At 40.7% G+C, this 144,179-nt stretch overlaps 5 protein-coding genes and 1 long non-coding RNA gene across 15 annotated transcripts in view; 4 read left to right on the top strand and 2 right to left on the bottom strand.

The window, feature by feature from the left end:
* Positions 1 to 9,628: 9,628 nt before the first annotated feature.
* On the bottom strand, positions 9,629 to 45,870 carry sass6 (SAS-6 centriolar assembly protein). Of its 2 annotated transcripts, XM_007899993.2 has the most exons (17): positions 45,667 to 45,870; positions 38,824 to 38,884; positions 35,550 to 35,629; positions 32,110 to 32,214; positions 30,339 to 30,510; positions 29,976 to 30,053; positions 29,463 to 29,582; positions 28,545 to 28,736; positions 27,750 to 27,944; positions 26,831 to 26,920; positions 23,095 to 23,274; positions 22,926 to 23,007; positions 18,285 to 18,415; positions 16,415 to 16,564; positions 15,134 to 15,240; positions 11,859 to 11,965; positions 9,629 to 11,130 (listed from the first exon to the last, which is right to left on the bottom strand). In XM_007899993.2, exons 1-17 carry the CDS (start codon positions 45,729 to 45,731, stop codon positions 11,036 to 11,038), a joined length of 2,010 nt encoding a protein of 669 aa, XP_007898184.2. In that variant the 5' UTR covers positions 45,732 to 45,870; the 3' UTR covers positions 9,629 to 11,035. The 2 variants fall into 2 exon arrangements, with proteins under 2 accessions (XP_007898184.2, XP_007898186.2); XM_007899995.2 differs by lacking the exon at positions 16,415 to 16,564.
* A 4,492-nt stretch (positions 45,871 to 50,362) lies between these two features.
* On the bottom strand, positions 50,363 to 96,477 carry lrrc2 (leucine rich repeat containing 2). Of its 3 annotated transcripts, none has more exons than XM_007899992.2 (10): positions 96,377 to 96,477; positions 73,026 to 73,224; positions 68,049 to 68,219; positions 66,511 to 66,745; positions 65,796 to 65,952; positions 63,593 to 63,729; positions 58,272 to 58,417; positions 56,758 to 56,910; positions 55,165 to 55,301; positions 50,363 to 52,410 (listed from the first exon to the last, which is right to left on the bottom strand). In XM_007899992.2, the coding sequence occupies exons 3-10, from the start codon at positions 68,171 to 68,173 to the stop codon at positions 52,361 to 52,363; spliced, it is 1,140 nt and encodes a 379-aa protein (XP_007898183.1). In that variant the 5' UTR covers positions 68,174 to 68,219; positions 73,026 to 73,224; positions 96,377 to 96,477; the 3' UTR covers positions 50,363 to 52,360. The 3 variants fall into 3 exon arrangements, with proteins under 3 accessions (XP_007898183.1, XP_042189217.1, XP_042189230.1); XM_042333283.1 differs by lacking the exon at positions 96,377 to 96,477 and adding an exon at positions 74,676 to 74,716; XM_042333296.1 differs by lacking the exon at positions 96,377 to 96,477 and having other exon boundaries at positions 73,026 to 73,656.
* On the top strand, positions 58,824 to 85,618 carry tdgf1 (teratocarcinoma-derived growth factor 1). The gene is made up of 10 exons (XM_042333302.1): positions 58,824 to 58,842; positions 71,901 to 71,978; positions 74,017 to 74,106; positions 74,725 to 74,785; positions 81,649 to 81,734; positions 81,826 to 81,875; positions 81,979 to 82,149; positions 83,666 to 83,780; positions 83,887 to 83,999; positions 84,889 to 85,618. The coding sequence occupies exons 2-10, from the start codon at positions 71,920 to 71,922 to the stop codon at positions 85,026 to 85,028; spliced, it is 885 nt and encodes a 294-aa protein (XP_042189236.1). The 5' UTR covers positions 58,824 to 58,842; positions 71,901 to 71,919; the 3' UTR covers positions 85,029 to 85,618.
* Positions 96,478 to 99,537: 3,060 nt separating the features above from the next.
* LOC103182834 lies at positions 99,538 to 106,750 on the top strand. Its single transcript, XR_488356.2, has 4 exons — positions 99,538 to 99,871; positions 102,610 to 102,697; positions 102,896 to 103,044; positions 104,730 to 106,750. It is a non-coding gene; the product is annotated as an uncharacterized LOC103182834 (long non-coding RNA).
* An 18,747-nt stretch (positions 106,751 to 125,497) lies between these two features.
* Positions 125,498 to 133,841, top strand: prxl2c (peroxiredoxin like 2C). The gene is given in 8 exon segments (XM_007900040.2): positions 125,498 to 125,506; positions 127,212 to 127,307; positions 127,867 to 127,893; positions 127,896 to 127,940; positions 129,365 to 129,418; positions 130,438 to 130,543; positions 132,685 to 132,810; positions 133,723 to 133,841. Coding segments are annotated over 8 exon segments (582 nt in total).
* A 6,264-nt stretch (positions 133,842 to 140,105) lies between these two features.
* LOC103182833 (dual specificity protein phosphatase CDC14C) overlaps positions 140,106 to 144,179 on the top strand; it is a 71,122-nt gene continuing 67,048 nt past the window's right edge. For 3 of the 7 annotated variants that reach the window (XM_007899985.2, XM_007899986.2, XM_007899987.2), the window contains exon 1: positions 140,106 to 140,410. In XM_007899985.2, coding sequence (XP_007898176.2) covers positions 140,257 to 140,410 — 154 coding nt within the window. In that variant the 5' untranslated portion in view covers positions 140,106 to 140,256. The remainder of the gene's footprint in view (positions 140,411 to 144,179) is intronic. The other 4 variants (XM_007899988.2, XM_007899989.2, XR_488355.2 and 1 more) reach the window with 2 other exon arrangements.

The following is a 144,179-nucleotide window of genomic DNA, read 5'->3' on the forward strand; positions in this document are numbered from 1 at the left end:
CTTAACCCCTGTTACAAAACAACATTATTGAGACTATGGAGAAGCTGAAACAAGCAGTCAGAGATACTTTGGCCTTGTCACTCCATCGTGTTACAGAAGATGTGGCATTGAACATGGGGATGGATCATTACCTGCCATGAAAATGATGGCACTCACACTGATCCTCTGGATGTCTAAATAGTTAAACACTTGTACTGACTACAAATATCACCATTCTTCCACGTGTTTGTTGTTGGTAGGATAAAACATGGGGGTAACAGGATTTTGTGGACACCCTATAAGTTGGTTACACATGCTTCCATTTCATTTTGATGCTGATGGAAGTGTACCCCAACAGCAAAGTTGGTGTCAATGAGCTGAAATATTTGCATCTGCAGATTAATGCAAATTGACTGGCTGTGGTTTTCACTAGCAATAGTGAAACTTGTTTTTAAAAAGGTCACACAAAATAGAAACCCAGGCATCTGTTGATGAGACATCAACTTGTCGTCTTCAGCAGCAATAATACAGTAAAACCGTTCCTGGTGCTGTGTTTTCAGCTCAGAAAGTGCAGTTAAGTACATTACATTTTACTCTGGGATGATGGATGAGGAACAGGCTCTTCTAAACAACTTGTCGAATGTAGTTTGCTGCCATTGAAGGTTCAGCTGACAAATTTATTTTGTGAAGGTGAGAATTTAAGACATTGGATCCCAAAGCTCAGTGCATATCGTCTCTCAGGCTTTCTTTCACGTGCTTGACCTCTGGAAAATGTTGAAAGGTTGATGAGTACGTGGACAGGGATTAGACCTTCTTGATGCCAATGGAAAGAACTCTTCTAAAATTGATTGTTTTTTACATTATGCTGACTTCAAATCTCTGTGGCCAGTTTTTGCCTGCACTTCGTGCAGATTGGCTTGAATCTTTCTCAGAATATTGATTGGCCTTATCAAAAAAGGATTTGGAAATCAAAAATGGGAGATTCCATTGGTATTTGATCTGGCAAATGCAAGGATTATTATAAACAAAACACAAAATACTGCATATGCTGGACATCTGAAACAAAAGCAGAAATCGCTGGGAACATACAGCAGGCCCGGCAACATCTGTGGAGGAAGGAAAGTGAGTCAACATTTCGAGTCCACAACCCTTCGTATGAACTCAAGAAGGTCAATTCACTGTTCTGATGAAGGGTCTTGGACCCGAAACATTGATTCTCCACATATGTTGCCTGACCTTCTGTGTGTTCCCAGCCATGTCTGTTTGTGCAAGGAGTATTATTATTATAGATATACTGCTTCCCCAAATCCGGTATAAGTTTACCTCTGGGTATAACGAATTGTGATTTTATTATTATTTTACATTTCCCCCTTCTCACTCCTTTTACCACTCGGGCCCCAATGTCTCAAAAAAAGAGATGAAGCAAGCTGATCAAGCGCTCCGGGAGGTTACCCAGCATGAAGGGTGCTATATAAATGGAAGTTGTTGTTGTCGTTTTGTTCTGCTTTATAATGGACACTAGATGGAGTATTTACAAAAGCTGGTCGCTGGCTAAATAATAATAATAATTTGGTCACTCAATCGACGACTGTTTGTGGGACACCGCTGTGCGCAATTGTCTACCACATTTCCTACCAAAAATACGCAATCACTACACTTTACAGTATATTTTGTGAAAAGCTTGAGATGTCTCAACAACGTGATTAGGTGCTACATCAAATGAGAGGATTATTATTAGAGCAACCTGTAGTATAATAATCCTTACCTTTGAAATAGCACCTTTCACAGTAGGAGAATGTCTCCATGTGCTTCATGAGATTTACTGTAACGTTTAGTAATTGTATTTTGTGGGCGAACACGGCAGGCAATTTCAACACAGAAATGTCCCACAAACAGCCATGAAACGAATGACCAATTTTATTTGGGGGATTGTTGGCCAGGACACCAGAAGAAACTCCCTTCTCTTTTCAAATAGTGCCATGGATCTTTAACATCCTCCTCAACATGCAGATTGACCTCAGTTTAACATCCAATCCGAACGATGAGACCTCTGACAACGCAGAGCTTCCCCAACGCTATATTGGAGTTAGACTTAGAGCTCAAAGTCCTGACGTGGAGCTTGAACCTACAACTATCTTGACTCTGAAGCAAAAATGTTTGCCAATGTTTGCCAAAATACCAATGTTCCACAGAATAATTAATGGAAGAGAAAATACAAAACAGGAGAGGGAGATTTGACTTATTAAGATTCGATCCCCAGCTTCCAAGATTCGCCCCTTTCTATCCCACATTTGGTCCGTGACCATGAGCGCTTGCCTTCACCTCCATCACAGAGCTCGATTCCCAAGCACCCTGCACAGGGGAAACTTTCATCCACGTTTTCATCACCTCCCACTTCTATTATTCCAATTCCCCGCCACCCGCCAGTCTCCCCAGCTCTCCACAAAATCCAATTAATTCAAAACTCTGCAGTATACTCACCCGCACTAAAATCCGTATCCCCATCACACCACTGCTTGTCAGGATCCACTTGCTCCCTATCATAGAATGGATAGACCTCAAGATTCTCTCAATCATTTACAAATCCTTTCATGCCCTGACACCTCCCTACCTCTCCGACCTGCGTTTTCCCCACTCCACCACTTGCCATCTCCGCTCAGTTGGTTCCAGCCTCCTCCTTGTCCCTCGTCCCCTCCCTACGCCATTGGTTGTGGTGCTTTCTCTCTCCCTCAATCCCTTTGTCTTGCCCCATTTTCAAATCATGCTTGAAGACCCTCCTCTTCGAAGGTGCCTAGTCACCCCCCCCTTCCCTCCGGCTTGATGTGCTGTTTCATCACTGTTATGTGTTCCAAGATGCTACCCTGGATGAAGGGTGCTATATAAATGCAAGCTGTTGTATTTTACGGGTGGGCAGAGAAGCTGGCACAGATGGGACACTCCAGGTAGCTCAGTCAGTTGAGCAACGATCAGACTTGAGACCAAGTTTCTGGATTCAGCCCTCCCCCACCGCGCTCCTCAAGGTCAGATCTTACCATTGTGGTTTGCAAATAATTTTGGATTTAGTTTCTATGTTTTACAATTATGTGCCACATTTAAAAATATTTCCTTGGCAGAATAGGAAGAAAGGTGAGGGGAGAGAGTCTCTCTTTCTGATGAGACACTCCAGGCAGTTATGCAGTAATAGAATAATAATCCTTGCATTTGATATAGTGCCTTATCACGTCGTCAAGAGCTCTCAAAGTGCTTCACAGAATATACCATATAGTGTAGTGACTGTATATTTTGTGGGCGAAACATGGCAGCCAACTGCGCACAGCAGTGTCCCACAACAGTTGTGGATTGAGTCAACACATTATATATTTTTTTGAAGGAATTATTATCCTCGGAAAAGCGATTACAACTGGGTTCCTACTTACTGCGAGGTAAACAGAGGTGTGTGGAGTAAGGAAACTTGCCCAATGTTTCGCCCGGCCGAGAATCAAACCCAGGTCCTCCTGCGAGGCTATAACTACTACGCTACAGGATTCCACGTTATGGAGTAATAAAGCAAAAAACCTCAGAGAAATCACCTCAACCAAAATATCAATATGTCAGACAGTGATTATATCTACAGTGGCCCAAGTGCAGCTCATTTTAATTTGCAGATAATAAATGGGAGAAAAGAGTCGCTCAGAGAGGTGATCTGTAACATTGAATGCCCTTCCACCTTTGATTATATTTGAACGCTTTGAAGGCTCAGCATTTCTGCTGAAACAGAATCTCAAAAACTAACATTTATTTTGAAAAAAATGACACTGCACAAAGAAATGAATCGAATTTTAAAAAAAAGTATTAACTTCAGTTCCCGCATTCACTGTGCACTTTAAAGTTTAAATGGGAAAAATGCAGAGAACAGAAAATACCTCAGGGGAAGTGTCCCATATCTTACCCATGAAAGGAAAATCCCAAAGCATAGCAACTCCATCACAAAGGAAACAAGCGCACGTGATGTTTACCATTGACATCTCGATTTACTCATGTTGTTGGGAAGTTAGCTGGAATGATGAATTCTGGTTTCTTTGGGACTGTTATTGAACCTGGTTCAATGGAATCGTCAACAGGGGGCAGTAAAACCCTGCAGATTGTTTTAACAAGGTGACCCACGAGTTCCTTTATTAAATACAAATGACACACAAAACCACAATTTATGATTTTTTACACTGAAATATTCCACATTTATATCAAGTAATTTAAGCTACTGTTAGTTTTAATGCAATTAAACATGAATTATGTTTACTTGGTTCCAGTTTCATTCATATATTCAGTATATGGTGTTTTGCCCACAAAATATAGTCAATTAATTTTACAGTCGGTTCTGTGAAGCGCTTTGAGACGTCTCAAAGATGTGATAAGGCGATATATCAAATGCAAGGATTATTATTATATTCTGCAAATTCAGCTCCTTGCTTTAGAAAAAACTAGTGGTGAACAGACAACATTGTGTTCTGGACCAAATACAAATCATTATTCTTTGCCAAGTACGAGCTGCATCTGACCTCTTCCACAAAAACAGACTTTCAACAACAACAAAATTACATTTATGTAGCACCTTTCAAGTCGGGAGGACTTTCTCTCAAAACATTCCACGGTTATAAGACTGGCTGCCAACAATGCTAATCCCATTGCTTTTACTTTAGATAAATTGAAGATGAGTCGTCATTCCACATATACTTCAGTCCTAGTAATATTAAGTTAAGTTCATTCATAATTACTGGTCTACAGCAAGTGTATTCAATCTGGAAAATTCAGAATCATCCACAACTCCAACGTCATCTGAAACCAGATTTTCCTATTCCTCGTTACTGGGGATGGGGGAAGCAGATTGCGTTTACTATTTTAAAATCAAATTGCTAATAATCCACGTTGCGGGTGAAATGGAACTCATCAGGAAAATGGTAGCATTGACTGGAGCTCAGCCACTGGAAAAAACATCTGGCGACAAACTGCACCTGCGCCACATACTTCTCAATATACCCTCGGCTCCATCCTAAGATCATCTCTACTAAACAGCACTCCATTTATTAGTCTAGGTGAGGAATTGAAATATCCTGTAGTGGAGTAAAGAGAAAATTCTCCTTCATCAGCCAAAATGTATTACTTTACACAAACTCTCTCCTTCCCCCCCACCAAGCAATGAGGTGGTGCAGGCAATGTGGACAAGATCACATAATAGCAGTTCTCCTCCCCTAATTGATCCGACTCGCAGTAAATTACATTCCAAACCTCGTCTCCCACCTATTTGGGAAAATGCTGATAAAAGCTCTACCAGGTGCTTGAACAATGATTTCTCAGTCCCCAGCACCAAGGTCTTGTGCTTTCTAAAGACCTTTCCTAACCACAGATTGCTGTTGCCACAGTTCAAGATAACTGCTTTAACATCCAGTAAACAAAGACATTGATTTATAAGCTTCAACTGCCTTTCTGACCCAAGAAAGGTCAAGTTGGCTACAATAAATTCAAATGTTTTCCTTTTGTTGCCACAGCAACATCAAACTGCCTTTGTAATTTTAACTTTGAATAACTGATCATTGTAAACTAATTTTGTTACAAAACTTAAAAGATGTTTTTTAAAAAAATAAGCTATTATGTAAATAGATTTACATTAAAACTGCAGAGATTAAGTCATGTACGTTTTGTGAATTTAAACCAGCCTTAAGAGCACAGTTGGCTAATGTAAACGCTGGATAACTCGTCACTCCAAGGGAAAACAGTTCAGAGGCTAGTTATGTGTAGTGACTAGTTAAACATAGGTCCTCCCGGGCCACAAGGGGGCGCTGTGACTGGTGCCAGTGCTTGGCAGAGGTTGGGAGCGCATGCTCAGATGTATCATAGATAACATTTAAGCAGAAGCTAGATAGGTACATGAGGGAGAAAAGAATAGAAAGAAGATTATGCTGATAGGCTTAGTTGAGAAAGGGCAGGAGGAAGGTCATGTGGAGCATAAATTCTGGCATTGACCGATTGGCCTGTTTCTGTGCTGTATGTTATATGTAATTCTATGTAATCACAAAGGCCTTTGGTCTATTGGAGGACCGTGCCATGGCGTCCCACCCTCTCTGGTTTATTGGAGGGCTGCACCTTCAGCCCCCGACCGATCCTGTAACAGTATAGAGCAGGAGGCCATGGCCCAGCCCTCCATTAGACCTGGGGTCTTTGCGATGCATTGATGCATGTGCTCCCAACCTCCGCGAGCGCCCTCACCAGTCACACGATAGAGCGGGTTGCAAGACACCATCTTATAGGATGAGTTATCCAATCCATTTTACCTGACAAGAATTTCTAGAATGTTAGTGGTTACATGTATGGTGGAGTGACGATTAAAGCAAAGTTCTTATTATTATTATTTTGCACAGCTAGTGACGGGATATTAACAGCATGGTGACTAAGCCAGGGTTGAGTTATCCAGAGTTTACTGTACATTCTTTAAACGGTTAGTTTAAGCTCTTTGAGGCTATGAATTTAAAATACATTTGTACCATTAACATCAATTTAAAATAATGATCAAGGGAGCAAAGGGGGAAGATTAGGAGAATTTTTTGTCACAGGTTGTTAAGATGTGGGAGTGGTCGAGGCAGAATCCATATTAACTTTGGCGATATCTGGAAAGGAATAATTTACAGTATTATGGAGACGAGGCAAGTATTGTTTCTTCGGGTTCTGTTTCCAACACATCGACTGGTGTACAAGAGGCCCCTCTCCCCAACCCCAACACCCCCCACCCCAGCACCTACTTCAACAGTTGTGTGCAAGAAGACACTGGACTTCAGATTGGCAAAATACTGCCTTACAGAAACAAAGTCAGAATAAAGGCAGCAATAACAGATAGTCCAATGCCGCAATGACAGTCTAATGCGGATGATGTCACCAAGGGGGAGTATGTAGAGGATGAAACCAGTCATCAAATTATAACTGGTTTTAAAGTCGCTGTTCTGGATACTGTAACCTAAAGTATTGTAAACGTTTTTTTCACTTTCCTGTGCCTTTCTCTTCTCGATGACATTAAGGTGTTATATCAAATGCAAGGATTATTATTATCCACCCACTTGTCTAACAACGTGCATATTTTCACTGGTCCTGAACTAAGCTATAAACCCCCAGGCCGAGAAGTGAAATGCTTGTAATCCTAAACAGGTGTAATGCACGTCACAGCAGGCTTCTTGGACATTACATTAGAAAGGGTGTTGGGGGAGGAAAAAAAGAGTTTGTGAATCGCTTACAGCACTCCTGGAAGCCTCAACAACAACTTGCATTAACGCAGCGCTCTTCATGTGGGATTGCGTTTCAGAGCACCGAACAATGGAGTTTGACACCGAGAAAAGGGAGGTTACCGTAGGCACGGTCAAAGAGGACGTTCAATTAGCAGAGGGGTGGGGGGTGCAGAAGGCCAGCTGGTATGTTAAATGTCATAAGGTTTCTATTTGGACACGCATTGCAAAATGTACTCCATCATTATAATCTTTGCTGGTAAGAAATGAACTGAATGGCAGAGCAATTATTTTGCCCACAAAACATATAATCAATTCACTTTACACCATAAACAAAACGCAAAATACTGCAGATGCTGGAAATCTGAAACAAAAACAGAAGTCGCTGGGAACACTCAGCAGGTCAGGCAGCATCTATGGAGAAAGGAAAGTGAGTCAATGTTTCGGATCTACGATCCTTCAGCAGAACTGGGGCATGTAAAGAGTTAAATTGCCACCCGTTATGCTAATATTAATATATCATTGAGAAATCTAATGCTACGCAGTCAATAATTGGAGACGACATGTTCATAAATGTGACCGCCCCCACCACCCCCAACAACGAATTGACACAACGGTGCAGCTCAAATCCAGTTCAGAATTAACACCTCTTTAACCCATCATCCCGTCCTGTACCCGTCTTCGTCTTCCTTGCCCTGCCCCCCCCCCCACCACCCTCTGTTAGTCTTTAAAAGCCTCTTCCTCTCCCAACATGCCGCAGTTGACGAAGGGTTGTGGACCTAAAACGTTGACTCACTTTCCTTTCTCCATAGATGCTGCCTGACCTGCTGAGTGTTCCCAGCGACTTCTGTTTTGTTTCACTTTACAGCATATTCTGTGAAGCGCTTTGAGAAGTCTAGAAGACGTGATAAGGCGCTTTATCAAATGGAAGGATTATTAATTTTTGACATATTTTCCCTCCCCATCAAAACCTCTTACACACTCTGGCACCTTTGCTTTCCATGAACACACCGTCGTTAGTGGTGATAGGTGGCGTCGTGTTATTCAACACAGACAATAGGGGTTCAAGAACCAATCACTCCCCACGTGAATTATCGTGATAGTCAAATATGTGTAGAACAGTTGAGCTAATATTTAACAAGGCAGATTACTGTCTAATGCCAGTCAAATCAGTTTCTTTTAAAAAACTGGCAAAACAGTTCATACTTATACTGGTAGCTTGGCCTCTATTCCAGTTTTGATGTTGATGAATGCGATAACGTTTAAGTTGTGGAATGCATGAAGAAGCCAAAATACTCACTGATCAGTGTGGTGTATAGATTTGCTTTTGTAATTTGGAGGTAGATGGGATTTAATGACTTCAAATTCCTGGATGATACTCACCTCTTAGAACATTTCTAAATGGAAATCACCTCATGGGCTGAAAATTGCCACCCGTCATACTAATGTTAATATATCATTGAGAAATCTAATTCTACGCAATCAATAATTGGAGACATTGATGTGTTCATAAACGTGACCCCCCCACCCATGAATTGACTGAACGGTTCAGCCCAAATCCAGTTCACAGAATTAAACTGCAAACTATGAACTCGAATTATAGCTGGTATTTTACGAGTCGGAAAATCCTGTGCGCGAGTTGAAGCCGTGACAACTTGTAGCACAAACTCATTCCCCCTCCCCTAGATTATAAATAAATCTCGAATTTCTAGCAGATTATAAATAAATCATAGTCCATTCCCTCTGATGAGAACATCACATATTTTGTCATTTCCAGACTCAACTTCTCCCAGCATTCTGCTCACCTGGCCTTTCGAGTTCTGTGCTCCACCAGCGCCAATCACGCCAATCCAGAACTCAGCAGCCCACATTCCCCAACACCTTGATCCTCACCTGCTTCCAGTCTCCCTCGTCCCCAGCAAAATCCAACTTAAGATCCTGGTTCTTGCCTCCAAATGGTTCCACAGCCTTGCCCCTCTAATTATCAGTGGTGCTACTACCCCACCCCCTCCATTCAGCCTAAACCTCTTTCTTTGACACGTTTGATGTGTGAAAATTTTACGATTCCAAAGAGCGATTTCATTAGGGTATTTCATTTATATAATATATATATACATACACACACAGAAAGAGAGTTCACAGATTTTGTGCATGATATTGAGCGCTATAAAATGCTGGCTGATTAGTTAGGATATTGATTTGGTACATTTCCACAATCCAAACTATTTACACGATCAGTTTCTGAGAATCTTTAATGTAAATCATTTCAATTTCAACTTAGCTAACACATTTTCATGTTGTAACCCCTCGCAAACAGCAACTCGGATGCATTTTAAAATCCAGTGTTACTTACTGTTGTCAGATCAGAATAAGCTGAACCCAAACAATTAAAATTCCATCCAAGGTTTATGTTTTTGCAAAAGTGCATGTATTTTATTTCTTCAAAATATGTATGCAACACTCATATTAAATACAAAGTATGTTACAATTTGTACATTGACATTCAGTAAAACAGATGTCATAACTTACTACTTATAGTATGATAGGTATCACTTGTGTACATCTGATGTGCTTTAAATTCCCTGATGCAATTATATTAGTCACCAATTGAAGTGAAACAATGCACCACAACTCATATCTGCACAAAAGAGCTGCCGAAGTGTAGGCAAATAATCTGACAGTACGCGTGATGCACAGTGCTTCTATTTGTTGGGCAATAATATCTGAAATCCTATTCATATACAACGATGAAATTTAATCTGCAGGTACAAAAGTTTACAACAAATGCTCTACAGGCAAGGTAAAATTCACCATTTTTTCCTTTCCAATGCAAAATATCAGTCCTCAATAGGATAACTGACCTCCACAGCACTTGGCAGGGCCAGCCCACTCCTATGTTGTAATACTGACTGTATACACTGAATTAATGTGAGGTTTCAATAATAAAACTGAATGAAATGAAAATTGAACTGAAGGCTAGTTTCTGTTAGTTGATTCACATAACCAGTTTGATGCTAAGAAAGAGGGCATACAGTAATTCCAACTAATCAAACACATAGAAACACAGTTTTCTTCTATTCAATGTCAACTGGTGCCACACACGATTCTGGGTAAAGAAAAGCAGTCCTATAAGAGAGGTAGCATAGCTTGACCAAAAAAAGACGAAAGCTACAAAACAAAGATGGTGATAACACAATAATGCACAAACTGACGAATTATGCTGAGTTCCATCCCCTAAAAGTTTGCATAAAGAGAAATTAATAGGGAAAAATTCTACAAATAGTAAGACAAAACTAAACATCAAAAAGACATAGTATGAATCTAGCAGAAGGTAGTCCATATTCTCTACTCTGTAATGTTTGATACCCAAGATCTACATTGTTAAACTTACTCTCAACCTGTCCATTGCTCCAAAATATTTACCATTCACACCAATCCAGTGATTTGTAAGGAACATGATAGAAAACTAACCTAAGACATACAACAGGTACTTTGGTATATTTCCTCCCCCGAACCTGGCTCTAACCTGTACAGGAGACCTTTTCCTAAAATGAAGGTTATATTTGTCTATAGATTAATAGTTTGGGAATGGCAATGGAATGCATTCTGGCAGTTTGAATGAGCATCTTGAGTTATCGTAATGATCACTGTCCATTTCTTACAATGAATAAATAGACCTAAATGTAATCCTGCATAAAGCTGCAGTAAACTACCCAAGAGGCCTGTCTTTAGAAAAGGAATTTCTTTTCTCACAATCCCTGTCACAGTGTGACTGTGAGTTACGCTGAGAAGTTGTATTCCATCCTCTTCTCTCACGATGCTGGGAGTCTCGGCTGTTGTCCTGGGAAGTAGGCAGACACTCTTGGTGGTGGATTTCCTGGTTTAGATACAGGTGGCCTAGTTGATACTAATTAAAACATATGAAAGGAAAAAGAAAGCAAAATAATTGGTCATGTTAGCCAATTTAATACCTAATTTTAGCAGGGCTTTATTATCAGTTTAAAACACCTTTATTTATTGCTCAAAACTAGCCTGAAGTTTTAACAAAAAAAATCATACTATCCTAATCTTATAATAATCCTTGCATTTGATACAGAGCCTTTCATGCCAGGAGGATGTTTCAAAAGTACTTCACAGGATTTACTATAAAGTGTATTGACTGTGCATTTTGTAGGTAAGCACAACAGCCATAACAGCTGCTGTGCCATGAAGTATTAGGGTACGTGTTTCTGCCCACGATTCCTTGATTTCAAGCATGCTGTTGGGGAACTTGTGAGCAGAGACTAGATGCTCCTGTCATAGGGAGAGAAGTCACCTTGAGCTGTGCTCACACCTCAAAATAGAACATTCACACATATAACCCTCAATACATAGACGTGGATACTTTCCACCCTTTAAGATGTGAATCTCTCCCTTATATTGTAGATATTGCATTGATACAACATATCGCAAACTGTAGGTACATCATTAACAAACAGTTCAAACAAAAATCAGAGTAAAGTCTGAAAGGAGTACTAATTTCTTTATATAAAAAAAGGACTTCACAGACATCTAAAATTATTGCTCTAAGGGGCAGAGGCTGAAATTAAATAATATGCACAAGACTGCAGTACCTATATTCAAATATATTACTACCTGCACTGGATGGATATGAAGCCATCTGAAGTGGCACGCCTTGAGTCAATACCGTATTACTGCCATCCCTCTTCTGCAAGTACTTCATGTCTAAGCCAACTGATTCCCTGAAACAAAGCAGGATTTTTTTCCCAATTAAATCAATCTGTCGTTAGTTACATCAAAGAGTTAGTCTACAGAATTATAAAAATACTTTATTTTCAAAGATTCTACTTTATCCAATTTTACAAAATGCAACATCAAACATAGTTATTTTCACATCCCTGAGAAAGTGGAGAACACAGCCTCCCCACCCCCCACCTTGCCTCCCCATTCTTTGGTTTACTGCTTTTCAATTCATGTTGAGGATGATAGGGATCTAAGGTGAACCACCTGTAACTGAACTTATCACTTTCTCCCCTTCAAACCGTCAATAGTCTCCTTATATGGTGAGATTTTTATTCCAGCAAATAAACTCACCAGAAGTTTCACTGTACAGCTTCCCTACAATTAGCAAAATCAGGCTCACAGCCAATATCTAATCCTCTGTAAATTTATCATGTGTTTCATCATTGTTCAAGGAGAGATAAAGACTGCCACACCTCCAGTATGACAGGTTACAGGGAGTAGCCAGCCCCATTGAGTTTGGGAATTGACTGATAATTCAGACCAGCCTGAGAGCCCATTAGATACTATCTGATTCTGAAAAAGTTCAATATTGACTGGTTATTCCTGTGTGTGTCAACAGATGGGCCCAGTGACAGTAAAGGAGGAGGGTTCCAGGTTTAATGTTAAAGTCAGGTTATTCACTATAGAGAAACTTTGCATTGATGAAGATTTATTAAATGTTTAATATGTGTGTGTATATATATGTCTAATGTATATCTAATGGAGGGCTTTGAAAAAAAACTCTACCATGACTTTATTTTAATGTTGGATTCCAACTATTTTTAAAGCCCTATCTGTAGAACAATTTATAAGGTTAGCATTTTAAATGGCCAATACAGAGTGCATTTTTAAGCTGGTTTATAATAACCTTTTTCCCAGGTCTCAGCCAAAAGTCTCAGCCAAAGGTTCCATTGTGCTAACCTCTATAAAAAAAACTCAATAAGATGAATTGCTGATAAGATGCATGTTGTTTGCCCCCCACAAGTTTACAGTAAGGTTTGACTATATTTACACACTCGACTGGAACGTAGAAGAAAGTTTCCCTATATATTTTATGTACTTGCATAAAGAATGCAGTTAAGAATTTGGTTTTACAAATGATAAATCAGTGATTTAAATTGAATGCAAGATACTAATCTACAAATTGTTTTTTACTAAATTAAGGAAAGAAAAACTTCAGTAGACCTTACAGGAATTAATTCCCTTGCTCTGTCAAACTATTGGTCGCTTGTTCTCCTGCAACCTTAGGTGAAATACTGCCTTTGCCATTACAATTTGAGCCATATAAAACCGTAAACAATCACGGTGAAATTACCAGTGAAATTAATATTCCAACTTCAAAATGGAACCTCTCCTGCACACATTATAAATGTACTCCAAACTCTAACATATCTTGGGGGTGCAGGAAAAAATGTTTTAAGGCTTTTAATTAATCTTTATATACTCTTAGAATGTAACCTACCTACAATCTTTTCATAAAGTTGTTTGTTTTAATGACTAGTTTAGGGCCTTTGATAGAGTACATGTGCTAATTAATACCATTTCATATTTTCGTGGAAAGATTTCACTCCTCTGACAACAATAAAGACTACAGTCTCCCTCAGACACCTGCTTATCTCAAGGCTGAGAAACGCGCAGGATGGAGAAGGCTGCCAAAACAAAAAAGGTGACCATCTCTCTTTCTCCCCATCAGTTCTTTCCCCATGGGAAAACAGCCTGCTCAAGGTCACTAGCAACTTAAGAAGGGTGGGGGCTTACTTCATTTTTTTCAAAGGAAAAACTAGAGACAAAGGAACTATCTTGCAAAAGATGAAATGGGTATAAGGTCATCTACCAACTGCATGAAGAGAAACCGATTCAGGAAGAGAATCAGAAGAGTCAGGGAGTTGGAACTTGGAATTACAAACCATACTGCAGCTTCTAAAGAAGGAAGATCAAGACTAAGATGGCAGTCAACAACTTTATTGACGTTCTCCAGTTGGCAGCAGTACAGTAGTATCTGGATAACTTTTGGGTGATCGAACAGGCAACAGTACAGCAGTACCCAGATACCTTTTGGTGGATTAAATTGGACATTACGCCTCCATCTCTTCTGCAACATTTGGTTTGGCCAACCTTAATCGTTGTGAACAGTACGTGGATATATAAGGATTATTCTGTTGTATTCTTTTAACTACCTATAACCATTAAATATAATCTTTTTAATGTAAGAGTTATGCCAGTCTTTACTTCACTGTAGAGTTAAAATTGACAAATGTTCTTTCCTCTTTAAGCTGCTGGGATACACTTCTATAGGTGTCACCTGCTTTCTGCAACTTGCTGAAGACAGCATGACTTCTTTAAAAAAAATTCTATCAAATATCTCCCAATGGCATATGCCTCCCTGCTGCTGGTTTGGTCTCCTCTTGCTGGGGTGCAGTTCCACAGGTTGTCTTACAATGGCGACTTGGCTGATTGTCTTACTCCATCCAAGAAGCCATCGTTCATATGTGGGGTTTGGCAGTGGCCATGACTCGACTGTAGAGGGCATCACAGCTGAGCCTAACCTCTCCTCACCACTTGCCATACATGCACGCAACCAGCTTGAGGCTAGACAGCAACCATCCTTCAGGAGTGTAAGGCTTTCTTGGCCATGCATAAGTAGAAAGCAGGACTACAGAGTACATATTTAGTTAAAAAATTATGTTCCTTCACAGTTGTGTAAAATTTATTACTAATAGCAATTTTCAGTTTCCAAATAAAATTGCAGGATTCTGTATGAAATGCAGAGGTAAAAATTGGGAAAATATGAATCGAGCCCCAAAGACAACATATACATTTTGTTTCCACACTTTTTTTTTGCAGTTTTGGGCCTGTTCTGGGCAGAATACAAAAAAGCAGCCATAATCACAAATTCTGATTTGCAATTTGTTGCAAAACCATTTCTCAGGAGAAAGCAAAAAAAAGTTATTAGTTCAGTGGCTTTGCAAACATCGGATTTTCCATATCATATGATTTGATTGTCAATCAATTGATTGTGAACTCTGAACAACTACAAAACAGATTGTAAAAATTACAGAGAAGCTACCCAGTTTTATAGACATTAAGTCTATAAAACTGGGTATAATCTTACAGTAGTCAATACATACATCTTTGTAGAGGCTGCTGTCATAGTTGGTGTCGAAGTCGAAGGGACTGCTTTGGAGTCACATACAGGAGAACTTGTGGAATTTGACACCATTGGATTAAAGTGCACCTATAAGATTTTCAGATCATCTGTCAAACAGTATCACTTCATTTTTGTTACAAAACCCACTTTGGTTCGTTCCATTTTACCATGTTAGGTGCAACTATTAATCGAAATGTATACTTTGCCAATCATTTCACACATGCTACAAAATTCAATGTATCAAAATTACTTTTTGTCAACTTTTAATAAATATTTACACAATGTAGCAACTTATATTAAAGCATCCCAAAGGAGTATATTCTTAAGTGCAGTAAAGGGTTGTTTAGCTAAACTCAGCAAGTAATCCCTACCAGCAATTCTTAACAATGAATGACAAAACATAACGTTTTTGGTGAATTTAGACAAGGGAGCAATACTGGCCATGAGACATCCCTGCTCCTTAAAATAGGCGAATTCTTTTCGAACATCCACTTGATCTAACAGAATAAACAGTCTTAACATTTACATCACTTCTTAACAAAGCAGAACTGCTTCACAGTACACTGCCAGCCTAGATTATGAACTCAAATCTTGGATATAGGGCTCAAACCTACAAACTTCGATTCCGACAGTTGTGTGTGCATTCAAGTGCTACTTTGGGATTTTGAGCTCATATTTGTCTACGGTAACACTACAACGCAATCCTGGAGGTGGGGTGCTTTGTTGGAAGTCCCGTCCTTCAGAGACAGTAAACCAGTGATTGGCAACCTGCGGCCCACGAGCTGGAAGTGGATTGTGGGGCCGTCATGAAGCACCCTGCCCTGAACAGTCGCATGATGTTTTATTGGCTGACCATAAAGGTTGGCCACCACTGGGTTAAACCAATGTCCTGTCTACCTGTTCAGATAGAAATTAAAGATCCTAGGAGATTATTCAAAGAGAAAAGCTAGTTTTTCCCAGTGTCCTCGCCAACAATCACCCAAATAAAATTGTTGAATCATTTCATGGCAGTTTGTGGGTATTGCTGCAAGCAAAGTGTCTGCCAGGTTTGCCGACAAAATACATAGTTACTGCACTTTAAAGAATATACTGTCAAGTGCTTTGAGATGTTCTAAAAGATGCCATATCAAATCCAAGGATTAATTATGATTATTAATACGGTTTGAAACAATTTAATACACTTCAGCACATTTAAGGGTTTGATTGACATGACAGAAAAGGATGAATAATAGTTTATAAAAAAAATGTAAAAATAGCCTGCCTGCAGACCACGTCCTGGCACACGAGGAATCAGGGATGCAGTATTCGTTCGTATAGTAGGAACAAAGATCTTAGAATAATTATCTGAAGCCAAAGCAGAAGAGACAGGATGCGGCATTGGGAGAGAGAAAGGAGTGCTGTACAGAGCCTGCTGAAAAATGAAAAGCAATATCCATACATTACTGGCAATTAACATATGTGATCTTTGAAAACCACAACACTTTCACAATTGCAAAATACTAGCATTAAATACCCATTAACTGTAATTGATCTTTGTGCAGCATTTTTAATCTAAATAAAGTCCGGATAGAATTCTCACCCATGAGCTAGAATCGGGGGGAGGGGGAAAATAATTCCACTCAAATTCTGAGTATTTAGATTTTTCAAAATAAAATTTAAGTATGTTTGGTTAGGTGTAAAACAATCTGGCTCAGCATCTTTTCTTGGGAAGGAGGCAGGGGAATAATTAACAGGGTTTCTGTTCCTGATTCCCAGCGCCTTGGGACATCCTCCCGACGTGAAAGGCGTTATACAAGTGGAATCTTGTTGTTGTCGTTGATTGGTCAGGTGCCCCTCATACATAAACAGTCATTGGGAAATAATGAGCTTGAAAAAGTTCACAAATGGATTCACTAATAGCTACTCAGATTCACTTACAGGGATCCCTGGCAGTATCTGGGTTAGCAGTATGTCACAGCCAAACTTAGGCTACAATTCCACAGGTACCAACCACCCTCCACTTCTGCCAAATGACCATTACTCATGTGATACTAGACCGTGAAAATTGGCAGAATAACAACAACTTGTATTTATATAACGCCCTTCCGTGGGGTTGCGTCTGGAGAGCTTCTTCAATGTTCCAGCAGGAGTCACTGGATGATGATCAGGAATCAGAACCAAGGCAAATTATCTCTCCTGCTCTCTCAACTCCCCCTCTCTCCAAGTCCATTAGGAAGAATATTCAACTATGTCTCTTTACGACTCAGCCCAATATGTCCTCACCTGTCATCTACATACTCGCTTCCATGAGGGGTTTTCATATCTACCAGGAGCAGGCACCCTGGCTGATATCCCTCTCTGAAACCAGGGCTGCTTAAACCAATTGGCAAGTCCTGAAGCTCTTAAACCAAACAGATCAGGAATGTCCTAGTTTCCATCTCCAATTTATTCTGAGTTATCTAATCTTTGTTGGACAATCTAAGAGCACATTTCAATCAACCTAATGGCCTTGAAGTGAAAGGGAGGGGGAATGAGAGGAGAGCTAATTTGTCTTGTTCTGACTCCTGCTGGAACATGTACGTGTTGGAAATGCTGAATGAGACAGCACCAGGTTTTGTTGTGATTATGCCACACACAGATAAATAATCCACTGCTGGTCAATGCCGAAGCTCATTCATGAACAATGGCATCTTTGAAAGTGATATTACTTTAAAGGACAATTAAAAAAGAGCCATTGAGATAAAGACAGGAAGTACATTGGGATTGGAACAAATTTGTGTTGTTATGGTTAATGGATGGGAGTGTTTTGAGTAGAGAATAAAGAAACCTATGATCCCACCCCTGCTTTGAATTGCATATTATTACTGGAGAATTGCTAGCATTTATGGAACTCTATCCTAACCTGAATTAACATCTCAGAAAGGGAGAGAAAACTAAGTTACCACAAAGCTAAAAACAATTTAAAGCCATTAAAAAAAACACTTCAACATTCTTATTACCGTTTTAGTCCAAATTAATTATATTCTCTTCCCCCCTCCCCTCATTAGAGCTGCAAATGCAAATCTTACACCACATTTTAAGAGACTTGTTTGTCTTCACATTTTAAAATCTGTGTGATCTGTAGTCACATAGTAATGCGTTACGCCACTTACCAGACTGTTTTGTACAACACCAGGCCTCGACAAATTGCCACTGGATATTGTTGATGGATCAAATGAGCCCGGTGTCCCTTGCATTGAAGCAAGTTTATTCTCATTCAGTTGCTTATTCAACCAGGATATTACTGTGATGAATAAATACAAGTACCTTGTTAAAAATATTTTAAAGTAAAACAGCAGAATCTATAGCTTTTAAATGCTCTTCTCTCCCAAACAGTGTTGCAGTTTCAGAAGCAAAGTGCAAGCTTCAGGGAATCATTGGACACCAGATTTAACACCTTTTACCCGAGTAAACACACAACACTGAAGTTTTATTAGCATCAGCTCACAAAGCACGGTCACATAAAATCTCATAATCCAAATCTTCTATCAATACATATTTAAAATGTTAAGACTTTCAGGAATGTCCACTTTCTAGGATACGTCCATAACTTAAAGAACAAATTGAGTTGGACCAAATCATCTTCCTCTCCCAGACCACAGGCTCTATGTTACACAATACAGGTAACATTCACCCATGTTGACAATCACATTTTGTTCAGAAAAATACTTTCCTTTGGCTTTATTATAATGCTTACAATAAATACAGTGCCTTTCCCATCAGGAGGATGGCTCAAAGAGCTTCACACGATATATCTATTCTTTTTTCTTTTACAGCATGTCTCATTCCTTTTTTCCTCATGTCCATTTTATTTTTCATCCTGTACCAGAAACAATTCTGATCTATGCTCTATTAATACTGTAGATCAGAATATCCATACCCCTGACTGTCCAGCGCCTTGGGACATCCTCCCGACGTGAAAGGCGCTATCCAAATGAATGATGCAAACTGATGCAACTAATACAGTTGTACAGAGATATTATAATGCTGTCCAATGTCTCGAGGGCTGTCTTAAAGTGAGGCATCAACAAAAATGGTTGAATTCTAGTTTGCCAGGTTGCTGCGGACTTCATGTCCTGACCCCTGCACATGCACGCTATGCACAAGAAGCATCGCTGATGCACAAGATATTAGCAACATTTCCTGCACAAGAGACTTGAAGGGGTATGGCGATACAGCAGGAGAGTGGGATTGAATGCAACTTGCTCCAAGAGCTGGTGCAGACTCAATGAGCCAAATATTTTCCTCCAGTGCTGTGAATTTCTATGATTCTATAATTATCAGCTGTATAGAGCGTTAGTCAGACCCCCATATGGAGTACTGCGTTCAGTTTGGGGCACCTAATTATAAATAATAATAATAATCCTTGCATTTGATATAGCACTTTTCACGGCTTCTCGACATCTCAAAGTGCTTCACAGAAGACTGTAAAGTGAATTGACTGTATATTTGTGGGAGAAATACGGCAGCCAATTGTGCACAGTAGTGTCCCACAAACAGTCGTGGATTGAAAATGACCATTACCATATATTGGCCCTGGAGGGGGTACAACACAGGTTCACCAGAATGTTACCAGGCTTAAAAAGGGTTAAGTTACAAGGAAAGGCTGCGTAAACTTGGACTGTATTCCATTGAGTTTAGAAGGTTAAGGGCTGATTTGATTGAGGTATTTAAGATGATAAAGGGATTTGATAGGATAGATACAGTGAAGCTATTTCCTCTGATGGGGAATCCCAAACAAGCGGGCATAGTCTTAAAATTAGAACCAGACCATTTAAGAGTGAAATCAGGAAGCATTTTTTCACTTGGAAGAAATCTGGAACTCTCTCCCCCGAAAGGCCGTGGATGCTGGATGCAGAGCAAAACCTTGGGTACTTACTCCACACGCCTGATAATAATCCCTCCAAAACAATAATAAATTGGTCATTTTCAATCCATGACCGTTTGTGGGACATTGCTGTGCGCAATTGGCTGCCGCGTTTTGCCCACAAATCTATGGTCAATTCACTTTACAGCATATTCTGTGAAGCGCTTTGAGACATCTAGAAGACTCTAAATAAAATGCAAGGATTATTATTATTATATCCACACCTTCAAGAGTGAGGTTGATAGATATTTGGCAGGTCAGGATATTAAGGGATGTGGGGAGAAAGCAGGAAATTGGAATTGAAATAATTAGTTGAGGAACAGATCAGCCATGATCTAATTAAATGGCAGAAGGGCTGAATGGCCTCCTCCTGTTCCCATGTTCCTAAGAAATGACAACCTGGAAGTTAATAATAATAATCCTTGCATTTGATACAGCACTTTTCAGGTCTTCTAGACATCTCAAAGCGCTGCCGGGAATCAAACCCAGGTTTCTCACTTGCAAGGCAAGTGTCCTGTAGCTCAGTGGTTAGAGCACTCACTTTGCAAGTGAGAGACCTGAGTTCAATTCCAGGCAGAGGGCGAAACCTTGGGCAAGTTTCCTTACTCCACACACCTAATAATAATCCCTCCAAAACCAAAAACAATAATAAATTGGTCATTTTCAATCTACGACTGTTTGTGGGACATTGCTGTGCGCAATTGGCTGCTGCGTTCGCCCACAAATATACAGTCAATTCACTTTACAGTGTGTTCTGTGAAGCGCTTTGGGACGTCCTCCTGACGTGAAAAGCGCTATATCAAATGCAAGGATTATTATTATTATTATAAGGCGAGTGCTCTGAAAACTGAGTTGCAGGACTCCACAAGTTGCCCATTTTTAGTGCAAAAAGCCAGCTAGTGAGTGGCAGAAGTTGGGTTTACTGCAAATCCACAGAACACCTATGCTAAAAGCAAAGCAATGCTACATCAAAAAGCACTACAATGAGGTTCCTCTGTAAAGTGCAACAGCTATATTTACACCAAAGAGAATGATCACAGGATTGGTCTGAAGAAGGCTTTTTAGCTCATCACTTCAACCACCTATTTTATCAATCCCCCACCCATCCCATCACTGCATCAAGCTGCTTTTTAAACAAATCTAGTCTCCTGGCCTCTAACTCCTTTCCTGGTAAGCTTTTCCAGAGGGTAATCAACATCAAGAGAAACTTCCTGGTATCTGTCCTGAAGTTGCCTTTTCAATCCCATTTCAAATGTTGTACACCTCTGTGAGGACCCCTCTTCTCTCAAGACTAAAGAACCTTAGCTTCTCTTGTCATTGTTCATAGCTCATTCGTCTAAATTAGATAATTCTTGTTACTCTCCTCTCCACCACCTCCACAGCCCCTTTATGTCGTGGTGACCAGAACTGTATTCAAGGTGTGGTCTGACAAGAGCAATGTACAGAGAATGGTGTCTGGGAATCTAAACTCAACTGAACGCACGGTAATCCAGTCAACAACTAACTCCGCTCTGCGCTAACTTCACTAAGCCGGTCTAAAAGACCTTGTAAAAGGCCATGCCGTGCCATGCACTCCCATCACACACTGAACTATTAGTGAAGAAGCATTTGCATTCTTGCGCATACAAAGCCAGTCCACTTTGTCACAGCAAACAGCTTCTCCTCCAGCCCCCGCACTCTCTCGTACGGTGTTCCTCAGGACTCTGTTCTTGATCCCCTCCTCTTTACCCTCTACATGTTCCCCCTTGGTGAAATCATCCACAGACATGGGGTAAATTTCCACAATTATGCAGATGACACCCAACTCTATCTCTCTGCCTCCACTCTCAACTCCAGGACTACTGGTGTCCTGACCGACTGTCTGTCTGACATCAAGTCCTGGACGAGGGACAACCTTCTCCAACTCAACGTCAGCAAGACCGAGGCCCTCCTGATTGGCTCGTGGCAGCGCCTCCACACCTCGGGCGCTGGCAGCATCAGCCTCCACGGCTGCACACTCAACCTCACTAAGCCAGTCAGGAACCTGGGTGTCTTGTTTGACCCTGAACTGTCCTTTCTCCCCCACATCCGCGCCATGACCGGCACTGCCTACCACCACCTCCTCAACATTGCCAGACTCTGCCACTGCTCACCCCTCAGGCTGCCGAAACCCTCACCCACGCATCCATCACCTCAAGGCTCGATTACGGAAACTCCCTCCTCATCGGCCTTCGTAACTGTTCCCTTCACAAGCTGCAGATCATCCAAAACTCTGCAACACGTGTACTCTCCATGACCCCATCACTCCCACCCTCGCCCGAATCCTCTGGCTCCCCATCCCTCAGAGGATCGAGTTCAAGATCCTCGTCCTCACTTTCAAGGCCATCCATGGCCTTGCCCCTCCTACCTGTGACCTGCTGACTCCCTACCAACCTGCCCACTCCCTCCGTTCAGCGGGCTCCGGCCTGCTCCATGTCTCCCACCCGACCATCAGTGGCCGGGCTTTCAGCCTCTCTGTCCCCACACTCTGGAACTCCATCCCACGGTCCCTTCGCATCGCTTCCTCCCTTGCATCCTTCAAGGCCGGTCTCAAGAACCTTCTCTTCAACCATGCCTTTGGTCTCCCTCCCACCTCTCTGCCTTCCCTCACCCCTACACCACTCCTTCCCCATGCTCAGGCCCGACACCTGACTGTTCAGCACTTTGGGACATCCTCCTGACATGAAGGGCACTCTACAAATGTAATTTTGTTGTTGTGTACATATTTAAAGAATTCAATCCTTATTTGCATTCCAATTCTTGCATTTGAAATAAAACAAAATGTAAAGAACCTGGCCAAACTGTGAAGCAAAGTCAGGTCGCATTCCTACATATATACAAAAAGATTTCAAGCATTCATAAAACTTACCATTTTCATTTGTCTTTAGAAGTTGCTTGCTCTCTTCCAATTTTTGGACTGTGGCTTCAAGGTGCTCTTGCTGTTTAGACATCTATTAAGAATAAACTTTTTTATTTCAAAAAATCTTTTCCTCAATATTCTTTCAAGATGTGTAGATCAATTTATGAAGTTTCATTACCTCCTCCTCCTTTAATCGGAGACTCTGTTGCACCTCCCTCAACTCCATTTGCTCTTTCTGGATTGTTTGCGTCTTTTCTCCAATAAGTTTCTCTTGTTGCATTGTCACAGTATTTTTCAGTTTGATCTTTTCCATCAGTTTTTTCATATCTCCCTGCAGTTTTTTAATAATCTCATTGGCCTGTAATGAAACAGCATTAAATGTTGATTCAATTTCAACAATTTCTGAGAAGTTTTGACAAAACTAAAATATGATTTGCAGTTTCAATGTATAATTGCATGCAGGTAGGACCAAACAGACACCATGCAATTCTACAGAATATGCAATTACCGAAAGTTCACTAGTGGTACCACTTTCCCTCGCTCTTCACACCGTCTCTGCTGCCAATCTCCGCACCACCTCTCTTAACACATCATGCTTCAGCTCTTCCCGTCGCTCTCCGCGTTGCCTCTCTTCTCATAATGTGCTTGAAAAGATGCCACATATACACCTCAACGCGTTCAACTCCTCAACCAATGCAAGTATCCTAACTAATTATGCAGGTGCAAATGAAATCAATGAAATGAAATCTTTCATGCAATTAAGTGAATTCTGCAATTATCCGATATGCATTCCGAGCAGAGTGCAATACCGTGCAAACAAACAGCTAATGTTCGATACCTTGAAATTCTATCCAATTAAATGGAATATGAAATTAAGTGGAATGCACCTGTACTTTAAACAAAAACACTTTCGAAATCTTTGGACTCAATCCTTTCTTGAAAAGGATTAAAAAATAAATGATCGACAATATCTACTTGGCCCTCAACTGTCTTTTCTCCCTCACATTCAAGCCATGGCCTGCTCTACCTTCCCTCACCTCCGTAACATCGCCCGACTCCACCACTACCTCACCCCTCAGGCCACTGAAACTCTTGTTCATGCCTTCATGCCTTCATCACCTCCAGGCTCGACTACGCAAACGCTCTGCTTGTCGGTCTTCCCAACTCCTCCCTCCGCAGGCTGCAGATAATCCAGAACTCTGTGTCCTCTGCCGCACCAAACTCTGTGAACCCATCTCCCCCATTCTCGCCTGACTCCATTGGCTCCCTATCCTTCAGAGGATCCAGTTCAAGATCCGGGTCCTCACATATAAAGCTTTCCACGGCCTCACCCCACCCTACCTCTGCGACCTCCTAACCCCTTACCAACCCGCCCAATCCCTCCGTTCAGCCGGCTCCATGTCCCCCGACCCACCCACCCCACCATTGGTGGCAGAGCATGCCCCAAACTCTGGAATTCCATCCCCCAGTCACTCCGCCTCCTTAGCCTCCTTCAAATCCCGCCTCAAGACCCTCCTCTTCGACCAAGTCATCAGCCACCCCCCTTCCTCTCTTCCCCCCCACCACCTCGACCCCAGCTTGTGTCTGAAATGCTGTACGTTGTCCAGCGCCTTGGGACATCCTCCCGACGTGAAAGGCGCTATACAAATGTAATCTTGTTGTTGTTGTCCCGCAAATGGTTCAAATGGGATTTATTAGCTCTTAACATAATTCAAGGAAGCAACCTTTAATCCTTCAAACAAGTAAGACAGTAATCCTCTTTCCTTTTTTTCCTTAAAGGCATCAAACATGGCAAATTCAACTGAAACGACCTGAAGGATGGCCAGTACAACAACAAAATTACATTGGTATAGTGCTTTTCATGTCAGGAGGATGTCTGAAGTCACTGGCCAGTCAGTGTTTTGGACTCAAGCTGGGGGTCAGGATCAGGGAGGATGTAGGGCGGGCAGGGGAGGGGGGTAAAAAGGAGGGTCTTGAGACAGGTCTTGAAGGAGGCAAGGAAGAGGGCGAGGTGGAGGGATTGCGGAGTGGAGTTTCAGAGGGTGGGGGCAGAGTGGCAGAAGTCCACCTGCCAATGGTATGGCGGGCAAGGCGGTGGACATGAAACAGACTGGAGGCCGCTGAGTGGAGGGAGCGCGCACGTTTGTATGGGGTTAGGAGGTCGGCAAGATAGGGGGAGCAAGACCATGGAGAGCTTTGAAGGTGAGGACCATGATCTTGTACTGTATCCTCTGGGAAGCCAGTGGATTCGGCGGAGGATGGGGGCGATAGGGTCACGGCGCCTGGTACGGGAGGACATGGGCTGCAGAGTTCTGGATGATGTGCAGCCTGTAGAGGGAGGAGTTGGACAAGCAGGGAGTTTGCATAGTCGAGCCTGGATGCTATGAAGGCATGTATGAGTGTCTCGGCGGTCTGCGGTGTTAGACAGTGGCAGAGCCGCACGTTGTTGCGGAGGTTGGAGAAGGCAGAACTGGTTATGGCACTGATGTGTCATAAAAAAGGACAGTTGAGAGTCAAACAAGTCACCAAGTTTCTGGACTGGCTTTGTAAAGTAGAGTGTACATCCTTGGATGGTGATGCTGTTAGTGCCTGAGGTGTGGAGGGGTAATGGTCCTGGAGTCGAGGTAGAGAGATACAGTTGGGTGTCATCCACATACATGTGGATATTGACCCCATGTCTGCGAATTATGTCACCAAGAGGGAGTACATTGATATTAAAAAGGATTGTATGAGAGCTAGGATCTGAACCAGTCAAGGACAGAACCATGAAGGTCGAGGTGAGAGGAAAGGCGGTGGAAGAGGATAGAGTGGTCAATGGTATCAAAGGCAGCAGAGAAGTCAAGAAGGCAGAGGGAGCCCTGGTCGCAGAAGGACAAGATGTCATTTGTCACTTTGTTGAGGTAAAGAGACAGGTGGCCATGGACATGGGTGGCGGAATGGGTGTGAAGGGAAAGGTTCAGGGAGAGGAGAGGAGAGAGAAGTCAGCCGAGATAGAGCACGAGGGGGTGGAGTGCAGGTTAAAGTCTCCTAAGATGAGGAGGTGTTCAGTGCAGAGGAAAGGTAGAAGGGCGGAGATGTCCGAGAGGAAGATGGGGGAGGGTTTGGCAGGGGGACGATAAACAAGAAGGATTTTGAGGGACAGGTTGGAGAGGTTAAGGTGCTCAAAGGAGGGGAAGTTTCTGGAAGAGTAAGGGGATAAGCCGAGTGGGAACCGGGAGATGAGAGCCGCACTGCCACCACGGTGGTTAGGTCATGGGGTATGGTGGAAGGTGTAGGCGGGTGGTGTGGCCTAGGTCAGGAGGAAGGTGTCAACTGAGGTGACCCAGGTTTCGGTGAGGGCAAGGATGTCAATGTGTTCGTCGATAATGAGGTCTTGAATGGTGAGCATTTTGCTGGAGAGGGAACATACATTTTGTAGGGGACAGCCTGTGGTGTAGGAATGGGCGAGATGGGGCGGGTGGGGGTTGTTGACAGGGAGTGTGGGAATGTGCATAAGGGAGGAGAGGTTGGCACTCAGGGTCACGGACTGATGGGCTTTGAGCTGGGAGGTGGGGAATGGGGCAGTCAGAGTGGCTGCTGTTGGACAGCCAGCGACTTCTGCTACGGTGGGCTTGACGGAGGATTCGCAGGCTGGAGCAGAGGGAGGCTGCGGGAGGGTTGAGCAGGGATAGGAGTGGGGGGGAGCGGTGAGAGAGAAGGGTTGAGTGGGAGTAGTGGAAGGTAGCAGCAAGGAACGATAGCAGATGACAGACGCAAAGAAGGATGGCAGTAGTCACGATCAATCCCTACCACCAACTCAGCGGTAAATCAGGCAGCAAATTGCCTAAAAATTAAATAAACTGAATATGTCTGAGCCAAGTTCTCTTGGAAAGGTAATACAGTAATCACTTTTGTAACAGTGTCGGTTCAGTTACCTTCAGTAATTCTTCTGAAAGAGACTTCACAGTAGCTTCCAGTTTTCTGTTTTGTTGCTGCTTTTGTTCTAAGCTCCCCTCTAGATTTTTCTGTACAGAAGAGGAATTTATTCACACAAAAAAAAACTGCTGCCAACATTCAGCAAATCCCAGTTCTGTTTTACACAAAGTTTGTTGATAAAAAGATTTTATTTAATATTTTATCATATTTAAGCAGCAGTGAATGCATTTCATCAGACATTCAATTAACAAACTGTTTAAAACGGGCTGCTTTAGATGTCAAACAGATAAAGACAAGATGATTAGGATTGCATTATTTTAGCATTTAATTCTTCTGTATGTCTCATCTGTGTGAGAAATTATTCAGGTCAGATTTGCAACAATTGTTAGACCCCAATGTAAAACTACTGAAGGACTGAATGGTTAAAGATTTTAACATCAAATGTGTTCCTTTCATTTCCTGGCACACACTACCTCTCTGACCTCCTCACTCCCCAATCCATCACCCGGCGCCTCTGCTCGACTGGCACCGGCCTCCTGCTTGTCCCACACGCCCTCCACGCCACCATTGGAGGTCAGGCATTCAGCCACTATGCCCCAAAACTCTGGAACACTCGCCCTCAATCCCTCCACTTTGCCCCATCTTTCCCCTTTTTCAAGTCCTGCCTGAAAACCTTCCTATTCGACTGTGTTACGGTCACCCATGCCACCCCCCCACCCCCACCCACCCTGGGCTCAGCCACTGTTAAGCACTCTGAGACACTTCCCTGCGCAAAGGGCACTACATAAGCACAAGTTGTTGTTGTTCAGTGGATCCCATTATGACTGTTTTCTGTTTTGTTGCTGCTTTTGTTCTAAGCTCCCCTCATCCTGAATGCTCAACTGAAAAGTGAAATAAATTGCATCCGATTTCCAATACCTTGTGTTCCTGTGTACTTTCAAAGACTTCTGTTGTCCTTGTAACCACCTGCTCTTTATCCTTCACTTCTTGCTCCAGGACAGCGGTCCTCGTTCGCAGTTGATTCAGCAGTTTTTCTTTTTCATGGCATTCCGCATCTAATGTGGAGTTCTCTCTCCTCAGTGAAAGAATTTCCTGCTTTGATCTTTGACACTCCTGAACACCACATAACAAAATAAGGACAGGCAAAATTAATCTATCATTTTAGCTTAGAAAAATGGGAAATGCAGTTAAAATAATAAATTAGCATGGAAACAATTTAGGAGTACTTATTTTCCAAACTGAAAAATAAAATAATATAATCCTTGCATTTGATATAGCGCCTTTTCACGTCTTTGGGACGTCTCAAAACGCTTCACAGAATATACTGTAAAGTGAATTGACTGTATAAAATCATACATCCACTGTAGGTTTGTGAATCCTCCACTAAGTGCAAGAGAATTTCTATATATTCTATTACAATAATCCTGCACCAGTGGTCTTCTCAATTTTTTTTCCCCCTGAACATTTTCTGCTCTTCTCTCCTGAAGAAAAAGGGAGATTCAGACCAGGACATGGTTCTATGGACCTCCAGGAACCTGCCACATTAACCTTCATCTATTTGTGTCCAGACAATGAGTTCTGACAAGCAATTCAATATAGCCTGTAATTCCCTCTGCATTTACACATCTTGTAAAATTAAACCCTATAATGCATTTTTTTTATTTAAAAGTTTGAATAGTCACATAAAAAATACATTAAAAATGATTTGCCAACCTCTTCCATTCCCAACAGTTTGGCTTTCAACTCCCGTATTGAAGATTCTGATTTATATCTCCTCTCAGTAAGATCCTTGTTAATAGTTTCCAGTTCAGCTAGCCTGCTCTCTAAATGTTGAACTGTTCGACTGTGTGCTATTTCCATCTCCTTCTTCTGTTGTTCCCACTGAAGCTGGTACTGTCTTTGAGCCTAAAAGGCACAGAAATACTGTAATGTCAGAGAAACTTTAAGGTTGAGTAAAGGGGAAATATTAATATATATCTATCAGTGTAATTCTATGCATATGTGAGGAAAACAAACGTAAAATGCACACTTTCAATCGAAAGAAGATATCTATTTCGAGGCTCTTCATTTTTTGAATCAGGAGCATTCTACAATAATGGGTAAAAGCACCATTCAGACCAAGCTCACCCATGAGGAATGACCACTTAAGAATAATAATCCTTGCATTTGATATAGCGCTTTTCACGTCGGGAGGACGTCCCAAAGCGCTTCACAGAATACACTGTAAAGTGAATTGACTGTATATTTGTGGGCGAACGCGGCAGCCAATTGCACACAGCAATGTCCCACAAACAGTCGTGGATTGAAAATGACCAATTTATTATTGTTTTTGTTTTTTGGAGTGATTATTATTAGGCGTGTGGAGTAAGGAAACTTGCCCAAGGTTTCGCCCTGCCTGGAATTGAACTCAGGTCTCTCACTTGCAAAGCGAGTGCTCTAACCACTGAGCTACAGGTCTCCACGTTAAATGGCAGGATTACAAGTAACAGGCACCAAAATAGTGTGAGGGAATGTACGGAAAGGGAAAGCCTGCACTCAAGATGAATTCTGCATTCATTATTCAATTTGTAAAGTACAAGATAGCGTTTTTAAAAATGTTCTGCCACACATTGCATTTCTACACATTCTCACCTGTTGAGATTTCTCTCGTTCTGTGGTAACCTCTTGACTGTGTTTGTTTGACATCAAGCTTGAATGTGATGTCCATTCATTTCGTAATCGATCTAATTCTTTACTTTTTTCTGCCAAAGTCTGAACAAAAATGTTAATGGAAAATTATCCTATTTAAAAAACAAATTATCCCATTTAAAGAAAGGTCAACCTAATTAAAGGCAAAAATTCTCATTTTTAATTTGTTATTAAATGTATAAACAGGCTGAAAGAAAATAGTTAAAATGTATTTATACTACTGCTTGCGAATTCAACCGTTTAAATTTCTCTATAAAATACAACCTCAATGCAGCTCTACCAGTATTCAATTAAATAAGCATAAAGTATATAACTCTTATGAAGTGGGTAAGTAGACTAATTCACTATGTTACTGACCAACTGATCAAATCCCTTGCTCATATTATGCATAGGAGCGCTCCACTCTGTATGCTCTGTTGTCCAACAAAAGAAATGCACTGCAATTTTTTTACAAACCTGTTGAGTAATGCTTAATCTTTTATTTAAGTCTTCTTCAGATCTGTGCAACCTATCGTCAAGCGAATTCCTTTCCATCTAAAAAGAGAAATAATTGGTTAAACTGTTATTTATATTTAATTATTTACATGTAGAGCACACATCTATTGATGCTTCATGCAATCCTGTTTAAAAATAGTTGTTCTAGTCCTCCCAAAGAATTACCACTTGTTCCTGCCTTCTGCCCTATTTTTTCACATCAAATCTTTTGGTTCAAACCTCAGCTTCAGACCATTCCACAAGCAGAGAAATAGAATGTTGGTCTTCCTTGAGCAAAGCCCCAGTGAGATCCAAAGCTTAAAGCAATGGGCATTTGAAACCAACCTTCATATTTCGGAGACAGACAGCTAAATATTTCTTGACATCAGTATCATTTGCTGGCAGCAGCTTTAAGGAGAGGTGGGTGAGATGCTTGAATGGATTAGTTTCTATTACATTCAAGTTCGCTGGGATGCGATCCATCACAGTGGAGGAAGTTACCAACTGAAGCAGAAACCTACAGAAAATCAACAATGAGGAGGATTAAAAATAAGAGCCTTTAACAAGGCTTTTTTTTAATTACAGATCAGAAAAGCATCTCAAAAAGGACTCCATCAGGCTATGTCTTGAGTGGATCAGAAAATAATTAGCAATTTACAATGAACTGACAGAAATAAATAATCCAAAGTACATCATAGAATGCATGCCAAATTAAAGTGGATGTAACAATAATAAGTCAGTAACTTCTAAATATAATAGAACAAGAGAAACTGAATTCTAGAAATCTGAAGTTAAAACACTGAATATTAGAAAGTATCATCTGAAAGGGAAGATTACTTAATTTTTCAGTGGAGGCTACACCTGTATCTATTATTCTCTTTCAGGTCATGTACTACAACAACTTGCATTTATATAGCACCCTTCACGTGGGGTAGCGTCCTATAGTGTATGTCTTTTGCGGAGTCTGATCCCGACCCAGGGGAGGTGACCATAAGCACGATCAAAAGGAAGGTCTTATAACATAATAGAACAATAGTCGTAGGCAGGATTTGAAAGTCGGAAGGGAGGGAGGGGGCAAATCGGAGGGATTGAGGGAAAAAGTTCCAGAGTTTCGGGGTGTAGTGGCTGAAGGCACGTCCACCTATGGTGGACCGGAGGGGAGAGGGTAAACAAGAGGCTGGAGCCAGCTGAGCGGAGGCAATGGGTGGTGGGGTAGGGTTAAGCAGATTGAATAGGTAAGAAGATACCAGGGCAGGAAGGGATTTGAAAATGAGTGAGAGGATCTTGAAATCGATCTGTTCAAAAATTGAGAGCCAGTGGAGCCTGGCAAAGACTGGCGTGATGGGGGTATGGAGTTTTGTGTGGGTGAGTATCCAGGCGGTGGAGTTTTGGATTAATTGAATCCGATGTATGATCTGATTTGCATTTATTTAAAACAAAATACACACATTACTAATCCTTTCAGGTTTACATTAACTTTAACAAGTTTAGCCTGGATTCTAAATAGAAAGTACAGTTCAGAAACAGGTCTTTTGGCCCATCCAATCTGGCCAACACATTGAGCACTGGAGGTGAAGAGCCATAAAAAAAAAATTTCAATCCCATATTTTCGACAGCAACGATTGATGTTAAATATATTTATCCTTTATTAACACAACTACTTTTTCAAATAATTTCAAGGAAATTTTGAGAATTTGCTTTCAGACCAGTTAATGAGGTTAAAGTGGTATATCAATCCCAACATATGCTGCTAATCCTCCAACTCATTTAATTGGATACATTAAAACAAAATTCTGTATCTGTTCCTTCAAAATACCCATGGTATTTAGCCAAACTAATTTTGTTAAACATTTTTATATGATAGCATAAATGTATTGTCAAGAAGCATATACATAAATTTACTCAAAAAGATCAATAAATTCTACTCACAATTTCAAGTTATCTTAGAAATATTTCAGCTATTCTGCACAAAAAATAAACTAATGTTTAGGACACGTACAATTCAAGAATCAAAGTAGGTTTGTTTCATAAATATATATATATATATGAACAAGTACCACTAAAAATTCACAACTCTGTTCAATCATCTATTGATCATCTGCCAATTGAAACCTACCGTGGCATCTCTTTATCTTGTTCTCGGATACATTGTTCCAAAAGATCTATGAACCGTTGAGGAAAAGCAGAAAATTCTACCAGCAATCCTTGTTGGGTTTTTAAACTGCAAAGACAAGCAAATGATTACCTTTGTGCTATGCACCACATAACAGATGTTGGTTTGAGATTCCCTAAACTAATTTCATTCAACATCCTCAAGATGCATTTGGACACATTTCAATGAAAATATCTTTATTGAAAGGAATAGTATGTACACTCATTAGGTGTATGGGAGGAGGGGAAAAGGTATTTCCTTTGTAGCTCCACCCGTCCCTATTTAGCAAATGTAGATGGATCTTAAAAGCCTGCTATTTCATTGTAGATGCTTAAAATGGTGCCAACATATCCCATGGGACTGCACTATTTCATGACAATCTACATTTCCCAACAGTCTTTGTCAACAGGTTCTGCAGCTGAGGTCACATATACATCTGATATGGCAGATTTCATTAGGTTGGAGATTAATTCCAAAAAATATGGAGAATCATACGAGTTGCTGATTTTTCGATCTAACTAATAATGCAACACCGATCAAATCTTTCCCAGTTGTTGACACAGACTTTTTTTGAAATATTCCTAAACTCTATGGAATTATAAAATTTAAAAATTAATCTGCACACTCATGACTGTAGCGGTAGGTAGGTCCAGGTCTCGGGGATCAGGACCAACAGATAGGCCGAACTCTCGGTGATCAAGTAGCAAATGGTGGTCATTTCTGGGTTCAGGCAGAGCCGCCATTTCACAATTTCCCGCCTTAACCCCTGCGTGACATCACTTCTGCCCACCAGGCTTGAATCCCTGGAACCAGGTGCAGTATAGTCTATTAGTATCTCCTTCCGCTTCTCTGTCTTTTCGCTACAGTCTGCTCGGTGTTATCTTCCAAGTTAGGAAACCAGGTGGACAACACAATGAGTGCCCTACCCTCTCTCCTCCCTCTGCACCACCTCTAGCCCCTGCAGTCTGTGGGCTGACCATGCCCCACTGGACGCCTGCCTCGAGTCTCGGCGTGTGAAACTTGGCTGCCGCCTCCAAACTGCTTTTCCCCAAAAATGCTCCCTACCCTGCAACTCTCCCGCTATGTCCTCCTCCCGTTGCTGAGTAAGATGTTCTTCTATAACACTAACAATAACAATTCAGCAGGTGTGAGATAATTGCTTCAATGACATGATAATCGAAAGATTTTGCTTTCTCATCCTGACTGTGAAAAAAACAATTATAAAAGATGTATGGTTGAACTATAATTTGTTCAGCCTAGGACGGAGCATGTCAGGTGCCGTCCACACAAAAGCTATCTTTCATGTGACGGTATGAAGTGGTGAAGCCAATGTGTTGTATTTGGATTAAAGACTTGGACTGTTCCATCATTTCATCGACTTTTGTTAACTCCAGCAATTTCAGGAAGAAGGAAGACTGCAGAAATTCCAGAACTTCTGAAATCGTTTTAAACTTAATGGAAGAAGAACGTATAACAACTATCGAAAATATTAACAACATATAACAAATGTCAAGTAAAGTACACAGCTCGGTTGTCCATCATCAACTTTGACTTTGCGATCAAAATACCCAAGCAAAGGGTTTTGGGTCTGAATCAAGAGACTTTCCACTGATGCAAGACTTTTGCCTGTTGATCGGGACTTCTATCAACTGACTCCATCAAAGAGGCAAGATTTGTATGATTTATGGACTATGCAATTATTGGTTAATTTACTTTGATACAGACATCTGTCTATGCTGTTGACTTGTCTGTTGTATTGCGATATTTTGAACTAACAAACTTTTCATAATAAATGCATTTCATATTAAGTAAACAAATTTTCAAACATAAGTTGCTGAATGTCTTTCGTTCCACTGCTCATGGGTCCTTATTTAAAGAAAGGCTATAAAGAATAAGCTAGTCTTATTCTGTTCATTGCCCAGAACCCAACATTTGGCCCACCTCCATCTCCTACCTCCCCTGAAAAGAATCTCCCTGCACTCCCTCTCCGCTACCCTGGAGTCGCCTGAACTCCTCCCTCTCAGGCCTACCTCCCATAACAACTTATCCTCCTCGTCACTGGCCTCTACAACTCCCTCTCCACCATTCTCAATGCCCTTACCCCCCCACACCTCCCAAACCACCTCCTACTCATGAACCTCACCCTGGTGCACCAGCCACCTCCACTCCACTCAAGGGTCAGCTGCATGCCCCTGAACAAACCTGCCTCAAATCTGATTTAACAAACCACCGGCAAATCTGTCTGGATCACATAAAAAAATTACCGCTCCGCCCTCGCCTCCACTAAATTGTTCTCTATTCCATGATAATCGTGGAGGCCAAGGACAAGCCCAGGCTCTTCTTCTCCATCAACAACCAGAACCTCTTTCCACCCTCTCACGCCTCACCCATCCTCTCCTACAACTGCGAGGAGATGCTAGATTTCCTCAAGACCAAAATTGAGGGGATCCGTTCAGCCACCGCAGGCCTCCCAGCCGCCACCCCCTTCCCATCCCTCTCCCACACTCCAGCCACTACCCATCCCTTCGAACCCATCTCCCCCCACCCCCTCACCACCACTATACCCTGCATGAAGCCCACCACCTGCCCCCATCCCTATTCTTCGACACTGTGGATCACTCTATCCTCCTCCACCACCACCTTTCCCTTCAAGGTTCTGTCCTTGAATGGTTCAGATCTTATCTCTCACACTAGCTCCACTTTTGATCTCCACAAATGGCTTCTCCTCCACCCCCCGCACCATCTTGTGCAGTGGTCCTCAGGGCTCTGTCCTCTCCTCTTCAACCTGTAGATGCTCCCTCTTGGTGACATCATCCGCAGACATGGGGTAAACTTCTACGCGGATGGTACCCAACTCTTATCTCTCTGCCTCCACCCTCGACTCCAGGACCACTGATATCCTGACTGACTGCCTGTCAGACATCAAGTCCTGGATGAGAGCCAACTTTCCACAGCTGAATGTTAGCAAGACCAAGGTTCTCCTGATTGGATCGCGCCAGCACCTCCGCACCTCAGGCATTGGTAGTATCAACATTCACGTATGCACACTCCACCTCACCAAACCAGACAGGAACCTTATCCTTTCAAGGCCCTCCATTAGTCTTGCCCCGCCTATCCCTCCAACCTGCTAAACCCTTGTAAAACTGTACGCTCCCTCCACTCAGCAGGCTGTGGCCTTCTCCATGTCCCCCGCCTGATCCGCTCTATGTCCCCCATGCGTCCTCACCATCGCAGTCGGGCCTTCAGCCTCTCTGCCCCCACCCTCTGAAACTCCATCCCACATTCCCTTTGTCTCACTCCCTCCCTTGCCTCTTTCAAGGAACGCTGCAAGATCCTCCTCTTCGACCGTGCCTTCGGTTGCAATATGTATTGCATAAAAAATTGCTATAGAATTTATTACCTACCTTTGAAAATCTTCTTCGCCAATTGTAAGAGTATACAAGAAAAAGGGATCCGTGTCATCCGTCAAACGTACAATTAAATCCTAATGAAAAGTACAGAAATTAGTTATTTTATTTAGGTTTTGCCAATTTCTTCCTCTCAAGAGAAATCAAAGGCAAATCCAATTCTATGCTCATTAAATATCCATGCATTTGCACGTTTTCACAGGGATTGTTGAATAACAATTAAGAAAGAGCACCCTGGCAGGTTCTCTCCTCCAGTTGGTGATGGTGGGGGCAGGAAAGCAGGGAGGCTGTGGTCATCTGCCAACTCTGTGGAATCAGCTAAATGAGCAAACCTTAAAGCCTCTGGTCCGCATGACACAGTGCATTTACCAGGTTATCAGATGATATAGCGAATTATTTTAAGTATTAACAAATAAAACAGATACTGTATTAAAATGAGCTCCAACGTGTTAATAGTTAGAATCCAATGGTAACAAAGAAGCAAAAATACATACTGTGAACATGTAACTAACGATTCAAAGAAAATGTGAATAAGGTATATTTTCATTCCTGAAAACAAACTCAGTTGTAAACTTGCTGGGACTTATCTTTTGTGAAAAATTCTTGACAGAATCCTTCAAAAGCTTAACATTGTTCAAGTGAGCTAATGCAAGTACAATTAAAAGAACCATGTTTAGTGAAACTTGCCCTAAAGCTCGCAAAAATATTTTCTTAAGAAGATTTGATTGTGGTGCACTGAAGAATGCACCACAATCAAAAATGAACATCTTTGTGAATGTTAAATTGAACAATAATAATTTACAGGCATCTACGGCTACTCTAGTATGTTAAAACCACAATCTCGAAAAAACAACAGTGATTGAATCAGCTTGTATGGATGCATTCGTGAGGAATCCTAGACCTTCACATGAGGGAAAAGGGGATAGAAGGGAATGGGAGGGAATTAGTGAAGACTTGTGCGGTGAATAAACACCAAAACAGACTGGTTTGTTTCAAAGCTGTAGATTCTTTGTAACTCATTATTTTAAAATGGTTGGGAGTTACAGTATAAACAAAAGGCAACTCTTAGTGCACAAGCCAAATGTTTATTGTAGGTATAATTACTTTTGTTTCTAAAGGTAATAAAGTCAGGGATAAATATATAGATTCAGCTTTGCTCACTTCTGCATTCAAGGAGTTCAAGGCAGTTAATGGTGTCAAATGTTATTAGTACAAACTGGAAAAAATACTATGGCATACCACAGAGCAGAGCCACAGATTATAACACAAACACACCAATGGGTTTGATAAGGGCAAGGTTTACATGAGAGACTACTCCGGTTTCAAATATATACAGATGGATGCTTTGTAAAGAAAATTACTGATAATTTGATACCAATTATCAGTCTCACTCAATGAGGCCGCTTCCACACTGGGGAGCACTCTGGTTTCAAATATTTACCTTATCTTTTGTGAAGAAAATGCTTAATAATTTGGTACAATTGTGAGCCTCGCTGAGACTTTCTTCACTGGGGAATACTCCCCTTTAAAATATTTACTTGAAAGCTTTCTAAAGAAATAGCTAATAATTTGGCACTACCTCCAAGTCTTAATTAGAAACAACATTCGGTGCTGGGAATTGAAATGTCACCAATACAGTGAGCTTTTTTTGGAAAAAAGATTCAAGCAGCATTTCTTTCATGTCCCAGTCGATTGAGAAAATTGATGAGTTGGCAAGCAAGTGAAAGTAATTCACTGCCAAAGTTGTTTTAAAAAAGACATTTTAACTTAACAAGGTAAAATTGATATTTTCAGTTTTCGAGGTTAATTAATTTTCAAATACATTCATCTTAAAAATTAAAAAGGGACCCTTTGGATCCATTTTGAACAACATGTAGGATAACACCTTGGAGCATTGCACTATGGTAGGGTTGCACCAATCGAGTAAGGGAGAAGGGACATGGGAAGTTGACCACAGTGGCAGTCGAAGAGATAGGTTTTAAGGCGGGATTTAAAGGTTGCTAGAGAAGGTGAGGTGGAGTAGTTGAGGTAGCGAGTTCCAGAGGTGAGCACAGTGGCTGAAGTTAACACACTATGTTACAAACAAAATGTTTCTGGTTAATGATTTAATTCATATCAATATTCTGTACAGCAGAATCTGAAAATCTGCTCCAGTTAGTTTTGCAAACAGCAGCCCAGGCAAACAGGAATCCTAGATTGTGACTAAGAACAACCTCAGCTGCTTTTCAGTGATTCAGAAATGGGGGAGAAAAGGTTTACTTCAAAATGCTTTTTAAAACATTTCCTTATTAAGCAGATTTATATTTAGAAATTTTTCAATTTTAATTCCAAAAGCAGGTTGTTTTCAAATATTTTACGAAATCCTTCAGTGGATCACAGTAAACATAATAATACTTGCATTTGATATAACACCATATCACATCGCTTCACAGAATATACTGTAAAGTGAATTGACTGTATAATGTATGGGCAAAACACAGCTTTATTAAATTCCTTTATTATTCCTCCCTACGTGAAAGGCACTCTATAAATGTAATTTTGTTGTTGTTGTTTTACTGTGATTGGTGCCGGGGCCCATAAAATGAAACTGTTACAACAGCGCACGTTGCAATAAGGGCTGTTCATCAGACGTTGCAATAAGGGCTGTTCAAAATGCAAGGATTCTGTTTAACCAGATTAGCCAGGGGCGCACTAGCATTACTGAGCCCACCCGCGATGCCTGCACACCATGACCAAAAAACAACAGAAGTAAATTGTTGGTCTACAACGTTTCCACATTATATCTGTATAATGGCCGAGGATTGCACACTATGTAAAAAAATAAAAATCAAGGTTTCCCCAACTAGAAACGTAGCTGCTACATCAAAAACTGAGAAAACACAACTTGTGTCAGTACCCTGAGGGGTAAACTATGATCTAATGATTCCTGTTGGTAAGTGCAAATCACATGGCTATCAGATGAGAATAGGATCTCATCCTATTGTATTGAAGAGTTGTATTAGTTCTCAGGCTGAACTTGGTACCTTCTTGACCTTTATGGCTCAGTAGTAGGGGGAATGAACCTAGGTTTTTTTTAAAAATCACAGACCATGGAACCACACCTGAAGAATTCAATACTGCCTTGAAGAGAAGAATGAAGAAAAAAAGAGGGGGAAAAACATCACATTTCTAAAATATCTGTACAATTATAACATTCATCACTTAATACCAAAAATTAGGTGAAAGTTCTCCAAAAAAGAATCTGCACAGTGGCTTAGAAAAATTACTCTACCTTTTTGTGAACTGGATTAGAAGAAGATTGCCATTCTACCATCAGTTGAATATTTTCCCTCCTGCAATTAAAAAGCTACAAGGTTAGTATGAGCCAAAAGGAGACACAAGTCAATTTAAAATAAAAGGGTATTATTGAATAGCGTCCTGGACGCTTCAAATTCTATGGTAAAATGCCTGATTATCTACATCAAAATGCAAGGATTCTGTTTATATGCACATTCATATTTTAGGAATACTATTGTGAGCTGAACTACATTTTAAAGATTAAATATAAGATTTGCTATATACCGTAACACCTGACCCCATTAGAAGACAACTCATTATCGTGTAAGCCAATATATAGCGAGTCCAACACCAGTGTACATAGTTCACCAAATTTGTCTGCAAATACACATGCACTTGCATGATTCACACAATAAATGTCAATGTTAGATTTATTCATTAATGATGTCACAGTAAAATAGTATTCACCTCTCATTATAGAAGGCTATCACAGCCACATAGAGGGTACAACAAAGATTCACTCTTATGGCACTGGGTAGGAGAGATAATGATGATACTAGGGATGTGACATTAGTTACATGTTAACACTTGGGCCTGTTTTGGGTGCAGAGGGGAAATCTAATGATGATCTCAAAATTATGAACTAAATGATGAAGAGTAGAGAGTAGCGTTGTCTACTTTTTGCCAAGTTAGTAATAGGAGGGTTTTGAAGGAAAGAGGAAGCAAGATTATGAAGTTTTGGAACAGAAGAATTCCAGAGGGTCAGAGATTATGCAATTCCCTCTGTACAATTAAAGCAAGTTGCATTACCAGAAGAAAAAAAGGCAGTAGAACCATAGAAACTTACAGCAAAAAAGGCATCCAATCCTTTCAGTCCCATTTATCTGGCCACTCTCCTGCAGTTGACTCCTTTTGGGGACAATGCACTCCACATAATTACATGAAGTCAGGACTGGACAGATGCCATGCAATTATACAGAGCATGTAACTACCCAAAATTCATTAGTGGCACCACCTTCCCATCACTCTCCGCGCTGCTATCCTATTATAATATGCTACAACAGCAAATGACGCTTTACCATAAAACTACCATAAAATCAGTGCTGTCTCACTTTATAGTTGCAACCATTTCTCCTGGAACACTGACCATCCAACAAGAGTTGGTAACCCTACTCACACGGTCAACTATTCAAGCAATACAACTATCCAAACTAATTGAACAACTCCAAAAGAACACATTCTGTGCAACTTTTTTTCTGCAGTTTTGCTACATGGATTATTTTAGATTGATAATACGCCACTTAATTTTGCACCCAGGAGTTCCAACTCTACAGTAGTTACAAGTTTACAACACATTATTTATTGGAACCTTTTAACACCCATCAAAGAAAAACTCAATTAAGTAAAATATTTAAATCCAGAATTCACACTGATTTAAGTGTCTAAGTGCTCTCTGTCTTTAACTGGTCAGAAACAAACTGTACAGCAGGTATTAAAATGAAGTAAATAAAAGCACACATTCAAGAAGTCTTTATATAAGAAGGCTGTAATTAAAAATCTTTCCTGTGGATCAATGCCTAGTCTACCATTGGCAGAAGTTCCTTTCTCTTTGTGAAAAATGCCACAGGATGTTTGACATTCACCTTGATTTAAAAATACAATGCAGCACTTCCTTCACAACTCGAATTATGGCAATCTGACAGCCCAGAAATCAAGACATGTTTTCATGCTCCATTTAACATGGGGGTCTGAGTGAATGGATCCAGATGGCTCCACTATAAGTATTTACTCTCTAATTTTATAACAAATTCTAAATCGCTTTTTGCCCTAACCTACAAATGATAAGCATTCTTTCTGTTTTGTGAAAACTACGTTTATTATTAGCTGTACTTAATGATTATACAACTTGATAAATAAGTAATAGGTAATGCTTCTGGTAGATTTTGTTATTTCAACACTGCAAACATAATTGTGCGTCAAGTTATCAGATGAATAAAAAAATCAAACATAATGAAAGTCAAGGAATAAGTGCAAGCGCTATTAACCGTATTAATGGCTGCTATAGCAACAGAACAATTAAATTCCTTCAACACATGGTGGGAAATGGTGAAGATAAAAAAAGTAGCAGAATGCACATTAACGATTTCTGCTACATATGGCATGTACCTGCTTACCAGATGGAGAACCAAAGGCACAGGAAGAACAACAACAACAACAAGATTCCATTTATAAAGCGCCTTTCACGTCAGGAGGACGTCCCAAGGCGCTGCACAGTTGGGTCATGACCCGAGCATTGGGGAAATGGTCAGGGTGAGGGGAGGGAAGGGAGGGAGCAAGGAGGGGGGAAATGGTCAGGGTGAGGGGAGGGAAGGGAGGGAGCGAGGAGGGGGAAGAGAGTAGAGAGGGGAGCTGAAGGCTCGGTCAAAGAGAAAGGTCTTGAGACTGGCCTTGAAGGAGGAAAGGGAGGAGGCGGCGAAGGCACTGGGGGATGGAGTTCCAGAGCCTCGGGGCTGAGAGGCGGAAGGCCCGACCACCGATGGTAGGGCGGTTGGGGCGGGGGATGTGGAGCAGACCGGAGCCAGAGGAACGGAGGGTACGGGCAGGTAGGTAGGGGGATAGTAGGTTGGAGAGGTAGGAGGGAGCAAGGCCGTGAATGGCCTTGTAGGTGAGGATGAGGATCTTGAAATCAAATCAGTACAATCACTGGGCTATTTACCAAGCTATGTAACTTTGCCATCCACAAAACCTGTGGTTTCTTTTAACCACGATTTGTGTAATGTGAAATTGTAAATGTTTAAATAGCACCTAATATATACATATTATTATAGTGCTTCACCTACAAATACACAATCACTAAGGTTGCAGTAAATCCTGTGAACCACTTTGAGACATTTTGACGGCCCAAGACGCTATATCAAATGCAATAATTATTATAAACAACTTGCATTTAGCAACCTCTGTGTAGGTAGTGTACTGAATCACGTATAATTACTAAAGTACAATAAAGGTAATCATCCCCACAGAAATGGGATGGGGCAGAGTCGTGGAGTCATTTGAAGATGAGGAGGATCTTAAATTTGATTGGCCATTGGCTATCAGAGAACCAGTTGAGCTTCGCAAGTATAGGGGCGATGGTTTTCCAGAGCTTGAGAAGAACAAAATGCAGAGTTCTGGATGATCTGGAGTATGTGGAGAGTTGAGCAGGGGAGGCTGGGACGCGGGACATTGGAGAAGTCAAGAACTGGTACAGCTAGTAATGACCCATTAAATACAGTATTGGCCATACTGTTCATTGTTTAGCATCTGAAAATATAAATTTAAACTTATGGTTGAATGAAGTGCACACACAATCAAAATCCATAAGAATCCTTTCATTTGACATAACCCCTTATATTAAAATTTCTCAAGGTACTTCAGAGTTTTCTATAAAGTGCAGTGGCTATTTGTAGACAAACACAGAGAAGAGAAACTCTTCTCTTTTCGAATATTGCAATGGCAATCTTTAAGGTCACCTGAAGAGGCAGAAAGTACCTTTGGAACTGAGCCTGGCTGAATCCATCACCACTATCCTTGTTAACATTTATGCATAAGTAGTCCCCATTTTTTTCTAAGGAATTCAGAATTTATAATCAACCTCAATCTGACATGGAAACACCTTGCCTCCTATCTGGAAAATATGCATTCTTTAACAATAAAATATTGCAGTTCTCTTCCAGCAAGAAATGTTTTCACCACTTTCAAAGTAGACAACAAAACTATTACTACATTTCAAATAAATATATTGGTAACTATTTTAGCACAAATGCCCCCTTAAGAGAAAATATACCAAGGCAGTTTGAAGACAAATTCTGTCAAACACACACATATTTTATAATGTATATGTATATATACACACAGTATCATATTTAAATTTTAAAATTGGACAAGTGCTTTTGATAATTATAACTATCCTATTACTTAAGCATACCTAAAGAGTAACTTTGTGCACTACAAGAACTAATCCAATAATACTGACATAATTGTCAGAATGAAAATATGCTTTAAAAAGCAGGTGACTTCCTACAATTCACTTTATTCTCAGAGTTTTCTCTCATTTGTTGTTATTTCCCAAGAAGTGGTCTCCTTGTAAATGGAAGTAATCCATAACCAAGAATGCAGATTGGCATCTTATTTCTGATAATCACTAGTAGGTCTGCATCAGAAGCCCACCTTAATCCCACTCCTTGTACTGTCCCGCACCAGGCTTCGCGACCACATCAGTCCCACCCTCGCTCGCTCCACTGGCTCCCCATCCCCCAGAGGATCGAATTCAAGATCCTCATCCTCACCTACAAGGCCATTCACGGCCTTGCTCCCTCCTACCTCTCCGACCTACTATCCCCCTACTTACCTGCCCGTACCCTCCGTTCCTCTGGCTCCAGTCTGCTCCACATCCCCCGCCCCAACCGCCCTACCATCGGTGGCAGGACCTTCAGCCTCTCAGCCCCGAGGCTCTGGAACTCTATCCCCCAGTGCCTTCGCCGCCTCCTCCCTTTCCTCCTTCAAGGCCGGTCTCAAGACCTTTCTCTTTGACCGTGCCTTCAGCTCCCCTCTTGACTCTCTACCCCCTCCTCGCTCCTTCCCTTCTCTCCCCTCACCCTGACCATTCTCCCCCCTGCTCGGGTCCTGACCCAACTGTACAGCGCCTTGGGACGTCCTCCCGACGTGAAAGGCGCTCAATAAATGGAATCTTGTTGTTGTTGTGTAGACTTTGCTAAGCATCTCTCCCAAATAGTACAGCAGACACTAGAAACTCACCACATGGAGATCTCCACATACCCACATTCTCACACTTTTACTGGAAAGGATCAACAGTGCCACACCTCTTCAATATTATTTCTATCCAAGTCACCTAACCTATCTTATACATTAACACCTATACACATAGAAGCATGGAGAAAGGAACTCTCACACATTTTGGTTGCAGAAATGCTACGTGGCATTGGGTAATACAAAAGCAGGAGATGTGAAAAAGTAAGAAGGTTGAATTGACTGTTCATTACTATGAAAGTTTGAGATGTGAAACAAAAAGAAAATACAGTATTCAATAAACATGCATGATAAACATTACAAATAAACTATTAAATTATCAAAGCATATGATTAATTACTCAAAAGGCTCACATCCTCTTTGTGAGGTCTTCCAGTTTGAAAGCGGATCTATCAAAAATGGGATCCATCTCAAATTTATCAACTTCAAAAATTACAACCTGACTCCAGGTTTAAAAAGGATTTTAGGTGTCTTAATGATGGGTCGCTACAAAAAAAATAATAATTTAATTTGGTCTATGATGAAGCTGGTGATCTCAACCCAGATAGTAGATGGGACACAACAATTAGACCCAGTGCTCCTTGCTTTAGGGGAGTGGGAGGAAAATAGCAGATTTGCCATTCAAGACCATTATTGTTACTGGAAAGTGCTCTAGGGGATGTCAGATGAGAACAGGATGGGGCTTGGCCATGATGCTGTTCCACAGTTGAGTGGCCTGGCTGTCAACATTCACAATCAAGGCTCAACACATGAAGAATGACCACTTAGGCAAAATGCATTCATCACATCAAAGTTGGTAGATGACACGAACTCTCTGCTTGCCAGAATATCCGCCTCTTCCCTTCACAAGCTGCAGACTATCCAGAACTCTGTAGCTCCTGCCCTTCACACATCAAGCTCCACCAGCCTATTACCCTCATCCTTGCCTGTTTCCACTGGCTTCCCATCCTCCAGTGGATCGAGTTCAAGATCCTCATCCTAAACATTGAAAATCTCCATCCACTCTACCTCTGCAACCTTATCAAATCCTACCAGCTTGGCCACTCCCTCCTTCCAGTGGGTTCCTGCCTGCTTCACATTCCCCTCCCCAGCATCGGAAGTTGGGCTTTCAGTATATACATAAAATATACAGTCAATTCACTTTATAGTATAATTCTGTGAAGCACTTTGAGACGTTTCAATGACGTGATAAGGCACTATATCAAATGCAAGGAATATTATCTGCCCCCACTCTCTGGAACTCTCTCGGACTCCCTTTTACTTGTCCCTTCCCTCACCTTAGTTAAGGTCCACCTCAAGACCTTCACCTTTGCCTATGCTTTGAGCCATCTTCTCCACACCCCACTCCCACACCCCCAGCTCAGGTCTAAATCCTAGGATGTCCAACATCTTGGAATGTGAAAGACCTTACATCAATGTAAATTTGTAATGTACGATAGCAGAAGGCACTTCAAGGAGGAAGTTCATGAGAAAGAAGCACACCGGGGAAAAGAAAACTTAAAACTTTTTAACAAAGTAATGAATTAACTGCAAAGTTACACATCAACCATGACAAACCTACATCCAAAAGTGCGCGCCTCTTGTCTCCGCTCGCAGCTCTGGGGATCTTTATCAGCAGAAGAGGTAAAAATGTTAAGGAGGGGGGGGGGAAAAAAAAAGAGGGAGTCCTTCAAGGTTGCTTGGGAAAGCACAGCCAAGTAGGAAAATGACACAAAAAAAGGCTCCCCTCCTAATCACACCGTTTGCTCTGCTGCTAATAAAAATCCCCCGAGCTGCGGGCTGCTGAACCCAACACTTTGTGCCGCCCCCCCAAAAAAAAGGGGGGGAAATGCTCCAACCGAATGAATGCAACGACCTGCCCTCCCCTCATCCAACCGGCCCAGAGGCACCGTTAAAACTGTGCAAATACAAAACCAGTGTGTGTCGAAAAGCAGAGGAGCCGCTTCCCAGCTCTTCCGGGGCCCGGGACGGACTCTCTCTCTCTCTCTCACACTCACTCTCTCTCACTCACTCTCTCTCACTCTCTCACCTGTCCTCACACTCCTTGCACTTGATCACCACGGCGGCCGCCTTGCAGAAGAGCTCCTCGGTCATCCTGCTCCTGCTGCGGGCTTTCCTGCTGTTAATTCTGACCTTTTTTTTTAACCCCCCTCTCTCTCTCTCTCTCTCTCGTTCCTCTCTTCAACTCATGATCACTCCGCAGGTGACACGAGCTCCGCCAGGTGGTGTATGTACGCGGGGTGAGGAGGAGGAGGAGGAGGAGGGGGTGGGGGGGAGTGGAAGGGGGAGAGCGAGAGAGAGTTCAAAGCCGGCGGGTAAAACAAGCTCGGGGGTGGGCGAGTTCAGAGGCGAGGCCCGGCCCAGCCAGCCCGGCCCAGGGGTGGGAGTGAGTGAGTGAGTGAGTGGTTGAGCGGGAAAGACAGATCAGCCAGTCAGGGCTCGTGGGCGGGAGCAGCAAATCCCAGGCGGTCACCGGGAGGGCAGGTCACTCGTTCAGACCCGCGGCCCTGTCACGTCCTCCGCACCAGGCGCTGCGCTGTCTCCTTTCCCCCCTTGGCTCCTGACTGCAGCCCCGGCGGGGCCAACCCGCTCCTCCTGGCCTCCTCCGTTGCTAGGGGGGGGGGTCACGCACGCGCCCGCTCGCTGCCCCTCCGTTGCTAAGGCGTGATGCGCTCCTCGCTCTTCCCCCGTTGCTTGGTCGTCACGTGCCCGCTCCTCTTCCGTTGCCAGGGCGTGACGCGAGCTCTCCTCCGTTACCAGAGGATGACGCTCACGCCCCCCCCATTACCACGGTGTGACACGAGCACTCCTCCGTTGCTAGGGGTTACCGCGCCTCTTCCCGGACTGCTTCCCGCCTTCTTCACTGCTCGCCGACGAGCTCGATCGCAGACAAGAGGAGACGATCTTAGAGGAGGACTCGGTGCTGCCACCCCTCCCTCCCCAGGGCTCGGATGAATCAATCAAGAAGCGCTGGAGGTGTGTGTCCATCAAGTCAATAGTGTCAGTCTGGCTCTTGCGTCTTGTTTGACCCTCAACTATCTTTTCTCACCCACATCTGCGCCATGACCCTCTCTGCCTTCCCCCACCTGCGCAATGTCGCCCGGCTCCGACACTCTCACACCACAGGCCGCCGAAACCTTCATACACGCCTTCATTACATCGAGGCTCGACTATACAAACCACTGCTTGTGGGCCTCCCCAACTCCTCCCTCCACAGACTGCAGATCATCCAGAACTCTGCAGCCCGTGTCCTCTCCCGCACCAGGCTCCGAGACCCTATCACCCCCACCTCACCCGACTCCACTGGCTTCCCATCACACAGAGGATACAGTTCAAGATCCTGGTCCTCACCTTCATAGCCGTCCACAGCCTTGCTCCCCCCTACCTCTGCAACCTCCTAACCCCCCACTGTCCTGCCCGCTCCCTCCACTCAGCAGGTTCTGGCCGGCTTCACATCCCCCGCCTCGCTCGCCCCACCAATGGCGGTCGGGCCTTATGCCACTCTGCCCCCACCCTCTGGATCTCCATCCCACAGTCCCTCTGCCTTGCCCCCTCCCTTACCCCCTTCAAGACCTATCTCAAGACTCTCCACTTGAATCGGGCCTTCAATCACCCTCCTCCCCCCCATCCCAACCCGCAGCTCGGGTCCAAAATTCTTGACTGTCCAGCGCTTTGGGACGTCCTCCCGATGTGAAAGACGCTTTACAAATGTGATTTTGTTGTTACATTGCTGGAAGTGAGGTCCTTCAGATGAGGTCCTATCTGCCTGTTCAGGTGGATGTTGACAATCCTGTGACATTATTCAAAAAGAGAAAGTTTCTCCCGATATCCTGGCCAATAAATCCCCAAAATAAAAACATGGCTGCTTGTGGGACATTGCTGTGAGCAAACTGACTATTGCAATCACCCTCAAAATATACAATCATTGCATTTGATAGTATATCCTGTGAAACGCTTTGAGAGATCAACAACATAATTTGTTGCTTTGTCCAATGTAAGTATGATTATTATAAATCCACAACAAATCAATTAAATTAATTTGTTTTTTTCCCGTAGACCCTCCAACTCGCTCACTGCCTCAACTCATTCAATTATTTGAACGCATTTTTGGGCATCTTTCCCCTCCCCCCATCAGTTCCCACCGCCAGTTTGGGTGCCCAGACTGTACTATTCAGTGCTTTGGGACGTCCCCCTAATGTACAACATGTTATATGAATGGAAAATTGTATAATATTGGTCTTATTTTTTCTTTCCTATGTTATAAGTTGTTCATTCACTTCCTGGCAGATTGCGAGACATTGCTGTGCTCAATGTTCGTTGTCTCATTGGTCTACAAAATACACCACAGTGAAATCCCTTAAAGCACTTTGAGACATTTAGAGATACAGTAAACTACTAATAACTTGACCCTGGCCCAGCCTGTCCAAACCACTTAAGCCATTGTGCTATTAATATCCTGGCTGCATGTATTTATACAAAGGCCTAACACACCACTCCAGATAACTTGTCATTGAACCCTTTTCCCTTGGAGTGACGAGTTATCAGGAGTTTACTGTAGTTAAGGAAGAATGCAAGAATTATTATATGGAAACTACATTGCCAAGCCTACGATTTCAGGAGTGCGACTGGAAGCAGCATTTGGTGTGTTTGATCATGCTTGGCCATTCTCCAACACAGCAGCAGGTGTGGTGAACAATTATTTATCTTCTACGGTACTATACATAGCATCAGTAGTGGGCGCAGCTAAAGATTGTGACTTGTACAAACAAAATACCACATCTATTGTGTCAAAAAGAAACGGTTAAGCGCAGTAAGTCAGACCTCTTCCCATTCTTCAAAAATCACAACTTCGTTAATATATTTACATTTTCACTTTTTTTCATTTCCTTGCTCCACCTTCATCTCCCTTAACTCTTCAATCCTCTCCCCACTGCCACACAACCCCTTCCATCTCCTACTGCCCTGGGTCCATCATCAAACTCACTTTCGTCTCCAAGGTACTGGAACGAGTTGTTGCTTCCCAGCTTCGCTCCTTCTTCTCCCGCCACTCCCTTCACAAGCCCCTCCAATCGGGTTTCCGTGCCGCCCATAGCACAAAAACAGCCCTGGTCAAATTGACAAATGACATTCTGTCCATCTGCGACCAGGGCTGCCTCTGCCTCCTTGTCCTCCTTGATCTCTCTGCTGCCTTCGACATTGTTGACCACTCTATCCTCATCCACCTCTCCTCTCACCTCAACTTTCACAGTTTTGTCCTTGAATGGTTGAGATTGTATCTCTCACACTGCCTCCACTTCATCTCCACAACTGGTTTCTCCTTTAGCCCCAGCACCGTCTGGTCCAGCATTCCTCAGGGCTCTGTCCTCGATCCCCTCCTCTTCAATATCTATAGTCTCCCTCTTAATGACATTATCTGCAGACAAGGGGTCAACTTTCACACGTATGTGGATGACACCCAACTCTACCTCTCTGCCTCCACCCTTGACTTCAGGACCACTGCTGTGCTGACAGAATGTCTGTCAGACATCGAGTCCTGGAAGAGACCTAACTTTCTTTAGTGAACTTCAACAAGACCAAGCGCCTCCACACCTCAGGCGCTGACAGCATCACCATCCATGGTTGCACATTCCTCCGAACTAAGCCAGTCTGGAACATTGGCGTCTGGTTTGACCCTCAACTGTCCTTTCTACCCCACATACTTGCCATAACAACAACAAACAACAATAACGTGCCATAACCCGCTTTGCCTCCCCCCACCTCCGCAACATCGCTCGGCTCCGCCACTGTCTTACACCACAGGTCGCCAAAACCCTCATACGTGCTTTCATAACACCAAGGCATGACTATGCAAACTCCTTGCTTGTCGGCCTCCCCAAATCCTCCCTCCGTAGGCTGCAGCCCATGTCTTCTCACCCATCTGGCTCCATGACCTATCACCCCCATCCTCGCCCAACTTCACTGGCCTTCATCACACAGAGGATACAGTTCAAGATCCTGGTCCTCACCTTCAAAGCCTTCCATGGTCTTACTCCCCCCCTACCTCTGCGACCTCCTAACCCCCTACTGTCCTGCCCGCTCCTTCCGCTCAGCGGGCTCTGGCCTGCTTCATGTCCCTGCCTCGCCCGCCCCACTATCGGCAAGCAGTCCTTCTGCCATTCTGCCCCCACCCTCTGGAACTCCATCCCACAGTCCCTCCGCCTCACCCATTCCCTCGCTTCCTTCAAGACCCATCTCAACACCCTCCTCTTTGACCGTGCTCTTGATCACTCTGCTTCCCCCCCCTGCCCTTCACCCTCTCCAATCCCGGCCCCCAGTTCAGGTCCGAAACACTGACTGTCCAGCGCCCTGAGATGTTCTCCCGACATGAAAGGTGCTATACAAAAGTAATTTTGTTGTTGTACTGATCGTGCTCAGTGGATAAGTGAAGTGCTGTATAGCATAATGGAAGCACTGTCATAGTATATAAAAAACGATATGGAGATAGGGCAGGGCGATTTAAATTAAACCTTGCTCTGAGAGCCAATGTAGATTTGATAAGCTGAATGGCCTCCATCTGCAGTGTAAATTTTTATGATTCTTGGTAGCCTCCAGTTTAGTGCTTGTTATCTGGTAGGCATTAACTCAACCTTTGTCCCAAAAGGTAATATGGGTTTCTTGCAAGACAAATGTGATAACATTTACTAGCAAATGATCTAGGAACTACTGTAATGTGGAAAACACCTTTAAAAGCTTTAAACACCTTATTGTATACTTTTAATTAATTTCTAAATGCACAGGAAATAATCAAGAATTTGATGCAATGTGTAATACAAAACATCTCTAATGCACTGATCACTGGTTTATACTGATAAATATTAACAGAGTGCTAAATAATGTGCTCTTTCTTACATTCCAGCACAAAAAATATCCTACAACAATCTTAACATATAGACAAAATCATAAAAAAATTAGTATGTATAATGGGGTCCAAGATGCAATCAGGCATTTTGCATTCATAAACTCACACTTACCAAAACTGGTCATTTCACTGACATCCATAGAATAAAACCTATGCAGTGGCAAATAAGTAAACCAAAAAGCGGAAATATACCAATACTGGGATAAAGATTTTAAAAAATAGTATTGGAGTTAAAACAAAATAGAATTTGAGGCATAATGCTTGGAATGAGAAAAAAATCCCACCTTTTCAAAGATCACCTATAATTAATTCTTTAATGCATTTCATTCATTCATCCATCCAGATTTACTCTTCTGTTCATAAAGTTCTGTAAAATTGTTCTCTGCCCTCAAGGTAAATAATCCAACCTGATAAAAATCAATATGCATCCAACTTATCATCCTATTATTCCTTAACTTTTCCACAGTGTTCCACAATTCCGCTTCACATTCCACACAGCATTCAACCATTTCCATGTGCCATAATCCTTATTAGTTTTTTTTCTTGGAGCACAACCTAATGCTTCAGTGCCCTTTTGAAGGTAGAATGCCCCACAATTGTACACAATGGGGTGAAAATTGTGATCTGTGATGTGTTAATTAGCACATCACTGATAAATGCTGCCAGTTGATAAATTGACTGGCTTGCAAGTGTGACGCATCCCTCCCCTGATTCTGCTGTGCATCAGACTGTCAGTTTGACAGGCTGTGGTCTCAGTGTGCTAGTTAGTGGAATCTCACCTCCAATCAGGTTCATTTTGTTTAGTAAAGCAGGTACCCGCTAACCAGCAGTCCAGTGTCACACTCTGTAAACCAGAAGTCCCAACATGCTGAAAAGTGAGCTTTTCAGCACAATCCTTCAGAAGGGTTTTGGGAGCTCTACCTCCAACCCATTCAGAAAACAATCTACATGCCAATTATCTACTTACTAATTTAAATGCATGTGTTAATTCGTAACATTGGTGTTAATTAACATAAATTCTGGTCAGCAATATCTGCAGCGCCTTTAGTGATGGTTGGCCACTAAGTGAGATTTTCTCACTATAATTATACATTGCTAAAGAAGTTAAATGCAACACCGACTGGAATTTTAGCCCATTCATGTTGCAATTTTCACTCCAAGATATCTTGAGCTATATTGAAACACATAGTCTCACTGATTAGATTGTGAAGATTCATTCTGAAATCAAACCAAAAAAGGATCTTGTGCAATGAGGAAAACAATCCATTCATTTTTACACACGTCACGTTTCGGGATGTCGGCTTGTCAAAAATCCACCTCCAAATGAACTACTATTTTCTTCCCAAAGTGCTCTGAGATGTTACCCTATGAAAGGTGCTGTATAAATGCAAGTTGTTGTGTTGTAACGTTAAACAGAATTGTTACCCACAAATATTTCACCCTCTATACATTACAGCACAATTAGCTTTAAAACATTCGTCACATACATGTTGCCTCTTCTTACATTTTGCATTTGGTCATATGTCTTTCCAAGCATTTCTTATCAATCAGCTGTGGGATCACAAATTCTTTCATATGCCCATTTCCAACATACTGAACTGTGCCATGAATAAACACAATACATCTAAAAAAAAGCTATCCTCTAATTGCCTTGTACACCCCATATGTACTTGAAAATGCAAAGCTGACTTAAGTGAGTTATCACATTTTATCAGTGCCTCACTGTTGTTGTTTTCGAAACAAAGGGGATCAGTTCTTTATGGCAGATCATCTGCTTCTCTTGCCATTCTGTTTATGTTCACATGAGAATCCGTGGCCCATGCTGTCAGAGTTGTAGGCTCAGAGATACCTTAGTAGTATAGGAAGGAGTTAAATCTGCAACAAAGCAAAACATGAATTCCCTGAGTGTCTGCTGGCAATCATGGTGAATCATCAATCAACTGGACATGAATTTAAAAAAAAGCCCTTTTCTTAAATCAAAATGAAATCTTATTGATAATAATAAAAGTCATTGTATTTCATATATTGTCTATAAAGACCAAAAAGCTCTTCACCATAAATTGCTGCTAAGTATATTGCTCTATTTTTATAGCACCTTATGTCAAAACATTTTAAATTCTTCACAAGTAATGGCTTTTGCAAGCAAATGCTATAGCTGTTTCGCATTGCTGTGCACAAAAATGAATGACCAATTTATCTGGATTGCTGGCCAGGACCCAAAAATATCCTTCTCTTTTTGTGGAGAATATTCCTTTCTCTTTTTGTCAACCTGTCAGATGGAGATCAATAGGACTTTGATTAACATCTATTTGAAAGACTGCATCTCTGACAATGCAGCATTCTCACACCACTGCACCACAGAGCTCTACAACATATAATCTTCTGACCAAAGACGAGAATGTTACCAACTGAGTCAGACTGACACTTCAGCATTTTATTATGATTCTGTAAGATTTAAAGTATTTTTTATGAAGAATATGACCATTAATAATTGAAATATATTTTGGTGGATTGCTGCAGGGTTTCAGAGCTGTCACACTTGATTTAGCCCATTTTGTAAATTACACTGCCTCCCTTCTCAATTTTTAACCTCTGTCAAACTCAAATTACAGTATAATATAGCACAGGATCTTACAATGATAAGCTGTGATATATTATTGAGATGCAACTATTTAATTAAGTACTGTGCACATTCAGCACAATACCTAATTAAATACTGAATGAATAAATTAGTGTTATATATGTTCGTTCAAGCAAAAATAAAACAAATCACAGTATCAATTTTTTTTAATTGCAGAATGCATACTTTGTTTATAATACCATTAATATTAAAATGATGATGATAATTCTTTCATTTGGAAAGTCTCAAAGCTCCTTAGAGATTTGTTTTCTTTTTAAAATGTTTGTAAAGTGTAGTTTTACTACACTGTGGTGTATAATCTGTGTTTGTAGGTGAATTTTGAAGTCAATTTACAGACAGTATTGTCCCACAAACAACCAACAGGCGAATGACCAAATGAACTGGAAGAACATTGGTCAATATTATGGATTGGTTAAGGTCTCATGAGCTACATAACACCAGGTGGTTTATGTTGTCTGTCACATGTTTTATATTAATAGTATCACAGTTTATCATTGCAAGATCCTGTGCCATTTCTATTAATATCGTAACCCCTTTCTAATTACTATGATCTTTTTTATATAACCACCTCAGATAGAACATGACCACACACATTTCTTATGACCCTTGAAATACTATAGCTTTGGTTAATCCTCCTCTATATAAATCTGGTCAGTAGGACTTGGAGGCAAATCACTGGGAGCAAGGATTCTTCCCACTTGGCTTCCGTTCACCCCAGTGTGCAAGGTAGTCCTCACTGGACAAGTAGTGGTAAACTTGTCAGACAATGTTCTCAATGGGAAGCTATATGATTTTAGCTGGTTAAACTCTAGCAGTGTCCTATTGTACATTCTGGGTCCACAAGTCTTGGTTCTCACCAACCTTATGCCTAATATTCTCTACAACTAGGTAAGCAGCGGTTCTGGTCAATATTAAAGGTTCTCATGCCATGATTCAAAAAGAGATGTGACTTACTCCTGGTGAACTGGCCAACATTCTCCTTGATAAATTGCTGATTCACTTCATTGCTGTTTGCAGGACACTGGTGTGCACATTGTGGGTGTTGTATTTAATAATAATCCTTGCATTTGATATAGGGCCTTATCACGTCTTTGAGATGTTTCAAAGTGCTTATCTGTCTAGAAATACACTGTCTCCTCACTTTGCAGCAATTCTTGCAAAGCACTTTGTGATGTTTTATTGCCGTATCAAATGCAAGGTTTATTATGTAATAAATTCAATGCGATAATATCAAATATGTTAAGAAACAGCACATTTTCCCCCAGTTTCATGGACAATGGGAATTCCTATACTTCTGTATGTATAACACTTTGGCAATCTTTTCTGCCCCACTCCTCATTCTGCTTATTTGCATTTAGCAGGGGCTCACCAGATGAGAATAATACAGAGAAATAGATTTCCTTTGCTTTAAAATGAATACCAATAGCCACAATAAAAACAGTCAAACACAAATCCTGTTTCATGGAAAGACAGTACTATAAAAATCAACAGCAAGCCAGTAAATAGACGTCTATACTTAGTAAAGCTACACTCAATAAAACCTTACAGTAATAATGTTTTATAAAATTGGAAGCAGAGACGATAAAAAAAACACAAACAAGCATTCCATAGCAAACTTTATCTGAGTGTTGCTATTCCAGTAACTTCATTCAGCAAAATGAAAATTGTGAGAACAGTCACAATAAATACAATTGACAACATTCTATAATTAAGATCCCTCTAGACATAGAGCCCAAAGTTGACCCACGCCCTCATTGGAGTTGGTGACTCATTGAAGACGGCATCTAAGAATTGGGTAGGTTAAGCCAGCTCTCAAATGATAAAATCCATGGTCCAACACCTCCAAAGACTGGCTTTGTGTTCAATCATTTGTACTGAAGTCAGGATGGGATCACCCACCTCCAACCAATAGATAATTCATAACTAGCTTGACTGTGATTATCAATGATATGATTATTATCCCCAATGATAAAAATGACAGCAATTACCTCTCACTTTCAAGTCCTCAAAGTACATTTGCATAAACTCTTTTTCAAATTGTTCTCGATCATCATCATCTCCTAGGAGCTCAGCAAGCATCTCGTCTTCTATACTGTCCAGTGGGGTCTCCCGCAGATCTACATATCTGGAAACAGAAGAGACAACATATTTAAACCATTCATTGAGTGGAAATTATCCTTATTTTGGTAAGTCTGTTGATTAACACAATAATGTAACATTTGGGCCAATTTAGAGGCATCCTGCATAGAACCTTTGAAATTGTATAACATAGTAGGACATTGGGCTTGTTTTTCGTGTTGGTGTTTTCCTTTCCAAGAAGCATCCAGCCTAATACCATTTTCCTTCTCTTTCCTTGTTCCTTCTAATACAATTCAGTATTTAGGTAGAATATAGATCATGCATAAAAGATGCAATTTCTTAGTTAGAAGAAAACCACCCAAAATACACATGGATATCTGAGGACCTTTCCATTGGCTGCTGAACACAGGTTCCATATTCAGAGAACAACAAAGATAGCCCCAAACAGAAATTTTCCCTGGAAAATTAATGCAATTTTCCCCTTTACTCCCCAAGTGATGTCATGTGTCTTAATTTACATCACTAATATATTCTGTATGGAATTTAGATCCCAATGCTGATGACATAGTCTGATGACACAAATTTATTTTGGTACAGAATCACGATTACTACAGAACCTTCAAGAGTTAAATTTGCCAACAGCCCATTTAACAGAAAGAAACCCTTTGGTGTTTAGACTGAATTATGGAACATTCCTTCCTGATCAGTAACGAAACGTAACTGATTTAGGATCGCTTAGAAATCATAAATCATTACCACAAAGTGCTCTTTTTAATGATGTGCACAAGACCCCAAAGAAAACAAGCCAAAAACAAGGCCATAACTCTGCTTGACTGGCTGGAAAACAGGTTGCTGGGACACGCAAGATAATCATTGAAACAATTAAGTTGGCCAGTTTATGTTAAACCAATGTTAAATAACATACCTTCATTTCAAAGCAGCACTGGAGTCTATCTATATCAATCTGTGCATACTCCAGTTTATTATTGACATTGGAGCTCCCCCTCCCCTTATGCTTCTTATTATGCCATACATCCTCGCAGGACATCCTCAATGCACACCTTGCACACCAGTGACTTCTCTGTTAATAACTAACACAAAAAAGCAGCCCTCAGGAGCAACTATTGATAGCTGTGCTTATGAGTTTAAATCTTAACTCTGATTGGCACGTGACTCAGTGGATTACACCAGTCGAATACCTCAGCCAAGCCATCGACTGCAACCTGGAATGAGGGAGAAATGGTCGGTCAATATATCTGGATTCACAACCTTACAGACACACTCATGATGATCAAACATGGAGAAAAATAGAAAGCAGCTGGGGAGACATATACAAAATCATTTAGCTATCCTGGCTCAATGGCAAGGCCTGGTGAGGTCACATCAGTCGAGAGGGAGGGAGGGCGACGTCCAAAGAGGAAGAGAGAATGGAAGAGGGGAGAATTGTAAATTATTAGAGAAAGAGTTAACAAAGTAAAGAAAAATCATTCTTCTGTACTTACTTGAGATTAGGGTCGGTCAACAAAGAACTTGGCAATGACGTTATGTCATCACCACTGACAACCAACATCCTGAGATTAACCATTTTACATAGGATTTGAGGCAGGTAGGTCATTTTGTTCTTCTGCAGGAAGAGGGTTTGCAGATTATCGAGTCTGTACGTAAAATAGAAACACCACATAGTATGATTTATAGCTGCAGAGCTACAGTTAATGAGAATTGTAACATTATGTGTAACCCATTACTGACACGTAAATATCAAGTACTTTTTTTACGCTTACATTCACAATCCCAGAAACCTATTTTTTCTATAGCCAGCATTGCATTTTTTTCCACTCAGCTTGTTAAGATACACCAGATACATAATTTATGTTTACTTCCAGAGCCTTGGAAGATCCTCCCAAACTGAAAGGTGCTATATAGATGCAATTTGTTGTTGTTTCCATTATTCAAATCTAGGGCATCACATATTAAAAAAATGGTCAGCCAGTCGTCTGACACATGCGGAAACCCATCCACATGCTTAAGCGTATCCAAACCAAGATGAGATTTCCATGCATCCCACTTTCACGTGGAAATCGCAGAAATAGATTGTTGGAATGGAATGCGCTCTCTCTCTTCTTGGAGGGGTGCATCCTGCTTACCTATTTCCGGAAAGTATTAGATGCAGGTTGGCAAGAGCCAAGGCTTGGGGACCCCAGAGTGTAAGTTGGTATATGCTGGAGAATAACCAGCTAAAACCACGTAGCTTGCCATTGATATTTCTGTCCGGCAGGAACCAGACTACTGAGACTGCCACAGAGGGCTGGCTCAATTCCAAAATTAACCAAGCATGTCACCTAAAAGCAAATGCTTCCTCCAAAGGCTCAGTGAGCATTGAGATCAGGAAGATTTCAGGTTCTGTGCTTGGTCAGTGGTCAGTCAGCTGATCTCAAGCTGGACAGCTGTAAAGATGCCACATTTATAATTATCCCAAACCTTGAGTTTCAATTTGAAATGAAAGTCGTGCGAAAGGGTATAAAAAGGGTAATACAGATGCATCGCTAAACTTTAAAGTAACCCTTTGTCTCGCCCCCTCTCTTGCTTCCTTCAAGGCCCATCTCAAAACCCTCCTCTTTGACCACTCTTTGGTGGGTGAGCCTGCAGGCCTGTGTTAACATAGGGTAGAGGAATGGGGTATGAAGAGATCAGAGAGATTGGGAGGTGCTAAGGCGTGAAGGGATTTATATGCAGAGTGAGGGTCCTGAAATCAATCTACTCAGAACATCTTATCAGCTTGTGAGTTTGTTCTGAATGTGGGCTTGGACCTAGAAGCTTCAGATCCAGAGGCTACTAGCTAGCCAAACTGATCCCAGAAAGTGTTAAATAAAATATGAAATATGATATGATGGTTCTTATATGTCCCCTGCACAATCTCACACCACTTTGCTTTCAGTCCGACCTAGTTCAAGTTTGATACAGCACTTTCTCTCTCTACCTCTCTCTCACTCATACTCCATGTTCATCTGCCAGTTACCTGTCCAGATCCTGAGGCAGGTCCTTTAGTTTATTGCCACTAAGATCCAGGCATTCGAGGGCTGACATCCGAAGCACACAGATAGGGATGCTTGGGAACTGGTTTGAGGACAGATCTAACAAGGTGAGGTTTTGTAGATCACGTAGCTGAAACACAGAATCATAGAAATGTATAGCACAGAAGGAAGTCATTCAGCCCATCATACCTGTCTGGCTCTCTGAAAGCATAATCCATTTAGTCCCGTTCTCCTGCCTTTTTCCTACACCTTTTTATATTTGTCCTTTTCAGATACTTATCTAATTACCTCTTAAAAAGTTCATTTGGATTCTGCCTAAACTACCTTGTACCTTGCTTGTACATTCTTTAGATAACAGAAATAGCTCTGAACATCTCAAACAGCAGCCAATACGTACAACACATTCAGCACAAGGTCATTTATAGAATCTTACTGTTGGCATCACTTGCATCAGTACTTTCTCTTTTCCTGTAGGAGTCCTGGAGCGTAGTGGTTTGAGCACTTGCCTCGCAAGCGAGAGGACCCGTTTGATTCCCATTTGGCGAGAAACCTTAGGTAAGTTTCCTTACTACACACACCTCTAGCAGTAAGTCAGAACCTGATTGTTAGCCGATTCTGACATTGCTTTCTGGGGTTAATAATCTCTTATAATAATCTCTTATATTTTATATATTATATATATTATATATATGAATGAATGAATGAATGAATGAATGAATGAATGAATGAATGAATGAATGAATGAATGAATGAATCGGTCACTCTGTGCACGACTGTTTGTGGGACACTACTGTGTGCAATTGGCTGCTGCGTTTTGCCCACAAAATATACAATCAATTCACTTTAGAGTAAATTCTGTGAGGCGCTTTGAGACGTCTCAACAAGGTGATAAGGGGCTATATCAAATGCAAGGATTATTATTAAGATTATTATTAGGATTATTTTCTACTTGCTATTTTTATAACAAGGGTGGATTTTATACCACAGAGGCCATTTTTTGAGGATCATCACACATTACGGATGTGAATAATGTACACAAGACTCGCAGAATTTGAGCAACAGTTGAACTTTCAGTTGAATGAAGGAGATGCCTTGTCTCCGCTTTGAATAAAGTGTTTGGTTTATGGGTGTGTTTTTTTCTTTGTTGGCATTTTTTTGTTCCGTTTTCTTTTAATGTTTGGGCAGGTGTTTTTGGCATGATTGTGTTCTGTATCATCTGAATGAAATACAACAACAACAACAACAACAAGATTCCATTTATAAAGCGCCTTTCACGTCAGGAGGACGTCCCAAGGCGCTGCACAGTTGGGTCATGACCCGAGCAGGGGGGAAATGGTCAGGGTGAGGGGAGGGAAGGAGCGAGGAGGGGGGAAATGGTCAGGGTGAGGGGAGGGAAGGGAGGGAGCGAGGAGGGGGAAGAGAGTCGAGAGGGGAGCTGAAGGCTCGGTCAAATAGATTGTACATTGGTACAAATACTTAAGTCAAATCAGTATTACTTTAGCTTTCAAGTTTAGGTTACAGTTTGGGTTTTACAGATTTCAATGAATGTTTTCATTCACTATATCAAAATCGCAGCAAGAAAGAAATCTGATGGAAAAAGTCAACATAAGAGTTCACTACTGAAGTGGCAATTTGTCTTAATGTAACATTTTACATTGAAGGCATTGAAAGTGCAGACAAGAGGGCAAATTGGAGAGATTCCAGGCTGGATTTTAAATGCATTTTTTTAAAAAAAACAATGATAATTAACACATTGACTGATTCTCAGATGTGCAAAACTCCACTGACACCGTTTTCAATGCTGCAGAAGTTGGCAACACTATACACTGGACTTGCAGGTAGCAGCATTTAACAGAATCAAGCTCAGAAGAAGAAAGTTGAACATTTGAGATTTAATTGCTTTACACAAAGTGATGCAGATTTGAAATAGGCTACCCAGGGAGGTAGATTGTTTTAGCAAATTCAGGAGAAAATTAAGTTGCTGTTTTGCAAAGAGATCTTGTGCAATCATATGTTCCTAACTTCAATAACAGAGGGTCTTAATTGAATCTGGAAATAATAACAGTACTATTTAATGTGGGCGTGCTGTCAAATCAGAATTGTTATCTACAGATTCCATCTTTCATGACACCATAAGATATCGCTCCTGGCATGTGAAACTTGTGACAGTTCAGTAAACTTTTTTAAAAAAAGTTATTGAGTTGGCACAATGGTTGAACACTTGCTCCTGATTGCTTTGGTTACCAGTCTAATTGCAAAGGAAATCAAACGTCAACTTGGGACGTTCTCCCGACGTGAAAGGCACTCTATAAATGCAATCTTGTTGTTGTTGTTATGGAATGAATTGTTCAGACAGCACTGTGGCGACATGAGCTGTGGAGAAGAATGTACTACATTTCTGAACTCATGGAAAAAATGCAAACAGCATTCAAACGTTCATTTAAAAAACACACATACCTCGGTGTTTGTTTTCATAATGTTATTAGAGTCAATCTCACCAGGCTCTTCAATAACATTAAAAAACAAAGATTTGATTTCAGTGTTTCGCACATAATCCAAGGTGCCCTGCTCCACATGCCAAAGACTTGTGTTTGTTTTTTTACTGACCTTGATTCATGATGTAGAACAGGAAGTATGAATCTGGCTTCCCGCTCTACATTATTATTATATTATTATGAACAAAATTGGTACTCTCAGCTAGTTAGAATTTCACTCTCCAGTCGCATATGCTCTGATGTAAACCAAAGAAAGATATCAAATAACTGAAACGTAGAAAACAACATACACACACAGTTAAAAACAATTAAACATATTATGTTACTGGAATCACATGAGCAAGACTGCTAAGTCTGACATTTTTCTGAGCTGATCGAAGGAGCTTTGCCTGAACCTTGGCTTCAACTCCAGTCCTCCCAATAATATGCGGAGTGGTGTCGCTCAAGCGAGAAACCTGACTTTGATTTCCGGCAAGGCAAAACCTTGAGCAAGTTTCCTTACTCCTCACGCCTGACAATAATCCCTCAAGAAAAAAACCAATAATAAATTGGTCACTTCAATCCATGACTGTTTGTGGGACACTGCTGTGTGCAATTGGCTACAGTATTTCGCTCACAAATATACAGTCAATTCACTTTACAGTATATTCTGTGAAGTGCTTTGAGACATCTAGAAGATGTGAAAAGCGCTATATTAAATGCAAGGAGTATTATTATTATCATAGGATCATATAATATCCCTTGCAAAAATTTTAACTCTTGGCCTCTCTGTATGCCACACGAGCACTAAAAAACGAATTTTTGTTCAGAAGTATTTCCAGATGGAACAAAGGCAGATACTAAATTAAAAATTCCTGCATTTGTTTAATTATCTTGAACGTAACTTGGATCCTTTGTAAGATGCCAACCAAATGGCAAATTGTTCATGGCATCAAATAACACAAAATAAGTTAAAACATCTTCTGCAGCTCATTGAAGTACAACATGGGTATAATACTTAGCATTAATTTTAAAAGGAATGTTACCAGTTATCTATTTATCAGTTTGGTCAATCAAATTTCGGAACCACTAAGGAAGTGGTACAGACTATTTACTGCTTGTTGTTTGGGTGGTTAAGAGTCTCTGTGACATTGTAAACAGTGCAGCTGGAAGTAATATTCAGTTATTCCACATATTTAAAGGAATTGTCAAGGACAAAGTCTTACAAAACACAGAGGCTTTTTTTTTAAGCAAAAACTGTTATTGAATTTAATCTGCGTTTGAAATAAATTGTTGGCAAAGCGCTCCAAGACATTGCCTTGGTGAAGGGTGCTATATAAATGCAAGTTATTGTTGAAAAAATAACAACTACGATTTAAACCACTTATTTATCCTCTACTTTCCTGCTTAGAAAAAAATCACATCTGTATTTATTGATCAACCATTAAAATGGCCCATATATCCGGATGGGCAACATGGAGGAGAGTTTGCATGGGAATGAAGGTCCGTATTAGTGAGCTGTTGGTAGCCAGCATAAGTTTATGAATGAGTTTCTGTCTTGTTTATCTACGTGCTTCATGTCTTTCCCTCCGTCATTTTCTGTCACTGTTCTCCCTCTTTATCCCTATTCAATCTGTCAGTCGATTTCTCTTCTGCCTTTTGGATCTCTTTATCTCACGCTATCTCACTCACAAGATATTATACCCTTAGATTGTCAATAGGTCAACAGGCCAAGGGAATGCCTGTATCACTGAGTCAGCTGGTTTTCAGCTCATGCATAAATGCATAAAACTATTTTAATTAGAAATATAAACTTTGAAAAAATAATGTTATTCACCCTCCAATTCCTTTTCCCTAACTGTTTTATTTTCTTCTGCCTGCTTTACATATTTCTATCATCTATATCTCCTGAGCTGTCCAAAATTCTCTAAAATTTTATTTTGTTCCACCATCCATTTTGAAGTCAGGAGAAACTTTGGTTTTGTTTAAAAGAAAAGGTTTTACACAGCTCCCAGAGCAAATGTAGCTCCAAAAGAGTGGAAATTGATATGATCATTTCTCAGACACAAGGTCAATCTCTGATGTATTTTTACACGTCAAAATAAGAAAGGCTGCCAACAAGAGAACATATCCTCTACAACATCCAGTTGGAAGAGATAATATAGCTTCAAAGACTTTATGGAACTGTGAACATAACTATCTGGGTATTTTATCAAAATATCAAATGTCTCTGAAGTACACAGCAGATGGTACAGAACACTGCCCTCTGGAGGTTGCACATGGCTCAGTGCCTTAGCACCCAGATCTCCATTAGAAAACATAAGAATCCTTGCGTTTGATGGAGCACCTTATAACATTGTTGAGGCATCTCAAAGCACTTCATAGGATTTTATTGTGAGACGTGTATTTGTAGGCAAACATAACAACCCATTTGCACATCTGAATGTCCCCAAAACAACCAATTTTACTTGAGTGGGGGAGGGATTGATGATCAGGATATTGGGAGAAACTCCCTTCTCTTTTCAAATAGTGCCATGAGATGTTCAACATCAGGCCAAACAGGCAGACGGGACCTCAGTTTAATTTCTCATTTGAAGAGACAGCACCTCTGACAATGTAACTCTCCCCGGGGTATTAGAATGTTAACCTAAACAATAAGTCCCTATAATAATAATACAGGACTCCCTATGTACAGGTTGGATGCATGACCTGCTGACTCAGAGGTGAGATTGCTACCAACTGAGTCAAACTGAGCCAAACACAAATGAGCTGAATGCCCTTCTTCTTCCATACCTCTCTTTGGATCTTGTTATCTCATTAAAGGACGTTACCTCAAATGGTAGTCCTGACAGCTCCATGTTATTTGATACATTCAGCTTCTCTAGGTTTTCACAATTGCCAAGATCTGGTGGGACGCTGGTGAGTTTGTTGAAACTAACATTCAATTCCTTCAGTTTGGTCAGCTTGCCTGTCAAAACACAACCACAAGACTGTCAGTTTACAACAGTTTTTCATTCTTATTCTAAGAGAGTATTGGGGTTAGTGAGGCAAAAAAAACAGTCAAAGTTTCTGCTCCAAATCATTATCCAGCAACCTTTTCTGGAAAGTGAGTATTTGGGGAATTCAAGCTAGTACAGCATTCATTCCCTTGTGGTGATGCCCATGCCACAGTTAAATAGATAGCATTTTAATCCACAGCAGATGAACCAGTAATATTCACCTATGGAATGAATGGAAATATATTACAGCTCATGCTTCTACTGTCACATTGCTAACGTCAAACTGGAAAATCTAGGACACTGATTCCTTGAGTACATAATTCGGTGTTAATTCAAAGCAGGAAATGGATACCATGGAAACTAATATAGCCTGATTAAAAGAGCACTGCATGCTTTGATCACAGACTAAGAATCTGTTGACAAATGCCAGACCAATTCAATAAAGAGATAAGTAACTAACGGCATGGAAGAACAATACCAAAGCCAGCATTTAATTTTCATTAACATATAAAGTAATAGAAAAATAAGAACTTACATTTTTATAATGTCTTATGTGTAGACATGTCTCAAAGTAATTATTTAACCATTTCAATTTATATATTATGATATAAGAATTAGAAAAAGTTTATTAGATTCACTAGGTTAATAGTATGAAGTGCCCTGTGCATTGAAATTCTGGTTGGTGTTAAATATACAAAGTACAATATTAAATTACATTTGTATAGTGCCTTTCACATTGAGAGGACATCCCGAGGCTTTGGGACATAGTACCTTTGGTGATGCACAATTATAATGGATAAATCCCCTGAGTGACTGACATTGCAAAAAGATGTTACATTTAACACCGAGTGGAATTTCAGTTCATTGGGGGCTAATCTCCAGAGGGTAGAATGCATCTAACTAAACAGACTGATTCTACTGCTTGATAACTTTGTTCTGGGAAATCTGTGCCTCAACCCGGAGGATGATAAAGTGAGACAGATTCACCTGGTGGGTTCTGTCACCATGACACATGCTCAGCATTGTCAGATTCACCCCAACAGAAGGCCTATGGCTTATACTTATACCAAAATTAGTAAGCAAAAATATGAATGAAAATAGCACCATAATAAACCCAACCCTAGTAACATATGCATGAGCTACTCCTTTTACTGTATGAGATGGGACTCGGACATGCAATTGGCTAAATACTTCACATTATCTACCATCAGCAAAGCCCTTGGTATACAAGAAATGCAAAATACTGCAGATGCTGGAAATCTGAAAACAAAAACAGAAGTCGCTGGGAACACTCAGCAGGTCAGGCAGCATCTGTGGAGAAAGGAAAGTGAGTCAACATTTCGGATTCACGACCCTTTGTCAGAACTGTGGCATGTTGGGAAGGAGAGGCTTTTAAAGACTAACAGAGAAGGGGGAATCAGGACAAGGAAGACAAAGAAAATGGGGAAGTTGCTGGGTTATTACTATATTTATTTCTGCTGTGGAGCTAACACACAACCTCACACACATCACACAGCTGGATTTTCTTTTCTAGCAGCACAAAGGTAAATGTTAATACAGTGTAGAGTTAAGATCAGAGAAAGTGATAGAACAGCCACAGTCATAGAGAACAAAATGGAACTTCAGAGAGATTCAGAGAACAAGAGAGAGAGAGAGAGAGAGTGAAAGACGATGATGTTGTTCGCCTCAAAAGGGATTGAGACATTTGGACAATAGCTAATAGAAAAAGAATGAAACATAAGCAGATTCTGTTTTCATTGGCTATTTTATAAGAATTTCAACGACTTTGAGGCTAGCATTTACAGCTGTCTTTCTCAGAAAGAGATGGATGATCAGGCAATGGACACAGAGATTAGTGCAAAAAGGTTTGGGACATTAGGCATGATTTTGTATGTTAACCTCTCCTCCCCTTATTGAAAGCAGGTGCTATGACAAACCAATGCATTCTGAAATGCTACAATTTTCAGCCCCAAATTAAATCTTAAATCACAAACTCAAACCAGAGCATCACATGGTCAGTACAAATGAAGCTTACCTATTGCTGCTGGCAGTTCCTCGATACAGTTCCTGGATAAATCTAACACAATCAGATCCTGAAACATTTCAATAAAGGCTGGAATGACTTGTATGCTTGTTTTCTGAATATGCCATTCTCTAAGGTAAGTCAAGTCTCTTAAGGAATCAGGAAGCTCCTGAAGCAAAAATGACATAAATCATATTAGAAAGTATTTATATTTTGTGGTAAATAGAAATGTCATACAGTGAGAGCAAGCATTTCTTATCATACCCCCTTGTAGATGTGAGAACAGACATGTACTGATATTATTTCTTAAAGGCCCAAACAGCCAGCTGTTGCCTTGCAATGTCTGAGGTAAGATTATCCAGATCATGCTCTTGCTTGAGATTAGTGGATTTATCTCCCTCATCCCTGTTCTACCGAGGTTGGTGACACATAAGAGACCCTGGGCACTCACACTCTGCATTTGACATCTTCACTTGTAACGGAACACTCCTCTAGCACAGAGGCTAGAACCACTTCCACTTGATGAAGATGGCGTCGAGTATGTGGAACATACACATTAGGATGTGGAACGAATACGATGGGCAAGACATGGAATAATCCTTCAAGTCCATCCATGTTGTACTACTACATGAGAAATTTCCTTTAGTGTAACTTGCCAACACCCAGAGATTATACAGTTGCTTCTGTGTGATCTAAAGTTATAATGGGAAGCATAGTTTCCACAAACCTGCCACTGTAATCCAGATAGTTCAAAAATGAAGCTTTTCTCTTCGATTGTGATATCGTTTTTTTGTTTTGGCAAAATAAAGTTTCCATATCCAACCTGCTGAGTTGTTCGGGAGCTGCTTAAGTGATTTGGTCCAACACGAACTTCCCCATTTACTAGGTCCGTTCTCAGCGCACAATAATTTCTAATGGCCCTTTTTCTACATTCAATCAGCAATGTCCACTCCTCATTAATCCTTAAACAAAAGAATGATAAAATGAGATTACTACTGTGAGCCTGGCTAAATTGGTATCAGTCTCGCTTCTGAGTCAAAACGTTGTGGGTTCATGCCTTGTTAGAGGTGTTTGGAAGAGGTGTTAAACCTCATCCTCACCTACAAGGCCATTCACGACCTCGCTCCCTCCTACCTCTCCAACCTACTATCCCCCTATCTACCTGCCCATACCCTCCATTCCTCTGGCTCCGGTCTGCTCCACATCCCCCGCCCCAACCGCCCTACCATCGGTGGCCGGACCTTCAGCCTCTCAGCCCCGAGGCTCTGGAACTCTATCCCCCAGTGCCTTCGCCGCCTCCTCCCTTTCCTCCTTCAAGGCCGGTCTCAAGATCTTTCTCTTTGACCGTGCCTTCAGCTCCCCTCTCAACTCTCTACCCCCTCCTCGCCCCCTCCCTTCCCTCCCCTCACCCTGACTATTTCCCCCCTCCTCGCTCTCTCCCTTCCCTCCCCTCACCCTGACCATTGCCCCCCTGCTCGGGTCCTGACCCAACTGTCCAGCGCTTTGGGACGTCCTCCCAACGTGAAAGGCGCTCTATAAATGGAATCTTGTTGTTGTTGTTGTTGTTGTTGTAAACCAAGTAGGCTATTCCTCCACTGGAGGAATAAAGGTTAATCCCAATTCAGTTCTTACTTGAATCCACACCCCAGTTTGAATAATGCTCAGCAGCCAGAGTGCTGGCTGATTTTTTCTCTCTCTACCCTAGAGGACACTGGGTTCAATTATTAACTGCTGCCCATTTGAGATCAATGCACTCAGCATAAATCAGGGTTCAAGCCCATCACCTTCTATTTATGTAGTGCTCTACCAGCCAGTGGATTTACCCAGTAAGCCATTGGAGAAGGGTCTAATAATAATAATAGTAATAAAAATAATAATACTTGCATTTGATATATAGCACCTTATAAATCTTTGAGACATCTCAAAGCACTTCACACAATAGACTGTAAAGTGGAATGTATATTTTATGGGTGAACGCAGCAACTAATTTGCACACGACAGTGTCCCACAAACAGCCATGGTGCGAGTGATCAATTTTATTCGGGGCTTTGTGTGCTTTTAATGACAAGCAGAAAAAAAGAGAAAATCTCATGCTTCGTATTTAACAAAAAAATATTTTATCATTGGTGCTACGATATGAATAAGTTGTCAGATTCAGCTGAATTTGGGCACACATGCTTCAGGAAACACTTTGGATGTGTTGGGTTTGCATTTATTACATTTGACTCATGTGCTAACCCGGATCTTAAAAGAAACTCAACTTACCTTGCTAGTGCACTCTTCTCCTGTCTTTCTCGCTCCCTCTTTTGCCGGTCTTTGTGTTTTTTTATTCTACCTTCCCATTTGGCTCTCAAAGTTGTCAAATTAACTGAAACAATAACAGGAGCCATGCTGACGTTTTCCACCACCTTTTAAAAAATCTTTTGGCAGAAGGGCCTGTGGTTCGGGGAAAAAGAACAGTTTGTATCACAGAATGTTAAATTTAGCAAAAGCACTTGTGAAAATTTTGTTGAACTTATGTTGAATGTGTGATGACATTTTTGGCATTTCCTGAAGTGTTTATTCACAACAACAACTTGTATTTATATAGCGCCCTTCATATACGATAATGTCTCAGAGCACTTGACAAGGAACATATTACGAAACAACATCAATTTCACCTGTTTCCAAAACTGATTCTCAGTATTTGCTGAACATGAAGTAAGAATAATAATTCTCACATTTGATATAGCGCCTTATCATATTAAAACATCTCAACAACAATGCATTTATACAGTGCACTTCACTTAGGATAACGTCTCAAAGTACTTTACAGGATTTATTGTAAAGTGAAATGAACATGCAGCCAATTTGGAGTCCTGTAGCTCAGTGGTTAGAGCACTCGCTTTGCAAGCGAGAGACCTGGGTTCAATTCCAGGCAGGTCAGGGCGAAACCTTGGGCAAGTTTCCTTACTCCACACGCCTAATAATAATCCCTCCAAAACCAAAACCAAGAATAAAATTGGTCATTTTCAATCTACGACTGTTTGTGGGACATTGCTGTGCGCAATTGGCTGCCGCGTTCGCCCACAAATATACAGTCAATTCACTTTACAGTGTATTCTGTAAAGCGTTTGGGACGTCCTCCCGACGTGAAAAGCGCTATATCAAATGCAAGGATTATTATTATTATTATTATTAATTTGTGCACAACAATATCCCACGAACAGCAATGAAGTGAATTTTCTCAGAGGGATTGTTGTCCAGGATATTGAGAGAAACTCTCTTCTCTTTTTGAAATGTGTCTTGAGCTCTTGAACATACAGCTATACAGACAGACTGTACTTCAGTTTACCATCTCATCTAAGGACGGCATCACTGACAATGCAGCTCTCTACTCCCCCAGCACAGCATTGGAATGTCACCCTGAACTTTGAGGTATGAGCTCAGATTCCCAACCCACAACCTTCTGATTCAGAAGCAAGATCGATATCAACTAAGCCGAGAGCCAATGATGCATATGAAGTATATGGTTGCCACTCACATCAGTATCGGTCGGTCTTACAGCACGGAGTCCTGTAGCTCAGTGGTTAGAGCACATGCCTCGCAAGTGAGTGACCTGGGTTCGATTCCCAGCCTGGCGAAATGTTGTGCAAGTTTCCTTACTCCACACGCCTCTGTTTAGCTAGCAATAAGTAGGAACCCAGTTGTTAGTCGATTGGTGGATTGTTTTCCAAGGGATAATAATTCCTTCCAAAATTTTTTAAAAATAAATAATAGATTGCTTATTTCAACCCATGACTGTTTGTGGGACACTGCTGTGTCAATTGGCTGCCACGTTTCGCCCACAAATATACATCAATTCACTTTACAGTATATTCTGTGAAGTGCTTTGAGACGTCTAGAAGACATGATAAGGCGTTATATCAAATGCAAGGATTATTATTATTATTTATTGTGAAATCATGTATAAGTGAGATTAGGCATTGAGTCCACAGCCACCAGACTCCCGACACGAATGTACATCCATCAATATTAGTCACTGACACAGGTAGTAGGCCTAGCACGATTATATGTAGCCATGTCCAGCAATCATAGAATCATAGAATTATACAACACAGAAGGAGGCCATCCGGCCCATTTTGTTTGTGCCGGCTCTCTGAAAAGAGCTATTCAATTCAATCCCAATCCCCTGCTTTCTCCCCATAGCTCTGTGTCCTCCCCAAATAATTATCTACTTTTCTCTTAAGAGTTGTTATCGAATCAGCTTCCACCACCCTTTCAGGCAATGCACAAGTTATCGACCCACCTACCAGTGGAAATAGTTTCTCCCTGTCCACCCTATCGAATCCCCTCCTAATTTTGAAAACTTCTATTAAGTCTCCTCTTAACCTTCGCTGCTCCAAGGAGAATAATCCTCGCTTCTGTAGCTTCACCCGATAACTGAAGTCCCTCATTGCTGGTATCATCCTGGTAAATCTCCATTGCACTCTCTCCAATGCCTTGACATCCTTCCTAAGGTGTGGTGCCCAGAACTGAACACAGTCTCCAGCTGTGGCCTAATCAATGTATTATAAAAGTTCATCATAACTTTCTGACTTTTGTATTCTGTGCCCCTATTTATAAATCCTAGTATCCTGTATATATTATTTTCTTTATCTCCCTGTCCTGCCACCTTCAAAGATTTACTTATATGAACCCCCAGGTCTCGCTGTTCTTTCACCCACTTTATGATTGTACCATCTAGGTTATTTTGCCTCTCCTCATTCATCCTCCCAAAATGCATTCACTTTGCATTTCTCCACATTAAACTTCATCTGCCACGTGTCTGCCCATTTTACCCATCTGTCTATATCCATTTGCAGTCTGCTACTATCCTCCTCACTGTTTACTACTTTTCCTAGCTTAGTATCATCTGCAAACTTGGAAATTGTACTCCCTATACCCAAGTCCAGGTCATTTATATAGATAACAATAATCCCTCCAAAACAAAAAAAATAAATTGGTCATTTTCAATCTACGACTGTTTGTGGGACATTGCTGTGCGCAATTGGCTGCCGCGTTCGCCCACAAATATACAGTCAATTCACTTTACAGTATATTCTGTGAAGCGCTTTGGGATATCTAGAAGACGTGAAAAGTGCTATATCAAATGCAAGGATTATTATTATATTATTATTATAAAAACAACAGTGGCCACAATATTGACCCATGGGAGACACCACTGCACACTTGCCTCCAGTCAGAAAAGAACCATTCATCACCACTCTCTGCTTTCTGTCTTCCAGCCAGTTCTGTATCCATGCTGCCACTGTCCCTTTAATACTGTGGGTTTCTATTTTGCTTACAAGTCTCTTATGTGGAACTTTATCATACGCCTTTTGAAAATCCATATAAAATACATTTGCCTTTAACAAATCCATATTGGCTAACCTTTATTAACCTATATTTTTCTAAGTGAAAATTTGTTTTGTCCCGGCTTATAGTCTCTAGAAGTTTCCCCACTATTGACGTTAGGCTGACTGGCCTGTAGTTCCTGGGGTTATCCTTCTGTCCCTTTTTGTATAGCGGAGTAACATTTGCAACCCTCCAGTCCTCTGGTACCACCCCAGTGTCCAAGGAGGATTGAAAGATTGTGGCCAGAACCTCCGTTATTTCCACTCTTACTTCCCTTAGTAACCTAGGATGCATCCCGTCCGGACCGGGTGACTTATCTATCTTGAGCACCGACAACCTTTTTAGTACCTCCTCTTGGTTTATCCAATTTCTCTACCCTCTCCTCCGATACTATGGCATTGGCTGCATCCTCTTCTTTTGTGAAGACAGATGCAAAGTAAAGAATTCATTCAGTACGTCAGCCATGCCTCTGCCTCCACAAGAAAATTTCCTCTTTGGTCACTAATTGGACCCACCCTACCTTTGCCTAACCTTTCATTCTCTATATGCTTATTAAGGTACCCTTTTATGTTACCCACTAATCTTTCTCATACAATCTCTTTGCCCCTCTTATTTTCTTTATCAGTTCTTCACTGTACTTTCTATATTCTAGTTGATTATCTTCCATATTTTGGATCTGACATTTATCATAAAACTCCTTTTTCTGTTTTATTTTAATCCCAATTTTCTTGCAATTCACAGCGAATGCAGACAATTAGCAATGAGAGACTCGCAATGTACAGGGGAAGCGCAGGAGAGAACATTAAAGTGGTGTACCAGGTAGCCTGCACAACTTTGTTTCAATTATAATCTTAGTTTGTTTAATTTGCTCACCTTCCGGGCTGAACATTCACCCAACTCCAGACAGTAAGTGCTGCCATTCTAATTGAATGGGAGCAAACTCCTCGCACACACTTTCCTCTCGGGGTCACTGGATTGTGATCAAGATTAGGAACTCTGGGTGATTTTCCCCTTTCCTATATCTAGAGAACTGGACCTGGGTCATGGTCTGACTGTCCCAGTTTCCCATTACCAGCTGAGTCGGTAGCAGATGGGGCATGAGGGATGGAGTGAAGAAGGAGCTCATAAAACACTTTTACAAACTTATACAGCATGTCATTTACATTAAATGAAATTTGGATTTGTAAGAATTTGTTTGTCAAAATTAGCCAGATTTTGTTTTGATGATGCCTGGCATCAGATGAAGACAACATTATCTTTAGGGAGGACAAGTTTGCATGGCTATGGGGAGAGTGCGGGGGAGTGGGATTGATTTGGACAGCTCTTTTAAAAGAGCCAGCACAGACACGACAGGACGAATGGCCTCCTTCTGCGCTGTATAATTCTATGATTGGACTCAGGAGTGATGTGGTGCCTCTGCAGTTGAATATCTTGCTGTTGCTCAGACACCAAAAATAGCCACTTAGGCAAGGAACTGGAGCAAAACACGGACTTTTAGATTTCATACCCCAACACCAGACAGTGACTTCAGGAGACAAGGAGGAGAAAGGAGGAGGTTGATGTTACAGATTCAACAAATAAACCACGCACATTGTTTTTGTTTCCAGGAACTAGAAACTTTCCAGGCTCCCAACCAACACATCCAAACGGAAATCAAACAAACATCAGATTTAGTGATTCCAGCTCGCTGGCTGTGAGGATTCAAGGTTATCATCTGACATGATCTGATAATAAGATTAAAAGTGGAAGTTGATAATCCCAGGTTGTGATTTGACAAACAATTCACCACTATTATATCTGCAGCAGGGTTTCTACCTGGAACACAATATCAATGTGACTGTTTAAGACCACTGGCTTTTTGCTCACCTGATTCAATGAGATGTTCTGGTGACTGAAAGCTCCAGACCTGGCTCTTTTATTTCAGTTTACAGTCTGCCTCCCTGTTTACAGCTCCTTTGACAGGCATCCTTTACACGGTGGGTCAGAGATACCAAATCTCCAGTGTGACTCTTCACTCAGTTGCAGTAATGTGCTATTTTTGTCCTCTGTTGACACCGCCTGTGAGCTGTGTATCAGATATACGTGGACACTGAAACATCCAAACCATGCAGAGCAACACAGAAAGTCTCAAAGGTCAAAAAATCTGCAGAATTAATACAACTGTAATTGCCGAAGGACAAAAATATCAAAGCGAGCTTCCTTGCTAATCTATTTGGGAATAGCTTCATTAAAGCGATTTTTATTTCAGGTCAGTGTTAAAGCAGTAATTCTACTGCAGATTGAGTAGATTTAATGTGGGTCTTGGTGCCTTTAGACTAAATGTGGCATTACTACTGTGCTCATGTTCCGCTGCATAGTAGTTTAATGGTATCTGAGTCACTTCGTATGTTGAGAGTATTACGAAACTAAGGAGAGTATTTTTTTCTTTATCTGCCATTCCAATATAATGATTCTACCATTTAACAACTTAATCATAGAAAATAGTTAAGTTAATTACGCCCAATTAATTTTTTTAAGTGCATAAATTGGGGAATTTGTTTTTTTCTGCTTGTTCTAGAGCATTGTTTTGATTTGTTTTGTTTCTTTCCCTCTTCAATTATAGGAACATGGTCATTGACCATTACAGTCTATCTGGTCAATCCCAAAGTAAAACGTAATCTACAATTACGCACCAATTCTCAAACCAACACATTTTTCTAAACTGTTTAATAATGAGATTTTTCGTTGTAAAGAAATGGTGTTGGTTGCGAGCTGTTGTTGCTGCCAATGGAGCACAGTGTTTCAGCGTTATTATTATTATTATTATTATATAGTAAGAAACTCTGAAATAAACTTAAATTATTTACTCTTTTTTCAGGTACAAACCCCATACCTCCCCTCAACTTCAGTGGCATCACACAAGATACCAGGAGTTCAATCTGATTCAAGATGGCATGAAAAAGACTCAGTAAGCAAAGGTTATTTTAGAGTTTCGGACTATATAATAATCATAATTATATAGCCTTACATTTGATAGTGCGCCTTTCATGAGGATGGCTCAAAGCGTTTCACATGATTTACTGTAAAATGTAGTAATTGTGTGTTTTGATTATCACATTACATATTGCATTTTTCACCTCTACATCTCAGCTCTTCATAACTGCTCCCTATTTAGCCAACAGTTTATGAATGCCTAGAGAAGATTAGTTGATATCATCAAGTCCCGATCGGCCTTCTGTTTATTGTTTTGGTTAGTGGTGAGCTCCATCTTGTGGCTTAACTGAGACCTGACACGATATTTCCTACATACTGCAATTGCACTTGAGGGCAATCTGCCCTGAAACTTGAATCCTTGCCACAACCTTCTGACTGGAATTCAAACCAGTGTTTGAAGTACCATGTAATTGAGCTGTTCTCTTAACACTAGAGATCAAAAGCCAGACATGTCTACACGTTCTATTTGTAAAATAATTTCTCCTGTTGTGACACTTTGGACCACTCTAGAACTAAACAATTAAATTAACAAGTGAAACAGACAGATGGTAGGATTTGGCCCGGGCTGTGTGAAGATTGTTGCTCCTCTTAGGTGCTGTCCATCGGAGGGGATGTTGAACAACCAACTAGTGCGTATCCTCCTTGGGGGGAAGGTAAGCGGGGTATCCTTGGAGCTAAACTTGGCAAAGGAATGTCAGAATCGAGCCAGCCCTCTGTGGTAGTCTTGGTAGTCTGGTTCATCCAGGGCACTACTACGATGATCCAGCCTGGTTCATCGGCATGACCTTGAAGGGAAAACCAGTCACTGGATGCAAGGAATCATCCCACTCAGCTCCTGTTAACGCTGCAAGCCAAAGCTTAGAACCAAATTTGCTAAATTATGATCTGTGTGGCTTTCTGCTACACCCACTTAGAAACTGTGGGAACAATTCCATCTTTTTATGTTGCAGAACCTCAAGAAGTTGCCTTTTATACCACTTTATTACACATAATTGCCTCAAGGTTATTTCAGGCAAATGCAACAATAATTTGCACCACTAAAGATCCACTAAAGATCCACAACCATGAAATGAATCATCAAGTTACTTAAAGGACTGTGGCCAGAACACCAGGAGATCCTCCATTCTTTTATTCTCTTGTCATGGGATCTTCAACATCCAGCTTAACAGAAAGATGGGAGCTTGGTTTAACATCTCATTCAAAAGACTCAACTCCAATACTCTCCTACTAAAGTGCCAGTTTAGAGTATGAACTCTAGTCTCAATGTGAAGCATGAACTTATAACCTTCTGTTCCAGAGGCAAAGTGCTCTACCAACTGAGCCACATAACACAATGAATAGCAAACCAACAATTAAGAAGAGTTCAGATCATATACAGTAGCTTTTCAAGCAGATTTTGCAATTGCTTCGACTGTTTACACAAATAACCTTATTTTGTTATTCTCATGTTCTTTTACTGTTTGATAAATGTTGTTAAATGTTGTATGAACTTGAAATGACACCAGAACCCCAGTTTTCTGATATCTGTTTGGAGCCGTGTTCTTGTGGGTCATTGTGACATACATGGGACACATGGGGTTTCCTGGGGGAATGATCTTTACTTCCTGAGACACTTCTCCGAGAGAGAGGAGTCATTTGTGCTGACATGTTCCCAATGGGGGCTTCTGCAATCCCACTGAATCGTGAAAGCATAACTCCTACGCTTTTAGAAGGTTATTCATTGACTTCGAATTTGAGGAGAGCAACCCAAAGACTAACATAGTACAAAACCAGCACAGCATGACTCTGTCACTACTTGAAACCCTAGATGAGGTCCGTTATCATTGGCATGAACACCCTGTGACCAGTGTAATTTGGATAATGGATGTCTGCCAGTCATACCTTTGGCAAGTATTTATTTTTACAAATAGATGTTCTCGTGCAATGGAGCAGACCCACAAAGAACTGTAGTAAATCGTCTTACAAATTAAGACTGACTTTAGGAATTTTCCAAAAATTATGCATGATCTTAAATGTATTGTCGAAGGTGCCATCCCTCAGAATAAGATATTAAATCGACATTCCATCTGCCTGTTCGAGGAAGTGTTCAAATTCCTATGCCACTATTTGAAAAGAGAACAAAGTTTCTAGTGGTTTCCTGCCCAACAATCCTCCAGATAAATTGATCCTTCACACAATGGTGGTTTATGGCATTCCTATACACAAATTGCCTCTCATGTTTGCAATACCATCACAGTCATTACACTAGATAAAAATTGCTTTTGAAGCATTTTGACATTAGTAATAATAAATAATAAGCCTTATATTTGATATAGCACCTTATTGTTTTGTCATGGAAACATGTCTAAGCACTTCACAGGATATACTGCAAAGTGTAGACACTGTGTTTGCAGGCAAACACAAGCATTGCACTGGAGTATCAACTAGGTGGACCTTGAGCTCACAAGCTTCTGATGCTAAGGCACAGGGCCTCCAAATGAGTGTAGGACCTAAATCAAATGCAAAGATTATTACAATATCAGGTACTGGAGGTTTCTCTAAATCTATACTCTAGCACATTACAATGTCTTCAAGTAGAGATTACTGGGAAAAGGAAAAAAAGAAGATACATGTCCTAATAAAGAAATTATTTATTTATTATGACATGTACCTTCTTTTTTTCCTTTTTTACCAATGCTGAGACTGCACTGACCACAAAAGTCACTTAATGTTTACATCTTTTTTATAAGCTGCTATCCTTTGAGTTTATATGACACTAGCATTGTTAAACAATACCCAGTTTTTAACTTGATGCCTGCCTTTTTAAAATTCTCTCAGATGGGCATTTATTACATGGTTGTTTGCAGATTAATTAATCACTGTTTTTGCCTACAAATATATGATAACTACACTTGGCAAACATTACCTGTGAACACTTTGAGGCATTTCAATATTCTAGGGATAATTTATTATTATGATTATCATCATTAATAATTATTGTTAATAATACTGGGAAACAGTAATTATTAACTATTACGACTAATAATAACAATAATAAAGTCCGCGACTGGGTTGGAAACAGGGAAGCAGGCCACAAGAGAAGCAAGAGAAGCAAAGTAAGCCATTGTGCTTCAAAATGGCGATAGACTTAGAGAATAAAAGGATAATATACAGTCAATTCACTTTACAGCATATTCTGTGAAGCCCTTTGAAACGTCGAGAAGACGTGAAAAGCGCTATATCAAATGTAAGTATTATTATTAGAGCTCCTACCCTCTGAAGGAAACGTTTTGCAATAGTATCTGAACACCAAAGGTAATGAACAAGTAGTTCAGTGTGGAATGGCAACACAAATCAGAGGACTGTTGTGCTATTGTGAGAAATGGTCATTAATATTACTGTACCTATTGCCTTCATCCTTGGTTTGAGTTGATAACTAACAAGAAAGGAAATGGGAGAACAGAGAAATATTCAGTGTCAAAAGCTGTGCATTTCTTTTGTATTTCTTCGAATGCCTGAGTGAACCAACACCTTGACTCTGAAGAATCCTTTTATTCTGCAAGAGCTGGGAACGGCGTCTCTTTAATAACAGTCTTAACACATTCATCAAAACAATGAGCAGTGACTGGAAACCTCTGCATACCTAGACTTCTTCCTAAAGCTGATTGATTTGGCAAAGGCACTATACAATTGCAAATCCGCCAGTGCCAACTGCATTGAGACAAGATTTTTTTTCCATATCTTGTTACATTGAACCCTGATGCTTTAATCTGGGCTCAGTTTGTAAATCTCCAGTCAGATCATGTGGGTTTGACTCTTTTCCATTGCCGAGTCTCAACAGGACAGGTGCATGGCTGCAATGAAAATACTTGAATGTGGAAACAATTCTGCTCTGTTTATTAGATTTGCCGTAAAGTCTTATTTTTTTCCCAGTCCAATTCGCTTTTCTTGAAGCTGCTGACTCATGTTTGAGTATTATTCCAAAGGCATTGGCTCTGTCTGAGCCTTCACCCAGATGACTAATTTAAATGTGTATGCCAGACAGTGAGTGTTGGCACAATATTTCACTGTGGGGACATCACAACCCAATCCTTACTCTCAAATAAAATTCACACATATACAGTATGTGATGCCCAGCATGGGCCATTGGATAGGGATAAGGAACAAGAATCCTGACTGTTTTTTCCTCCCCTATCCCAGGAGTACTGAGCACAATTGTGGTACTTCATCTGGGATTGGTTAACTGGGCACAGACCAGGAATAGGAATGCAAATCTTCCAGATCTGCATGGGGCAGTTTCACACTTGACAATGGTTTTATCAAGGGAACCATTGCGGGGAGGTGAAATAAAGACACTTTTAAAAATAAATAAGATGAAATACAGTTCCTACAACCTGTTGCTCTTTTCGAGTTTAATGATTTAATGTTATGTCGAAGGTACGATTTTTAAAAAAAAATTAAAAAGTGAATGGGATAGGAATGTGTATCTATTGTCGCTTATACTGTTTGGGAAAATTTGCTTCTTAGAACATGGTGGTGTGATGGGAGGTGGGGGGAAAACATTGCCCAACAGCTACTGCTTATGATTATATATATTATTCTGAGTACCAATGCTGCGACTGGAAACAAATACTTGAGGATAACAATATAATAATAATAATCCTTACAGTTGATATAGCATCTTATCAAGTCACCGAAATGTTTCAAAGTGTTTCAAAGGATTTAATTGGAAGTGTAGTTACTGTATATTTGTATGTGAACGCAGCAGCCACAAAGTGAATGATCAATATTTATCTGGGGGATGGTTGGCCAGGGCATCAGGAGAAATTCCCTTCTCTTTTTGGACAGTGCTACAGGATTGTTAACATCCATTCGAACAGTCAGGTTTAATACCTCAACAACAACAACAACTTGGATTTATATAGCGCCCTCCACGCCAGGCGACGTCTCAGAGCGCTTTACAGTTTTGGATCCTGGGGCCGAGACAGGGGGAGGGGGAGGAAGGTGACCAAAGGCGCAGTCGAAAAGAAAGGTCTTCAGCAGAGACCTGAAAATGGGAAGGGAGGGAACGAGACGAAGGGAGTGAGGAAGGCAGTTCCAGAGCCTCGGGGTACAGTGGCTGAAGGCACGGCCGTCAAGGGCGGAGCGGAGGACTTGGGGGACGAGGAGGAGGCCAGACCCGGAGGAACGAAGGCAACAGGTACTGTTTTGAGGAGAGAGGAGGATTGAAGGATAGCACCTTGGCAATGTGACACACCCACAGCACTGTATTCAAGTGTCAGCTGAGACTGTCAGCTCAGAGTCAGTATGTGGAGCTTGAACCAATAATCTTCTGACTCAGAGGTTCAATCCAAGTGTGATTGAAGAGGGGTAAATTCAGAAGGAATCTATGCAAACACTATTTTAGTGTGGAGTCCTGTAGCTCAGTGGTTTAGCACTCGCCTTGCTAGCAAGAGACTTGGGTTCGATTCCGGCAGGGTGAAACCTTGGATAAGTTTCCTTACTCCACACGCCTGATAATAATCCCTCAAGAAAAAAATAATAAATTGGTCACTCAATCCACGACTGTTTGTGGGACACTGCTGAGAACAATTGACTGCCGCGTTTCGCTCATAAATAAACAGTCAATTCACTTTACAGTACGGGAACGCTCAGCAGGTCAGGCAGCATCTATGGAAAAAGGAAAGTGAGTCAATGTTTCGGGTCCACAACCTTTCGTTAGAACTGTGGCATGTTGGGAGGGAGAGGCTTTTAAGGGCTAACAGAGGGGGAAGACAGGGCAAGGAAGACAAAGGAAAAAATGGGGTGGAGGACAGGGGATGATGGATTAAAGAGGTGCTAATGGTGCAAAACAGGGAGGAAATATCAAATGCAAGGATTATTATTATTAGTAGTAGTAGTTATTATTAGTGAGCGAATAGTGAACCTGTAGAACTGGCTCCCTAGGGAGATGGTTGAAGGAGGAAGTGTTGATTCTTTCAGACACAGATTAGATAATTTTCTTTTTGGAAATAACATTATGGGGTATAATACATAGGCATTTTGGAACATATGTGCATGCGACCGCCAGGAAGGTGGAAGGCGAACTAGATGGACCTTGATCTTTTTCTGTCTAGCATTTCTTATGTTCTCATGTAAAAGTGCTACCAACTGAGCCAATGTGTTTAGCTTGGTTACAGGGTATTCACAGTCAAGATTCTTCCTTGTGCGTTGATTGAATGGAAGCCAATGGGATTGATGTGTGCCATTGCTTTATTATTGAAACAACTTAAATTAAGAAAAAAATTAAATGTTTTTGATATCACTGAAAAAGTACATTAAAGAACCAGAAAGATTCAGTCGCTTGAAATGCAGCTAAAAGACTCTCAAGAGGAGATTGAATCAACAGAAAAAGAAAAGAAATGTTCCACAACTGTGTTTAAATACAGTAATAGGCAATTAGCACATTTACTGAACCAACCACAGGCACTGCTTGAACATTCCCATCTTGATTGGTAAACTTAAATTTTTGAACAGATTATCCAAGTTCGATCTGAACTGTGATAATTGAAAGAGAATTGTTTCACATGAAATAGATTCGCAACGTATATAAGAGGATTAAATCCAATCACTGCCACTTGCAAATATCTGATTCAGTATCTCTCCCCTTGGAAATGGGATTTGAGAGGCTCCGAAGGATTGTAACAAAGGGGTCTAATGTGCGATATCTGTAAAAGGGATGGGAAGTGCAAATTGTCTGCTCTGAATGCCAGCAGCGCACCAAAAATAAACAGAGAGCAAAACGCTATCTCCTTACTGATGTCCCTTTTCCTCGCACCATGGCTGCTTCTGAAGATTGCTGACCAAATATAAAAATGAAGAAAATAACCACCTGTAGACTTCCATTTAAAACATGCAGTCAATATTCAATTTACTCATGTCCCCACCCTACCCGCCCCATCATCAACTCAGGTGACAAGCTTTCAGCCTTTCCGCCCCCAAACTCCATCCTAGAATTCCTCCAACTCTCGTCTTCCCTGAGCTCGTTCAAGGTCCATCGCAAGACCGAACTCTCTGACCGTGCTTTCGGTCATCTTTCCCCTCCCACCCCTCAACTCCTACCCCTGGCTTGGGTGCTCAGTCAGGATTATTGAGGACCTTGGGTCGTCCTCCTGACATGAAAGGCGCTGTAATAAATGTAAATTTGTACTGTATTGTATTTATATTCAATATTACTGACCTGTGGCCAATTGCTAATCTGTAAAACGTGTGAAATTAAAACTAGATTCTGTTTTTAACTACAGTATAAAGGAAGAAATGCTGCGCTGGGGATGATAATAATAGTAAAACCGGCCTCTTTACTTTCGATTGGAGGGCAGATTGCTGAATAAAGATTACACTTGGATGCTTTTGAATGTGAATGTTGGTTGGTATTCAAGCTCTGTGGTTTGAGAAAGCAGAGGTGAGAATTGTCTGCCAATGTGTTGATTGCTCCCTGTTGCTCCACATCCTGGGCTCAGACCTGGGAGTCAGAAACCATTCATTCATCCCCTTCCAGTCTGGAGAAACAGGACACAACTTTAACAGTGGAAAACTGGATAGCAAACGTTTTGCAGGAGAAATGAACTCTTTAGCAGTTATTGGGTAAGTCTATTTCAATTTTGATCATTCTGTTAAAACAGTGCACATACAGTCAGTGTTTGACAACTAATCACTTTGACCCCTTTCTTTGCAGATTCCTTTTAATGTCGCTGGTCCCTCTTAAGGCTGTGGAGCTTAGGAATAGTAAGTGATTGCCATTAATTGTACTGTGATACAAAGCTTGGGTTAGAAAAGAATTCCCTTCCATCTTAACAATTTGCGTGGCATTCTGTTTTGTCTGTTTCAGACTGCGAAGGTGAGGATTGTGAAGATTGGGAAATTGCAAAACCTTCCAGCCAGAAACCTTTGGAAATAAGTCGTGATTCTTTAACTAAATTTCATCTGATCAACAGCCAATCTCACGAACCTAGAACATTGGATCTTTCAAAGAAGATTCCCTTCTTAGGACTGACGGAAAGTAAGTTAATAATAATAATCCTTACATGATACAGCGCCTTTCACTTTGGGAGGATGTCCGAAAGTGCTTCACAGGATATACTGTAAAGTGGAGTGACTGACTTCTGTGAGCATACGCAGCAGGCAATTTGCACACAGTAATGTCCCACAAACATTGATAGACTTTTGATAGGTCAGGGTATTAAGGGATATGGGGAGAAAGCAGGAAATTGGAACTGAAAGGATTAATTGAGGTACAGATCACTCATGATCTAATTAAATGGCGGAACAGGCTCGAAGGGCTGAACGGCGTCCTCCTGTTCCTATGTTCCAAACAGCCATGAAATGAATGGCCAATTTTATTTGGGGAATTGTTGATGAGGATATCAGAAGAAACTTGCTTCTCTTTTCAAATAGTGCTATGGGATCTTTAATGTCCACTTGAGAAGCAGACAAGACCTTGCTTAATGTTCCATTTGAAGGGCAGCACCTTTGATAATGCAGCACTCCCTTAGCTTTGCATTGCCTAGACTAAGTGAGTTCAAGTGCAGACAGGGGAAGTTATAGGCTGATTATTCACAGATCTAAACTTGGCCTCTGCTACTTTTCCAATATATTAGAGCATAGCAGTTAACATCAGCAAAATGTCAGTGAAATGTATGAACCAAAAAAGTAAGACAAATTGTAAATCCATTTCTATATTTCAAATTTGAATTATTTTTCACAGTGAGATATGTTTTTAGCATCGAGAAGTTTAGTATTGCAATCAAGGCTGATAGTGCAGGCCACCACCAAAAGAAATAGCGACAATACAAATCAATTGAGAAGCAAATACAATAGATGGTTTCAGTGTTTCACAGGATTTATTGCAAAGTGTAGTCACTGTATTTGTAGGCAAGCATGGCATTGGTTTGGAGTGTCAGCGAGGTGGAGCTTGAACTCACAACTGAATAATAATAATAATCCTTGCATTTGAAAAAGCTCTTTTCACGTCTTCTAGACGTGAAAAAGGGCTTCACAGAATATACTGTAAAGTGAATTGACTGTATATTTGTGGGCAAAACGCGGCAACCAATTGCGCACAGTAGTGTCCCACAAACAGTCGTGGATTGAAAATGACCAATTTATTATTGTTTTGTTTTTGGAGGGATTATTATTAGGCGTGTGGAGTAAGGAAACTTGCCCAAGGTTTTGCCCTGCCTGGAATTGAACCCAGGTGTCTCGCTTGCAAGGACGAGTGCTCTAACCTCTGAGCTACAGGACTCCTGTCTGATGCCTCAAAAATGAGCTTCACTGACATCAAACGCGAGGATTATTATAGTATCAGATACTGGAGGGTTCTCTAAAGCCATACTTCAGCAGGTTACAATGTATTCAAGTGACAGGTTGTGAAAAAAAGGAACGGGAAAAAGAAGGTACATGTCATAATAAAGAAGTGGCACAGTCTGCGATTCCAAAATAGATAAAACTCTTAAAACATTGGTACGCATGACTTAATATGCATTGATAATATTATATAGTAACTGTACTGTTCTCAGGTCGAACATTGGACAAGAACTGCTGCATGAACAGTGGGATTTGCATCCTGGGCAGTTTCTGTGCATGTCCTCCGCACTTCACTGGCAGATATTGTGAATTGGATGAACGGCTAAAGTGAGTAGATGCAATTTGTTTCATTTTGTTTCAGGGCCTCATTCAAATTGCATTATCCTTTGGTAATTTGAACGAGGCCCAACTCTCGGTTTCTGTTCTCTGACAGGACGTGTGGCACAATTCTCCATGGCGCATGGGTTATCAGGAGCTGTTCCTGGTGTAAATGCAGATATGGGCGTCTGCACTGCATTGACGCATTTAAGGAGATGGAAAACTGTGGTAAGTGTTGGTTCATTTTATCTTCTGTTGAAAATGGGGAATCGTGCAATGTGGTGGTGAACTGAACCATAAAAGAATTGCATTCTGTGAAGCGCTTTGGGACGTCTAGAAGACGTGAAAAGAGCTATATCAAGTGCAAGGATTATTATTATTATTATTATTATTGCGCCTCATCACATTGAAGTGTCTTCCCAAGGCAAGGTTTTGTACAGAGAGCATTGGGTGGCATTCTCTTCAACAAATGTTTAAAAAGTAAAGATGGGAGGACATCACCTGATGGTTCGTAAAGGTGCTCCTGCTGCAAAATACAGAGCTCCCTGTTGTCAACCAAAGTGTGTATGCTATCATGTGAAGTGCGCAGAGTGGCTTCATGTCCTTTCACTCTAGGTGCCGACTCTGCAATCTGGAGGCCTGACCACTAAAAAAGATTCAGGGTCTTTTGCCGGTGCAAAATTGGTCTGCTGACCACTAAGTGTGCCAATGGAGACAGGGCTGCTTCTGGAGACGACCTCCTAATGTAATAGGTGGCATTAGATTCCATTGTAAAGTGCTAAATCCTGTCATGCAAGTTTTAGCTTGCAAGAAAACCATTTGCATCACTGAATGCAAACACCTGAACTTTGATCATTTCTCTTCCAGGCTAAAGAATTTACATACAAAAGTCCAGAAGTACTTCCCATTATTCTGCCAAATGTGTTCCCATCCCCTAACTCTGATTGATACAGTCTTGATGGCTCCTATTTGCAATTCTTTCTGCCAGGAATGTATTGAAGTTTCACACCTGATAGCTACAGTCTGGTTTAGCTCACTCAAAACATGTTTTATTTCCCCTTTTAAAACTTCACATTTCAGCAGTGATAAACCTTGTCTGATTTCTTTTCCACCTCAGGTCCAGACCAGAATGACCGCAATGATAACAGTGGCCTTTATAAATCATTATCTGATGATGGTTGCTGGCGAAAACAAACAAGATACCTGCTTCTGTCGGTGATGCTTCTTTGGCACAGTGTTTGCACTATGGTTTTGTAATGGTTTTCATTTCACCCTAACATTTTCTCACTGCTTCTCCTGAAAGTGCTGATGTTTGCTGAATTACAGTTCTATGGGCACTGGCTGCCCTCTGCTGCTTTTCCCAAATGACCAATATTTATACGTGAACCCCGACAACGAGAATCTGCAGACTATTCACTGATAGATGAATCCTCCTCCGATCCTCTGCTCACACATCAACGTTTTAGCAGGGGTCATTGGATAGCGATCAGAAGTCCTGAAATTTTACTTGGTCTTAGCCTTCAACACCTTCTTATTAATTTAAAAATTGTGCAGGGCTTCCTTGATCTCTTAAATCTTAAATTTATCTTTAATTTGGAAGCTGGTTCAGCAGTTCTTATAAAGAACTGACTTTCAAATTAAGGCAGGATTGAAGAGTTTTTAAAGAATTCTGTGCAATCTTAAAGTTTAAGACAAAATTGACCTGGCTGGAAAGCATGCAATGGTAATAGTTAGGGCTGTAGATCTGTCACTGCATTTTTTAAAATCTAAAATCATGGAGCAGTCATGGTAAATTTAGTAAAAGTCACAGGTTTAGGAGGAAATAATAATAATAATAATAATAATCCTTGCATTTGATATAGCGCTTTTTACGTTGGGAGGACGTCCCAAAGCGCTTCATAGAACACACTGTAAAGTGAATTGACTGTATATTTGTGGGTGAACGCGGCAGCCAATTGCGCACAGCAATGTCCCACAAACAGTCGTAGATTGAAAATGATGAATTTATTATTGTTTTTGGTTTTGGAGGGATTATTATTAGGCGTGTGAAGTAAGGAAACTTGCCCAAGGTTTCGCCCTGTCTGGAATTGAACTCGGGTCTCTCGCTTGCAAAGCGAGTGCTCTAACCACTGAGCTACAGGGTAAAGTCACGACATGAAAATTCAACTCTATAAATACAGTGTTAGGGTACTTACAATGGTGCTAAGGAAGGCAGCTGAGCTGGTCAAACATAAATTATGCAACACTTTTTTTAATACGTTCCATAATTTGCGCAAATATTAGAAACGTGTTTCTCAAGTAGTCAAGCTCAGTGCATTTTATTAAAATCCCAGGCACAAAACAAATCACGATCAACCAGAAAAATAGTATCAGTGACATTTTTACTACTGTGACACAAAATCCTAGTGTTAGCCAAACAGGAGTCTGGGAACCATTAAGGGGGGAAGAAGGGGGTGAGGGATCCCCGAGTCTGTTTGATCACTGTCCCACGAAGGAAGGTTAAGAAATCAGCTAACTAGGGAATTAACCAGCTCCCATGTGTGCTTTCCAGCAGAGGTCACTGATCATAAAATCCCTGACTTATTTTTCCATCCATGTCCTACAAGCTGAGTTAGTTCTGCAGCATACTTTTTAGCACCACTTGAAACATAATCATTGTCACAAACTTCAAAGCATAGTTCTCAGTGATTCATTTTCTATTATAGTCAAGTGTCTAATTGTTTAATCCAAAATCATATTTATAATATTATTCAGAAAGAGCATGAAGCCTGGTTAAAGGGTTGACGTTTATTATAATCTCCCCTCATCTTTTTAGAAATGATAAAAGGCTTTGTAAAATTGTAACCTGAAATTATTCCTGACCTTAACTTGTATAAAATAGCAAGCACACTTCACACAATAGCAAGCATGTTTTATAATTTCAATTTCTGATTTCATGTTTTGAAATCGACAGTGTAACATTGAAATATTTTAGTAAATAAATAAATAACATGCTTGTTCTAGTGCTGTTATTGTACTTTAAATGTAAGTCTTGGATGTGATTTTTTAGGAGAATAGTGATCTTGACTGATCTTCTATTCTCCAGTCCAAAATGTTGAGGTGACCCAGTTGTTGGTTGGAATTGGATCCTGCAACCTTCCTATGACCTAGTCCTTCACCACATGGTGCCTCTTTCCTACCAAGCTATTGGGGCCGTAATAATAATGGTGATAATAATAATCCTTGCATTTGATGTAGCGCTTTATCGCATCGTTGCAACGTCTCAAAGAGCTTCACAGAATATTTTGTGAAGTGAATTGACGGTGTATTTTGTGGGCGAGACACATGTAGGATGTTTTTGAGGGAGTTTTGTCTCTTTATGCTGTAGGGCTGAATGGTTACATTCAACTATTAGCAGCTTTTGTGGCCATTCATCATTCTTCACTAGATGATCTCCAAAAATATAATTATAAAGATACACGATTAAGGCTTCACTCACTCAACCACATAACTCCATTTGGAATGAATATTGCTGCGTGTTGTGTAAGATTACTTGCATTGCCATTAATAAGGATTGATATACACAGAAAACACAGAATCTGCCAATATCATTGCTGTGCTCCCCATGTGAATGACTCCATATAAATGCATGTTGCTGCTGAGTAAAACTTTTGTATTGGGGTGAGAAACCTTCAATTTACACAAGTGCTTGGTTGACACTGATGCATTGTGACTGGTACCATCTTGGACATTGAGAACATATCAACTTCCATCAGTTATAACATCTATACTATACTATGTCAACCTGAAAAAGAAATAATTTGGTACTTGCCTCCAAATTCTGCACCACACAGCTGGATTAACTAATGTTGACATTATTAACACATTCAATTGACTTATTCGGACAATTAAAATGTCCTAAGATATGCTATGGTGTCAGGTTTGGCTCAGGTGATAGCTTGCTTATCTCAATGGCAGTAAATTCTGGGTTCATCAACACCTGAGCTAGGCTAGGCTTACCATATGGTGCTCTCATTTACTATCCTTCAGATAAGATAATTAATTCATACCGTGTCTCCTTGTCCTTCAAGTAGACATTATAATATTTTATGAAAATATTTGAAAAGAGAAGGAAGTTTTTCTCAAGTCCTGTCCAACAGTCTTAGAAGATTCATTTTTCATTCACCTCATGGTTGTTTTGGAGAACTTGCTGTGTGCAATTTGGATTCAATAACAGCCAATATTTAACACATGATATGTCAGCGTACTCAGTTGGTAACACTCGCCTCTGAGTCAGAAGGTTGTGGGTTCAAGCCCTGCATTAGGTCTTTGAATTTATATTGTCTTGGGTTCACTCCATCACAGTGCTGGGGGTGTGCTGCCTTGTCTGAACTGTCAACCGTCAGATGAGACATTGAACCAGGATTCCATCTGCCTGTTCAGGTGGATGTTAAAGATCCCATGGGACTATTCCAAAAGAGAAGAGAGTTTCTTTCCGTGTCCAGACCAACAATCTCCCAAATAAAATTGATCATTTGCTTCATGGCTGTTTGTGGGACATTACTGTCTCTTGTTGGTTTCAATTCAAGAGCTCACTTTAACAATGTCCTATTAGACATGTTCAGCACTGAGTAGTTTCAGGCGCTAGTACTAGGACGTTAAAGGTCCAGCACACTGGAGTGTAAAATGCAGCTTCAGGCACGTTTTTACTGCTCACCTTAATATAACCTCTTATGTATTCACAATACAGGTCCACTTGTATTATAGTGATGCTGTGTTTGGCAATAACAATGCACTGTCCTTTTGGAAACAGTCCATAAACACAGTTGTTTATTTAATGATACATGGTTCAATCATTCAATCACACACAGGGAATTATTCAAGCTTGAGTCTTTAGCACCGGCTTCAGGCATAGCTGCGTGATATTTCAGTAATTTTAAAAAAAATTCTGATTCTAATGACTGCAAAGCCCCCAAAAAATGTTTGTGAGAAAAAAATAAAATAACCTTGGTGACCATTTAGCTGAGATCAATGCCAGTAAGAATACAATAAAATTCTGTGAAGCACTTGAGATGTTTCAACAACGTGATAAGGCTCTATATATAAAATGCAGAGATTATTATTAGAGTTGCTGAAAATTGGGTTACAGATTGGGTGCCAATTTTTAAAAGTGCCTTCAACTTTAGATTGCAAAGACATCTTACCTCTGAGATGTCACAAGTTACCACTTTCAGCACTGTTTATTGTTTCATGACTCACATGAGAAAATTAATGCCAGCTCTGTACAGTCTTAACTGCAGACAGCTGGGATTCTGAACACCTGAGAAAGCAGTGAGAATGTGGAATACTGTGCATCATATGGCCTTAGATGCAAAAACAATTGAGATTTTTAAAGGAGACAGATACACGGAGTGCGGGTATTAAGGGGAATGAAGAAAAGCTGGGGAAACAAGATTAAAAGATCTGCCATGATCTATATTGCAACTTCATAGGAACAGGAGAAGACCATTCAACCCATCAGGTCTATATTGCTATGAAAGGCAACGTGAAAGGCACTGTACCAAATGTAAGGATTATTTATATTCAAAATAAACCTTGTATTTCATATCGTGCCTTTAATGTCAAAAACTCAAAGAGCTCACAAAGCTTTCCTATAAAATATGTTTGTATTTCAAGAGAACATGGCAGCAAAGCAATGTCTCTCAAAACCCATCAAGTAATTGACCAATTTTATCTGAAGGAATGTTAACCAGTTTTCTGTCATTTTTAAAATAACTTAAAAGACAATTGGCTTCAAAATTAAGCTTGCATTTAACAATTTGCCAAATTCTAGATGCTCCAAAATGTTACATAAAGTAGACGCTAGTGGAATTTCTTATTTCTCCTGACTACTCACTAAACTTGACAGCAATTATCCATGAAGTGTTCTCAGATGTTTCAGTGCTATAACAAAGATGTAAGGCTTTTTTGGTAGTGGAGATCACAAAATTACACTTTTAATGGGAACACTACCCTGCATAAAGGGCGCTATATAAATGCAAGTTGTTGTTCTTGTTTAATGATGTTGCCATAACCGCCCACCCTCTCACACCTGATGTGTGGAGGCTGCGGACACACAAGCTGACAGCAGCCCAGGAGTTTGCTATCACTGACCTTGCCGGTGGAGTTATAATAGAATAATAAGCAGCAAATGCCTATTGTCAGCTTTTAATTTACATTCCTCTAGTGTTTCTTTCACAAAGAGCTGATATTATCTGATGCACACTCAGGGAGTAAAGTTAAATGTAACCTTAGTCGAAAGTCTCAGGTATCTGCCAAAGCCTTTGTTATGTGGGGTTATTTGAATTCAACAGTCAATGCCTAGCGAGGACATCTTTAACATACAAGCACACAGCTATTTCCTCCGAATTATGCTTTTCAGTGGAAAAAGCAATTAGTGGCCGATGGGGGGGGGGGGGGGTGTTGGGCGGTTGGTGGTTTCTGCATACCCAAAACAAAGGTCTCCCTCATTTATTCTTGGAAGGGAATTCTTCCTGCTCAATTCAACATGAAACAGGGCAGTGATTCAAAGGAAATTACTGTGAGGTTATTTGCAAAAACATTTTTTTTTGTTGAGAGTCTGGGATGATGAGGAACCAAGTCTCATTGTGTCAGAACTAAGGCAGAGAATATTAATAATAATAAATATTTGTATTTGATATAAAAATATCAACCTCTTGCAAAAGGTAGCTATTTTAAGATGCTCAAATATATTAAGTAAGATCCATTCATATGTAATCTGGAGGTGTTATTGGCCCATCTGATCTATCAGAGAAAACCATCAAGAAATTACCTCTACAAAGTGATTTAAGATAATAACATAATAATAATAATAAACCTTACATTTGGTACAGCACCTTTCACGTCGCGAGGACGTGCCAAAGTGCTTCACAGGATAAACTGTAAAGTAGTGTGACTGCGTGTGTTTTTGTGGGAGTAGCAGAGAAAATAAGCTGAGTCAGGAAGAGATAGTTATATGATGCCAAGCTCAGAGTTGAAAAGCCTAGTTGTGGGCAGACTGAGGTGTCGCACGAATCCCTTGGGGAACTGAATCCTTGCAGAGCAATCAGTGCCTTCAGGAGAGGAGGAGGAGGAGGAGAGAAACACTGAAGGTAAATAAGCCGCTCCTTGAAAGAGTTGGCGTCAGTGGCTCCGGACAAAACGCCTCGGGAAACAGACTGCTTCTCCCAAGGAATCCCAAGATCAGGTCGGAGCCGAGACTTTGTGAGTTGTGGTGACATGAATGGTTAAAGGATCTTCTTGCTGATTAAGCTGATGAGTTGGTGTAACGTAAATGGGTACTTTATCCTTGCTGATATCTCTTCACGTAACTTTTTGGCAGACTTTCTCCCATCTGCAGACGAATCTCTCCAAGAGTTCATACCAGGTGTCCTTGCTAATAGGTTCTGTACTATATTAAGGTACAAATAGCTTACCCAAGTCCCTAGCTCAGGCTGTGCATTTGAATCCGAGTGCTTTCAATGTGGAATTTGCATGCCTTTGAAACATTCCATACATAGATCAGGTGGTGGAATGTAGACAGAAAACAGGGACCGTTGCTCCCTAAAGGTTTAGTTAAGGTGATAGATTTTTATTTCTATTAAAAATAATCAGCAACAGACTGCCCCAAATTAAAGGTCAGTTAGTATTTAATAATTTAATAATTTCTTCAGGACCATAGTGTGGGCATTAGTATTGTTAAAATCATCCCCTCTGACTGGCTCTGTGTTCGCCGATCAGATCTCCCCCTTCTTCAATGAGGAGCCTTAATTCTTTCATTCTTTTCTTTTTCTTCAAAATTATTAAAATAATAATAAATTGGTCACTCAATCCATGACTTTTTGTGGGACACTGCTGTGCGCAATTGGCGGCCACGTTTCACTCACCAAATATACAGTCAATTCACTTTACAGTGTGTTCTGTGAAGCGCTTTGGAACATCTCGAAGACGTGATAAGGCGCTATATCAAATGCAAGGATTATTATTATTATGGTGTACATGAGTAGAGGTCGGGCGAGGACGGAATCGAGTTCATTTGCGATGGATTCATTGGAAAAATCACCTGCTCACACATACTTCCTCAGGATCCTGCACGAAGAATGATGGCACACTGGAACTGGCCGTAAAACCTGAGCTTCATCTCCATCTGCACTTTGAGGAGACAATTAGGGAAGCAAAAAAAATCCTTGTCGAAAACCCAGCATTACCAATGTTCTTCTGTTACTTCTTGTTGCTTTGTTCATTGCTGTTTTTTATCAGAGCTGTTTCCCACTGTAGCAGCAGGGCCATACTGTGTGGTCCACAGCCCTGCCCCCAGCAGCCAGCCTATATTATAAAGGCAGTGTGGCTCTTGACTCCTGATGAGGTTTCATCTTCCACGTCAGGCGGAGGTGGGTCAAACAATCCTTCTCCACCCTCCTCACCTCCCAGGTGAAATATGAAATGGTAATTGGAGTTCTGAGCGAGAATTCACTTACTTCCCTCATGGATCTATTTATTTGCTGGCGGGAGCTCAGTGGGAGGGCAATCCATGTTATTAGCGCACAATGACATTCATACTTGAAACTAAACAGCTGTAACATAACCATTGTAAGTTTATCCAGAGACAATCAACACTAGATTATCAGGAAATACTTTCCTCCGGGTACACACGCACACAGGACCTGAAGACATGTCGTGCTTCAGACAGTAAATCCAGGGACAAAGTGGTTTGAAGTTCAACCTGGATTTGCTTGGAATAAAGATTTTGACATCTACTGGATACTCTTCTTCTCAGCTTTGACTTTACGAGTTCAGTGGCTATCAAGGCTTGTGGTCGTCATGAAGCAGCACTGCCCCCTATTGGATTGTTAACCCTCTTCACTCCGGGTAAATAAATAATATTCCCTGCGTTTGATATTGTGCCTGGTCACGTTGAAACACCTCTAAATGTTTCGCAGAGCTTTTCTTTAAAGCATAGTGTCTGTCTGTGTATCTTTTTAGGTGAACAAGGCAGCCAATGTTTGCACAGCAATATCCGATAGTGAAAAAGTGAATGACCCATTTTTTAAAAAATCTGGGGAATTGTTGACCAGGATACAGGGAGAAATTCCCTTTAAAATCCACCAGAGCAGGCAGTTGGAATCTTAGTTTAATGTCTCATCTAAATGATGGCACCTCTAACAATGCAGTCATCTCCCAGCCCAGCCCTGGAGTGTCAGCCTAGACTACGAGTTCAAAGCAATGGCATGACATGGTGCATAAACCCACAACAACGACAACAACAACAAGATTCCATTTATAAAGCGCCTTTCACGTCAGGAGGACGTCCCAAGGCGCTGCACAGTTGGGTCATGCTTCGGTCTCAGAGGTGACTGTGCTGCCAACTGAAACAGGCTGACACCAAAAATAATTCTACTTTCTAACCAGTCACTGTTTCCATATAAACATTCCACCAACTCTGTAAGACCATTTTGGCTTAAAAATGTAATATCACACAGATTACAAAAATACAGTCATTACAATTAACAGTAAATCCCGTGAAGCATTTTGAGACATCTTGACGATGTGATAAAGCTCTATATCAAATGCAAGGATTACAACACTTCCCCATGTTTTATACATACTCTTCTAATATTTCAGTATGCTCTGGTAAACCTTCAACATGTTCTGTCTATGTCTCACTTTTGTCTGCTAATACTTTTCAACATGCCCTGTCAAAAATTTTGATAGCTATGTTGACAGAAGGGAAATTTATATTCCTTGTTGTTAAGACATTGCAACAAGAGCTGACCACTGGATTCTGTTTCTTGTTTGCACTGTATTCTTTGCTCTTCATGAAGCATTGCAATGTCAATGGGGCTCACTAGCCACGAACATGTTGAAATATGCGGAAGTAATTTCATTTAATCAATGTCACAAATTAATTCTTGATCATATCAAATGCAAGGATTATTATTATTATATTTATCTCTTCTTAACCCAGGAGTGGTGAGGCCAATTTGCACCTCTGTTGCTTGTCAGGCTGAAATCAGTCTCCCTACTTTCTCCCCTGCCCTCCAACCTCCCCGATCCCGACCCCCAGCTCGGGCTGAAACACTGATTGTCCAGCACCTTGGGACATCCTCCTGACGTGACAGGCGCTATACAAATGTAATTTTGTTGTTATTATTAATTATACATTCTTGTTATGTGGGCAAATGTTCAAGGCAGCTCATATATATTATCATGTCTACCTTAATATCTGTCCATTTCTTGTGTATTGTCTGAATAATATCATTGAGCAGTGGTTATAAGTAGGACATTTTTGTGGTGTTGTGAAGTTGGTAACATTCTTGATGTGTTTGTTAAACCTTGGGTGAAATGGTGCCTAACTCTTTCTTTCTTCAGATAGCTGCACTGACACTTCTGTTTCTACTGAGTGACATTCAAGTAATCAATCAATCATTTCACCAGCTGCTACAGGAACAGTCAACATTATCTCAGACTGGGAGTAATGGGAAGCGGAGTTCATTGCAGCGATCGAAATAGACTTGAAGATGGATGTGTAGCTAAGGATGGAATGCACTGTCCACTTATGGTCCTTTCACAATATTATATATAATAGAATATAGCTTAATTTTTAAACAAAGATCCTGGTTCAATCGGTATAAAATTATACTAACATTATATTAAAAAACTGGACTTTTATTTTTTTCACGAACCAAATAAATAATAATCCTTGCATTTGATATGCTACCTCATCACATCTTTGAGATGTCTTAAAGCACTTCACAGCATATACTGTAAAGTGAATTGACTCTATATTTTGTGGGCGAAACGCAGCAGCCAATTGCACACAGTAGTGTCCTACAAAAAGTCGTGGATTGAAGTGACCAATTTAATATTTTATTTTTTTGAAGGAATTATTACCCCCAAGAAAAGTGATCTGTCAATCAACTAACAATCGGGTTCATACTTACTGCTAGGTAAACAGAGGCGTGTGGAATAAGGAAACTCGCCCAAGGTTTCATCCTGCCAGGAATCAAACCCAGGTCTCTTGCTTGAAGGCGAATGCACTAACCACTGAACTACATGTGGAGCATGTGCATTTCATTCTTATCAGAAAAGTGGATGTGAATAATAATAATAACAATAAATAATCCTTGCATTTGATATAGTGCCTCATCATGTCTTCGAGATGTCTTAAAGCACTTTACAGAATATACTGTATATTTTGTGGTGAAAGGTGGCAGCCAATTGTACACAGCAGTGTCCCACAAACAGTCATGAATTGAGTGACCAATTTATTATAATTTTTTTTGAAGGAATTATTACCCCCGAAAACAGGAAACAAGCATGTGGACTAAGGAAACCTGCCCAATGTTTCGCCCTGCCGGGAATTGAACCAGGGTCTCTCGCCTGCGAGGCGAGTGCTCTAACCACTGAGCTACAGGACTAAGGTAATACAGTGAAGGTGTACAATGGAGCTTAGTGACAGTCTGTTAACACCACCAGGCCTTGGAAGAACAGCAGAATCATGTCATCAAGATATCTCAAAGTACTTCACAGGATTTACTGTAGAGTTGAGTGATTGTGTATTTTGTAGGCTAAACGTGGCAGTCAGTTTGTGTACAGCAATGTTCCAAAAACAGCCATGGAGTGAGCGACTAATTTTATTTGGAAATTAGGAAACTCCCTTCTCTTTTCAAATAATGCCATTGGATCTTTACCGTCCACCTGATCAAGCAGACGGGGACTCAGTTTAAAGTCTCATCAGAAGGATGGCATTTATTAATATACCATTTCAGAGCATCCAGAAATTTGTAAGTTCTTAAACACAGCCTTAATTCTGAGGCCGTTGTCCTGTAAGTTCTTTTAGGAATCATGGAACACAGACCCTGAGACTGAATTTGGAAAATTCTGGACAATCTGAAAGGCGACATTAATCAAGTAACTGAACCCAAGCTGAAATTTTGTCCCAGTAATCTCAGTATTAGTTGGGAAGAGGTCCCAAGCAGAGATTGTAAGGACGACTGGTGAAAAATAAGATGGAAATGTCTCACTGTTATAGTGCGTAAGCAGCTGTTCTGTAGTGGCGAGTTGTTGAGGTAATGCAGTGGGCCTTCTAAACTGCACTCTGCTATTGATTGTGCTTTCTGCTGTTAATTGCCGTGTGATAAAAATCAAAGCCCCTCACAGCAAACCTGGACAGGACGCCCATAAAACAAGGCACTGAACGCTTGCATTGCTTAAAGTTACATATTTTACAGAGCTGTTTGCGCCCTCGGATTTTCCCTAACAAGGTTACAATCCTCTTAACGCAGAATGTTCCAGAAATAAACATTTGAATGTTATGTTGGCAACCATGTGCTGATCAGGTTACGTTTCACAGAAATATAGGTAGAGACGGTGGCTTCAGCTTTCGGCAGCTTATTTAATTAGAGAGATAAGTAAATCAATTGAACTTAGTCCAGACAAATTGAAGCAAACCCAATCAGCTCTACACCAGAACCAAATCCCCTTTAAAAGTCCATCCCTCCCTCTCCCTCTCTCCAGCACTATAGACAGAAGATCCCAAACACAATACCAGGGTAAATCATGAGACAAGGGTTACATTTTATTCTCACCTCCAATTTTCTAATTTCCTCTCCTGAATGTAGTGATTGCTGAGGTGCAGATACACTGTGATCAGCCACCTCCCGTGCTTCATCCAAGTGGTCATTTCTCTTCTGTGAGTGTAAGCAAAGAAAGCTCCTTCTCAAGTTCAGGGAAGCTAATTGTGTGTCTCTGGGGAAATTCAGTCAGTTTCCATTATGGGTTTGCTGCAGTAACTTGATAGCTTTCAGGGAATTCTTATATGGAATGGTTTACGCTGAAATGGTTTGAGATGGATAAAGTAGGGATTGCGCTCTTTACTTGGAGATCATATATTGTTCCTCGGTCTGCTGTTGAACTACCCTGAGAACCTATAGTAATTACACGACTGAGCTAATATTGGGTGTGACACAATGCTCCTGGGTTCTTCTTGGTAACATTTTTCATAGGATCAGGAATTGCTCATATAGCCTATCAAGCTTGTTCCGCCATTTTATTAGCTCATTGCAGCCCTTTATCTTTCTAATTCCATTTTCCACTCTTCTCTCCAAAACTCTACTTCCCACGGATCTATCTAGCACCCTCTTTAACAACTCAATTCATTTTGCATGTATGTAGATTCTGCATCATCATCACCTACAAACACAGTGACTGCACTTCACAGTAAAATTCTACGAAGCCCTTTGAGACGTTCTCCCAACATGAAAGGTGCTGTATTAAATGCAAGGAGACAGAGGAAGGATATCAGAGGATATGGGAAAGAGCTAGGAATTCAGATTAGTTTATTGGCGGAACAAATCTCAATATGTAAAAAGTAGCCTTTTATGTTTCTATGGTTTACAGCATTTTAACAATTTTGAAATTTTCAACATACTTTAGTAACTAACGAATTGGTCTCCCACCTTCAAGAAATCTTTTCTGGATTCACTTTTAAGGTTTAACACTTTAAAGTGTTTATTTATCTGTTTCTAATTACATTACCTAGCAGAATTCACAATCAAACAGTTGAATTGATTACTATTTATTCATCCTGTAAAGATCAACGGAAACAACACCATCTCCTTAAATAAAGAGGCATACACATCATTTACATGAATCAACACATTGTTCCAGTACTTCATTGCCCAGATTTGTTTTTCTTTATCTCTCTGAATGTCTCTACCCCTTGCCCCTAAGCAGCCACCTCTGGCTGAGCTGATAAGAAAGCTGTTCTGTAAGGTTTTCTGTAACCGGTTGGTGCCAAAAGATTTGTGATCAGGTTTGTTTCAGGAAGGAAAAGTTGAGCATTATCAGGTCCTGTCTCCCTCCCCACTTTCAACGGACCTTCTTATTGTGCTACATATTGAGGCAGGCAGTTTGGTGAACTTATGCCCTCTGATCTTGGAATCCCCAAAAGTTCACCCTTATCTTGGCATTTTACAATGATGTTCAAGGCGTGGACGGATAACAAAAATAGATGTCAGCTTGGTTCAGTTGGTAGGACTCTCACCTGAGTTAGAAGGTTGTGGTTGCAGTCTCCACATAAAGACTTTCAAGTCACAAGTCTAGGCTGACACTCCAATTCCGTGCTGGAGCTGTGACACATTGTTTGAGGGATATTAATGTAACTACCTGTATACGCAAACGATCAAAACTGATTTTCATTTTAAACACAACCAATTGCTGAGCAGTTGAAATTAATCTTTTAAAAAACAAAAAATCAATTCCAATAGATACAGGGATCTTTTTGACTATAGAATTATAGAATTATACAGCACAGAAGGAGGCCATTCGGCCTATCGTTCCTGTGCCAGTTCTTGAAAGAGTTGTCCAAATTAATCCCACTCCCCCGCTCTCCCCCCATAACCTTGCAAATTTGTTCTCCCCAAATATCTGAGTCCTGTAGCTCAGTGGTTAGAGCACTCGCTTTGCAAGTGAGAGACTTGAGTTCAATTCCAGGCAGCGCGAAACCTTGGGCAAGTTTCCTTACTCCACACACCTAATAATAATCCCTCCAAAGCAAAACAATAATAAATTGGTCATTTTCAATCTACGACTGTTTGCGGGACATTGCTGTGCGCAATTGGCTGCCGCGTTTGCCCACAAAATATAGTCAATTCACTTTACAGTGTGTTCTGTGAAGCGCTTTGGGACGTCCTCCTGACGTGAAAAGCGCTATACCAAATGCAAGGATTATTATTATTATTATTATCTATCCGCTTTTCTCTTGAAAGTTGTTATCGAATCTGCTTCTACCACCCTTCCAGTGCCTTGGGACGTCCTCCCAACGTGAAAGGCGCTCTATAAATGTAATTTTGTTGTTGTTGGTGTTTCAGCCAATACATTCCAGATCTGAACTCGTCCAGATCTGAACAATTCGGATTAATTCCATTTTTCAAATCAATATGTTTCCTGGCCAACAAACACCCAACTAAAATTGGTCATTCACTTTGTGGCTGTCTGTGGGACATTGCTGTGTGCAAATTGGCTGCCAAATCCACCCATAAGATACCCAGTCACTATACTTCACAGTAAAATTTGTGAAGCACTTTGAAACATTTCAACAACGTAATATGACACTATATGAAATGCAAGGATCGTTATTATTATTATTATTGTTATTACCTGCTGCATTGTAGCCCCAGCAGGAGTCGTTACCTTCAGGAGAGCAGGAGTAAAGTGGAGAGACTTGAAACGAGGGAAAAACCAATGCATGAGTATTCATTTGCTGCACAAATAAAATTTGGTCCTATACGTTTAACCGAGGTACTTGTTCTGAGCCAGTGAAACTGAAAGTCAATTGGAAACTATATTTCTTTGGTATGTTACAGGAAGCACATGTGTTACATGTGTTACAGTATCAGAAAAATGTAATCTGTAATGCCAGCAATGAATTAGTGGAGAAATTGTAATCCTTAATATAATTTGACATGTGTAATGCACAGATGCTTCTGCAGTGCTTTAATGAGTAACACTGTGACATTTAACAGCTAAGTGCAGAAGCCTTATTTCAAGATATCATGAATCAAGAATCAAGTTTATTATCTCTGCCAGTTGTCATGTAACAGAATATGCTATCGCAGATTGTTCTACAAGTAATTTCACACTTACCGATCCCACCGGGTGCCAGATGCAAATGTGAGTAAGCTCCATGAAAGTCACACTGAATGAATGATGTGTTTTTCAAAGAAATAGAGGCTTAGTCTCTGCCAAGTTATGCTTGGCCTGCAGGGGTTTTGTGACATCTACCAAAAAATATCCCACCGCTTGAGGTTGTGCTTTGGAAGCCTAGAGACTAAAATGTCATCATGCATACTCTACTACAAAATGCGTGGAATGATGCATGCCCTCTGATCTCCACATCCCTATTCAAATAGACTTTGTCACCAGCTCTGGGATAAGCAGGACCGAGACATAACGGAAAGAAACGGAATATAATTAGTATGAGTTGGCCATTGTCCACTCTGGTTGAGTCTCTAAACAGATAGGCAATACCATATTTTTGAGGAACACCATTTTGTCAGTGGAACAGAGTTCTGCTATTCCTGGTAAGAGAAAAGTTTTTCATATCTTATTTTATTTCCTGGTGTTTCAACTCTCTTAATATGGAGGCTCTTACTTGTGGATATCATTGTCCTATTAACCCCATCATTAAGGATTTGAGTAATACTGTATTTATTTATCATAACCCCAGTTCAGTCGCAGCAATTTTATAGTAAAATCGTAAGGCTATGGAATCCTTTGAATGAACGGTATCTTGTAAAGTTATTGTTTGATTTTAGCTGGAACAGATGGTGAATTTGTTTGCGATCCTTGTGCAGGATTTTAAGTCTGACCACCAGATTGTTCCTGTTATGAAGCAGTGCCTGATTCCTGATTAAAAAAACTGCCCTTTCATCATGCTCACTCTGACCTGTCTAGGTTCTGGAAATACCTTCATTAATGATAGAATGGAACTGTATTTAAACTGTATACTTGTCAGTGCATAAAATAAACCAGGGAGAAACTACTATGATAAAATTGCATTTATAATAACAATCGTTAGAATCCTTAAATTTGATATAGCCCCTTTCATGTCGGGAGCATATCTCAAAACACTTCACAGGAAATACTGTAAAGTGCAGACTGTATATTTTGTAGGCAAATGAACCAGCTAACTACATTTCATATGTCATAAGTCATAAACCTTGTGAAAACAAGCCTGATGTTTTTTCTTGTCATTTATTTTTGCTAATAAATCAAGTGCAAACCAAATTCAATATTAAAAAGCATTGCCAGACCAAAATAACTTTCTGGTGCATTATTTAAACATAGTTAATGACACAGCAGTCATATAAACTGATCACGTGTTCTAGTGCTCTAAACTAAATGTGGGGATCCCAATAGAGTTTTTGAATGAACACATTATTGGGTAGGAATTCCACCAGGGTCTAGATTTACTCTATTAACGTAGCACTTCAGAACGTACAGAATGTTGCAAATTCTTAAATCCAGCCTTAGTTTTGGAGCCAAAACATTTATTTTAATAATGAGAGAAAACTAGCTTCAAATTGAACAACTAGTCCAATTCTGGCTAATCAAATAATAAGATGTTATTATTTACACATGGGACATTATTGACAACAGTAGATTTTAAAAGAAAAAATTGTGTAAGTTAAAAAAAAAATGTTTTAGCTTCAACCAGTTCACAGTACCCACTGTTGATAAAAGATTGGACACAGTCAAGCTATAGTTTCAGTGCTGTATCTGGCAAGGAAATGTTGCTGTAATCATCTAATGTGGATCTTTAGTTTGAAACAATTAAGTCTTTGTGCTCTGTCTGATTTTTAAAAAATGAAAATCATCAACAATATATTTTCTGTTACGGGTTTTCTTTTGGTCAACCAGGTGTCTGACTTACAGATGTAGAAACCCATCAAGAGTATCCAAACCAGAAAGAGCCACATACATGTGCCACCTACATATGAACATTTACAGTTTTGTTTCCAGTAGTTCCTGCAGCCTCAGAAAATTCAAGATAATTCAAGAGTAAAACTAAATTATTATTAATTATAATAAATAATAATTCTTGCATAGGCTATAGCACTTTTCACATCTCCTAGACATCTCAAAGCACTTCACAGAATATACTGTAAAGTGAATTGACTCTATATATTTGTGGTCGAAACACGGCAGCCAATTGCGCACAGCAGTGTCCCACAAACGGTCGTGGATTGAAGTGACTAATTTATTATTGTTTTTTTTCTTGAGGGATTATTATCAGGCGTGTGGAGTAAGGAAACTTGCCCAAGGTTTTGCCCTGCCGGGAATCAAACCCAGTTCTCTCACTTGCAAGGCGAGTGCTCTAACTACTGAGCTACAGGACTCCATGATAATAATCCTTGTATTTGTTGTAGCACATCATCAAGACGTCTCAAAGTACTTCACATGATTTACTGTTGAGTGTAGTGACTGTGTATTTGCAGGCTAAGTTAGATAAAACCTAATTTTATGTCAGGCAGTATAAGATGTAACTATAACTTCACTGAGGGGATGGGGAGGGTACAATTGACAATTTGGTTCAGCAAAAACAATACAAATTTACATTTTAATGTAAGTCTGTGTGTGTATGTGTGTGTGTATGTGATGGCTGTTCATTTTCCTCATCAATTTTCACAGCAGGAGGAAGCTGGTTTTTAACTATTTCTCACAACGATCATATTTCAGCTGGGAAAAAATTATAACGCCATAATTCATAACAAATCTAATTCATAATGGTGGCAAATTAACTATTTCTAGTACTTTCATTACTCAAATTGCTAAGCATCAGCCCTTGAAATGCCACCCACTTTTACTCTGAAAGTCTAATTTAAGAAAATTCATCAGTTCAGGTTTATTTTGACCATCTCTTTAACAAAACCAATTTCCAAATTAAGCTTGAGTTTAAACATTTTCCAAACTTTAGGCTAAGAAATTTCAGGTTTCAGTTCCACAAAGAGTAGACATCAGTAGAAATATACAAATGATAATACAATTATTACTTATAATCTATTGCTGGTATTTTGCTTGGTGCCAACCTGACTCAGTTGATAGTACTCTGACATCTAATTCAGACAGTTCTGAATTTCAAGTCTCATGTCCGTAGTTGAGCTCATAGTCCACGCTGACTCTCCAGTCAAGTATTGTTGGATGTTCTGTTCTCTCAGATGAGATGCTTTAAGTCCTCCGAGACACAACCATGCATGAAGGGCTCTATTTAAATGCAAGTTGTTGTTTGTTGTTGTTTAACTCAATGTTCTGTTCTCAGGTGGTTGTTAAAGATCCTAAGACACTGTTCAGAAAACAGGAAGGAATTTCTCTTGGGTGTCCTATCCAGCAAACTTCCAGATTAATTGGTCAGTCACTTCACAGCTATTTGTGAGATTTTTCTACGTGTGAAATGGTTGCTGCATTTGTTTTCCCAAAACTTTTGCTCCAATTGACAATTATTGCTATAAAGTGCTGTGAGATATGTCAGTATATAAGGTGCTATAAAAATGCAAGTACATTCTTTATTCTCTTGTCATCAAGTCACAATGTACTTTTTTTTCTAGGAAATGAACAATTCATCATATTATTCCAATCGGGTGAAGGTATCTGGCAATGACTATGATCTGAGAGGAATATGGGAGAAGAGGATTCAAAAGCAGGAAGAGTGGCTACAGCAGGAACAAATGCGGGTGGATAAGAGTGCCCTGAACAAGTAAGAGTTTTTTATTGTTTTATCAGGAGATTGTGACTCCTTCAGCCCATTCAAAAAGTCCAGGACCGAGCCATGAGGTGGATTTGTAGCAAAAAAGGAATGAGGCTGGAGAGTGAACACATAAACACCATAAATTTCATCTCAAAATCTCAAAATTATTATAATTAATAATAATTTCATCTCAAAATGTGATTATGAACACTTAGTGGAAGTTTTCCTCTGTGGTGACTGTTCATTTTCCTCATCAATTCTTCCCCTCCTCTCCTTTCCTGAATACATTTAATTCCTGTATCTTTCCACTAGTTACTCTCCAGTACTTTGTCCAAGGGCAAGTGAGTTAAGGCCATGTGTGTATTCACTATTCACACGGAAGCCCTGAATGTAAATATCGACAAGCTATCCAACTACAGATGCAGGAAGAATATCAGTTGAGTTAAATCCTGTCCTCATCACTGTCCTCACACACTCATGTTTAGCAGACTGGGTAAGTGATCAGGAATGTGAACTCTGGCTCATTTTTCTCTCCTTAGCTGAGAGCCTCGAGGTCAATTGCAATGTTCCTATCTGAGATTGTTAGTACAAACTGAGAATCTGACCTGGGACCCTCCTGGTGTGTATGGCTTGGCTACTTATTAGATAGATTCTGTAAGTCATTGACAGAGGCTCAGTAGGGTCTTTTGCAAAAGGAAGGACTTCATTAAGACGACATGATTTTACCTATTTCACTACTCAACAGTAATAAGTTGAGCATTCAGTAGAAGATTAGATTCTTAATGTATTTATTCTCAATAAATTCAAGTTGTGAAAATGGGGACCCCTTACAGTAATTGGAAATGCCAACTCATGGAGACTCCATTCCAAGGAGACTCTGCAGTTTGACAGAAATTCTAATGTGAATTCGTATTAAGCAATATCATGAATCAGAATTCACCTACACCAAATTCAACATCAACAACTTGCACTTATATAGTGGCCTTCACATGGAGTAGTGTCTCAGAGCATACAAAATACTCTACACTTTACAGAAAGTACTATGAAGCTCTTTGAGGTGTCTCGATGTGATAAAGGGCAATATCAAATGCAAGGATTATTATATGGGAAAAAATTCCGTTCAGCGTTCCACACAACGCATTTAGTGATGTCAGCCATGAATGGGATTTCCTTTTATGGTTATGCATCACCAAAGATCCTGCAAATAATGCTGAATCATTGTTTACATCATTGTTTCTTATTTGGGAGACATCTGTACGGAGCATTCTTCATACATTACACTCATCTTTTTCCAAATGTTCTGTTCAGAGAGTATGATGTTACAGTATTCATATGTTGCGTTTGCTAAAGGCTGGCAGGTGAAAGGCCCACTGAGAAATGGGATGCTGAACATATGTACTCATGGAATACAAAAAGAAACTTCATGAAATCACAACGTAATAATGAAGTTGCTGTGGTTTTCTGTGATCTTCCCAATTCCCAGTGTGCATATTATATCCCAGGCTTCAGTTAAAGAAAGCCCATGACAGCAGCACAGCCCAGTTCATAATATTTTAGATATTTCCATGACAAATGCAGTAAAAGTAAACGTAACCTCAGTGTCACCCAGGGGCAATGAATAAATGTATTCAAATAATTGGAAAGAAGTCAAGAATGGCCCACATATAATACAATATAATGTGTCCTGCTTGCAGGCTCATCAAAGAGTGGAACCAGAGACTTGAAAGCAAAAGAAAACTGATGCAAAACATCCACGACGATGATAAGAAGAAAAATAAACCTGTGGTATCAATTGAAGCTCCTGTTCAGCAAGTGCCTTCGAGTGCTTGAGATTATTTAAGATGCTTTTGGGTCGTTTAATTAAGGCTTGCATGCAACCATGTTGTTAAGAGACAAATGTTTGCCGATGTCTAGCTAGTCAACTCACTGTGTAAATGTATCGATTTAGAATAGTGCAGGATCCTAGATTCCCTGTTACATGAGGTCTCATGTATTGCAGCATATTAAGGATGAAAACGTGTAATTCACAAACCAAAGTCTCAGTGCTAACAATGACATATGGTTTGAGTTCTGCTTTTGGGCCATTTCGAGTGAAGGCCCCAAATAACTGACAAAAGATTGGAAAACAAAATTCCGGAGCAAAATGACCTTCGTCAGCCTTTCGGATTGTGATTTTTTTCTAAATAAGTTTGGGAGCAAATCCTCCAATTTCGGTCGCAACCTGGCGTCGTTGTCAGTGACTTCCTGTTTACAAACACCACCTTTACCTTCTGAAAGCACACAACTATTTAAGCTATTCACCAAAACTCCATCATGTCTGCTGACATCTCCAATATTTCAATTCCCCAGCAATGGAGGCAACATTTCCACCAATTTAAAATAACCATTTCTCTCTGGGACACTTTTCCACTGGTTGAGATTAAACTGTAAACCTGAAGAGTGACTAAAAAGATTCGCAAATTATCACTCAAATCAATTAATTTTCTGCCCTCGTTCCAATATGTCACTGACATATACCACAGGATGCTTCAAAGGCAGAACTCTACATGTAACCCCATGGCCATTCTTCACATGTAAAGGCATGTAATGAATGTTGGCAGGCCATTTGACCGTGGGGGAAGGGAGAGAGATCACTTTTGAGTCCAATCTTGTCCTCATATAATGTTCAATGCTCAGGCTCCCAAGTTGATATATTTTAAAGTGAAATACGCTGTGTTGTTATTTGTTCACATGTGAGCATTTTCCATCAGAGATCACTGAATAGCGATCAGATACAGGCGCCCTGGCTTATTTATCTCCCCCAAGTCAAGAGAATCAATTGTAGCACCTTACCACTATCGTAACTAAGATCAGTTCACCCAGCACAGAACAGGGATTAAATCTTCCTGATCTGCATGGCTCGTATTATACACACTGAACCATTGTGTCCTGGGTACGAAGCACTTTTTTAGAAAATTACACAGACAGCTAAGAATGTCAATGTGGCCCAATTACTAATTACTGTTGGCTTTGTCCTTTGTCTGGTCAAATTTTTAGTTTTAATACCTAAACTATGGCCTAAGGGCAAAGCTACTGCCCTTCACAAAGAGAACAACATCAACTAAACATGAATTTGTAGAGTACTCTTCATGTGAAGGAACATCTCAAAGTCATCGTAATAATGTAATGTTGGTCATTGAGAAGGAAATGAGAGATTTAAAGATGTACCCACATACACACATACCTACTAATTAAAGTTGCTAGAAGAGATATTTTTAAGCGTAATTTGAAGCCAGGAAGTAAGGTATTAAGGGAAGGTGATTTTGGAGTTCCAGAGGACAGTGCAGAATAGCTGAAGGTAAGTTCAACAGTGGTGGAGCAAAGGGTGTGGGGAATGAGCAAGAGATCAGAGTCAGTAAAGTGCTGGTCGTGGCCTAGAATGAGGGCTGGAGAAGATTGAATAGGTAGTTTCAGTGAGATCAGGTGTTGGGTGCCAATAAAGTTTGGCCAAATGGGGGTAATGAGTGTGGAGAGCTTTGTACAGGAGAAAACTCAGGCTGCAGAGTTCTAGATCTGTTGCATTTGAAATTGGTCATTCACTTCCTGACTGTTTGTAAAACGTTGCTGTGTACACAGTGACTGCCACCTTCACCTGCAAGTACAGACACTAGACATTACAGTAATTCCTGTGAGGTATGTTGAGACACTTTGATGATATCATGAGGCCCTATATCAAATGTGAGGCTTAATTATATTATTAAAGTTATCTAATATTATTTATATTATCTAATTATATTATTATTAGATATGCGATAAGGGAGTTAACTGGCAATGCTCCGTAATGGACTGAATGTGTGGATTGAAACTCAGCTCAGGTAAAGCAGATGACTAAGGCTAAGGAGGTTACCCACCACCTGATCAATCTGACAGAGCAACCCAAAACATTTGATGGAAATGGAATCAAAATGGGAAATAACAATCTGCGTGCTATACAACACTGCAAAACCGAGACACTAAATAAAGATCTTTGGTTCAAACGTAGGCCAAAATAAACATTTCACAGATTACCCTGAACATTTCAGGACTGGGATCATAAGCAAAGTATAAGCGGGCAGTTGTTGTGTGTGTCTGTGTTGGCAGAACAACAAGCCTCTGATCTCCCATTCATCCTCTTCCCCTCTTCCTTACTCAGCAGCCAACCGTGTCCTTATACAGCACTCTTAAGAAAGATGCTATATAAATGAATGTTATTGTTGTCCATCTCACTCCCACTATTACTAATATTTGAACAACTCAGCTTTCCTGACAATGGATGAAGTGCATGTATCAAATAATAATTTGTTGTTGATAATGATTTTCAGCTTGTAAAGCTAATTTATTAGTTATATAAAATAATATGAGTGTTTCCTGTTTAGCAAAAAAAAACTGCTTCCCACAGTATTTTATCTTCTCATTAAAAATTAATGCTGGGAATTTTCTGTTTGTATTCCTTATTGCTATCAAGCAACTCCTTTTGGAAGATGTATGTGTATTTCAGGCTGGGGCTTTACTGAGATGCTCTTAGTTTGAATAGTCTGCTCCCACTCACTGCTTTGGCTCACACGAGAAGAGTTTGGGCAAAGCACTAGAGAGTGACTTGGGCACCTGTGGACACATCCCCAGCATGTGAATCAGTGGTGTCACGAATGGAACAGGGAAAATTAAGGAAGCTTTTTTTAAAAAAAACTACTACTTTGATAACTTTCAGCCACAGTGGTGCTGTTAACCACACGCCACAAAACCCCAAAAAAATTCAGCAAGCTGTTTGTTGTACTCTATGGCAAACTAAGATGAAAGTGTGTTACAATGCAACATGTTGAAATGAATCTGAAATGTTGCCAGCGAATTTCCCCAATAACCCTGAGCTGAACGTTCTTTCTTGATGTTCTCATTGCTAATCCTACGTTGCCAGTCTTCCCACCTGCTTAAACTAAATAAAAATCTTTCGGAAATCCCTACGGCTGCCTCAGCTGCTCCCAGGCCTTCCTTTTCTGGTCCTGAAGAAGGAGCCTCAGGCAGCAGGGCAAATTGGACGGCTAACTTGCGTACGTTTTGTTCAAATCGTGTTTAGAAGGCAAGAAAAATTGATATGTGTGTTCCTCGACCCATGCAGTTTCTGGTCAACATTCTTTATATACAAATTGAATACAATCGATTCAATTTGCATTCCTGAGCGTTTTGAAAATTATCAGCATTTTTGAAAATTATTCAACTTTTTGAAAATTATCAAATTATCAGCTGCATGATATGGTGCCTTATTAGTTCGTCAAGACCTCTCAAAGCCCTTCACAGGATATACTTCAAAGTGGAAATAAACTGCATTAATATAATCAAAACTAGATGTTTTATTCCCCTGCTTTTTCAGCCAGCTCTATTTTGTAGAGATTCCTTTTATCTTGCGTTGTGGTCTGAACTAAAAGTTTTGCACGAATTGTCTCGCTCTCCAATTCTCCTCCTATTGCTTTGACAAAGTTGCTCAATTCTATCTGCAGATACAGCTGAGATCAGAATCAGTACTGCAAGAGGGGACAGGAAATTGGAGAGAATAAAAATATCCACTATGTTGCTAAAAGTTTTATAGTGGTGGGAACTTGGCCAGTCGGTAAAGTCATCATCAAATGGGTACCTTTTTGGTGAAGCCAACTGCATTTGTGTCCAATCTAGGGCTTTACTCATAATAACAATATTAATAATAACGATGAAAATGATTCTTGAATTTTATGTAGCATCTATGACATTGAAACATCTCAAAGTACTTCACAGGTAATTGCCGTCAAGAGTTGTGACTGTGTATTTGTAGGTATAAATGGTTGAGCAAGGTCACAGAGCCATAAAATGAATGATCAATATATAGAGGATTGATATACCCTGAGCTGGCGGCTGCTGGGGGGTGGTGGGGGAGCTAGGCAGGGTTAAATCACAGCAAAAGGCGGGGGTGGGGAGAATCATTGGAGTGGGATTCAGGGGATTCTCTGAGAAATTCGGACAGGAGCTTACCTGGCTGGTGTCACAGCAGCTCCTCGAAGCAGTTCCAGTTGCTGTCAATTTTTTTACACTGGGGTCTAATTCACAAGTTGTGCTAAGCAAGTGAAGTGCGGTTGGAATGACACCGGTGGTCCTGTATCTACCCACTATCTTCTCACCCCCAACTACATTTAAATCCTGTAACTACACAATCACAGAGCCCAGTATTGAAACATTGTACTGTTTTCTTTTCACCTCCTGAAACAACATTTGAATGCATTTGACCACTGAATGTCAATATATCTTTTTAAATGGTTGCTTCTGTTAATTTAACAGCTCCCTGTACTCATTTTGTGCTACTATTTGTCTCCATTCACATTAAACAGTCTCATTAAGTGTCAAGAAGCTAAATCGATATGGTACCTTTGAGTACCATTTGCTCTGTCTAATAATCCATCATTTTACTTTAATGCACTCTGTGAAACACAATACACGGTTGTAATGTATGAGCAGAATAAACAGTCTTTAAGAACATTTATCAGACATGGCAAATTGCACATTTGATCCTCAGTCTATGCAGATTCAGAGCTAGAGTTAAGGAGAAGTGGAAAGCACAAATTCACCTCGTTTTTTTATGGTATTTTGTTAATCTACTTGATACATGACATGGTCGGGGCCAAAACTCACTGATTATAACCACAACTTACATTTACATAGTAAATTTCAAGTCATAAGGACATCTCATATTGCTTCACACAATTCACTAGACGCCTTACTGGGGGGCAGGAGAGAACTCTGCTTGCAGAGTCTTCCGAGCTTTTGTAGGAAGCAGCTGAACTATCTGGTGAGTGGGACATTGGAATAATGGAGCTGGGATGTGATGAAGGCACAGATGAGTCTATTGACGGCACAGTGGGAGAGGTAGTGGTGGAGACAAGCAATGTTGCCAGAGTAAGGATGCAAACCTCATCTTAACGAAAAAAACATGTGAACATCATTCACAGTTACTATATCAATTACACTCCTGAAAATGCAACAATGTATATGTTCCCCAGCCTCCCCAGGCAGATTGTTCCACTTGTTCCACCCTCTGCATAAAGTAGTTAAATCTCAACTCTTTGTTCACATTCCCCACCTGAGCTTGTTTCATTGACCTCTGGGCAATTGTTGGGCACCTCACGCATTTATTATTTACTCTGGTTAGATTTTGCATGAGAAATTCCCCCAACAGATTCCATGGGGATGTGATGAAAGAGGATGGATCAGTTTATTAATAATAATAATAAAATAATAAAAGTAGCCGTTGCATTTGATATAGCACCTTTTGTGTAAGAGATTGTCTCTAAAGTGTTTTACAGGATTCACTGTAATAATAATAAAATAATAATCCTTGCATTTGATATAGCGCTTTTCACGTCGGGAGGACGTCCCAAAGTGCTTCACAGAACACATTGTAAAGTGAATTGACTGTATATTTGTGGGCGAATGCGGCAGCCAATTGCGCACAGTAATGTCCCACAAACAGTCGTAGATTGAAAATGACCAATTTAATTATTGTAACGTGACTGTGTATTTTGTAGGTAAATTAAATAAGCACTTCATCAAAATCTCTTGCAAATTTCATATGAAAATGAAGCATCAACACACAAGCTTGGATGGGCAATTCAAATCCACCTGATATGCAAGCCAAGTTGAACCAGCCAAGTCAGTACTAACTCTGGAAGGAATTGTATTCATTTGCTCACCATGGGGATGCAGATAAACAAACAAGGCTTTTGTAAGATGGTTTGCTTCATTGTAACCTTTAGATTTAATCAACTCTTTTTGGTTACCAAGATGGAGAGGTTTAACAAATCAAGGCTGGTAAATCCACAAAGGCTGCACGATGAGCTGGACGTCTCGTTCATATAGCCCAGCATCATCAACGGATTAAACATTGAAAGCTTGTCCTCAGGTTCAGCTGTCAAATGCAGATCCCAGCTGGAATATCTCATAGGTCAAAAGCATCTTTGAACCTGTGATCAGATTAGATCTTGGAAAACACATGGAAGATGTTGCACTAAACATAGCAATGGATCATTATCTGCTATGAAAATGATGTCGCTCACACCGATCCTCTGGACATATAAATGCAGTTAAACACTTGTACTGACTACAATTAGGTACTAAATACAATTATCATCATTCTTCCACATGTTTCAGTTGCTGGTCAGTGCACTGTAGAAAAAAAATGGGGGGTAATAGGACTTTGTGGATATCCTGTAGCGCTGGAGCAGAGCTTCAATGAGTCAACAAGAATTCAAATAGGATCCCTCACTAAGGAATTCTGTTAAGAAATACAGTCCTGCCAATTAAGCCCCAAGGATAAACATTGAGAGAGATGCTACAGAATCTGTAATCATTACTTTCAGACCATGCTCTCCTCTGCTGAAGGTAGCCACTCTGGCTGGGGTACAAATCCACAGTCACCAACAGTTCCTTAGTCATAAAAGAACCTAGGTGGCAAGTATCACCAGGCTATTTCAAACAATGGTGGGCAGGGAGTGGGGATAGAGTGAAAACATGTGATCCCAATCCTGGTATTTTTCCAGCAGGATTGTTACCTGCAGCCTGTTGACCCTGAGGCATTTCTAGTCTGTATAGTAACACACGATTTAGTGCATTTATCCCCTTAGCCAATGGTAGAGACTATGCTATAGCCTCCTGCAGTTTTTAAAGGTAAATTCAGCAACCATTTTGCTCCCAGAAATAGCCATGAGGTCAAATGACTGACCAATCTAGCATGCGCATCTTAAGAACTCCCTTCTCATTTTGAGTAGTGCCATGGGTTCTTTAACATCCAACTGAAGAACATCCAGTAATGAGGGAGCCAGCACTTTGGGACGTCCTCCCAATGTGAAAGGCGCTATACAAATGTAATCTTGTTCTTGTTGTACTGTACTACACTGTCAGCCTTAACTAACCAGTACATGCGCAACTCCCTGAAATCTAGTTATAAGTACCCCTCTGACTCCCTGGCAGCTCATTACAACACGTGTTTGAATTATATTGGTTCAGTGATTCCCTGATATTCCAGAGGCAGACATCTGTTCCAGGTCCTATGAGGTTAGTGAGTGTACAGAGTTCCCCATTGGTATAGTGGACTGCTGTTCCCACTTATATTGTGGCTCATCCTTACTATTTTATGTCTAGACATAATAAATGTCCACAATAAATGTCCAATTAACTTGGAAGTAAAACACCTGGAATTCATTATAAACTCTGGGGCATAAAGACAAGCAACACAGATCAAAGCCAGAGTTGCTCAGCCTTTCCAGCCTGGAGTTTGCACTTTTGTGACTTTGGTGCAGCAGAGGTTAAAGATCCATTAGTGCAGAAGCCATTTTTTAAATATATATCAGGGGCAGGTTCTTCACTGCTCAGAGCAGAACAGTGAAACTGGGGGTTGGAATCAAGAGGGTTGGAGGATAAGGGGGAGTGAGGGTGGGAATGTGGCACGGTCAAAGTGGAAGGTCTTCAGACAAAAGAGTATCATTGTTTCACATCAGTCATCGTATTCATGTCAGTCTCCACGCATCAGCTGAGAAAACTGTAATTCACCATTGGAGAATCCACAGAATTCCTAACGTCTTCTGTGAGGCTCAGCATTAATTACAAAGAGGACATCAAGGTTTAGGTTGTCCTTTCAGACTGATAAAATAATAATAACAACAATAATCCTTGCATTTCATATAGCGCCTTATCAGGTCTTCAAGAGTCTCAAAGCGCTTCACAGAATATACTGTAAAGTGAATTGACTGTATATTTTTTGGGCAAAGTGCGACAGCCAATTGCGCATAGCAATGTTCCACAAACAGTCGTGGATTGAAGTGACCAATTTATTATTGTTATTTTGTTTTGAAGGAATTATTATCCCAGGAAAAGCGATCCGCCAATCGACTAACAACCAGGTTCCTACTTACTGCTAGGTAAACAGGGGCATGTGTGTGGCGTAAGGAAACTTACCCAACATTTCACCCTGCCGAGAATTGAACCCAGGTCTCGCGAAAAGAAGAGCGGTGTAGCACTGTCCCATCAGCAGAACGTCTCAAAAGTGCTTCACAGGATTTACCATAAAAGTGCAGTGAGTGTGTATTTTGTGGGCTAACATGACAACCAATTTACACTGAGCAATGACCCACAAATAGCCATGGCGTGAATGGCCAATTTTATCTGGGGGATTACTTTCAGTGATTGAAATTTCCACAGGTTAGTGTGACATCTGCAGTTACTGGCAGGACCACTATTCATGACTCTCTTTATACATTGCCACATTCAATACTTCGCAAAAGGAAAAAGGCAGACAATGTGCTACAAGTAGGGAAAGTTAATGGAAAGGAGAGCTCTCATTGAGGAGACTCATTCAATTATTAGTGGTTAGTTTTCACAGTGACTTTGGCAGGTGGTGGATAGCTGTTCTGTTTGATCTATTGGTCTCTTGGTATGTGACACTGGAAAAGGGGAGAGGAAATGAATTGGAGTTAAGGGAGAAAATGAATTTACATTGGGAAATTCCATTACAAACATGCAATGACAATTGGCCGCGTGTCAAGAGCATAGCATGATAGTCGCCATTGTCCACTTGGAGTAAAAACAAACTGAAAGGTTGTGTTCGTGGCAATGGGGAAAAATAAATTGGACATGCATGTGATTTTAAATTTCCCCTTTATCCTATAAATGTATGGCAAACTTCCTAAAAATATCCCTAGTCCTTGACTGCAATGCTACTTCATGCTGAACAGCAAGGAGATCTGCTTTAGATAAAAAAAACTGCAAATACTGGGCAGCTAAACTAAAAGCAGAGAGCGCTGGAATTTCAGAGGGTTGACCAGTATCTAAAAGAGAAAAATAGGTCAATGTTTTAGATGAAAGCCCTTCATTAGAGATGAAGTGATCCTAGCTGCTGGTCAGAATGACCTGCATTATCTTTTCATTTCTTAGAAGTAGGATACTGCAGAATTTCTGTCAGAATGAGCTTTGCTCGGTTGAACAGGGATCTAATCTCAATGCAAGATGAGTGATTGTGTATTTGTGGGCAAACACAGCAGTCAATTTGCACTCAGCAATGACCCACAAACAGCCATGAAGTCCCTTTAGTTTAGCCACCACTATTAGTGTGAGGACTTGTACTTAAGTCTATGCTGCCTCTGATATAGTCTCAGTATTCTAAGCCTTGTTTCAGGCAGCTGAAGTTAGCAGATATCAGCTGTATTGCAATTTATAAAATCACAAGAGATTTGGGTAAAGAAGCTTCTTCAGACCATTTAATCTTCCAAAACACTAAAATACTACCTTCCTAATACAGCATTTTCTGATCTAAGCCATTTTTTAAATGTGTCTATTGTCCAAAAAGAAGGGCATTTCTCCTGGTGGCCCAGTCAACAATACATAAAATTTGCGTACAAACGCGATAGGCCAAATGCCCGCCTTCTGCCTGTAAATGTCTACAATTTGTACAAATGATGTCGTACATTTCTATCGTTCCATAGAAAGGAGGGGATGGAAGGAAAGTAGCAGAAATAAAAGGTCAGGAGAACAATCAATCATTAGTGACGTGAGAAAAAACAATATTGGTGACATGACATTTGAGACAAGTACAGTGTAGTTAGTGACAGACATGGAGCTGAATGTCAGAGTAGAGGCGAGAGTGAATGCTGTTTACATCAAGGCAGCATTTGACTGAGTCTGATACCATACAGCTGTAGCAAAGATGAGGTCAATAGAGGTGAGGGGGAAAACTCTCCTGGGACTGGAATAATACCTCACATGTGGGAAGGTAGTTGTGGTTATTGCAGGACAAAAATTATAGGCCCGTGACATCTCTGTAAGAGTTCCTCAGTCCTTGACCCAACCCTGTTCAGCTGCTTCATCAATGACCTTCCCTCCCTCGTAAGGTCAGGAGTGAGACAGTTCAGATGATTCCACAGTGTTTTGTTTATGATCACCTGCATCAAGACTTGGATAACAAGCAAGCTTAAGTTGACAAGTGGCAAATGACATTAATACCACATAAATGCCAGACAATAACCATCACCAGTGAAAAGAACCCAGGCATCTGCCCATGTCCTTCAATAACACAACCACCATTGAGTCCCTGACCATTAACATGCTGGGATCACCGTTTACAAAACATTTTACTGAGATAGCCACAAAATACCATGGTTACATGATTAGGGCTTAGGCTGGACACTCTGCAATGAGTGGCTCACCTCCCAACCCCTCAAAGCCTCTCTACTATCTACAAGGCTCAAGTCAGGAGGTTGAGGGAAAACTTTGAGAGGGTGTCCCAAGGTGCCGGACATTTGAGGGTTTGCACCCGAGACCAATGCCTGCCGAGCGGAGGGAGTGGGTGCGTTGATAGGGTTCAAGAAGGTCACAGAGGTAGGGTGGGGCAGGACCATGGAGGAATTTAATAGTGAGGACAAGGATCTTGAACTGAATTCTCTGGTTTGAGAAATTGGAATCATCATAATCATCCAAGAGAGAACAGTTTGCTTAATCAGCAACTTGGCTACTCGTCATCAACTTTCCCTTCCACTGAGTAGTGTGATTTCAGCATATACTATCCACACAATAACCTACAGCAACTCACCAACTTTGCTTCCACAGCAACTCCCATCTCTGCAAGCTCCACCATCCAGAAAAGTAAAGGCAGCACCTCCAAGCTTCCCTCCAAGTCACTCACCATCCTAACTCGCACATATATAATCACCGCACCTTCATCATCATGGGTCAAAATCCTGGAACAGAACAACATTGTGGGAGCACCAACACTGTAAGGACTGCAGCAGATTAAAGAAAAACCTCACCACCACCTCCTCACAGTCACTAGGAATGGACAATAAATGCTGTGCCCTGCCAATGTTGCCAGCATCCTGAGACACAGTTAGAAAAAAAACATTCATCACTGTCCCATCAATAGCCATTAACACAAAAAAACACCTGTTAAACAGTCATTAACAACAGTCATCACATCAAGCTCAGACCAGAGGAAGCTTGCTCACAGCCTTTAGCACAACTGTTTAAACTGGGTGCATGGAAATAGATTATCTGTCTTTTTACTGAAAGATCATTCAACATTGGCAGCCCATGGCCGGTTATAATACTTTCTCAATACATTTCCTGTGGCCAGAAACCTGTAATGAAAACTCTTTCACCCTGTAATGAAGATAATCATAGGTTTGGCTTCAAAACCTGATTTGAAACCTGTGTTTAGGTAGTGCGGTAGCATAATTAGGGTTAGTTAGGCGTGCTCACCTCATAAGCAATAGGACCGGTAGCTCCCTTTCCAGGGTAATAATCCCAACCCCCACACCCCCACTGCCCAAAATGTGCTCACTCAATCCAGGACAATTTATCGATCACTGCTGTGCACAATTGGCTGCCGCGTTTCACCCACAAAATACAGAGTCAATTCACTTTACAATATATTCTGTGAAGCACTTTGAGACGTTTCAACAACGTGATAAGGCACTATATAAAATGCAAGGATTATTATTATTATTATCATAATTATTTTCCCAGAGGGAAGTATACCCGGACCCTTCTGATTGTCAGGTGCCCCATTATTAACCTAAATAATGTTTGGGCAACTGGAACAAAAGACCAGGAGCAAAGTCATTCATTATTCAGGATCATCTCCCGGCCTCTGAAGCTGTTAAGTAGTATCCCTGCGATCAGGAAAAACCTCTAAATAGTACGAGCGTGCATGAAGAGCATGACGTCATTGCATCGTTTACACAATGGTATGCTACCCTTTGTGAGGAGCACTATATAAATGCAAATTGTTGTCATTGTTGTTTCTACGTTCAAAACACATAGGTCCAGAATGAAAATCATAAACCCCAGCTTTTCAGAATGCAAAGGCAATAGCTGCACTATAAATAGATGTTCAAGGGTCAGCACCTCTATAAAGCGATAATAAAATGTACAATTTTTGCCTCAACAGAATTGTCACAAAATCACTATCTCTTGCAGGTGAGAGCTATTCAACAGTGTGTTATATCCTTGACATATCCTTGACATTCCCCTGACGTGAAAAGCGATGCCTAAAATGCAAGGATTTTTTATAGACTATTCTGCACCATGACATACCATGTGTCCAGAAGAAATTAGATATGTGTTTGGTTGCATAATTAACAACCCACAAAATAATTTATTGATTGTATAATTAACTAATCCTTGTCCTTTGTAATTATATCATTAAGGTAATTATAGAATATATCATTTGTAATTATATCATTAAGGTAATTAATGATTACCTGTGATTCTCTCTCTACACATGGTTTACACATTGTACACTTACACATGATTTACACATGGCACATAATAAGCCTCACTGATGCCAATAAGTTTCCAAATAGTATTGTTTAAAAAAATGCCAATCTGACACTGAACATGCAATACATCACCACTTTGACAAATAGGGTCATACTTCTGTGCTGTTACATATGTAGTCTATGTAGAGATAATATGTTTTTATAACATTTGATACACAATTCAGAAGAAACAGCCTCCATCCATTTCATACCAGGCCACCTTTTTTTAACTCTGCAAATAAGTGGCAACAATCTTTGTTTATGAAATCTCACCCGGGGCTGCTGTCAGGTGTTGACAGATATGATAGCTTTCCTGAACCGATGAACTAATCGACAACATGTATTGCGGCTGACACCTGTGAGCGGCAATACTGTCAACAACTTGACAGAGAGCAGCCATAATTGGGAAGTTCCTCATGTTATAACTGGGTGCACGAGGCTTTGCATGTTTTGCTCTGTGTGTCGAACCATTCCCAATTCACAGTACCAACTGCTGGGGCAATCCTTTTACCAGCTGGGAACTGGTATAACAGGTGAAATTGTTTAGATTGCTTATAACAATGCCACACTTTGTCCAAATTGCAATACCTAAATTAAAAGAATCATATTAATTTACTCTGAGTTTATAGGAATGATTTTTACTAACATTGCAAAGATCACTGCAAGATTCTCCCTCCTCCCCTGGTGTCCCATCACCCCACCCCCATGTTTGATGCTTTTTGTGGTCCCTCTCATGATATAGAACCACTTATTAGCTGGCACATCTAAGTTACAGATCGTGCCATCAGAACATAAAGCCAGAATATGTTAAGTGGATCATATCCAGTTCTATCAGATTTCACCAAGTACATTAACTAAGAATGATAATGACTAGCCTGCTCCAGCAAAAACAACAACTTGTATTTATATTGCGGCCTCACACTGCGACATGTCCCGGAGCAAAGGGATGTTCAACTCCAAACGAGAGTTTCAGTTTGGGGCTTTGGCTCAATTTGGTATCAGACTCATCCTCCTTCATTACCCAAAGGTCTCCAGTGTTTTGGATACAGGTATCTGTGCAGGTAACAGGTGAAAACCAATTGGGGCAGTCAAGACAGAACTGGGAAGTGTTTTTTTAATAAAAGTTGTAAATTTATAGTGTCTTATAATGACCAACCTTTCAAATGGCTTTACACAAGGTATCAGCCTGGCTCATTTGGTAGCACCCTCGTCTTTGAGTCAGAAAGCTGTGAATTCAAGCCCCATCGTCTAGGCTGCGATTGTATTGTATTGTTAAGTAAAAGGAAGCCAGACGGCCACTCCAGTTCTGATTCTGCCAGTTAGTGGAGTCTTGTAGCTCAGTGGTTAGAGCACTCATTTCGCAAGCGAGAGACCCGGTAGGGCGAATCCTTGGGCAAGTTTCTTTACTCCACATGCCTGATAATAATCCCTCAAGAAAAAAAGCAGTAATAATTTGGTCACTCAATCCACGACTGTTTGTGGGACACTGCTGTGCGCAATTGGCTGCCACCTTTTTTCCCACAAAATATACAGTCAATTCACTTTACAATGTATTTGGTGAAGCGCTTTAAAACGTCTAGAAGACGTGAAAAGTGCTATATCAAACACAAGGATTATTATTATGTTCCAAATCGAGATACTAAATCTAACAGCAGGAGTCCATATAAAACCTCACAATGTATTCTTCCAACAATAAAACACCAAGAGGATAGCAATTATAAGTGACCCAAACGGAGTTGAGAACAGAAGATGGCAAACATTTTAAATGACAACTTCCTGAAGGATTTTAACCAAGGAGGATATAAAGAGTATCTATCTTTGGGGGGTTGAAGTTTGCAAGACAGACTTTCGAGATGAGCTCAAGGGACTGAAAACCACAAATACCCGAGAGATTTATAGTCCATGGTACTTAAAGAGATAAGGCAGAAGATTTGTGAATACTGACAGACGTTTAGAGTCCATCCATAAACAATGGTGAGGTTTTAACAGCCTGGAAACAAGCTAATGTGATTTCCATAAGCTGCCTTGTAAACATCATTTAATAACGATGACAGAGCCACACCTGGGAATTACAGCCCCATTAATCTGACTGCCCCAATTGTTGGAAAACAAATGGAATCAATCATTAAAAGCAAAATGGAAGCTTACCTCTTTGGAAACAACCTAATAAATGACAACCAACATGGAATCAGAAAGGATAGATCTTGCCTGATAACCTTCCAGGCTTGTTGAAGAGATAACATCTGAAATTGATCGTGGGAAACCATATGATGCAGTGGATTTATACTTCCAAAAAGGACTTTGATAATGTATCACATTAGAGACTCTTACGTATTAATATCACTGAGGAGAACAAGGGCAATAAATGGACACAACTTGGTAACTGGCTGAAGGAAAGGAAGCAGTCATTAGGGAAGCCTGTCTAGAATAGGAAGGAAAGGGGATATTTTGAGTTACACTTCTCTTCAGGAGTCTGGAGTGGCTCACCCCCTATCCATGTCATTATTGTACTAGATATATAAACAGCTTTGATTTGCAGACTCCGTGCAAAGTAGTTACATTTCCAAGTCACACCAAAGTTGCAGAAACTGTGGATTCGGAGGAGGCAGTTAATATCTTAAAAAGAGAGCTTGACAGACTGATGAATGGATAATGAAGTATACTGCAGATTAAATGCAAGGTCCTGCCTGCAGGTAGCAATAATAATAGATGGTGCATGTACCCTATGAATGAACAAGAGGAAAGGAAGTTCAAAGAGACTTAAGAGTGTTGATTGATGCATCACTCACTGTCTTCAAACAGAATGAAGCAGCAGGGAATGAAAACACTGGCAGAAAACTGGTCCCCAAATTATTTCTAAATTTAAGACTTTTCCAAAACTCTTGTAAGCTAAATTATTTAGGAGAATAGTTTTAAGATTATGAGCAATACATTGTTTGTGCTTCTGAACCTTGCTCAGAGTCTAATATCCTCCTGCATGCATAGCCATTGTCCCTGTCTGAGTGATCATCTTCCTTGGTTGAAGGTAAGTGGGGTCTCCTTGTCGTTGAACTGGCTCCAAAGTGACATGTTTGAAAAAAAGGAATGTCAGAATCAAGTCAATCCTCTGTGGCGGACTTGGTAGTCTGGCTCCTAAGATAGGTGGGCCTGCCGTACTCCAGGATATCACTGACAACAGCCAGCCTGGCTCATCAGCAGGATTTGGAGAAGCAGACTTTGTGGTAGGGATTCTTCCCACTCAGCTCCTGTTAACCCTGCAAGTCAAAGCCCTAATGGGTAGGGTGGTCCTAACTGGACAAGCAGCAAGAAAGCTTGCCAGACAGTGATATCAGTGGCAAGCTTGTGGTTTTAGCTGGTTAGACTCCAGCAGTACCCCAACGTACACTTTGGAGTCCCAGGCCTTGCCTCTTGCCAACCTGCATCTAATATACTCCAGAATTAGAAAAGCAGGATGTGTCCGTCCAGGGAGTGATATGATTCATCATTGTGTCACTTATGCAACAAAGTCATATCTTTCTATACATGTGAAGAATGGCAGTCCTCCACACGTGCAATCATGCATTCATCCCTCCATTCTGAAGTGTGGCGACAAATTCAGGGAAGGCATGTGTGTGGGTGGGTGGGGGTAAGAAGGAGGGGTGGTGCTGAGGGGGACTGAATGAAATTGAAGCTTGACTGTATCAGTGCTGATATGTTAACATGTTGACGTTGCAGTCCACACTACAGGAACCACCTGATAAACTTGGTGATGGTAATACAGTATAAACTTATAATATATATTTAGAAAAACGGTTGGTATAAGCAAGAGAGTGCTCTGGATTGAAGGTGTTTGGATGTTGAGTGGAATTATATATTGAACATAGATAAATTTGTAAGGTTAAATCACCCCTGTCTAACCCCATCATTTGAATTAGTTGCTTATCAGGAATATTGGCTCAGCTGGAGCTTGATTCGAAATGAAGAAAGTAATTTTACTGTGGGTGTGAAAGTGAGTTTATCATTTACAGAAAATAGCTATCATCTCCATTAAAGTTTACACTCAGCCGGATAATTCAATCAGTTGAATAATGGATTTAGGAATAGAAGACTCCCAGAGGGTCTATTCTCCCTTTCAAGGTCGATGCATACACATACAGATACTCTCCTTATTATTTACAATTTTATTTCCTGGTCTCAACCTGTTGTCTGAAGCAGGTCAGTGTGTGTCGGGCAGCATGAAAACACATGACCATCCTACAGGGGTTGGTTGAGCACGCATGCCTCGCTCTAATTTGGGGTTTGAATCCACAACCTTTGAACCAACTGAGCCTAACTGACACCAAAGCGAATGATCTTTTGTGAATCTGCTGTCAGCAGGAGATCCTCTGTGTAAATCAACTTGCAACGTGGATGAAATAGGAAGTTTCAAAGTTCCTGGTGCTGAAGTGAACCCGATACCAGAGAACGAACTTCCACTGACAGGTGCAGTTTACAACTTTACAAAACATAAATATTTGTTTTCTTCGCTGTTCTTTCCCTATTTCTCTTTCCCCATTACCCACGTTTTCACGACTAAGACCAATACTGGCGCAAATGCTCACTTTCCACCAGAGTTCATTGGATAACAAACAGGAAAAAGGAGCCTGGTTGATTTTGTCTTCCATAGCCCAGCAACAAGGAAGTCCACATTAACATGCTCCTCCGTCACCCCATTTAAGATCATCTACTTTGACAGAGACTGGAGATTGAGCTTGAAACCTTTCCTGGTCTATAGCACAATACAGTAAAACTCGCATAAGTCGTATCAGTTGGGACCAAAATTGGAATTTATTTGACTTAGTCAAATATCTACACTGCGCTTGTGTATTTCAATGCAGCTGGTAAGTGCAGTGCATGCGGTGACCGGTTAAGACAAATTTTTCGCAATTCAATGCAGCCGGTAAGTGTAATAGCGCAATATGAGTTAGGAGACAACTTGCTTAGGACTTAGGATGTATTTAGGACCAAGAAACTGTTACTATTTCGCTGTTTATCCAATTTATAGCATACAACTAGTGCAAATAAAACTGCTTTTTAATAGGGAACTAAATGGGATTCAAGTGCATGTATGACCTCGGCAATTACACAATTTATAAAGATAAGACTTACATGACTTTTACTGTACTACACAAGGCAGTGGATTTCCGTATAGAGAGTTTGAGTTTAATTTTGAAAATTAGTTTTAACAAAATTATTGTCATTTGAATATAGCTTGGGGATAAGCTTGTCTCTTCAGCAATCAATATTGTAGCTTTGATCATTACATACAAAAAATCCACTTTTAAATTTGTTTCTACTCTGGACATAAAATTATATTTAAAAATATTTCCCCGATAGCTCAGTGGGTTGTTGTCTCACATGATATGAGCCCCCAAAACCTAGAAAGTCCCAGGTTTGATCCCTTGTTTGAACTGAGTTAGTGTGGAGTCCTGTAGCTCATTGGTTAGAGCAAGCTAGAGACCTGGTTTAGATTCCCAGCAGGGTAAAATGTTGGGCAAGTTTCCTTACTCCACACACCTCTGTTTACCTAGCAATAAGTAGGAACCCGGTTGTTAGTCGATTTGCTGATCACTTTTCCGGGGGTAACAATCCTTAAAAAAAATACTAAATTGGTCACTCAATCCATGACTGTTTGTGGGACACTACTGTGCACAATTGGCTGCCGTGTTTCGCCCACAGTCAATTCATTTTACAGTATATTCTGTGAAGCTCTTTGAGACGTCTCGAAGATGTGATAAGGTGTTATACCAGTGCAAGAACTATTATTATTATTATTGTTCTCAGAAGGACAGCAGCAGTGATACTACATTTGACCTAAATAATAATAATAATAATCTTTGCATTTGATGTAGCACCTTATCATGTTGTTGAAACTTCTCAAAATGCCTCACAGGATGTACTGTAAAGTGAATTGACTATATTTTGTGGGCAAAATGCGGCAGCCAGTTCCATACAGTAGCGTCCCACAAACAGTCGTGGATTGAGTGACCAAATTATTATTTTTTTTTGGAGGAATCATTATCCCTTGGAAAGCGATCAGCCAACCGACGAACAATCGGGTTCCTACTTACTGCTAGGTAAACAGAGCTGTGTGGAGTAAGAAAACTTGCCTAAGGTTTTGCCCCAAAGACATTCTGCTTTCTGGGTGTTGTGAAACATTGCTAACATGGTTATAAAGGGTAGTGCGCCACCTAGTGAACATTTGTGATATGTTACCACACGTGAGGTCAGCACAAATTCTCACGTTCAGCAAATCAAGCATTTGTCCCTGAGGGTTTTTGTCCCATTTGGATTGTGATCCCTTTGGACACTGATAATGCCCAGCAATAGCAGTAAATGTTATGTCAATTAACTTGTTTTAAAAAAAGAGCTCAATAAGTATCGGAGCGGAAATAGGATTGAAGATGACAAGTATGGACAGAGCTAATCCAATATTCTAAGGAATATAATGACCCTGTGTTGCTGGAAAAGGACAATACGTATGAAGAGCAATAGCTCAGGTTGCAAAGTCAGCCAAATACTCTGGAATGTTACTATTTCAGGAGTTGGAAAGCTAGCTAATATTAATAATCCTTGCATTCAGATTCCATTCAGCATCTTATCAAAATATCTCAAAACACTGTTTTGCTGTACAGGGTAGTGATTTTGGGGTCTAGTCTCAAGTCCCGATGTTGGACTTAGAATCCACAAACTACTGATTCAAAGACTGCAACTGACCGCGCCAGGGTTAATGGTTTGAAAGGTAAGAGGAATGCTATTTTTAGGGAGCAAGTAAATATGAGCAATTTTTCAAAAAGAAAGAAAGATCCCCTGGTAGTAGACGAATGAAGAAACAGCAAAGGACAGGAGTAGCACTGGAGAGCATCTAGTGAGGATATTATGAGGAATACAATTGGAACCAGAGGCCTCATTGAAATCCAGGGAAATAGAAGGATTGGAAAGAATTGTGGGGATAAAGATTGGCAGAACAGAATAGAAAAATTGAGTGAGATTCTTAGTTAATAAACCCTACCCAGCTAAGTATACAGGAATATATACCATGTCAGAACTTGAACTCACATCATCTAAGCTGACACTCCAATACAGTGCTGGAGGTATGCTGCATTATTGGAGATGAAGTCTTTTGGATCAGATGTTAAACCGAGATCCCATCTGCCTGTTAAGGTGGACATTAAAGAACCCGTAGCGCTATTCAAAAAGAGAAGAGGGTTTCTTCTGGGGTCTTAGCCAATAATCTCTCAAATAAAAATTGGTCATTCAGTTCATGGCTGTTTGTGGGATATTGCTGTGGTAAAATTGTTCGCCGACAAATACACAGTCACTCCACTTTGCAGTAATTCTTGAAAAGCGCTTTGGGACATCCAAAAATGTGAAGGGTGCCATATCAAATGCAAGGATTATAAGGATTATTATTATTATTATTAGAAAGTACACCCACAACTTTTTCCCACCTTGAAAGCAGAACGTTATTCATTTGGAAGACTGAAGATCCCAGCCCAGTAGCCAAATGGTTGGCAAACATATATAATGTAACAACGCAAAAAAAGCCTTTCAAATCCAGAATAAGCATTAATAAGCGAGTGTACTGAAATCCCAATATTACTGCTGAAGTATGAGCATTCTGGGGTAGGTAGAACAACTTTAATGTTTTCAATTACTCACAGACAAGCACCGGCAATTATTCAGAGAAATGAATGAGGCACTTTTTAACCACACGCAAAGCTATCATATGTATAAAATGCCATCTGGTGCATTTGTTACTATGGTGACTCATAATTTCTTTAGCACACAAAATAAGGCCATAACATGCCTTAAGCAAACATGCCACAATTTACTATGATTGTTGTATGGGGCAATTAAACTAACATTTTAGATCTCTGATTATGCCAGTTATAAAAGTTCATTACGTGATCCATTATGTAAACACTTTTCTATAAACGAGACCCATTTTCAAGTGGACGTGCAAGCTATTCAGCCTTAGATTCATTGTATTTTTTCTTTGCTTTTTTTTAAAAAGAGATCAATAGAAAGCACTGAGCAAAGTGGTTCCCAAGGTAACCAGTATCTTAATGCATCTTAAAAAATTACTAGCGAGACTTTACATTATGCCCAAGGTAAGTAACTTGGCCTTTGCTTTATCGTTCTTAGAGAAACATCTAGCTTTCCCGTTTTGAACACAGGTTCACTTTAAATTAGCACATCCTTGAGGAATTCCAATTGACTGAATAATAAGATGCATGTCACCTGAGTCTGCCGTTTACTGCAGCCTGAGATTGCAAAATTATTCAATAACTTGGATTTTTTGCTTTCAAAGAACAAGCTTTTTTTAATAAATTAATTCCAGCAGAAATAAATGATACAGGGCCTAAAGCTTATCTAGAAATTAGCCCATTGAGCAGCATTGCTACGTGCAAATTGACTACTGGCATTATAAATATACAATCACACTTCAGTAAAATCCTGTGAAGCATTTTGAGACGTCTCGATGATGTGATAACGTATTATACCAAATGCAAGGATTATTATTATTATGGAAATTAAACAAATTAGACGCACCCTATAACATTTCAGAGAACCACATAAAATGTTTTAGTGATACACACACACCATTAGTTAGTACCCAATCCAGTTGTACGACTCCTTTTGAATTGATTAAATTGAAAATGTGGGAAATGAAACCATCTTAAAGGCAGTGATTCCCCCCCTTTTCAAATCACATGTCTGATTTCACATACAGATTCATCCTTGGCGTAAAGTGGCATCTATGATCATTACCAATTTTGTGGCCAATCCTAAAGCCAAATGCTTTTGAATCTTCACATTTGAGGTAACCTTTTAGAAACAAGGGGAAAAGGGAATAAAATGAATGTAAAGAGCAAAGGCTTTTACCCAGAAATGCACCTCTGGCCACAAGTACTAGAATGATGCTTGATTTGGATCAGCCTCCATTGGCTGTCTTTTGGACACCCTCCTCTTATAACAGCAGAGAGAAGCTGTGCTGAAAATCATGTGAATGGGTTATGATTACTGTATGCCTGGAGCAGTGCAACATAAAGTTTCTGATAATTGCCAGGAATAAAAACCTGCTGCAGCTTCATATTAGCATTCTGCATGAATACATGGCACAGAAAATCCACCTGGGTCTAGATTTACTCTATTAATGTAACATTTCAGTGCATAGGGAATTTGGCTTATTCTTACATGCAGCCTCGGTTTTGAAGGTAGTCTTTTGTACATTCTTTTGAGAATGCAAGGATTATCATACTAGTTTACTATTTACAATCAATTACTCATAATGGAGGGTGGACAGTATTTAATATTTCCTGCCTCCCCCCCCCCAATTTCAAAGTGGTTTTCCTCTGGACTAATTTTAAGTGTCTTGGTGCTATAAATGGGGGATGGTAGGGTGACTATTCTGGAAAGATGAGATCAAACGGTCAGAAGCTTCTCTTCATCCAGACTTTTCTTGCAATCATTGTGAATCACAAACTAATACACTGAATAGTTAAATTTTCTGGATTATTACAGTTTTTTTAAAAAATCTAAGTTTATTATATGCAATGTTCAAAGGAACTTTGGAAATTTTCACAGGTTACAAGAGATACAGTATTTCCAACATGACTGGATGCCTTGCATTTTGTGTCTCTGGCTGTGATCCGAAGCTGCGTGTCAGGCGTGTACTGCTGAAGCCTCGGGTCATCCAGAGCCTTCACTGTGTTGATGGAGGCCTTGGAAATGTCATCAAAGGCTGCCCAAGTCCTGAAGATCACCAGAACCCCCAGGGATTAGCTGGACCGAGCTCCCACCATCACGATCAAGGCAGCTCAAGATTGCTTACTCGATGATAGCCATGGAAACAAAATAGCTTTCCTAGCTTTGAATGGGGAGAGGAAACCAATCCTGGTTTTCGTCAGGGTAGGAGAGGCAGGCAAATGTTATTCATAACTCATCAGAACTTTTCCAGGTAGCACCGAGGCATGTGTATCCGGGACAGACGCTGTGCATTTCCACTGAAGTAAAACATATTTCTTTGTCAATTGGTAGACAAGTACTTGGACCCCACTGGGAGAGTAAAATTGGGGGAGAGAGAAAAGAAAGTGGTGTTTTATATATATAATAATAATTGTAATCCTTGCATTTGATATAACATCCTATTATGTCATTCTAACATCTCAAAGCAGGTCAAAGTATTTTACTGTAAAGTTTAGTGATTGTATGTTTGCAGGCGAAAGATTTGATTGCTTTTCCTTTAAGAAACATTGAGTTGCTTGGCCTGTTGCCTAAGAAAAAAGGACATCATTTGCAAGTAGCGCAAAAAAGTACTGACAGCAAAAAGCTTTTGCCAAGGATCCCATATCGAAATTAAATGTCATTGCACATTAAAAAAAAACTGCAGTACTGGTCCATCTTGATAAGACATTCATTTGTTAACTTATTTTCTTTTGTTATAAAAATATCTCTACTGTTTTTCCAGCATTTTCTGTGCTATACCTGCAAAGAATATAATATGTGGAGGATTTGGCAAAAGTCCCACAAAAATATCTAACGGTAAGCATCAAATTCACTTGGGTATGTTGCGATTTCCCTAAGGTTGTATGTCATTTGTTATAAATATTTTATTATAAACACACCTTGAAATCAAGGTTATTGTGTATCTGAGCTTTCTGATTACACGCTGCTTTTCTAAGGCTGCACTGAATTATCCATCAGTCCCCAGACAATATTGGAGAGGAGCTCGAAATTCTCCAGGGATAAGAATATACAATTCACAAATACTTTCTGCAATCTTGAAGATCAGGTTACAAGATCATTCAAATGCAATTAAATTGAGGTTAAAAGCAATTTCCTGTTGTCTGCTTCCATCATTCTCCAATGGAAAAAANTCTCTCTGGAAATAAAAGAGGCAAGAAGCTGGATAGTTCATTATAGCCAAAAGCACACAGAGCAGTCATCCTTACACTGATTATCATCTGCTTTGACAAAGATCTAGGTGTTGACAAACAAGAGATTATGTGGTTAAATATTGTCTTTTGAGTTCAACTCAAAAAGGAGCAAAAAGGTCAAATGTTTTTTAACTCTGGTCGTGGACATGTAAGAGGAGAACACTGAACTAACCTCAGTTGATCTAAATTGGGTAATTTTATGTTTGAAATACCTAGACGTTGCTAATTTCTTATCAGTGTAGTTTGGGGTCAATCACTCTCTTTAAACGTGTGCACCACATGTACAAATAAAGAAAAACTCTTGAGAATCTGCAGATATGACTAAAACACATACAACCACATTAAGCTAGGTGGTAGGCTGAATATAACTATTTTATTGAAGTATTTTATGGAAAGAATAGAAGTATTTTTTTCGTGTATTAGTTTGCATGTTTGGTGGGAGTAGTACCTGAGATATGTTGGTTGTTATATGTTTCATGATAAAAAATTTGGGGCTCAATATTTTTTGGGTGCAAAATGAAAATTGTTTGACATGATGAGTTGATACCACTAGAAGTAGTAGTGTTTTATAGAAGGAATAGAAGTTTTTTTTAGAAGTATTACCGTGGTTATCCAATGAGAATTTCTGATCTCTGGTGGATAAGTAGCGGACATAAGAAAATATGCATGTCCTTTGAGGTAGTATGCAGGAGGGGGGTGGTGGGTGGTGTGGGGGGAAGAGGTAGCAAGGGGAATGGAAAAACTGCCAATAATAAATTTAAAGGCTTAGATTTAGGATCAATACTCTTTTGAAATGCCACCATTTACTTATGTCAGTACAGTCTCAGGTTTCCCTTGTGTGCCAAATGTCACAATAATTTTATACCTCATTTATTGCTGCTCATTTCTAACGACCTCTACAGCAGTGACTAATCCTCTTAGACTTCACACTGTTGAATTTGCCCTCGTTTGCAAGATATCGTAGGTTCAAAATGTCACCAGTACTGCATTAATTCACAATTACCCAATGATTTACTTTGTTTTTTGAAGGATGCTGGTGTCAGACTAATAGTTATTGGACAGTGCACTTATCATCATATTCAGGTATGTGTGTCTTTGATTATTCCCTTAATCAGCTCAACGTCTTTAAAAGGCAAGTTTTTGTGAAGGATATTACTGCACGCTTGCTCCAGGACTCCGTTGTCTGAATGTACTTCGGGAGTCGGATAACCATACAGTGGTTCTTGAAATACTTAGAATAAGAGAATTTTATAGCACTGCAGGAGGCCATTTGGCCCATCATACCTGTGTCAGCTTTTAGAAAGAGCTATCCAATTAGTCCCACTCCCCATTCTTTCCCCATACCATTGCAATTTTTTTCTTTTCAAGTAAATATCCAATTCACTTTTGAAAGTTATTATTGAATCTTAGGTTGTTAAACGTTCATGATGAAGAATTTAGGACTCAGTATTTTTTGGGGTGTAGAGCGAAAATTCATTTATCCAATGTTTGTTTATATCATTAGAATTAAAGCCACTACAGGTTATAGCCAAGAAGAAATCATAGAAAATACAGCACAGAAGGAAGCCATTCAGACTCTGTACATGCCACCTCCTCTTCTCAAGCTATCTACTTTAATCCCAATTCTCTTTTCCTTACGTATTTATTCTGTTTTCTTTCAAATGCTGTTAAAAAGGAATTAGAAAACATTTAAAAAGCAAAACAAAATATTGAGAGGATTAGAGAATGGACTAGATAATGGAACTGAATAGATGGCTCTTTCAGAAAGCTAGCACAGACATGCGAGGCCAGAAGGCCATCTTCCTTGCTATAAATTCTATGCTTCTATGAGTTTAGGATCATCAGACATTTGTGGTAAGGCATTCCACGTTCTAAATTGTCTTGAGTTTTAAAAAAATCGTCTAACCTCTTCCTTCTATTAGGGGGAATATTAGCTATCGTTTTTAAAAGTACTCTCTAGTTCAGCTAAAGACTGGGATAAATCCCATGTAAAAACCCTAATGTAATCAGTTTTTGATCAGGCTTTCAACCTGAAAAAAACATATTCAGTCACAATAAAATGTTCAAAAACTATTAAATTGTATAATTTCCCTGCTCTTTAGAGTTTCTGTTCACAAATGAGATACAATCATAACATTTATGTCTATCCAAGCAGACAGATTTATAAGGGACTGGGAATGAAACAAGGAGAAATATTTCACCGAGAAGGTAGAATATTATTTTTTGCTCTGTTTCTTGGAAGTTTGCTGTGAGAGAATCTCACTGCAGTATTATTTATTCCCCTCCCCTATTTTGTTTGATTTCAAGATCCTCACACTCGTCTTGAAATCCCTTCATGACCTGGCACCTTCCTACTTCTCCGACTAGCTTACTTCCCAATTCACTTCACGTTGCTTCTGTTCAACTGGCTCCAGGCTCCTGCTCGTCCCTTGTGCTTTCCGTTCCATCGGTATCTGCGCTTTCAACCACTATGCCCCGAAACTCTGGAACATTCTCCATCAATCCCTTTGCCTTGCTCCAATCTCCCCCAGCTTAATGTTGCATCTGTTGACTTTTCCCTTCGACCATGCCTACGGTCACCTCCCCCCTCCCGATGGCTCGGCATCATGCTCTGCCACTATTAAATGCTCTGGGACGCTACCCTGTGTGAGCGGCACTGTATAAATCCAAGTTGTTGTTGTAGTTCTGGTCTGCACTGCCTGAGCCTCTATGGCATCTGTTTGCCCAGTGACACTCTGAATTGACCACTTGGAGGTGCACACTTGTTGCATGGTGATGATGATGACTCTTTGCTTGACTTCCCCTTCCTTTGCTGTGAACCTCCCTCACAGCACTTCCCCACAATAAAGTAGCTGGAGCAAGTTCCAGTTCACCTCCCACTCCCAATCACCACCACTACACACTGGTGTGCCTGCACTATGCCACAGTGCTGCTATGTTTCATCCACTTTCAATTTGTGATATTCAATAAACTACTGTATTACTAATGAATGCTTCAAAAAAAATCTGTAATATGACTTCAGAGTTAAAGACAGTAGTAAAGCATCCAAAGCAGAGAAACCAAGGTGCCCTGGGTCTTAAAATATTGACCTATGGAGATAGATGAAGGAAGCTTAGTCCGTTTTCCTTGAGAAAAAAGATGGAAAAGAGTAGGATCTGAATCTTTTGGGGAAAACAAATTCTTCCTCTGAATTTTCTTTCCTTTCAGGGGATGTAATTTTATGGGTATTTACAACCTCCTGTCACCTCACTCAATCGAACAGTCCTATGTGTGAGCCGAGACAGAGATGTTTAGCAAGATGCTCCAGCATGGGTACCATCAGAGTCAAGGTGCTGCTCACTCTCCCAGGGGTCGTTGGATAATGACAACATGCAGGGATGGTGACTGGTTTTATTCCCATCCTCATGCAAGCTTTCCAAAATAGTCTTGTACTTTCAACATTTCCCCTCCCCACTCCTCCCCCCACCACCACCACCAATACTCATCTGGCTGAGATCAGTTAATTGAGCAAAGAGCAATGTTTAAATGTTGCACCCTCCTGAACTGCAGCTCTACACTACACAATAAAGTGCATTTATGTATTGTTCCATCCACGAGGTTAGAGAAAACTGATTTTAAATCAATGGCTCAAAAACAGGTTCAGTGAATTGTCTCTATTTGGAAATGTGTGGAGACAACACTTTTTAAACATCTTAATGTTTAATGCATTGCTGATGTATTACATGGGCTTTTATAGCATGCAATATGTATTGCTTATGACTACCTAAATGCTCAAAATTGCATTGCTTCTTTAATAGCTCAGTTATGAAAGGCACTAATCTCTGTCAAAGTGAACCATGCAAAGCTGAAAGGTCCTTTTAAGCTTGGTTACCTCATCTTAGCTGAGGCAGCTGTAGGAGTGCTACAATTAGCCTCGGTGCCCATGAGCTAACAGGAAAGATTCAGGCAGGGTTCCCACTCTTGTATCCATGGATGGACAGGATTGAGCTTGGCTGTAATGCGAGATCAAACAATCTGCTGATCACCACTGCCTAGCCTCAAACATAATCTATGGGCAAATGGACAAGATGTTGGAGAGAGCTCAGCATCCTTAAAACTGTATGACAGGTCACTTTCTTGTATAGAGAAGGCAAGAAAATTGGGACAATAATAGATTCTAAATATGCAAAGAAACATTGGGGAAAAATGCTTCTTTCTCCTCCCTTAACATATTTAGAATCATTGAATAGAGCTTTTCATATGCTGTTTCATGCACTTTCACATATGTTCTGTAGTTCACAATTTCACAAAGGTGTTACTGACAATGAGCGAATCTGCTATTCAGTGATGTTTTACTTTCTTTTTATCAGTTAGGAGTCTCCATGTCAAATCAAACTTTCTGAGCATTTGGCGAGCCATGAACAGCCCAGCATTTGACTTTCAGGGTGACGCAGCTCAGCAAGGTGGAGCTTTGATCGTAGGCCCCGGGGAGCGAGGTTTTGTTCTACAGGAGTTTCATTGGAGTTTTTTTGATGTCATGGTGTTTAGTGCATGGAAAAAAATCATTTTGATTGTGATGCAAAGAAACATTGGGAAAAAATGTTTCTTTCTCCTCCCTGAACATATTTAGAATCATTATAATAATAATAATAATAATCCTTGCATTTGATATAGCGCTTTTCACGTCGGGAGGACGTCCCAAAGCGCTTCATAGAACACACTGTAAAGTGAATTGACTGTATATTTGTGGGCGAACGCGGCAGCCAATTGCGCACAGCAGTGTCCCACAAACAGTCGTAGATTGAAAATGACCAATTTATTATTGTTTTTGGTTTTGGAGGGATTATTATTAGGCGTGTGGAGTAAGGAAACTTGCCCAAGGTTTCGCCCTGCCTGGAATTGAACTCAGGTCTCTCACTTGCAAAGCGAGTGCTCTAACCACTGAGCTACAGGACTACAGGGCTACAGAACAATTTGCCATTATTTCCACATCATCTTCATGGTCAGGGGTCGCTCTAGCTATAGGCTCTAGCTGTCATCAGCAGTGCTCTGGAATACTGCAGACCCGCCGGGCTCGGAAACTGGATTACCCAGACTGTTACAGAGGGATGGCTTGATTCTGACATTCCATTGCCAAACATGTCACCTTGGAGCCAGTTCAGCTTCAAGGAGACCTCGCTTACTTCCCCGCCAAGGAGGATAGTCACTAGTTGGTCATTCAACATCCAACAAGTCCGGGTTCGTGAGTTTTTTTTCTAAAGAAAAGGCGTTTTACGGTGAATTAATTAATGTAAATGTGAAGCGTTTGATGTTTCAGTGAAATTTGTATTTTATCTGATAGGAATCTATATTATTGATATATTATTATAATAAACATTATTTATTCTTATTTCTTAAAGGGGATGAAGTTCACTTTGGTCATCTAGATATGAATAAGCTTGATCACACACCCATCAACTTCGTGCTGCAACTGGCCGGTGTAACAACAGTGGACTTCAGAGCTCAGGCACAAACCATTGACCTTTGAGATTATATTTACAAGCAGTGAACATCATCCCTAATTCTGTTCAGCACATAGACACTGAAGTCAATTAGTTCCAAAAAAAAGTTTTGCCTGAAACAAAATTGTGAGATTTCCATGACTCGCCATTCAGTGAAAATAATTATACTGTATATCCCATCAAAAATATTCGTAGCTTTGAAAGCTGCTCCAAGGAAAATTGTAACTGATTTTCAAGTCTCATCACATAACTAACCTTTTATTCCTACCATCACCCTAATGAATCTCCACTGCACCCTCAGTATATTAAACCAATACAGCGTTATAAAATGATAAGGCAAAATCAAATTCAAGGAATATTGTTTAATAATTCAAAGCTCAAATACCAAACTTCACCTTATTTTATTTCTGGTCCGTCTGAATTGCTTCAGTACAAATACTCTATATAGTACTGTTCCTGGGCTTTTTGTGGGTATTTCTGTGCATAAATTGGTTGCCTCGTTAACCTACAAAATACACTCACTACATTTCACAGTAAATACTGTGAATCACTTTGAGACATCTTTCTTAAGAGTGATATATCAAATGCAATTATTATTATTATTAATATTACACTCAAGACTAATACAAATAGTACAGATTTTTTTAAAAAAATATGCTTAGACCAGTATGGATTGCAGAGATATTTGGAGATCCAAAATACACGTTGGGGCTCTACCTGCAGCTTTTCTGCTCAGTTTATTAACTGTAGGCAATCATTTCAATGGGATTTCCCATTATTAAATCCCATCAAAGGATTCACTGGACTTAGCAGGTGCATCAGAATAAACTCTTTTGTTTGTAGAGGAACTTCGCTGTTCGTAAAGATTTTCCACACAGACTAGGAATCTCCCAGGTCCAATCCCCAGCCTTTGATTAGTCACTTGAGCTGTAAGGTTTCTATAATTAACCTCAATATCACTGAGGCAAAAAAAGGAAATTTAAGACAGCTCCTATTACTGATTGCTGTGCAGTGATCTCCTCTAGGAAATGCATCTGTTTGCATGCTGGATGAGTACAGGAGCAGGATTAGATATGGTGCACTGTGTAGAATGACAATACACACTATCCCAAGCACACAAACATAAGGAAAAGCTAGTTGGGCAAAGTACGCTGGGGTGACTGACTCCCGTGAAACTGTATCCCAACAGTGATTCACATCTTCAGGAGAAAAAATAAGCACTAAAGCTGTGCAGAGATACAAAGTAATAAAGCACTGGCCTGCTCCAGGGCTTTCAGGAATAGCAAATGTAGGAAGCTATATTGGTCCTGGTGGAAACTTCATTGTGAATAATCTGCTACCTCTAATAATCGCTCAGTGTAAATATTCTAGATCATTTCAACACGGAAAGTAATCATGCTAAATCTTGGTCGTTAAAGCTAAATCTTGGTCGTTAAAGCTCAGGCTTGTGTCAAAAAGGAATTTGGACTGAAATGTTGAAAGAAAGATTCTGGATGATTGTAATGTTTATTTTTTAAGACAGCAGTCAATAAGGTCAACATGCCATGGGAACAAGGGTAGATTATTTTTAAATTTCATTGCAGACATTCTCAGTGCCAGTGAGCTCTGTTGTACATTTCAGATTGACGTGTCTTTATATAGGAAATCAATGTGGAAAACAAATCAGTTGTGAACTCCTGGATTTGGGTATATTTAACAATAGTTAATTAATTGTCCAGCTAGTTAACCTTGAAAAACTACCAATCAAAGGATATAAGTAGAATTCTGTTGTTATGTTACCTATTTGATCGGATAGTACTGTCTGACTTCCTGACCTGCATTTTTCAGCAACTAAAAACAGAACACTAGATGTGCTATAGACAGCGCTCGATGAACCAGAACAGAAAATGGTACTATTATTGTACACAATGAGCTGCTGCTTAACCCTTTCACCTCAAACCGCTGGAACCATCGCTCAATAGTAAGGGATGTGTGTCTGAGCTGCAGACAGAAGGATGGTGGCAATGCTCTCATGCATTTCATGCTGAGCTGTGTTGCCCACCAGGAAGTTCGCAGGGAGTTCCTTCTACTTGCTATCCACATAGTGCCTCTCCCAGGAGAATATAAATCGTCAGGTACTATAGAACATTTACTTATCTCAATCGTTTCCCGACAGGGTGAAACCTTGGGCAAGTTTCCTTACTCCACACGCCTGATAATAATCCCTCAAGAAAAAACAATAATAAATTGGCCATTTCAATCCACGACTGTTTGTGGGACACTGCTGTGCGCAATTGGCTGCCGCATTTCGTCCACAAATATACAGTCAATTCACTTTACAGTCTATTCTGTAAAGCGCTTTGAGACGTCTAGAAGACGTGAAAAGCGCTATATCAAATGCAAGAATAATTATTATTATTCCTCTCACAATATCCTCCAAGTAAATATTTATTTAGTTCCTTTTTTGAAGGATAATTGTGTTTGTGAATAAGGAACTGCAAGATATTTATCATTTAAAGCTTCTAATTTGTTTTGGTCAGCCGGGTGTCTGACACATGAGGAAAGCCATCACCATGCTTAAGAGTATCCAAGCCAAATTGAGAATATATCCCCACTGTGTGCATAGCCCAGTCTCGAAAATATAAGCTGCTGCATCTGTGTGACCTTTCAATTTCCCACATCAGCCTTGCGTTATGCATTAAACCTCCATCTCACTGTTGCTGGTAAGTGTATAGTTGGGTTATAATCTCTAGACTCAATTTTAATTTTCTAAAAGGATTATTTTCCGACCTCTCTAGAGTTGGGTTCACATCACTGCTGCTCAAGAAAACATGGCAGTCAATACATTGTCCAGATGTTATGCGTATTTAGTTCAAAGAGATCCTTTCATTCTAAGAATGTTTTATCTTTATTGTTTTTAATTATATTGATAAAATATATTTTTTCGTATTTGTAAGATTGCTTGGTCATCTAGCCACTATTTTAAAGGAATAGTAAAAAGAGTAAGAGGTTTTGTATTATGGGGCAGAATGAGAGGGGAATACTGGAGTGTTAAGTTAATATTTGCTATTAATTGCACTGATAACATTCCTTGCCTTTGATTTAGCGCTATAATGTTGAAATGTGTTTAATACATGAGTGTTGTCAAGTGCATTTGCAGCACACACAGGACCCTATTTGTGACCAACAAGGTTCCACAAAAAGCCACAAACAACAACAACAAATTGCATTGATATATTGCAGTGTGTTTGAATAATCCAGGTGGGAGGTGACAAATGCATGCACAAGAGTTTTAGCTGCATTTGGGATAAGGTATGGTCCAAGGTGAGCAATGGAGGTGGAGGTTGAGGAAGGCGGTCCTGGTCAGAGGTTGGGTGTGGGGGAGGAAGGACATCTGGGGGTCAAACTGGATGCTTAGATTACACACTGGTTCAGTGAGTGTGAGGGAGAACGCAAGGAGGTTGAGGAATTCAGATCTGCAGGAGTGAAGAAGTTGACGGGAGCCAAGGAGTATGGCTTCCGTCTTGTCCACATTCAGCTGCAGGAAGTTGGCACTCATCCAGGCCCTGATCTCTGCCAGACAAGCTGATAGAACATTGGCGGAGCTGGATTCGATACTGGAGGAGACAAAGTATATTTCAGGGTTTTCAGGGGAGTAAAACAGAGCCTGAGGAGAGAGACTGGTTGATCCTGTCGGCCAGCAGGGGGAGAAGAGGGGTAGTTAAGTGACCAGCAGCTGGCTGGGGAGGGAGTTGAGGCAGTAGGTGGTGAAATTCAAATGGGTGATTCTCGTTGAGAGGTATGAGGGAGAAATGGGGGAAAGAAGTATAAGGAGGGGGGAGCGGCATGAGCCATGGCGGGGGGAGAAGGAGCTGAGGATGGTCTGGGTGGGGTGGAAGGGGATATGGGGCGGGGGAAGAGGACGATGCAGCCAAGCAGATGTTTTCAATCTTTGAGGTGAAGAAGTCTAGGACCTCTTTGCACTTGGCGTTTGATGTGAGGATAGTGGGAGCTGGATGGAGTGTACGGAGGAGGTGATGGACGGTAGAAAACAGTGTTTTTGGATTGTTTTGAGCCTCCAGGATAGCTTTGGAGTAAAAGTCAGTTTGGGCTTATGAAAGGGAGAGGTGGTAGGTGCGGAGGTGCTCGAGCCACAGATGGCGGTGAATTGTGAGGCTGGATTTCTGCCATCTGCATTTCAGGGTCCGGATTTGGGTTTTTGAGTGAGCGGAGATGACTGTTGTACCAGGGGAGCGGGTGGGTTTGGAAACAGCCCTGGATTTCAGGGGAGACAGGGAATTAAAGGATGTGGCGAGATGGCCGTTCAGCAGCTTGATGGCTGCATCAGGATCACTGCGGGTGGAGGTCCAGAAGGAGAGGAGATCCGAGGAAGAGAGGGCATTTGCGAGGGACTCAGGGGGAAGCTTTTTCCAGGGGCGGCAAAAGATGGTGGGCTTGGAAGGGGGAAGTGGGATGCGGGAGGAGAGGGAGATGAGGAAGTAGTCCAAGGTGGCCTTGTCTGTGATAGACAGGTCGGAAATGTCAAGGTCATGTGTGATGATGAGGTCGAGGGGAGGTAGCCATGGTTGTGGGTCGGCGAGTTGATGTGGACGGTGAGGTTTAGGGAGGAGAGGAGGGCAGTGACATCCGAGGAGTTGGTGCAAGGGGAGTTAAGGTGGAGGTTGAAATTACCCATTATGAGCAGGTATTTGGTACGGAGGGACAGGGATGAGAGGAGGAAGGAGCCAGGAGGTTTGGGGGGAAGGACATCTCAATGACAGAAAGTGCTTACCTTAGCTGGAGGATACCCGAAAAATGTAAATCCTGTGAAGCGCTTTGAGATTTCCTCCTTGTGTTAAAGGCTCTGTATCAAGCACGAGGATTATTATCACTTAATTATCCTTCTTGTACAGAAAAAAAACTTCCCGATGCCTGTTCTGAAAAAAATGCCCTTCAAGCAGCAGGATCCTGCCTTGAGTTATCTGACAATAAGTACTCCGAGCCGCTGCCCTGCATGAAGAGTGCAAGTTGTTGTATTTCAGGGCTTTGGGACATCCTCCTGACCAGAAAGGTGCTATACAAATGCAATCTGTTGTTGTTGTTGCTGCATTGTGCCCAGCTCTGATTCAATGTTATTTTGGAGTACTGTAGCTCAGTGGTTAGAGCGCTCGCCTCACAAGCGAGAGACCTGGGTTCAATTCCCGCAGGTCGAAACCTCGGGCAAGTTTCCCTCCTCCACACGCCTGATAATAATCCCTCAAGAAAAAAAAACAATAATAAATTGGCTGCTCAATCCACGACTGTTTGTGGGACACTGTTGTGCGCAATTGACTGCTGCGTTTTGCTCACAAAATATACAGTCAATTCACTTTACAGTCTGTTCTGCGAAGTGCTTTGAGACGTCTCGAAAAGACGTGAAAAGCGCTACATCAAATGCAAGGGTTATTATTATTATTATTATTATTATTATTATTATTATCATTTTCAAGCCAGGGCTGCTTGTTGAGGAGGTGGGAGAACATTCCTGGGATGAATTTTTCTGCAATCGTTTTCTTTTGGAGGAGGAGAAGGAGGAGGAGGGGAGTGGGGTAAAGATCCTGAAGCTCACTCTCATCCTGTTGCTGACCCAATAACTTCAGCGTGAGCTTGGTCTGGTTCCCCAGCCTCTGTCAGTCAGTCAGTCAGTGAGAGTGAGAGTGAGTGAGTGAGAGTGAGTGTGAATGAGTGAGAGAGAGTATGTGAGTGAGTGTGTGTGAGTGTGAGAGTGAGTGAGTGTGTGAGTGGGTGAGTGAGAGAGTGAGTGTGTGAGTGTGTGTGAGAGTGAGTGAGAGTGTGTGTGAGTGAGAGTGAGTGTGTGTGTGTGAGTGAGAGTGAGTGTGTGTGAGTGAGAGTGAGTGTGTGTGTGAGTGAGAGTGAGTGTGTGTGAGAGTGAATGTGTGTGAGTGAGAGTGAGTGTGTGTGAGTGAGAGTGTGTGAGTGAGTGTGTGTGAGTGAGAGTGAGTGTGTGTGTGTGAGTGAGAGTGAGTGTGTGTGAGTGAGAGTGAGTGTGTGTGAGTGAGAGTGTGTGAGTGAGTGTGTGTGAGTGAGAGTGAGTGTGTGTGTGTGAGTGAGAGTGAGTGTGTGTGAGAGTGAGTGTGTGTGAGTGAGAGTGTGAGTGAGTGAGTGCTGAGTGTGAGTGAGTGAGTGCTGAGTGGTCACAGCGCGCAGTGTTGGCTGTTCGGGAGCCGCGTTTGGAGGAGGAAGGACGCGGCTCTGCAAACTCGCAGCACAGCACAGCCACAGCAGCAGCGGCACAGCAGAGCAGAGCCGCGGCACCAGTTGCAGCGGCTCTCGGTGTGGGTTCGGGGCTGTCAATGGGTTTAATAAATCCGCCATTTTCACACTGGCCGCGGGTTTGCGAGTGTGTGCGGCAGCCGCGGTCCGGATGTGTGTGAAGCCGCTGCCCGGGGGGGGCCGCCGGCCATGAAGAGGAAAAACGAGAAGCGCAGGGGCTGTGTGCCCAAGCGGCGCTCCCTCAGCAGCAGCCCCGGCCCCGGCCCCGGCCCCGGGCAGGGACAGGGACAGGGAGAGGGGCAGCTGCCGGCCCCCGGCACTGATGTCTACAGCAGAGTGCAAGGTGAGAGAGAGAGAGAGAGAGGGAGGGAGGGAGAGAGGGGAGAGGGGCAGCTCCCCCCCCCCCCTCACTGCCTGCCCACCTGCCCACCTGCCCGCTCGGCTGGCACGAGAGGCATTGCCAGCAGCGCCTGGCAGCGCTCCAGCAATGCACGGTCCCGCCTCCCCACTCCTCAGGTTATTGCCGTTGGCAATTGCCGGTGAAGTGCAAACATTTTGCTATATATATATATATATGTGTGTGTGTGTGTGTGTGTACCAATGTTTCCACCCAATCTGTTATCTATTTGTTTATCATCTCGGTGTGTTTTTTTTGCAGTTCACTGATTTTTGCTGTTGTTGTTGGGTTAAATGGTAATAATAATAATATATATACTGTATATATATATATATAATGCTTCCACCCAATCTATTTATTTATTCTTTCATTGGTATTTGCATTTCATTCTTGTATTGTTGTTGTTGTTGTTGTTATGGGGTTACATGAATATATGGATGGCCACACTTCAAAGTGGGTGCTCTTCCCCCTGGGGGTGGGGATGCGGAGAGGTGGGAGGGGGAGAGTAAGCAAAAAATAGAGGTATTGCACTTCTCACTCTATCTGCTCTGATGATGGTTCAAGCAGCGCAACTGCCAAAACCAATGGGATGCACACTCAGCAATAACTTGCGTTTATATAGCGCCCTTCACGGTGGCGGAGTTTGACGCCAAGCCGGGGGGGTGGGGGGGGGGTGGGGGGTGGGGAGGAGGAGGTAACCGTAAGTGAGGTAGAAGAGGAAGGTCTTCAGTTGTGATCGAAGAAGGGGGCAACGTGAAGGGATTGGGGGAGAGAGTTCCAACGCTTTGGGGTGTCGTGGTAGGTGCGGGTATGGAGTATCTGGCTATTGAATCTGGCTATCTGGCTGTACGTAGAATATGCGGTGCTTTACTTTCAGATCAAGGTTCGTCAAAGGGACCATATTAAATTCCTAGGTTTTCAATGACTGAACACCAGGAGAATTAGATTTTATATCTTGAGTACATTTGCCCTATTATATATAATGATAAAAAATAATCGTTGCATTTGATATAGCGCTTTTCACAGCTTCCAGACGGCTCAAAGCGCTTCACAGAATATACTGTAAACTGAATTGACCGTATATTTGTGGGCGAAACGCAGCAGCCAATTGCGCACAGCAGTGTCCCACAAACAGTCGTGGATTGAAGTGACCAATTTATTATTGTTTTTTTTTCTTGAGGAATTATTATCAGGCGTGTGGAGTAAGGAAATTTGTCCAAAGTTTCGTTCTGCCCGGAATCGAATCCAGGTCTCTCGTTTGCGAGGCGATTGCTCTAACCACTGAGCTACAGGACTTCCATGATATATATGGAAAGTGAATCTAAAGGAGAATAGTTTGGGGGATGGAAACAACATTGCTCATGATTTTCATGGTGATAGTGTTTTTACAAGTTATTTATTTGGTGTGTATTGCAGGTTGTAAATTCTTTTTAAAAATCCTCATTGAATGTATTGCAGAAATGGAGTGGTGTTCTGCTAGTAGGTATAATTAAAATAATCACACTGCTACAGTTGGAGGGGAATCATTCAGTCAAAAGGCTTCCAGGGCTGGTTTAGATAGAGTTACCTATTGTTAGGTGAGTGCCATATTTGTTTGGCCCCACTGGTGTCACTTCTGGTGTCACTGTGAAAAGTGACAGGAAAGCACAGTTCAAGCTGTATCAGGCACATTAGAAACCTGTGCTAAAGATAGATTCCAAGAAGTTACATTTGTGGAATATTCTATGTTCCCAGTGTATTTTATTATCAACAAATCCAAGAGGGAATTAGATAGCTATTTAGGGTTTAATTGAATTGAGAGGGAATGAGAGATGAAATAAAATAATCCTACAGTACTTTAACAGGGACTGTCCAGATTAGCTATAATGGTCTTCTTGTCTTGAGCATCCCTGTGTTTTTCTTCTCGAAACCCTGATTCACGCTGGGATACAGATGCACAGTTGTTGGTTAGCCTGCGGTTGATCGTCATCCAAGTGAACATTCTTCATGTGTGAGCCCAGATAGTGAGTGACTGAGTGTCCCTTCCTTAGACCAGTGCTGCTGAGTAAAATGTTAGCGTTCCAGCTGAGATTGTCTAACTGAGCACTGTCTGAGGATCAGACCCCAGGACTTTCCTGATCTGCTTTGCACACTAGGTGGTGGCTTTACCAGCTGAGCTATCAGGAGCACTAATAGTGCCATTTGTAGTGGCGAATAAGAGCTGTAAAATGTATTCATTTGGCTTCCATTTCCTACTTTCAAAACAAAATTCATCATTTCCCAATATAACTGCTAAATTAATGAAGTTACGTTGAGAAAATGTAAAGAGTGCAATGGGAATGAAAAAGGTCTGTACCCCCGACATGAAACTGTGTCTTCTGCACATTACTTTACCTCATGAGACCTTGATCATGGCCCTCAAATCTACTCAGAGCTGATGTATACGTGAGTTGCCCTACAGAAAGCAGTTTAATTTGGGTGGAGGGGGTGGGAAGACTTTTCTGGCTGTTAAAGACATTAAATGTTCAGTACTTTTTCAACCCCACTCGGTGAGTCTAAATGTATATGTAGTGTAATGAGTTCTAATTCTGGTTGGATAACTCCATTACAAAAGTTGCTGTTACATGCAGATTTTTCCCATTCCTGCTTCATCACTCAGTATGGAATCCACAGCGTGAAGTTTGCATCAAAGAGTACATGCTCATTGGAGTTTTTTTTAAAAAAAACTGTCTCCTGGGCAGATGCAGGCAAAGCAAGGCAAATGCCATTAACATTTTGAAAAACAACAAAGTATCAGACAGTTGGTTCCCTATTGTGAAGTGTTATGTGAGATCTTATTGTAACTGGTAAAGGTTTTGGCAGATCCTGAGTTGGAGTTTGTCAGGCTGCCATTGAATTCTAACTATCGCAAAGCCCACCCCAGTAGGATGCATTTGAATTCTGGTACAAGTTCAGAGTGTGAAATTTAGCATATTGGAACCAGATTACTGCAGATTTCAGATTTGTTCCAGTTCGAACTTGGTAAAGAGTGGAAATGTTGTGTGCGAATGTGAATATATATATATGTATGGGTGCATTAGTGTGCGTTTGCTTGTGTGTGTGTGTGTGTGTGTGTGTGTGTGTGTGGTGGTGGGGGGGGGGGGGGGGGCGGGGGTGTAGGTGTTAGCATTCGTTATTGAGAATTCTTTTTTTTTACAGTACTGTTGTATTATTTGGTGAGAGGTTTGCTGGTGAAACTGTATTGCAGAATTAATTCCCTAACTGTTAAAATGTAGAACAATAAACAACAGTAAATTGGATTCATATAGCGCCTTTCACGTTGGGAGGATGCCCCAAGGCACTGGACAGTCAAGGGTTTGTACCCGAGCTGTGGATTGGAGTCAAGAAAGGTGAAGGGCAAGTGGTGGGATTTGGGAGGATGATTGAAGGCACGATCGAAGGTGGCAAAGGAGTGGGTGAGGTGAAGGGACTCTGGGATGGACTTCAAGAGGGTGAGGGCAGAAAGGCTGAAGGTCCGACCATCGATGGTGGAGTAGGCAGGGAGGGTGACATGGAGCAGGTCAGTGCCCGCCAAGCAGCGGAAGCACTGGTTGGTAATGTTTTTGTAGGTTTAGTAGTCTGATAGAAATTATGTATCAGAGAAGTGAGTTAAAATGAATAAAATTTTAGAAATCAGTCAGTCCAAATAGAGAAATACCTCCCAAGATCTACATATGTATGCACAAATTGATTTGTG

This window comes from Callorhinchus milii, unplaced genomic scaffold, assembly GCF_018977255.1.
Source record: "Callorhinchus milii isolate IMCB2004 unplaced genomic scaffold, IMCB_Cmil_1.0 Scaffold1, whole genome shotgun sequence".
Classification (NCBI taxonomy): domain Eukaryota; kingdom Metazoa; phylum Chordata; class Chondrichthyes; order Chimaeriformes; family Callorhinchidae; genus Callorhinchus; species Callorhinchus milii.

Bases quoted from the DNA above. Each gene is read 5' to 3' on its own strand.
- sass6 (XM_007899993.2), bottom strand. From the start codon at position 45,731: ATGACCGAGGAGCTCTTCTGCAAGGCGGCCGCCGTGGTGATCAAGTGC. The intron at 16,565-18,284 runs GTAAGTGGCGTA...TTCATTTTTCAG, and splicing joins GTGTTGTACAAAACAGTCTG to CAGGCTCTGTACAGCACTCC. The intron at 11,131-11,858 runs GTAGTAATATAT...TGTTTTAATTAG, and splicing joins TTCATATCCATCCAGTGCAG to TATCAACTAGGCCACCTGTA.
- lrrc2 (XM_007899992.2), bottom strand. From the start codon at position 68,173: ATGGCTCCTGTTATTGTTTCAGTTAATTTGACAACTTTGAGAGCCAAA. The intron at 56,911-58,271 runs GTAACTGGCAGA...TTTTACGTACAG, and splicing joins CTGCCTCAGGATCTGGACAG to ACTCGATAATCTGCAAACCC. The intron at 52,411-55,164 runs GTAATTGCTGTC...GCTTTGTTGCAG, and splicing joins TGAGGACTTGAAAGTGAGAG to ATTTAACTCCTTCCTATACT.
- tdgf1 (XM_042333302.1), top strand. From the start codon at position 71,920: ATGAGAGACTCGCAATGTACAGGGGAAGCGCAGGAGAGAACATTAAAG. The intron at 82,150-83,665 runs GTAAGTTAATAA...TACTGTTCTCAG, and splicing joins CTTCTTAGGACTGACGGAAA to GTCGAACATTGGACAAGAAC. The intron at 83,781-83,886 runs GTGAGTAGATGC...GTTCTCTGACAG, and splicing joins GAATTGGATGAACGGCTAAA to GACGTGTGGCACAATTCTCC.